The sequence below is a fragment of the Miniopterus schreibersii genome (assembly GCF_964146895.1).
Source record: "Miniopterus schreibersii genome assembly, chromosome: 15".
In the NCBI taxonomy this organism is placed as follows: domain Eukaryota; kingdom Metazoa; phylum Chordata; class Mammalia; order Chiroptera; family Miniopteridae; genus Miniopterus; species Miniopterus schreibersii.
The window spans coordinates 45,268,105-45,409,774 of NC_138115.1; the positions used below are offsets into that span (position 1 = coordinate 45,268,105).

The window sequence follows — 141,670 nt, forward strand, 5'->3', positions numbered from 1 at the left end:
CAAGGAAATTTTTTCCCATTGATTTTTAGGGAGGGAGGGAGGGAGGGAGCAACTTCTGAGACCAGGTCATAAAACATGGTATCGCCTCACCTGGGGCTCCCTCTTGCTTGGAGGACACGCACCCTGGCCACCCAACCACCACAATGTGAGGAAGCCCAAGCCACTGGAGAGACCACTGTTTTAAAATATAGATTTTCTTATGGTAAGGCCCATAGACAGGAGACAACTGCCACTGAAAAGAGAGTTATACTCATAGTTCCCAAAAGACGGGAGCACACCATGTCATGGAGGCCACATGGGGAAGCACTAGTGCAGGTCAGGAGGCAGATGGAGAAAGGAAAACTGTGTCAAGAGACTTTAGTGTGGTTTCCCTGAAAGGAATGGATAAGACAGGCTGAGCAAGTCTAGGATTGGCTGGTTTAAATAACTTCTGTGGCCTCTGGGGTGCAGGGACTGTCCCTGGTTGTCTGGCACCTGGCCCTGAGGTGACTAGGGAAAGGGAATAGTGGCCTGGAGTGTGACAGCCTCGTGGAGGAGTGGTGCGGGATTGGTCGGTCTGCCAGGAAAGATGTGCTCACAGGCAGCTAGTTGTTTGCTGTCTCTAGGAATGAGTTTGCCTTGCCTGGGAGGGGCAGCCACTCAAGCAAGAGTCGGCAAGGCCCCAAGATGTCAAAACATCAGAGGACAGTAAATAAAAGTCACAGCTGCTACAACCATGTGTGGGTTTTCCAGCCAGCAGCCCAAATGCCTCAGCGCACAGCCAGCACCGACGTGATGTAAGGAAGTGAGTCTTCAGAGGAGTCCAGCCCCTTACCCCAGGTCTTCGAGAGGTTCAGGGGACACCGTGAGAAGCAGAGATGAGCCATTTCTGCCATGTCCCATCCAAATTGCAGATCATATGCATATATTTTTGTGGCTTTTTAAAAAGTCACTAAGTCTTAGAGTAGTATTTTAGACAGCCATAGGAACTAGAACAATGGTAATGAACTGAGCCAAAATCTTTCCTCTCTCCCCAGGATGAAACTGGGACTTATGAAACTTAGTAAGTTGCTAGCAGGAGGACAAGTGGTTAGGCCCAGAGAGAAGCAGTGATGGAAGATACAGCTGAGACACAATCATGACAAATAACTTATCCTGGAGTAATTTTAATGGTTCCAAATGTCCAAACATTTTACTTTTTCAGTCCCATCTCTAAGCTCAGACCAGACAGGTGCCCCCTTCTGGTTTGCACTAATTCCAGAGCCTTCTGGGCAACAGACCATTATCTGTATGTTCCTGCTGGAAAAGCAAGACCCAGAGAGAGGAAGCGCTTGCCTGTGGTCTGGAGATGGGGCCTCCCTGAGCCCTGGGTCCCCACATACCTACTTCTCCAGCCAGCCCAGCCCAGCAAATTTGGAGCCACGTTAGCACCCAAGCAGGACTGGGTAGACAGTGGGGGTCATTGGGGTCAAGACCCCATCTGAGAATCGGCTTTAGCGGTGCATTTGGGACATTTATGTAGGACAGAGCACAGCAGGTGCCAATGAGTAAGGTGGTGGGTGGGGGCCGGGATGGGCCGGCTGATTTATTGAGATTTTTTTCTCTCCTAGTACCCTCCCCTCCTCCAGTTCCAAAGGAGATAGCCCAGCTCTCCCTCCACCCAGGCCTCCGGGGAAGTTGGTAAGAAAAACAGAACTTGCCAGGAGACTCCTTTGCTCACACTGTGATCATGTACATGAGGGACGGTCCAAGAAGACCAGAAGGGTAGGAGGCAGGGCTCAAGGGAAATAAAGGGGTAGGGCAGTGCATGGCAGGGCTGGGACATGGATGCCAGAGTGTGGGGGAGGGAGGGAGAACTGTGCAATGCCAAGGTGGGAGAAACCAGCCTGGGCAGAGACAACCCTGTCACGTGTGCACCGTGCCCCAGCATGCGTTTGAGCCTGTGCACAAGTTAGCTCGTACCTGTGTGTGCCAAGATGTGTGTCTGTGACCAGACCTGCCTGTGGAACATCTCATGTCACAGACTGTGGGCATGTCTGGGTCTGTCCGCCTCAGCTCTGCAAGCACAGGTCATGGATTAAAACGAGTACCTGTGGCTGGGCCAGAGCCCAGGGCCTGGGGAACTTGGGTCAGAGGCCAGATGCCAGCAGCTAGGCAAGGGCAGCTCCACCAGCCTGGCCAAATCATACCTTGTGCCCTGGGACATAGGGGAGGCATCGAAGGGCAGTCCATCTGGGGGTTATAAGTGTGGAGTCCTACCTTAAGGGGCTTTTTGACTCCAGAGTCACCAAATCAACTTGGGACTCTATGATTCTCTGCTCCTTCAGGAGCCAAAGCCACTCCTGCCAATGGGCTGAGGACACACAGGGCTGCCCTGCCCTACTCTGCTCCATTGCCTATTCCTTTGTAACAGGGTTTCAGGGTGAGGCCATGTCCTCCCTCTACCCAGGGCTCCCAGGGAAGACCTGAGCGCAGGGGCGTGTCCCCTATCTCCACCCAAGCTCTCTGGGCAGGACAGGTCTAGGATTTTGGAGGTAGGGGGAGGTGACTGGAGTGTCCTCCTTTAGAAAGGCTTCTTGGATTTCTGGGTACCCTGAGGATGTAACATCTCCGCCCCAAGCCCCAGAGTCTGAGACCAGGCTGTGTCTTGCCCTCAAACTCCAATACTTCCTGACCACCAACTTCATGCCAGGTGGCCTTTTCTCTCTGCACTCAGGACCCCTGGCAGACTGCCCTCTCCATCACCAGCAGCCAGCATCAACTCTGCCGTTCCATCCCTGCTCCAAGACTGGCTGCCAAGTGGGGTACATCCATTCCCCTACTCTCTACCCCTCCAGACAAGCACACAGGGCTTTCCTGAGGGCTTTTCTGTTAACACCCTGGGGAAAGTGGCACAGGAGCGCACATCAAAACCACTAGGGGAAGCGAAGGCGTGACTGAGCCCACCCCGGCTATGGTAGCCTGGGGAGTGGGCAGGGACAGAAGCCAGCTTTCCTATGTAATTGGGCACGTGAAAAGGACCTCATGGGGGCCACCAGGGGGCGGGCTACACCCACTGGACCAGTGGTCCATTAGGGGGCCTTTTCCTTGGGAGTGAAGTGACTGTAGGTAGGAAGGATGCCTTACTCATGTCCCATGTGGGGCCAGTTGGAAAGCATCCCTGGGGATGAGATCAGAGGGAAAAGATGCCTAGGAAGCCCCAGGTGTCAGTGGACAGAGGCATCTGGTTGGAGGAACCCATGTGTGATGGGGAGGGGGAGTTTTGGAAAGGAAGAATAGGATGTCAAGGGAGCGTGGGTGTTGAGGGCAAAAGGATGAGCTGTTGGGAAGCCCTTAAGGAGAATGTCCCGGGGCAACTGAGAAGGGAACACAAGAGGGTGTCTTGGGACATAAGGAAGACGCCTGCCTTCCCTCGCAGCACCTTGGTCTTCCAGGTCATGGGGAGGGGCAGCTGGAGTTCACAGCCTCCTTCCAGGGACCTCTAGCTCCTCTCTTCAGGGGTGCCGCTCCCAGACCACTCCAGCCCAGGCATGTGACCCGGTTTGGTTACATGGGCCAGTATAGTCCCCATTGTTGCTTATGCTGGTAGGAGTTTTCACTTCCACCTACGTAGAAGAGGCAGACCAAGAACAGAGCCCGGAGGGGAGCAATTCAGAGATGAGGAGTGGAGCAGGGGCCGGCTGAGAAGGGCAGACCCAGAGAGCATTGCCATTCGCCATTCTCCTTTCTGGATCAATGCACCATCTTCTGCGGGGTTCCCTGCCCCTCGAACTGCCCCGACCCAACCTGGTAGTCGGTAACAACCTTCTAAACACACGTCTGAATGTGTCATTCCCACAGCCCCACCCCCAGCATAGCCCTGGGTGTGAGCCTACACATCGCCAGGCCCTCAAACTGCAGCCGTGGCAGGCTTTCCCCCAGCATGCTCTCCCTTGCCTTGAAGCCTGGAAACCTGCTGTTTCCTAACCTGGGACACTCCTTCTGTACAGCCCCCTCCCTGGTTCCCTCTCCTCAAATCGCCACCCCACTTTGATCTCAAACTCAATGTTCCTTTGTCAAGAGCAGTCTCTCCCTTGCCCTCAGAGCAGTCTTGTCACTCTCCCCCACCTTCTGGCCCAACTGTTCCCTCCCACACTGGAGCTCTAACCCAGGGCTCTACCAGAGACTCCAGGCCAGGCTGCGCTCACCAATACCCTACATCTGTCCTTGGTCCCTTGGAGCCAGGCTTGCCAGCCCTAGTCCCATGTCCCCCCTGCCTGTGGCATCCTAGTCTCTATCCCCTCACTCTGTGCAGCTCTTCCTTTTGGGGATCATGGTCCTTCCTACATTTTCCACTTGTCTTTTTTTTTTTTTTTTTTAATCGTATCCACTAATTTTCTATTTAAATAAAAATTAATGTAAGGAAAATATTAAATGGTGCAGGTGGTACAATGACTCTGCCTGGTAGGAGTTTGGGAAATGTGACTCAGACAACATTCTGGTGCTCTGGCTAGATCTCCTTAGATCCCGTTTCTGGGCATCCCTCTCTGATGTTCGATGTGCTCTGGCCTCCAATGGTTGGCACCTGTCCTCAGGTCACTGGGGCTGTTGTGCTTTCATTCCCAGGGAGTCCACAGTGCCTGGGAGCTTAAGGCACTCAGGACAGCCCTAGCTATAACTGACAAGTGAGAGTATGACGGCCCAGCTCGCGAAACCTCCTTTCGGACAACGCTGGGGTTCTGTGTCTGGAACAGAACCCAGCACATCTTGGACACTCGGTAAATGTTTAATGAATAAATGCAGCCAAATTTATCAATCTTATCCTTTGTAATTTCTGGAATCTTTGTCACTCTTAGACCTTTCCCACTCAAAATCAAAAAAGCACATACTCATACTTGTTCTGGTGTATTTACTTACTTACTTACAAATTTTGTATATTTAATTATTTGATCTACTTGTCCCAATAGCGATTCTTGAATCTTTCCTTTATCTGTAGAACCAAGATACTTTATTATCTGTGATTCATTTAGTGAGGTATTATGCAATTATTTTAATGGTAGCTATCTGTAATGATTATGTCACCATGTGGAAAATACTTTGTAATTTTAAACATTTTTTTATAGCTATATAAAAATTATGTCAACACGTAGGCAAGGACAGGGAGAGATAGAGGAAAATAGATTCATAGGGCTGTGAGTGATTTTTTTCTTTGATTTCTATTACTATTTATGAAATAAACAAAAAAAACTTTAAGATGAAACTTTAAGATACCAAGCTCTATTCTTGCTTGAGCCTGAGACAAACACTTGGGTGAAGGTAGTTTTTTGTTGTTGTTGTTGGATTTGATTTTATTTTATTGGAGGATGGTGAAGGATGCAGGTAAGGGAAAATTGTTACTGAAGGGCCCCAGGGAGTCATTATTCGAGGAAAGGCCAGACAGTAGAGAATCTGTGATGAAAACCACTTCCTTTGGCCCTGTGCCCTGAGCCCCGAGCTCCTTCCCAGCCTCAGCCAAGGGAGCAAAACCTTTGAAAGTCCCCCACCCAAAAGGCCTCAGGCCTCAGGCATGTGGCTCCCTGAGCCCAAGTGCTCTCAGCGCCTTGCCCTGGCCAATGGGACGCTGCCAGCCAGGCAGCAGAGATGCTGGTCTCGGTGCTTACACCCTAAGAATTGTATGAGGAACCTGCTTTCCCACGCAGCGACCTGGAAAATTCCTCTCTGACCCCTTAGAATTCAGTAGTTTTTGAAAATTTAATTCAGAGAACATTTTACTTCGCCAGGCTCGGGCCCAGCCATAAGCCCCTCATAATAGGTGTGAAGCAGCATTGGGAGGAGGGACAAGGGAAGGCCCGGGCGCCAGGGCCCTCAGCCGGTCTGTACTCGGAGGGTCAGGCGGGGCACGTCCCGGAGCCCCGGCTACTTAACTAGGGTTTGCCTTCCTAACCAGAGGGCGCCCCGCTTCCCCCTTGATGGCTCGGCTGCCCCGGCCGACTCACTGGGGCCCCAGGGGAGCAGTCACAGGGCAGGCTACTCCCGGGTGGGCACGCGCCACGGCCGCCGCACCAGGACCCGCCCCCCGTGGGCTGGCTCCCCCTGGGGCCGAGGCCGGAGAGGGCTGCCGGCTGCCCCTCGCCAGAAGCGCTTCCTCAAGCGTCCAATAGGTTCTTGGAGAGGCCCGCTGGTTCCCCCGTGAGCACCCGACCTGGCTGACCGGACCCACGCGCCAGGGTGCCTGCAGGAGAGGAGGTCCCACTGGCCTCGCCGCTTTCAACGACGCGCAAGCCTGGGCGAGCCCGCAGGGCCCGAAGTGCGCGCGCAGCCCGCCCCCTCAGCCCTGCGCACCACGTCAGCCGCCGCGTGCCCGCCCCAACCCTCCTGATTGGCTGAGAGCGCGCGCGAGCGCCCAGCCCCGCCCCCCTGCGGCACCGTCCCGCCCCCTGGTTTACAAAGCCGCCTGTGTGGCTTCCAAGTTGGAACACGAAGGCGCGGGCGCGGGGGGCCCCGACTCCCCGAGGCTGAAGGGGCGCTTTCCCGTCATGCCCGCGCTCTGGCCGTCGCCCCAGGCTTGACAGTGGCTGGCGGCTGCTCTGCACCGTCCGTGCCCAGTTCGGCCCTCCACAGGCCCCTTCCTCCCCTCAGCCCCCTCGGGGGGTTCCTCCGGCCCCCTTGCTGCGGAGCACCCGGAAATTCCCATTGCCCAGGCCCCCCTCGAAGGGGACCCCGCAACGTGCCAGGAGGTGGGTCCTCGAGGACCCGGCACTCGGGCTCTCGGCACAAAGCTGATGCGGGTTCCGCCGGCACCCCACGCCTGGAGCCTCCAGCCCGGTCCACAGACGCCCCCCTCCTGACCCCCGACTCACTCCTGGTTTTCTCAGCCCCGGACCCCTCGCATCTCCCGGGAACCCCGGGTTCTTCCTCACACCAGCGCCCGGGACCCCTCCGGGGTGTAAGGGGCCACTTCTTAGCCTCTACCCCCGCACCCCCGGGCCCTCCCGCCCACGCCCCTGCCCTTCAGTCCCCGCGCTGGGACGCCCCTCACGCAGCGTCTCCCCCAAACACCTTCACGGGACCCCCACCCTCCTCCCACACTCTACCCCACATTCCAGCCTCTTCCGGGGCCCAAACTCACTCCCGCAGCCATGCGATCCCTTCTCCGTCCCCCACCACGGAGGGGTGCACCGCGCACCCCTCCGTACCCCACCACACACCCACGGGCCCTGCTCACCCCCCCACGCCTCTCACCCCCCTCGTCGGCCAGACTCCTCCCCACACCCCTCACCCCCCAGGCCCCTCGCCCCACTCATTTTCCCAGCCCCCTGACATGTCCCCCCCCATACACCCCGGGACCCTCGCATCTACCGCCAGAACCCCTCTGGAATCCCCGACACCCCAAACCCTGCACCTCACTCACCTGCCCGGGACCCCCACGCGCCCCCTCCCGCCCCACGCTCACCGCCTCCACCTCACCCCGCACCCCTCTCCCCGGGGGCTGGCGGGCAGAGCCCGCGGCGGCGGCGGAGGCCGGTCCCAGGGCCGGGACACACCCACCCGCCCGCCCTCCTCTCCCTCGCGCCCTCCCTCCTTCCCGCCCTCCTCCCGCCCGCCGCCCTCGCTCCGCCGTCGCTCCTTCCCCCTCGCCCGCTCCCGCTCCCCGCGGCGCCGGCCTCCCCCTCCGCCTCCCGGCGCGCGGCTCTCCCGGGTGCGGCTCCGGGGTTCATGGTGACGAGGCGGCGGCCGCTCCAGCCCAGCGGCGGCGGCGGCGGCGGGAGCCGGGGCGCGGGCGCGGGCCGCCTCTCCCGGAGCGCGGGGCCGGGCGGCGGGCGCGCCCAGGCGGCCGCGGCGGCGAGCGCCCCCCCGGCCCGCGGCCCCGCTCGCCCACCGCGCCGCGCCCCCGCGCGCCCGGCAGGCGGGGGCCGGGGCCGGTGGGCGGCCACCGCGCCGCGCACCCATGGACGGCCCGGCCATCATCACCCAGGTGACCAACCCCAAGGAAGAAGAGGGCCGGGCGCGGGGCGCCGGCGAGAAAGGTGAGGAGGGGCGCGGGCGGCTGCGGACCGGGGGTGCGCGCACAGCCGGAGTTTGCTGCCCCGCGCTCGCCGCGCGGCGCGGGCTCGGCCCGGGGGAGGGGGGTTGAGGGTGCGGGGGTGTGGGGTGCAGGGGAGGCTGCGAGTGCGCTCGTGCGGGCGGAGACAGGCCGGCGTGCCCGCGCCGGCGGAGAGCGGTGAGGCGGGTGTGCGCCTCGGCGGGCGGGTGGGCGACCCCGGCCCGCCGCGAGTTTGTGTGGCGGCCGCGCCGACGGAGAAGTTGTGAGCCGGTGTGTGTTCCTGGAAGGCTCTGTGTGTGCACCAGAGGGCTTGTAAGGGTGCGTGCCCGAGACGGAGGCGGTGAGTGTGTGGGCGTGCCTGACGAACTTGTGTGTGCACACTCCAACCGAGAGGCTGCAGGGATGGGTGTGAGCGCGTGTTTTCCTAACGGGCTGTGAGTTTGTGTATGTACCTTATGCAGAGGTTGTATGTCCCTAAGAGGTTGTGGTGTGTGTGGGGGGGGGGGGTGAGAGAGAGAGACAGAGACACCTTTGCCGGCCTGAGCTTGAGCCTGCAGAGGTGGTGCACGCGTGCTCGCTCCTGCTGGAGTTTCTGTGTGTGTGACTGTGTTCCTACACCACGCAGCTGGCGGGTTGAATGTGCCGTGTGCATGCCCTGGGAGGGTGTGTGTGTGTGTGTGTGTGTGTGTGTGTGTGCTCACACATGAAGGCTGTGTGTGCAGATGTGTGTGCCTGCCTGTACCATGTGTGTCCACCAGACAGTGAGGCTGTGCGCCTGGGTCTGTTTAGTGGGTTGTGCAAGTGCGGGTTGGGGGTGGGCGCGGGACAGTGCTGACCGGTTCCCCCTTCTCTGCTCTTTGCAGTCTCAGTGACACCAGCCTGTGAGGAGCACCTGCCAGGCCTGGTTCTCCCCGGGCTCATTTAGGGCCCAGCTCTCACAGGCACTCAGGGAGCCCGCAGGTTGCCAGATGCGGCGTTTCCCAGACAGCCAGCTCTGTGCTGCAGCATCCGGTTTGATTCTGGCACATTTTGGTCCCAGCACCCGCTTCTGTTCCCTTCTTCCTTTTGTTCTTTTCGTTTTTGCCCCTCTCTGAGACTTGGTGTCCCCTTCAACCATGTGCCCTGCTTACTTTTCATCCCATGAGCTGTCCTGAGACTTGGACAGATGGTTCTGAAGGGCCAAGGAATTTGGCTGGTTTTGTTCTGGTGATGAAAGCTCCACTCACTTTCTTAACTGCTGTGCCCCACCGAACACCTGGGTGGAGGTCAGGAGCGGCCCACCAGGACTGGCCTGGCCACAGCCGACTTTGGGAAAGAGTCGGGTTTCTTTCCATATGTTGTCACCCTGGCTGTGCCAGTGGGGTGAGGCGTGTAGCCCTTCTGACGGAGCCGTGTGGGGTGGGGGAACACGCCACTGCCTCTCCCCAGGCAGGGACCACTGGGCAAGCCCACCAGGAAAACGGGAGAAACAACCAGAGGTACCCTAGATTGGGGCTTTGTCTACCCATTTGCACTTTTGTAGACTGTAAACATTCTGTCTGCAGACTTGTTTTCTTCTGTGTAAAATGGGAATTCGAACTCCCCCAGGCATTTTTCTGTGCCTTACAAACTGGCTAAAAAACTCTACAAGAAGCTTCAGGTAAACCTCCATGTCAACCTGGGGCCCAAGCAGGCAGCACCTAGGTGGTCTGGTCTTCCTGTGTGAGGACTGTCAGTTCTCGGGGCCCTGGCATGCAGGCTCTGGGCTGGGTGTGTCCCCTGGGAGGGTTTAATAGAAGGCATCAAGGAGGTTTGATGCCTGTGCTCCTCGCCCGCTCGCTGTGGATTGAGTGCTTTGTGTGATGCTTTGCCAGAGTGAGAATCCACAGCTCCGTGAGGGGAGGGGTGGCATAAAGCAAGGAAATATTTGTCAGGGCCTCAGCCCTCCTGCTGCCCCACACCTGACTCCAGGGGCCGGAGCCTCCCCAATTTTCTCTTTTCCTGTAGCTGCCAGGCTTTTTAAAGTAGTCAGTCTATCCAAAATCTAAACCATGTCCAAATACTCAGGATGGTGCATGTTCTATTCTACTTGTTTACATTGCTTTTCACCACAGTCTTTTATCATCTTTAACAGCTCATTTTGTTTGTTTTCCAGTGTCAGAGTGGTTGATTGTTAACTGATTAGAGGAATTCTTTACTCCCTTGCTCTGGGTTGGGACAGTTAGCTAGTAGCTTCTTTTTTGCTGAAGCATTAAAATCCTACTCGATTTAGTTTTTCACTTTAAAAAATGGAAATAATTTAGGTTAACTCCAGTGTGGCAATAAACTTTAGAGCCAGACTTTGGAACAGCTTCTTCAGATTCATAAACCACTAAACAGGTTTAGCAATGCTTCTAACTTAAGCATGTTGATATATTTAGATAGGCGCAATATATTTTACATAATTTTAATTTCAGGAAAACAGTCATTTTGTTTTTAAATATGGAGCTTAGAATGTTGTAAGTTTTTGTGGCAGGAAAGAACCTATTGATATTAAAAGTTTACTTTTATTATTTATTCTGTGAAATAGGAATAATGACTGCCTCTTGGGTTTGATATGAGGGTTAAATGAGATGATGTGCGTTAAGGACTCTGCCTGGTTCACCAGTGTGTCACTACTTCATAAGCCTTGCTTTAGGTGTAAATTTGCAGAGGAAGTGCTAAGCATGGGCTGCAGTTTTGCACGAATTGAATTACTTCTTGACACATTGCTATGTGGTGGTGCAGCACTCAGAGATGACTGTCACGATTGTCACTGTCAGCCTGGCCTGACCTGGAAGATTTATTACTTAGTTGTGTTTGATTTGATTGATAGTGTAAAGATGCAGAGACAAATTTCCCCCATGAGTTTAATTCAGTCTGTTTTGCTATCTGGAAATTGACTCTTACAAATCAATAAGAAAAAGTCAAACAATGCAATAAAAAGTGCTCCAGGGATATAAACAAGAAAGTCATAGAAGAGGAAATCCGAATGTCCAATAAATGTATGAAGGGATGCTCCACTTCATAGGAAACATTTTCACACATCAGCTCAACACGGTTACCATCTAAATGACTGACAACATCCAAAGTAAAAGTTTTAGGAAATGGATACTCTTAAAGATTTTTGTGAGAGAATAAATAGAGTGCAGGCTTTCTGGAGAGTAATTTAGTACTGCATCATTTGGCTACAAGTAACAGAAAACCAGACTTACACTGCAGCTTATGCCATATAGCAGTGTAGGAGTTCATTCTCACATAACATGCAGCCTGGAGGTAGGCTACTGCTGGCTTTGATTCAGCAACTCATTGGTCAGGGCTGACATCATCGTGATCTCTTGGCTTTCCTTTATGTTGCAACAGGGCTGCCACCCCTCCAAACACCACAGCCACCTTCAGGGCAGGAAAATGGGACAGTGCCAGTCATGTCTATCCCTTTTACCTGGAAAGCAAAAACATTCCTAGGGAGCACTTAGTATACTTTCGCTGATGTTTAATTGGCCAGAACTGGGTCACATGGCCACTGGCTGTAAGCATAGTGAGTTTCCAGCTTTTTTAGCCTTTGTTTTGGGAGGAGGGGAGGAGATGATTGAAAATGAGTGGGAGCAGGTGGTGGCTCAGCCAATCAACAATGTTGGCCATACCTTCAAAGCCCCAGTTCTACTTCTGGGTTTCTCTCCTAGAGAAATATCTTCATATGTGCTCAGAGAAATATGTACAAGGATTGTCACTGATGGCTACATTGCTTGCAATAGCAGACGTTGGAACCTTCTTAAGTGCCAACAGGCGAACAGTTAGACTATGGTACATCAATACCACAGACTACTTACTGCAAGGCAACTGGAAAGAATGAGTTAAATCACGTCTAATTATACTGACATGTACATTTCCAAGGCATTTTAAAAGGGGAAAAAAGGAACTTGAAAAACAGAACACATAGTATGATTCTATCTTTGTAAAAACACACACATGCAAAACTTTACATGTGTCTAGAAATACACAAAAAATTCTAGAAAGAAATACTTCAAACTGACAACGGTGATTTTTCTCTGGGGAGAAGGCTGCAATGGGAAGTGAGGGAACTTTCCCTTTTTGTTTAAATATTAATGAAAATGTACTCGTGTTATACAGATGAATTTTTTTGAACTAAAACAGAAAAGAAATTCCTCAGAGCTGTTTGGAGGGAAATAAATAACTTAAGGGAATTGAATAAGAATGAAACAAAAAAACCACACCTCAATTAATATGCAATATTAGCAAGAACATCTCGACTCTAGCTAAACGGTTATTTTGTAAGCTAATACATGTCCCTTGGTGAGATTTCTGCAGGCAGGTTTGTTTTGGCAGATATTTTGGCCCAAGGTGCTAGGTAGGTTTCTCCGAAATGTTTGCAGCACTTAAGCTTAACCTTTGGGCTGCTAACAAAATTATAGCAAGGAGAAAACTCTTGGAAGCAAGGGTTCTTTCAGATGCCAGAAGAGATTTGAAGTAGATTTAGTTTGATTAACTTTTTAAAATTAAACTTTTACCTAGAGGTAACTGTAGATTTACATGCAGTTGTAAGAAATCACGCAGAGATCCCCTGTCCCCTCTATACGCCGCCCCCCCCTTGTTAACATCTTGCAAAACTATAGTACAAAATCAGGGTGTTTACATTGGTGTAGTCACCATACAGAAAAATTCCATCACCAGGAAGGTCCCTCATGGTGCCCGTTTATAGCCACACCTACATCTCCCATCCCTACCTCCTCCTTAGCCCTTCGGCAACCGTTAGTTTGTTCTTCATTTCTAAAACTTTGTCATTTCAGGAGTGTATGTGTACAAGTGGAATCAAACAGTATGTGATCTTTTGGAATTGACTTTTTCCACTCAGCATAATTCTCCAGATGTTCACCCAGGTTGTTGTTTGCATTAATAGTTTGTTGTTTTTTATTGCTGAGTAGTGCTCCATGATGTGGATACACCACGGTTTGTTCACGCATTCACCCTTTGAAAGACGTCTGGGTTGTTTCTGGGTTTTTGGCTATTACGAATAAAGCTGCTATAAACATTAGTGTACAGGTTTCATGTAGACATAAGTTTTTATTTCTCTGGGATAAATACCCAGACATGCAATTGCTGGGTCATATGGTAGTTGCATATTTACTCTTTTAAGAAATTGCCAAACTGATTTCCAGAATAAAAGTACCTACCACTTTACATTCTCACCGACAGTGTGTGAGTCATCCAGTTTCTCTGCATCCTCACCAGCATTTGATGCTGTCATTATTTTTTATATTAGCCATTCTGCTAAGTGTGTAATGGTGTGTCATTATGGTTTTGATTTGCATTTCCCTGAAGGCTGATGATATTGAACATCTTTTTATGTGCTGTATGTCTTCAGTGAGATGTCCCTTTGTATCTTTTGCTTGTGTTTTGGAATTTTTTTTTTTTTACTGTTGAGTTTTGAGAATTCTTTACATATTCTAGATATTAGTCCTTTGTCAGGTAAAGTGGTTTGCAAATATTTTCTCCTTGTTTGTAGCTTGTCTTTTCATGCTCCTAAAAGGGCCCTTTGCAGAGAAAACGTTTTTAATTTTGACATGCAGTATATCAGTTTTTCCTTTTATCGTTTGTGTTTTTGATGTCAGGTCTCAAAACTCTTTATCTAGCACTAGGTCTCAAAGATATTTTCTTATTCTTTGTAAAAAAAGTTTTGTAGTTTTACATTTTATATTTCAGACCCTGATCTATTCTGGGTTAATATTTTTATAAGACGAGAGACTTAGGTTCAGTTTTTTGCCTGTGTCTCTTCATGGCCTAGTAGCTCATTTCTTTTCAGTGCTGAATAATATTTTGTTGTCTGGATGCACCACAATTTGTCCATTCACTTTCTGAAGGACATCTTGATTGCTTCCAAGTTTTAGCAATTATGAATATAAAGCTGCTATAAACATTCATATGCAGGTTTTTCTGTAAATGTAAATTTTCAACTCATTTGGGTAAAAACCAAGGAGCACCAATGCTATATTGTATGGTAAGAATATTTTTAGTTTTGTGAGAAACTACCAAACTGTCTTCCAGAGTGACATCATCTTTCGTTTCCAGAAGTTTAGTTATGATATATTTTAGCGTGGATTTCTTTGTGTTTATCCTGTTTGTGGGTCACTCAGTTTCTTGAATTTGTAGGGTTATGTCTCTCGCCAAGTTTAGGAAGTTTTCAGCCATTATTTCCTTAAGTACTTTTTAAGTGCCGCTGTTTCTCTTCTCCTTCTGGGACTCTGAGGACTCAAGTATTAGGTCCTGTGTTATAGTCCCACAAGTTTATCAGTACTAACTTTAAAAAAATCTTTTCTCTCTGTTGATTCAGATTAGGTAATTTCTATTATTCTGTCTTCAAGTTCATTCATTTGTTCCTAGTCTCTTCCATTCTATTATTGAGCCCATCCACTGAGCTTTTATTTCAATTTTTTTTTTTTTAAGTTCTAAATTTTCCATTTAGTTTTTCTTTATATCTTGTATTTCTTTGCTGAGGCCTTCTATTTTCTTTATTTGTTTTAAATGTGTTCCTAATTGCTTTTATCAGAGCTGCTTTAAAAATCTTTGTCAGATAAGTGTAACATCTCCATTGTCTTGGTGTTGGCACCTATTGGTTGTCTTTTATTTGGTTTGAGATTTTCAGATTCTTTGAATAGCTGCTGAATTACAGTTGAAATGTGAACAGTTGAAACTCTGCATCTTATTTAAATGTCCTGTTTTAATTGGTTTTCTCTGACGGTGCTCCAGTAGAGAAGGGGCAGCACTGCCTTGTTACTGCCAGATAGAGATAGAAGTCTAGGATCTCCACTTGGCTTCTTTTGAGACACTCCTGGGCAAGGGAGGGAGTTCCAGCTCCCACATGGTCTCTCCTGAACTGCAGTGGGAGTGGTGTCATTACCACTACGCAGTGGTGAAATCCCTGACTCTTCTGACGCCTTCTCTGGCACTACCCCAGTCTGGAGGAGAGGAGCACTTCATTTCTGCCCCATAGGGATAGAATTCTAAGCTGGCCATGTGGTCTGCCCTGACCACATGGGAGAGGAGAGGACTCATAACCAGCTGTCTTCTCTTGGTCTTCTCTGACACTACCCCAGTAGGGGTGGTGGGTGCTTCCTTACACCCTACTGAGGGTGGAATTCTAGATACCCATTGAATTTTGCTCACATGGGTGGGAGTGGGGCCATAGTGTGTGTGTGTGTGTGGTATTAGGCTGCAGTAGAGCAGTTATTGTCTGAAAGTTTTCTGTCTTGCTGGACTTTCTTTTACAAAGAGTAGGCTTTTGAGGGTACTCTTTATGTTTGCAACTATTGGTTTTTCCTCTCTATCCAGCCTCTTCAGCACTTAATCTGGGCTACATGAGACAAAAAGAAAACCCAGGGTTACCACCACGATGCTTCAGATCTCAAAGTCCCTAGTTAGTTTACTGCCTTCTTTCTACCTTTCAGAACCTCCTTATGTGTGCTTTATAAACTTTCAGGATTTACTCTCTTAGCAACTTTTAAATACACTATACACTATTGTTAACTATAGTCATCACGTTGTGTTTTACATCCTTTAATCTTTTAACATACATTTTACTATTTTTTTAAAAAATGAGAATACATATTCAGTGCTTTACTTAAAATAAAATTAAGCAAATATTTGCCTTTATGGCTTTGAAATAACATCATATAATGGAGCAAAAACTTAGGAACTGCTTGTAGCAGTGGGTTGGGATGTGGACAGTTTTATATTTGGGATCAAGGCTGAAAACACTGGTGGCACAGTTCTCTGAAACTGGGGCCTAATAAACAGTGGTCTTTATGGCTGCTAAGGATTATGTAATCACCTAAGTAATAGCTCATTTTGATTCTGAGTAGCTGCTTCAAGATAAAAACTGAAAGGTTTCTTTGTAATTATAATTTGTGTTAAGGCTGTTTGCCGAAATGTTTTAAAATCCTGGTACTTAAAGCACTTTAAAAACTGAAGAGAGCTGGCTTAACGTTTGATGACTAATACTGTTCTTACCTTTCAAAATTAGTATTTAACCTAAGCTTTCAATGTTTCCGGGCATCTTGAAGAACAAACTGCTCCATCTTGTCAACATGGCTTGAATAAGTGTCACCTTTTAGTACCAGAGAGAAGTCAGTATTCCAATAAAAATTCATACTGTACTTTAAATTGTATATAATGTCTCCCTCTGCATTCTGATCAAGTTTTAGCTTCATGCTTAGCATATCATAAATTTGATCTTAGTACTTGGCTCACTTATGTTCAAGTCAGAAACCATTGACTTTAGTTCCATAGACTTAAGTCAGAGCTATATATTCTTTCCCCAATTTGAGGAAATGGCTCAACACATTCGTTTTTGTTTTGGTTAGAACAAATGCATTTCATAGCAGTCATCAAACAAGTGTATAATTTGAGTAGCTATTACCTCTGTCAAGTGTATAAACACTTACTGGTGAGCATTAATTTTTTACTTTACAGTATATCCTGATTTACTACCATAGGCCTGACATCTCCCCTTGAACTTTAAGTTTTTTATTCACATAAATGTAAACGCAATAAAAATCATTATTTTGGGTGTTTCCCAAGGTTACAAAGTTTTGTGTGTTCTGACAAACTCATACAGCCCAATCAAGACATGACATGTGCCCCTTTGCAGTTACCCTCCCTCCACACTCAGCCCCCAACAATGACTGATCTGATCTGTCATTTTTTGCCTTTTACAGAATGTCATATGAATGGAATCATGCAGTAGTAGCCTTTTGAGTTTGGGTTCTTTCACATAATATAATGCTTTCAGTTCTTATGGGTAGATACCCAGGAGTGGAATTGCTGCATCATATGGTAACTCTGTTTAATTTTTTGAGGAACAGCCATACTGTGTTCCACAGCAGCTGTATCATTTTATGTGCCCACCAGGTACACAGGATCCAGGTTCTCCACATCCTCACTAACGCTTGTTATTTTCTGTCTTTTTTATATTAACTGTCCTGATGAGTGTGAGATGTTAAAGATGTGTTTTGAAGGGCTGAAATTGAAGTTTATTTGTTTGCATATGGATGTCCAGTTGTGTCCATGTCAGTTATGAAAAGACCTTTTTTCTCTATTGCATTGTCTTTGAACCTTATTAAAAATCAATTGACTACATATGTGTGGGTCTATTCTGGACGAATTCTCTCCTTAAATTTTGATCAGCTTCCTTAATGTGAAGCAGTGTTAAGCTTTATATAGTACCAGCACTCCCTCAGAAGTAAATTTTGGGTCATGATTTAAGCAGAAGAGAAGATCAAGACATTTTACAATCTGGCAGGGAAGAATTACTCTGCATTTTGCAGTGGGGAAGGGGGGCGGGGGAGCTCTGAAAAATAAAACCTATGACTTTCTCCACTCTTTTTTAGGAACTTACCCAAACAGATTTTGTACGGTATATCTTTTTTCAGGTTTAAAATTGGGGATGAGAATTTCTTCTAATCTTGCCTACTCTTCTGCAGAAAACTAGTACAAAAATACAAGATTAGATAAATAAACATTTGAATTTAAAGCCTCCCGTAGTTATACAACAGTGTAAAAATAGTGACTATCTTGATGGAGGCTAAGAGGACAAAGGAATAGAATATCACTAGAACAGAAATAAATGTGCTGAAGTCTCAGCTCAGCAGAGAGGGCCTGGGCTCTGGAGGGTGTGGGGATACCTTTCAGGCTGTCCACAAATGTCTGCAGAAAAAAAAGAAAGTGCTTATACTACTTGAAACTGTAGGCAACAGCCAGGCTCATTCACTGAGTAGCTTGAGTTCTTTTGCCGCCAGTTAAATAAACCAGGTGTAACTTTTCTGAGAATGAAATCCTCATCCAGGAAGTGTGACCCAGTTTGTATAGAGATCACAATTCTGTTTGCCACTAATATTAAGACGTGACTTAGAAAATAATGTAGAGATGATGAGGGTCTCAGAGACAGGAAGGATGGGCAAAAAGCTAATATTCTTTTCTCTCTTTCTGCCCGCTGCCTGGGCTCTCATTCCAGTTCCTCCTTGGTGAGGCTGCTGGATGTACATTTCTAAAGCTCAGCTCTGATCATGTTGCTGCCTGATCAAGCCGTTTCTCCATGGTTGCCCATTGGCCCCAAGGTAAAAACATGACATTTCACAGCCTGCAGCCCTTCATGGACTGACCCTAGACTACCTTTACCCCTCTTCTCCAGGATCTCCTTTCATGCTGTAATGAACTGTTGGCTGAGCCCGAACATGCTACGCTTTTTCACTGCACTGTGCAGGACTGGTTCCTCTCACCGGGGTGGCTTTTCCCGTATGTGCCTGGTGGATTCTTAGTCATCCTCTAAGATCCAGCTCAAGGGCCACCTTCTCTCCACACCTTCCTGCACTGCCTGAGCAGGTGTCAAGTATAATGTCAAGGGTATATGCTTGGGTTTGAATTCCAGCTCCATCACTTAGGAGTTGTGTGAACTCCGACAAGTTAATTAATCTCTCTGGGCCTTGATTTTATAGGATTAAATACCTCAGAAGGTTATCGAGGAGTAAATAATATATATGTATTACATAAGTATTTAATAAACATGTGTTCTTATTAATATTGTCTTTAATTCATTTTTTCAGTAAACATTTATTGAGCACCCTCTATGTGCTCTTTACCTATACCAGGTGCTTGGGATGCTCAGGTGAATGGAACCTGGCCATGTATTTGAGGTGCTCAAGGACAGTCCTTTAAGAAGGTGTGCAAAGTGCCATGGAAGCTACCATTTATTTTGTGACTACTGTATGCCAAGCACTTCACATGTGTATCTCAGTTCATTCTCCAACAACCTTAAGTTGTAGGTATTATAATTCCCATTTTACATCTGTGGACACTGACCCTCAGAGAGGTTAGTAACTGCCTGTGTGATACAGGGATGCCTATCAAATAGTACAGGCAAGAGTTAAGCCTAGTCTGTCTGACTCTGTTAAACGGAAACTTAGGAACTATTTGGAGAATATTATAAGCCCTTTGAGATTTGCATCTTGAAAGGCACAACCATATTTTTCCAAAAGATGCTTCTTTCTACTTCTGCCAAAGGCAGCATATTTAACGGGATAAATTCTAGGGCTCACCCAAGTTGACAGGCCACATTTTCTTACAACTCGTGTTCTGTTGTTTATAGAACAATTTCTGTTTCCTTGAGTCTTGCTATTAACTCTTCAACCTCTTCCAGTATACACTGAATAGTAAAAATGAGAGAACTTAAAGTTTATAGTAAAAGGTCAAGAATCTAGTCAGTAGCTCTTATCTCTGAAATTCTGGAAGAAGTGATAGGCTTCACTCATCACACGCTGTGTCTAGGTGAGTAACTAAATAAAAGTAGAGTTTTAAGATGTTTTTAGTTTTCTGCAACCAGCTGCCTTGTGGAAGGTGGACGTTCTTGGTGTAAAGGTGGGGCTTACCTGAAGTGAGATCCAGGGGACTCCGCTCTGCCTGGAATAAGGAGCTGGAGCACCCCATTTCCTGATTGACCTTGTTGGCGGTCACTTAACGCCCAATGGTTTGCAATACCTGAGGTGCTTTGGAGGCAAAAAGCGAAAGGCACTTCCAGTGCCTGTTGCCAAGGCGCTGGCCCCGTGGGCCTAAAGGAGCGACATTATTGATGTCATTTTCTTCCCTATTCCTGGGGGTTCGAGATGTCAGGGCTCCCAGAGAGAAAGGGCAGTTGTAACCTGCTGGTCCTTCCAGATGACAGCAAGATCATGGCCCTATGTGACACCATCACCAACCAGCTGGTGCAGCCTGAGGACGGCCAGGATGCTGTTCATGCAATATTAGTGTATAAGGCATAGAACTTGGCATCGCAAGGGGTTATTATACCTCCAGCTTCTGAATAACACAATCTTATCCAGCATGCAAAGGATTACTGAGAAAAGCAATTACATCTGAAATTGAAGGAAACCCCAGAGCCGGTTAAGACCTCTGAGGACGTGAGACTCTTTCAACAGCAAAAGAAAGAAGATAAAAAAGCTGAAGTAGTTGATTTTCGTCGATTAGGAGAATTCTGTCACTGGTTCTTTGAACTTCTGCCCCCGCCTGCTGATGAGTGAACTTAGAAGCATCAATGCAGCAGTACCTACTCTCCCTTAAACTTGGTGCTCGTGTTCTAGGAACAACTAGAAATAAAAGAAAACCAGTTCTTATAGGCGTATTTGGTTCTCTTTAGGTGTATGTTCACTTAAGGAGCTGAATTGAGATATAGTTAAAAGAGATCCTATAAAAAAAATCCTAGATAAACAAATTGAGGCATGTTTAAACAATGAAATCATGTATAGCAATGAAAAGGTATAAATTATCCAAATCTCTTAATATGGCTAAAATTTTAAAATGTAATATTGAACAAAAAAAAAGTTCCATAATAACACATACAATGGGATACATACCTACAAAGTTTGAAAACTTGCAAAAACAGTTTTTGTATAGTGTATGGATATGTACATATATTATAAAACTATAAAAACATCCTTTGGAATGATGAATATATTCATAATAGTAATTATTTCTGGAGAGGAAGGAAAGGGAGTGAGGTCAGGGAAGGGTACACAGGTAGCTTCAGTTGTATATTTAATTTTTGTTCTTTTGTGAACTATTTTCTTGAGACAGATACAGAAAAATGTTAAGATAGGCTAGATCCTAGTAGTTGGGTAACCTAATACATAGTTGTTTGTTATATTTATTCTCTGTACTTTTCTGTATGTTGTAATATTTCATAATTTAAAATGTTAATCCTGGACTTCTGGGTATTAAGATACATTTTCGTTGAGTATTAAGATACATTTTTTAAAACATTGCCTTTTTTACATAGAGATGAATTCAAAAGAAACAAAAATGCAGTTATTGAATTTAGTTGGTCTTTTCCCTCTAGGAAAGTGTTTAGGAAGATATCCAAAACACTTGGTCATTGAGCTTTCCAAAAGGGTTCAGGCAATCCTCAGGCTAAGCAGGCTTTGCCAGGTATGTGAGTTGGAGCCAGGTCACACCCCAGTCCTATTATGTTTCTCTCAGGTGACCTTCCAAAGGGTGTCATGAGTGCTTGGTGTAGAGCCAGGTTGGCTTTGTGTAGAGTTCTGACCACAAAAGTCCATGTTGGTTTAAAATGTTCTATTTACAAATGTGTAGTCAGATAGCCTGGGTGTCATCAAAGGAATGATTTGCTCGACTTGCCAATTCTACCCTGTTATCGTGGGAATTCATTTTGGGAATAAAGGAACTGAAATGTTTGGTCAAGTCCTTTATATTAAGCAAAGTGGAATCTCACTGGAAGGAGAACAAAGAAATGTGTGAAATGCAAAATCAAGAGGAGTCATCTTAAAAGGAATCAACTGAAAAAGTGTTTGAAGACTTGTGGCATCCCTAGCACAGAGGCCCTCATGAACACTTTGAACTGGTGGGATTTCCATTTGGACTCGAGCTCTGGTTTCCCAGTGGCCCACGCTGCCTCTAGCACTGTGTTGTTGTTTTTTTAGTGCAGGAATTTTTGACATGGAGTCCACATATTCCCAAGTAGTCCATGAATAGACTTCAGATATAATGCATTTTAATTTTTATTGACTTCTGACTAAAATTTAGCATTTTTCTCAGCTACGGAGGTAACTGGCAACAAACCACTGTAGTATTAACAGTGCCTGTAACTTTATTATTACGTCCAAAACAGATTGGTCTGTGATTTTCTTCTTGTTACACGTCCTTGTGAAGTTTTGGTATCAAGGTTATGCTGGACTCAAAAAATAAATCGGAAAATTATATTCTGTGGAAGAATTTGTGTAAGGTTGGTGTTATTTCTTTCTTAAATGTTTAGCAGAATACATTGGTGAAGCCCTTAGAAGCCTGGAGGTTTTTTTGTAGGAAGGTTTGAAATATAGATTTAATTTACTTAATAGAGGCAGGGCTATTCAGATGTTCTGTTTCTTCTCGAATAAGTTTTGGCAAGTTTCTTTTTCCTAGGAATTCGTCTCTTTCATCTGCATTTTCATAATAATGGGTGAAAGTTGTTCAAAATATCCTATCCTTTTTAATGACTGTAGAATCTCTAATGCTGTCCTCTTTTTCATTCTTGATATTAGGTGAAATTTTGAAACATTACCAAAACTTAGGGTTCTTGAGGGTTTAGTAAAATGACAACCATTGATAAGAGTTTAAATTAGTACAATCTTTCTGGAAGACTGTTTTGCAGTATATATCAAACATAAAAAGTAAGTATATTTTATCCATTAACCCCTTTCAAGGAATTTCCCGTAAATTTCACAAATGCAAATACATTCAAGACAGCAACACAGCATTCTCTATAGCAGAAAAAAACTCCACCTGTAAACAAATGAATAGGGGACAGGGAAGTCATTAATGTTATTTGCATTCACTAGAATACCTTTTGTAGTTACAAAACAGAAGATACTGACATGGAAAAGTGCTGGGGAGATATTGTTGGTTACCAAAAGCAAGTCATAGAATAGCATGTTGTACAGTGTAACCTCTACTGTGTTAAATACATACTTCTCTGTGTGAATGTGTACGTAGAAAATAATTTGGACGCATGGTCACCAAATTTCTAACAGCCGTTATCCATGAAGGGTAGGATGTTGGGTAATAGTTATTTTCTCTTTGCTCTTCTGTGTTTAAAATGTTTGCATGAGCGTGCATCACTTTAACAAAAATAGCAAAACTTTCTAAAGAGCTTGGCAGTAGCAAGTAGATGAGAGGGTGTTAGGGGAAGGGAGTGTCAAAGCATTTTTCTCGCATGATGGAGGAGAGCTTGAAGTCTACCAGAAAGAAGAAATTATCAACCGAGTAAATCCTTTAGAAGGACAGGAAGGCCTGGACTCAGACCCAGAAATTAGCCTTAAAGGGACAGGACGACATTTCTTTCCAGAAAGGAGGAAAAGATGATAGGAGATATGCAGAAGTTTAGAGCCGAAGAGAAGGGAAATAAGAATGTTCGTAACTCGTGGCTGCCACTTTCTTAGTGAAACTGGAGGTAAGACCATTTGCCACGAGTGGGGAAAATGAGTGGATCCAGGGTCTCGAGGAATGTGGTAATGGTTTCCAATAGACTTGACAGTAGGATTGGGATTAAACGGGGTGTGGACAGCTGAGCTGGCCTGGGGCCCTACTGAAACTTTGGTAAGGGAGCCCAGTGGTATGCTGGGCAGTTTTTCTCTAGTCAGTACCAGGCTTAGCAAAGCTTCATAGGATACTGATGAGGGCAGTTTAAATAATGACCTTAGAATTTAGGAGGCTTGGCAGGAAAGTGAAATTGAAAGAGTACCAACGACTAGATATTTAATTGGAATCTGGACATCCAAGAAGTCAGAAGACAGGTGTCCATGGTCAAAATGGGGTCTCAGAGTTTGAGATGTTATAGGACTTCTGGGGGACATGAAGGTCTCCTAGGTGGCTGAGGGCATACAGAAATGGCCAAAGAAGGTGCAGTGGTCAGAGGGCTGTGATGCTGGGAGGTTCAGTTGTCTTCCTCATCGATGGCAGCATTTCCCAGAATTCTTTTGGAGAAGATTTTGAGACAGGTCTTATGAGATTGGCTTCAAGGACAGAAAGAAAGTAACTCCTCAGAGAATGTTTGGTGAAGAGAATGGTGGAGACCTGGCCTGGAGCCACTGTGGGATAGCAGGGTCCTAAGGCCAGGACCCTGGGCTCCCCTCAAGGCAGAGGAGCAAAGCCAGGTTTGCACTATAGGAGGCTGGCAGGGGAAGGGTCCAGAAAAGAAGGAATGCTCTGCAGAAGCCTCTTAGCAAAGGGACGGGAGGCATGGGGTGCGGATGAGTTGGTAAAACATGAGAAAGAGGGTTCTTAAGAGAAACAAATTAGTGAGAGGAAGGGTTAAGCCGCAAAGGGATGGAGATTAGTTTGCTGCTTTCCCAAAGGAAATGCTGAACTGTTTGTTTCTTTTTCTTATCACAAAGCAGTATCAGCTCACTACAGAGAGAACAGAAACTACAGATAAGCGAAAAACTAAAACAAGTAAACTGAAAGAACCCAGCAACTACCCACGATCCCAGGGTCCTGGAGCTTTTGCACTCACATGTTCTCCCCTCATGTTCCCACTGCCACAGATCCAGGTCAGGGCCACATCATCTCTAGAATAAGCTTATCCTCTGGGTCACAGATGTCTCCCCATCTGAGCCACCAGGCCTGCCCCCCCTCCCACTTTTCCAATCCTGCGTAGGCCACCCAGTCATCTTCCCAAAACACCACTTTCCATTGTTGCTTCCCTCTTTAGTTTCCATCGTACACTACATCGCCTCCCTGGTTTTCAAGGGCTTCTGTAGTCTGGAACCAACTTACCTTCCTACCTATGTTTCCAGTGTTTTCCTTTCCTTAGACCTGTTTTATTTCCCTCCAACTCACTCCCCCCACATCCTCACGTCTGGTCTCTCTCCCCTCACTACGATGCCTGCCCTATCAGGATGACCACCCCAATCCAGATTCTCCTCGTTGTCAAGGCCCAGTGCCCTACTCCAGCCCATACTGACTGCTCTTCACCCTTCCAGGTACTCATCTGATACTCCTTTTAGGACCTTATCAGTTCTGTTTAAGTAGCGACTCAGGTATGGTGAGTGTACTTAGGTAGGAAGCATAGAATTCAGAGCTGGGAGGGACCTGGTCCCCTAATCTTACTAATGGGAGCCTAAGATTCACAGAGGCCAAGGGACATCCTCAAAGTCAAAGTACAGTTTGATGTCTGGCATGAAACCCCAGAGACCCAGAGCAGTGGTCATCAGTGTTTAGAGTACATCAGAATTACCGGGGCCGATTTCTAAAAATCTAGACTCCTATGCCCAATAGGGGAAAACTATTTCAGTAGGTCCAGGGTAGGACCTGAGTATCTGCATTAAAAAAAAAAACAAAAAAAGCCCTCCCTGGATGATCCTGACTTAGCCCACAGATCACCCTTTGAGGCACAGAGCTCATATCTTTGGTTTTGCTTCCTTTTTGAGTTCCCTGATATTGTCCCTATGGACACTAAGCTTTTCTGAAGCTTCCCATCTCAGCGCAGGTTTGGGTTAACCCCACATCCACATTCCCATCCAGGGTGGAAGAGCAACAGCTCAGTGCTGTCGCCTGTGTACCTTCTCAGGCTCACTCTGGCCTGGGTTCAGCTGCTGTCTTTCCCAGGAGCCAAGTTATTTTTCAAAGTACTTTTGGGCATACCTTGGCAAAATATTGAGTGTAGTGGAATTCTTGTTGGAAACCCCCCATTTGCCAAGGTGTTTCTGAGCACCTTCTGTCTGTTGTGTAGATGCCCAGCCTCTGTGGCCTGCCAACTGCCTGTGCCACAGGACACCCAAGTAACCAAAGCCAAACATGCGCCTAGAGCTCTCCAACCCAGCACACAGAGCTCTGGGCCAGGGTGACAAGGAGGAAAGGCAGTTTGTGTTGTGATTAGGGCAAGACTCTGGACATAATGCCTGCCTGGGTTTGTATCTCAGTTTCCACCATTTCTAGCTGTGTGACTTTTGACATCTCTCTGCTTCTGTTTGCTCATCTATAAAGTGAGAGTAAAAATTTAAAAATAGTATAATTATACTATAAAAATAAAAATAATTCCTGTCATGGGATAGTTATGAGGATAACAAATAAATTCATGTAAAGTACTTGAAATAGTGTTTGGCACCTAGTAGGTGCTAAATAAGGGATTGCATGCAATTAATCTAATTATTTTATGAAAACTGTGATGAATTAATGAGACTTTAAAGTGGTGACTCACTGCTCTCCACAGTTCTGTCTGCAAGTTATCAATTCCCTCGCTATATGAGCATAGATCAGAGGAATGGCGAGAAATGTAATAGCTCTTCAGAATGCTTCCTGAACCTCTGAAGACAGTTAAAATATGCTAGGTATTTTCCAGCAATAAGGTCAAGCCTTGCATAGTTTAAGAAATATCAAGAAGTTCAGCATTTTGGTGCTTTGATAAGATGGCAGTTACATAACAGGCTGCAACCACGCAGACGAGCAGAGCTGAAGGTGGGAGAGCGGGTGCTTTTAAAAGATGTGTTACTGCTGGAGTGAAGGGTGTGATGGATGACCAACGTGGCAGCAGCTGCCGTCTCCAACAAGACTGATTCTGGAAGATCTGTGCATGCCCTGTGCCAGTTCTGGGGGCACGTGTTGGCTTGACAGCAGGAAAAACAGCTCCCGACATTTACTACCAGGCTAACACCCATGGGAGGTATGAAAGTTCGTCTTGCATTAGCCATATTGCCAGTGTTTACTCACTCCTGGGTAGTGTTTTTAAGCTAAAAGTAAGATTGCATCCATCTCTAAAGTGGCACAAAGCTGAATTAAGCTCTGAAATCATAAGGTTTATTAAACTTTTCTTTAAAAAACTCAACTTACAGAGTTGCCAGAGCATCACCTTCCTGCCATCACCTCGCCAACTTAACCTTGCTTGGTGCTTCAGACTTAGTGGTGCTGCACTTCAGATTCCGAGCACAGGAGAGCCCTAGAAGGGTGTTAGAAAGCAGGTTCCAGTGACTTATTTCTGTTTTGTGATGGGAAATGCTAGTCCATGAGCACTTAGCAACTGATCTCAGGTGCTAGCCACTAAAATACTTCTTAGACTGCCCTATTTGAAGTGTGCCACATTTCTTTAAAAGAGGACTGATTGATTTAAATAGACTGCTTGGTGTTTGTCACAACATAAGGCTCAAACTTCTAGAGAACAGAAAGCCATTTTGTTTCTGAAACCATCTTCAGGGCAGGCATCATACTCATCTCCTAGGAGGATCCAGAATTGTTGATTTGTGGCCTGAACTTTTTTGGAGATAATGCTTAAATCAGGGTTCTTTCAATCCGTGGATGGGGAGAATGCTAGAGGGGGCTGCTGCCAGCCAGACCAGGCTGAGAGCTTTGGCTCTGCCTCAGCACTTGATAGCTTGCAATTTGCCTTAGCAAGAAATTGCTGTGGAATGAGTCCCTGGAAATAGATGAGGCCAGGAAAACCTTGTTGGATTGAAATCTATTATTTTACCTCCAGATCTTTTAAAATAAATAATTTTAAAATATTTACAATGATGCCCGGCCGGGCGTGGCTCAGCGGTTGAGCGTTGACCTAGGATCCAGGCGATCAGGGTTCAATTCCCGGTCAGGGCACATGCCCAGGTTGCGGGCTCGATCAATGACTCTCTCATCATTGATGTTTCTATCTCTCTCTCTCTCCCTCTCCTTTCCTCTCTCTGAAATCAATAAAGATATATTTTAAAAAATAATAAAATAAAATATTTACAATGAAAGCAAAGTGTGCGATGAACATATTTTTTTATTGCTGCCTGTCCGAGCAGCATGGGGATTAGAGTGCTAGCTTGATGGCTAACTAGCTACAATTTTATTTATGAACATAATACCTCCTTGATACAGCAGATGGACCACACAGTGCTATACAGGAAGGATGATGACTGCAGTCTTGCTGAGTACATATGTGTAAGGCATTATTCTGAATATCAAACTTTGAAATGTTTTATAATAATGTTTTTTAAAAGTGAATATTTGAGAACAAGAAGAAGACCCCAGAAAATAAAAGTATAACTAACTTAAATTATTTTTAAATATAATAGAAAGGATGTAAAACAAAATCATTGAGTTTCCAAAGGTAAAATGAAAAGAGGCAGAGAGAAGATAGGTGAGATAATAAATAAAAATTTTTAATGGCATGTCTAGGAGTTTCAGTATCTGACTAATAGAAGTTCCATGATAAAAGAACACAGCAAATAGAGAGGAGGAAATTATCAAAGAAATAAGAAAAGAAACATTTCAGGACTGAAGGTCAAAACTCTCTGTATTGAAAGGTGCTTTAAATCTAGAGCCCAGTCCTGTGAATGGGAAAAAAAAAAAAACTTAACCCATACTTCAAGGCGTCTTATCATCAACATTTAAAACTCCAGAAACAGTGAATTATAAAAACTTAGATGGGGAAAACTTGTCGCAAACAAATGAATGAAAATCAGAATGCTATCAGAGTTCTTAACTTCAATACTGGAAGCTAGAAGATAATGGAACAAAGTCAACAAACTTCTAGGAGAAAATTATTTTCTTTCGAAATCTTTATACTCAGATGAACTTTCAGTCAAGTTTGAGCATAGAACAAAGACATTTTAAAATCTGCAGGGACTCAAAATTTTGCTTCCTGCAGATCCCTTTCTAGGAAACAACCATAATAAATACTTTAGCAAAATGAGGAAATTAATAAAGGAGGGGAGAACAGAATTCAGAAAGCAGGGAACTAACAGAGGAAAACAGCCTGGAGAAGCCCAGTGTGTATAAAATAGGCCCAGTTACTTTGGAATTCACAGGTTATCTGATATACTTGGCCATTTGGAAAGTAATATTAATATATCTTGGTAGTTCGGATAGAATGCTTGGAAAAATTCAAATGTAAGTGCATAAGCAAATGAAATAAGTATGGAAGTGTTAACTCCAAGGGAAAAAATTGTACGAGGGGAACAAAAACCAGAGTGAACTCCTTGGCTTTTTGGTGAACAGTTCTTTATCATAATAATGTAAGAGAAGGGGAAACGTGGTAAGTGGTAAGCTAAAATCTAAACTATTATACCAGGAAGTTAATAGATGAAGGGTAAATCAATAAACCAAGAAATGGCAATATTAACATAGTATTTGGTTAAAAGAAGCTAAAAGCATTGAAAGTGTTTGTCTCAGGGTAGTGAGTTTTGTTTTCAGGATTTTTGAGCAGTTTGATTTAAGACGTGATTTTGTTTTCTTTGATAAAAAGGAAAACTAATTTTAAAATAATATAAAAGGTCAAAAGTTTTCCTATCCTAGGGAAGCTCAAACCTGCATCATCTAACAAGCTTTGGCCACTACTAGCATCATGTCGTGGTGGATGGTGGCACACTGTCAAAGCCTTGGTCAAATCTAGACTCTCTGTCTCCAGGTTCTTTGCCACTGGATATATCCTCCCTGTCCTTTGGCAGGTGACTGGGCTGTCTCCTGCCAGAGTCATACCAAGTTTCAGATGAGGTCAGAAGCTGAGCAGAGATGCTCACCTCATAGCAGGAAGGAAGGAAGAGAAAACCCCTTCCTGGGTGGATTTAGAAAGCAGTTTGCCACTTTGCTGCAGAGACAAACAGCTTCAGGGAAATTCTATCTGAAATGCACCAACCAGCTGAATATGGCATCGAATGGCAATTTTGCATCTTTACCATCTGAAGCTTGCTGATAATACTCAATAATGTGTCTCTAGGCCCGCCCCAGGAAGTAGAATTAACCAGCGGGCAGACCAGGCTGTCCCATTCCCACCCCTGCTCCAGGTTGGAGGTGGGGTGTTGTAATGTCCTAAAGCTTCCAGGCTGGACCAACCCAGTGATCAGTGTAGGGAACATGGAATGGACCAGGTTACCCTCCATCTTCACCCCTCACCCAGGGGGTGACCGTCTCTCCAGTCATCGCCGCAGCTGACTGCTGGCTGAAGCTGAGCCTTATCGTAAGTCTGGGGCCTGCCTCAGTCCACACTAACCATGTCTGGGCTCACTGAGTCTGGCTAGAATTGGACCACCCAGATCATGGCAGTATTCAAGCAGCCATTCACTTCTCTATACCCTGCTCCTGTTGACCAGCACTCTCTGAAAGAGCCGATTGTGCAGGGAAGAGCCTTTCTAATCCTACACACAGGTGTGCAGGGCAGCAGGCCAGACGCAAGCCAGGACGCAGCTGTTTATGTAGACTGGCCTGCGTTAAAGCCCACACTGGCCTCCTCTGTTCAGGCTTGGAGTGCCACTTTATAGTGGAAACTGTTGTACCAAACTCCTAGCTGGGGAGGACCCGTTGTACTTCCAATTAGTTGTAATTTAACCTGTTTATGGGAGTGTTTTCCTTTGAAAAGAAAAGGATCTTTTATTTTTTAGGTAGTGAGCCATTTTTTAAAATCTTTTTTGTTTATTACACAAGCATGTTTATCATATACTTATAACAGATTAAAATAATACAAAAGTATGTTAGAAAAGGGATAGTATATAAGTATGTATGTAGTACAACTTTGTACAGCATATATATGTATATATATGTACATGTATATAACATACATAGGCACACACACGTATTTCACAAACAATTATGATTACACCTGTATAGTTATTGTTCAACAAAAATGAGATTTTACCTATGAAATGAACTTGTTTTTTCTATTTACAGATATTATAGACATCTTTTCATCTATAGATCTGCCTCATTCTCAGGAATATTCTTCATACAGATATACTTTGGTTTATCTCAGTTCCCTACTTATGAACATTTAGGTTCTCCCAGACTTGATATTCTTAGTGCTACAATAACACCCTTAACTCTGAAGTCAGACAGCCTTAGTTCAGATTCCAGATACCCTGTTTACTTACTTTGTGTCCTTTAGCAAGTTATTGAAACTCTCTGTGCCTCAGTTTCCTGATCTGTAAAATGGGGACAAAATTGTCCTCATAATGTCCCTCCAAAAAAAAGCTAAGTGAGATAATATATCTATACATATTGTGCACTTAGCATGTTATAATAATAACTATCATTTATTGAGTACTTGTTATCAGCCAGGCACTGTGCAGGTAAACAAATATTACACTGTTTTTATATTAGCCTTATAACATATATTTTAATATCTGTAAAGGCAAGCACTGTACCATTATTATTAAGATGACAGTAGCTATTCCTGTTCATTTACTCCTCCAGGTAAATTTTTAAATCCACTTTCCACCTACTTCCCATCAATATGACAAGGTTTTTTTAAATCCAGTTGGAATTTTGAAGTGTATCTCTGCTCTTGAAGGTTGCCAGAGTAGAATGACCCTTGGACTTTAGTCAAGGAGACCTGGATGTCCATGTAGTGGTCCCTCCAAAACCACATGACCGTGGGAAGTTCATTTAAATGCTCTGAGCAACTATAGCTTCCCTACCTGTAGAATGGGAAGGATGGTCCTTGCAGGACTGGGGGGATAGTGTAAGAACGCACTGCAAACAGTGCCTGACGCTAAGTAAATGTGCTTGCTTCAGAGGCAAGTAGTTTTACTTTGTCTTCTGGTCCTTTGTCATCAGCACCATTTTCAGTGGCAGCTCTAAGATGATCTTCAGTGAAGAGAGTTTGTGTAAGAGCAAGAGCAGCAGTGTGTGAGCAGGATGAAGTTTAAGGCCCCTGCTTCCTGTGCAAGGCGAGCTGAACATTTACGACCAGTGAAGATTAGCCAAAAGGGAGGAAAGGGAATCGGGACAAACATAGTCCATTCCATTGTGCCGGCATGTGCCACCAACCATGGAGTGGACTTCCTGTGGCAGGATACAGCTGACCTTTGGAGAATCACTGTCTGGGTGAGGCTGCCCTTTAGCAGGACAGAACACAGCTGTTGTTTAGATGTCAGAGGCTACTTTAATAACTGTGTTTGGCAGTCAGCTTGGGATGTTAGCAGTTTGGAAAACAGTCTGCTTTTAGGTTTAAGGCAGGCCAGAATGAAGGGAATTTTTGTTTTGTGTAACCAACAGGTTGTTTGGTAATCCTTCTTAGAACAAAAATTAACACTTAGCAGCAGCTTTAAAAAAGTATTAAGAGAACTCATAAAAGCCAGAGCAGATGTGCAGAAGGTCACACGTCCATACCTCTCTTGGGGACTATTTCTAGACTAACAAGTCCAACAAATGTGTTAATTCAGGTTGAGATTTCTAATGCAAATGTTGACTCAGTCTCAATCTTTGCAGTTAATTCTCCAGCTTGAATGCGTTCTTTCAGGGTACCTTTGCCTATATGTTTTCTTTCCTCTTGCCTAATAGTTTGCCCACCCTTCATTTTGAACTCTTAGCAGGTGAGTTTTGAATGGTCAGTTCTGAATTCTTTCCCTAGGTCTGAAAAATGCTTAACGGAATGAATTTAACTATTCTTTCATTTTCCTAGTGGCATAATTGTGGAAAGGGGGAAAGAAGAGACCAACCCTTGAATCCAGAAAATCTTGGCAGAATGTAAATGACTCTCAGTCTTAGGTCAGATTACATAAAAATAACCTCTTACCCACTATTCAATATGAAAAGAAAACTGAAGACAGATTTTGTTGATTCCCGCCCCCCCCCCCCAGTTCACACAATATTTTAATTACTGTTAATTGAAAAACATGTTTTAAAGTTTCTATGAATTGGTGTGCAAACTGCTGCATGGCTAATTTTAGTATAAAATTAAAAATTTTGACTAAAACATATGACAAATAAAATATATATTTACTTCACCTTCATTCTTGAAGGATATTTTCATGGGGTATAGAATTCTGGGTTGAAGACTTTTTTCCAGATGCTGTTATACCATCTTCTGGCTTCAGTGGTCACCAGAATTACTGTTACCTGTAGGTAATGTATAATTTTTCTCTGGCTACTTTCAAGATTTTATTCTTTTTATATTTGGTTTTCTTTGTATTTATCCTGCTTGTAGTTCATTGAGATTCTTCAGTCTGTAAATACAGGTTTTAAACAAGACTTGAAGAATTGTCAGCCATTATTTCTTCAAATATTTTTTCTAGCCCATTCTCTCTCTTCTCCTTCTGGGACTACAATTACACTCATGGGAGACTTTTTTTGTGCTGTCCTAAAGGCCTGAGATTCTGTCCAGTTTTTTCCAATTTTTTTTTCTTTCAGTTCTTCAAATTGGGTAATTTCTATTGGTCTATCTCGAAGTTCACTGGCTTTTTCTATATTATCTCCTTTCTGTTCAGCTCATCCAGTGATTTTTTTTGAAAGTTTTATATATTATATTTTTTTAGTTCTAGAACTTAAAGCTGGTTCTCTTTTATGTTTCTATTTCTCTGCCCAGGTTTTCTATATATTTCACATATTCTTTTATGCCTTTGAGCATAATTATAATAGCTGCTTAAAATTCTTATTTGCCAGTTGCAACATCTGGGTTATCTTGGGATCATTATTGTCTTTTTTCTTGAGGATAGGTTGTATTTTTCTATTTCTTTGCTGAATTTTTATTGTATTTTGAACATTGCACTATTATGTTACGGAGACTCTGGATTCTATTCTTCGGAAGAGGTTTATTTGGGAACAGGGTGAGTTGTTGTTTATTTTGGGTTTTGCCTTAGCCGGCAATTAGCTTAGTTGAACTAAAACCACAAACTCTGTCTCTTGTGCAGCACCTCAATTCTTGGCTCTTATTTTTTCCTTCCCTAGGTTGCTTAGAGTCCGCCGTGTGCATACATGGTTCAGGAGTCAGCCAGAGATCTAGGCAGAGCTTTTACACAGAATCTGAGGGTCTTTCTTTCTGACTCTATACTTTCTGGGATTCCCTTTTCACTTTCCAGTGGCTGTGGTTGTCCCGAAATTGGCCCCCCAGGTGTGCTTGCTTTCTGTTGGAGTTTTAGCCACCCAGGGTGGCAATGACTGCAGCCTGCCACTGGGCTAAAAGCCGTAAAACTGAGAAACACATCTAGATTTTTTCCCCTTCTTCCAAGCGTCAACCCTCCTCCAGGATCTACCTAATTTTTTGTCTTTCTACAGTGCCTTTAGGTAGTTGTTCTTTATATTTGTCTAATTGACAGTTGTTTTCTCCAGGAGAATCAATCCAGTAGACGCTTACTTGAGCATACCAGAAGTGAAACCAAAAGCACATTTTTTAAAAAACATTTAAAATGCAAGCTGCTCCTTCCCATAATTGGTTTAGATTGGCAAGTTTGAAATATATCTATAAATAGAGAGAGACATGGAACTTGAAAACTTCTAAAGAAAACTGTTAGCTTTTGGGTCTTAGTAAACAATCCTACTATTAACACCCAAATAGGCAGCATAGTTCATTGTACACTTCAACCTATTAGCGAGGCACCAAAACTTATTTGTCATATCTTTTAGTTAAAGCTTTTTATTTCATTCTAGCCAAGTAAAAGTTAACATGCAGCAATTTACATACCAATTTATGGAACTAAAGGGAGAAACAAAAATTTCTTCAATCAGAGTTGGAGATTCTTCCTCTGTCAGCAATTGGTAGGACAATTATACCAAAAAAATAAAAAAATCAGTAAAGGCAAAGGTTAAATATAAACCTATACTAAATTCAACATACACATTCTTTTCAAGTGCAGATGGTATGTTTACCAAGTTGATTAAATGCTAGACCATAAAACAAGGCTCAATAAAGTTTAAAATTTTGAAATATTTGGAGAATACAGTATATCCTTTGACCATAATAGAATTAAATTATAAATTAATAACAGAAATATACCTTGGGAAACCTCAAATATTTAGAAATTCAACAACACACTTGTAAAGAACCTACGGTTCAAAGACGAAATCATAAGGGTATTAGAAAATATTTTTATCTAAATAGTAATGAAAAAACATATCATAATATGTAGGGTGAAGCTAAAGCAGTATTTAAAGGAAATTCTATAGCTTTAAGGATTTGTATTAGAAAAAAGAAAGGTCTTAAATGTACTATCCAATAGAACTTCCCATGATGATAAAAATATACTGTATTTGTAGTGTCCCATCTGGTAGCCACTAGCCATCTGTGGCTATTGGGTACTTGAAATGTAGCTGGTGCGACTAAGGAATTGAATTTTTCATTTATTTAAATTAATTTAAATTTAGATACCTGCATATCCTTTTTACTCTTATTTTGGATATATTTTTTTTTATTAAGCGGAAACCTTATTCACTGTAAGAGAAGACCATGATAAAGATAAGAGCATAAATCAGTGAACTGAAAAAACAGATATAAATTAGAGAAAATATATAAAACCAAACGTTTGGTCTTTTAAAAGATCAATTAAAAATTATTAAGTATATGCATAACCCATGGACACAGACAATGACGGGGTGAAGGCCTGGGGAGGGGGTGGGAGCGAGGGGGAGGGGGTCAATTGGGGGGAAAAAGTGGGACACCTGTAATACTTTCAACAATAAAGATAAATTTAAAAAAAATTATTAAGTATAGAAAGAGCATGCAGATTATCAATATCCAGAATAAAAGGGGTTATCAATTCTACCGACATTAAAAATTAATAGGACAATAGTATGAACAACTTTATGCCAAAAGAAACTCAGCAACTTCGATGAAGTCTACAAATTCTTTGAAAAATACAGTTCATCAAAACTGACACACGATGAAACAGAGAATGTCAGTAGCCCTAGTCTATCAAAAAACCTAATTCATCATCAAAACCCTTTCCACAAGTAATTTGGAACTCTCAGATAATGTTGGTAGGGATGTAAAGTGGTATAATTACTATAGGAAAAAGTAATTTTTTATCCAACTAAATATACACCTCTTTAACCCAGCAGTTTTACCCACAGCTATACACACAGGAGAAATGGAAATATTTGTTGACAAATAAACATACGTATAGCTTAGGTATCGCCATCCATGGGAAAATGATAAACAATGGTATAGTTATACAGTGGAATACTAGTCAGCAATATTACAGGGAGAATTACTAATACATGCAACAACACATATGAAACTAACATGCCGAGTGAAAAAAGCCTCCCACAACAAGAGTATATAGTATATGATTCCATTTATATGAAATTCTAGAACAGGCAAACTAGTCTACAGTGAGAGGGAAAAACAAAACAGTGGCTCCCTGTGGAAGAGGAAGAGTTTTTTTACTCAGGTGTATATATTTGCCTAACTTCAGTGAATGTACACTTAAGAGATGGGCACTTCATTAAGTGTAAATTTTACCTCAAAAGAAAAAATTAATATTGAATTGTAGTTAATGATAGGAATGCTGAATTATTTAGGAGAAGTAGAATGATATCTGTCGTTTACTTTGAAATACATCAAAAGGATTAGATGGATTGATAAATGGATAGAAGAATGGATATATGTATTGATAAGCAATAAAGCAAGTATAGTTAATGTTAATGGTGGAATCTAGACATATTTTGTTGTATATTTGAAACATTTTATAAAATGTTGGGGAGAAAAAATGAGGAAAAAGTGCGCTTTTAATTCCGTATACACAGAATTAGTGAAATGTAGTTAGTTGAATCTTCATTGGGATCTACTTTTACAGTCAAGAAAAATGTGTTATGAATACATTTGTTCTCAGTTTCTTGAGAGCTACTATAAGCAAAGGACTGTGGAATAATTAATGTGAATCAAGCATTTTCCTTGTCCTCTGGAAACTTGCAGTCTGAGGATCATAAATATACAAATAAGAGTGCAAAATGAGATACATTCTCTAATAGAGGTATGGACAAGCTGGTGTGTTTGTTCAGGAGAGTGAGAGCATACGAGGTTAGAGAAACCATGGAGGCTGCATGGAGGAGGGGATATTTTAGATACCAGCAGGACAGAGGGCTTCAACAAGAGAGATGGTACTCCAGGTTCACAAAGGAGCCTGTGCAGATGTTTGGAGAGATGTGAAATAAAGCTACAAAGGTGATTTTTATTCAGTGGATAGGTAGAAGATATATTTTGGGGCAAGGGAGGGAGATGGATATTTCAACATTAATGTTACCTATTGGTCCTGAAGCCCAGCGGGGAGCCCCTCCCCATTCACTGTGAGGTTTTATTCCCATCACGCCCCCTTAGAGGAGTATCCAGGTCCAGACTTCAAGTTGAAGGAGTTAGACTAGCAGATTTCCTTTTTTTTTTAAATATATCTTTATTGATTTTAGAGAGAGGAAAGGAGAGGGAGAGACAGAAACATCAATGATGAGAGAGTCATTGATCGAACCCACAACCTGGGCATGTGCCCTGACCGGGAATCGAACCCCGATCGCCTAGATCCTAGGTCGACGCTCAACCGCTGAGCCACGCCCGGCCGGGCTAGACTAGCAGATTTCCAAGGTCCCTCCATTACTAGCATTCTTTAATCAGATGGCTGCTCAAAAAACTTGTTGCCCAAGTTAAATATTTCCCCTTAAAATGTTATTTTGCTCTTTTAGCCAACTCTTTCTTTATAAAGTCTGGATTGTGCTATTAGATATACTACAGATACCATGTTCAGAGTGTCAGAGCTCATAAACCATTGCTGTGTGGTAATCTTGTTTTTCCCAGAGTTGTGACATTTCAAGCTATTGAACTTTCACATTATGAAAAAATGACTATGTTGTTAAGCTAGATGAGGGTCATAGGGGAGGCCTTACAGCACTTGTCTCACACGGGATCTCGTAGTTCTTCGTATGTCACAGATGAGTCTCAATAATCCAAACCTGAAATGAGACCCTTCACAGAATGCTTATATCATTCTGCTAATTCCCAAATGCAAGGAAATGAAATTGTAAAATTGCGCGAGACAACACAATTTCTTTTGTTGAAAAGAAAATCTATTACCACATGAGTTTTTCATAATGGTTTTATCATTATCTATGATGCACTAAGTATTTTTATCTTTGGCCCAGGGGGAAAAAAGTCTCAAACAATATATTGAACCATTGGGTGAGTGATGAAAAATTAAGTCTTCATCTCTAAAGCATCCAGGTCTAGCTGGACATCTGTGTCAGAGTGAAGACAAGATGCTGGAAATGCTGTTATTTTCGGACCACTGAGGTCAAGCATTTGATGTGAGGAAAGGAGCGATACGCTGAAAGTCTTGCGATGTGGGAGCACTAACCTTGGGGAGTAGAAACAGAAAGGAGATTGCCAGGGTACCCCATTAGTAAGCTCACTATTGCTGTGCTGGTTTGGCGACTGACTTAGACCCAGTTCTAAAGACACAAGCTTGATCCCTAATGGAGGGCTGGTTATACACACAGTGCTGTTGCAGAAAAAATAAAAATAAAAAAAGCATGTTTCTTAGCATTTCATTCACTTTTCATCTTATTAGGGAGAAAAGCCATATCCTGACCTCATCAAAACCATTTGAATGAATAGCAAGCCACACTTCTCCAAGTGTCTCATGTACTTGTCCTCTATAAATTGGGCAGAGAGGGTTAGTCTTTAGTCTTGTTGATGGAATGAGTTCAGAGTAATTTCAGAACCACCAGGGTCTTTTACAAAGAGGGTCTTCTCTCAGGGAACCACAGTGAGAGGGGTCTCTGATCAGAGCCACTTCAAAGGAGGAAGGATGTGCCTCCAGACCCAGGCCCCACCGAAGGGAGGAAGGTGCTTTCCTGTGCTGGGAGGTGAAGGGGCCACATCAGAGACTCTTCCATCTTAAAAGTATTTCACTGAAATGTGTGCTTTCTGGCTGTTAGCAAAGAGCATGTTTTGAAGCCAGATACCTGTCCAAGTTATAAAAATTGTGTCTCAACTTCTGTCCCTAGCACACTTTCACCTTTCCTCAACTTACAAATAATAAGGATTTTTCTTACAGCCATAAAAGAAACTATAGAAATCTCAGAAATATAGAAAAGTGTACAAACAAGAAAGTCATCCATAATATCGCAAATTAAAGATGTTAACAGCTGTTAGCTTTCTAAGATTTTCCTTCTTGGCTTTTTAATTTTGTTACAAATGTATATGCATAAATGCTATAAAGGGATCTTGGGAAATATGCCACATGTGTAGTTTAATATGCCAGCTGTTTGTCACATAACAAGAATTTTTCCATAAGAAAAGATGAAATGCTGCCATTTGCGACAACAGGGATGGATCTTGAGAATATCGTGCTAAGCAAAATAAGTGAGACAGAAAACGTTTAAGAACCATATGATTTCACTCATATGTGGGATATAAAACTGAAAGCAACAAATGAACAAACGAGAAAAACAGAAACTCATAGACACAGATATAAACAGTATGGTGGTTACCAGAGGGAAGAGAGATGGAGGGTTAGTAAAAGTTAAAGGGGGTCAAATATATGATGATGGAAGATTTGACTTTGAGTGACAGGCACACAATGCAATGTAAAGATGATGTATCATAGAATTGTACACTTGAAACCTATATAATTTTATTAACCAATGTCACCCCAATAACTTTAATTTTTAAAAAATTTGCCATGTTATAAAAACTCTAAGAGAATATTTTGATGACTAAAGAATATTTATTCCATTTGGCAGACATAACATCACTTTTTTAAATAGTACCCTACTATTAGACATATAGGTTGTTTCTGATGTTCAGTTGTAGAAGTGGCAATATCCATTGTTTTAAGAAACACATTTTTGAGTCTGGGGAAGGGGGAGAAATGTGTGGGTTTGCCGTGGTGCCTGACATCCCTAACAGCCTGTTTAGCCCTCTTCTCAGGGCCTCTGTCTGTCTTTCTGTGTATGTTCCAGGGGGACCTGGGTCCAGATCAAAGGAACAGGGAAGGGAGTACTCAGATCCACCGATTTTGCCAGGGGTCACCTTGTATCTGCTCCTCTTCCCGGAGGACAAGCAGGCTCTGGGAATGGGAGTTGATCTCAGTGGACAACCCCTCTGCTCCCAGTATTCCTGTTAGGGCAGAAGACCTAGCCCTTCCTCACTCTCTTTTCACCTCCTTCTGGGTTCCCATTTGTCTTTGGTCTAAGGTCTGTGGTCTCCTAAAACAGGAACTTTCTGTGGCTTGGCCTAATAGTAATAGTAGTGACCAGTATTTATTGGGCATTTGCTAGGTTGTGTCAAGTGCTTCATATACAGCATTGTGTTTAGTTTGAAGGCCCCTTGTCCTAAGAGCAAGAGGTAGGGTTGTCCTGGGAAAATAAGGAAGGCAAGCTCTGGTGTTGTACACACCTTGGTTCAATTCCCAGCTCCACCATTTACCAGCAGCTCTGTGACCTAGGCAGGTTATCAGTTAGGAATGCATTCAGCTGCAAATATCAGAAAACCCAACCAAGAGTGTTTTAAACAAGTAGGTGGTTATTTTTCAGACATAATGAGAATTCTGGAGGGAGCCAGTCCAGGGCTCCTACAGTGTCGTGAGGGACCCAGTCTCTTTTTTTCCTACCTGTACTGTCCTTGGCACATGGTTTCATCCTCATGGTTCCCAGCTGGCTGCTGCATTGTGAGGTCCTTTCTGCAGAAGTAGCAAAGGGGGAAGGGGTGGGGAGAGCTCAATTGGAAAGCTAAAGCTTCTTTTGAAACTCTCAGCTTATGTCTCATTGGCCAGACTTTGTCACATGGCCACCTAGCTGTAAGGGACTCTGTGGGAGAAGGCTTAGCTGGGCACATTGCCCAGCTAAAGAAATCAGGGTCCTGTTAGAAAGAGAGACAAGGGAATGTTTAAGGGGTAAGCCGCCATCAGCGTCTATATCAGCAAGTCACTTAATCTCTTTAAAGCTCAGTTATTCCTCCAGTAATAATTCCTCCCTATTCTAGTCAGGCTCTTTCAGTTTGTAAGAGTTGTGGCCAGTCTGCCTCAGGGGATGGGAGCTCCTCATGAAGATCCCCGGGGACATGGGCAAACTCAGGCATGGGTCCCAGCGACACCCAGTTCGTTCCCCACGGGTTTCCGTACTTCCCAGCCTGCCCATTGGCACCTCGTTCAGGATGTGCTTGGAGCTCTGGGGACTCCCTGTCATGCCATCACTTTAAAATTGGGCATCCGTGGCTGCCTACCCCAGGGAGTCCTCCAGGTGTGGAGCGCTGGCCTCTTTGCTCGCCCCTTTCTCTTCTACTCCGCTCTCTACTGCTTCACCCCAGCTGTTGTCTCTGCTGCCACTGCTGCATCTCACGTCCAGCCCTGCCCCCCAAAAAGGGACCGTGTCTCAGGTTGGTCAGTTACCACTCACTGAGGAACACCACAGTCGGGTAGACTTATACCAGGCTACCTGTCCCAGTGGTCACCAGTCACCCTTGAGCCATAGGACACATTGTGGCTTCTTTCCTCAACATAGACCGATGGCTGTGGCAAGTGCTAGTGGACCCCAGGTCCTCTCCAGTACCTTCCCTCAGAGAGTCTCAGGTGTACAGTACTGCACTGCACAAGTCTTGGGGGCACCATCCACAGTGAACCTGTGAGTTGTTTCCTAGGAAACACCGGTCCCTGAAGTTGAGCAACAGGGACGTACAGATCCCAGGCGGGCTTTGGGTGTTGTTTGAGACTGTCTGAGATGGTGGTAGGCTTCTTGTCCGGCTGTTAGAGAACCAAGCACCAGCCTGGGCCACTGGTATACCAACACCGGGCACAGGGGAGAGTAGGCTTCTATGAAAAAATGAGGAAACGTGGGAAAGAGCAGCCTATCTGACTGCAAACATTCCTGAGGAGGACCTTGTCATTTGAAAAGGAAGCTGCTGGTAGCTACAGTTTTCTTCATTCCAAGCTGCTGAGAGGCAGTTGTTAGGACAAATGAGGGAATGTTTATGCACATACTTTCAACCAGCAGTGACTCACTTGAGAGGCCTCCTTGTTGCTGTTATCACAGCTGCTGCTGCTGCTGCTGCTGCTGCAAAACAGCTTTGAGCCCGGAGGTATAAGGCTGCCTTTGGAGGTAGGGGCAGGGAGTGGGGGAGTTGGCAACACAGGACCCGAGGGCTTGTGTTCAGTGATGGGGGACGGGACATGAGGAAGGCTGATGAATGAGGCTTCTCTGTTTCCTAAATAGTGGTTTTAGGTTATTTGTGTAATTCTTGATACAGAGATAGAGCCCATCTGGGCCCTGAGTGTCAGACGCCAGAGTCAGGCACGGATGCCCGTGTTACACAAGAGTTATCACGAGGCTGTCTAGGCGACCAGACAGCAAAGGAGATGTCAGACCTTCTCTAGACTCCTCTCAGTTTGGGCTGTGTTGGCTTCATAGTAAACCAGGCACAGGCTCAGCCTCTTGGGACAGAAACCCAGCAGCACCTTTTCGTTGGCCACCCCGCGTCTATACCCTTCCCCAGAGAAGCTGCAGTGGGCGGGGTGCTGCCACTGCTGGGGTCAGGTTCCTGCCAGATCTGCATGCAGTTGCTTCTGGTTGGCGCGAGGTCCCGAGCCAGCCCTCCGCTGCCTCTGGGCAGCTGGTTTATTCAAGCGGCACAAGCCTGGGCCATAACGGTATAAACAGAAAATAGCAAGATGGCTCCGCCTCCCTCACAAGATCCCTGCCACACACTCCTGTGGCTTCAGGACTTCTTCAGCCTGTCCAGGGCTGGAGGCTGAAGAGAAAACTTCTCAACACAAAGAGTTTTATACGATAAAGTTGGCCCTGTGCTCTGGCTGCCCCCAGCTGTCAGCAGAATAGCCCTTCATGAACTCAGTTAGGTGACATTTGCATCTTGAGCAGAGAAGAAAGCCAGATTGCTGGGCAGAGCTTACTGGTTGTGGTTCTTATTTTGGCTATTTAGCACAATCATTCCCTGTGGGGAGGATCCTCACTTGTCCCCTTTTTAGACACCCAGGAGGAGCATCTACCGAGCTTCAAGGAAGGGACCCACAACAGTGGATGGAAGGCCCAGGGTTCTACTCCCACCCACGCTGAGAAACAACCTCTGGTGTGAAGAGCTGTGCAGAGGGAGAAGCAGTTCACCACCACCACAGTAGTGGCCCCCTGGAGCGGAGATGGGAGCATAGGGAGCCTGTCAGGGGCGAGAGGTCCCCTGCCCACTCCCTAGCCAGACCACGACTCCACCAGGCTCCCAGGAATCAGCACCTGTGGACTCCAGACTCAGACTAGGTGACGGGAGTGGCGCAACTCTCTTGTCTTGGCACTCGCCCTGCAGCTCTCTGCTCAGCCTCCTTTCCACGATCAGGACCTATCTCCCCTGGCCACATCATACAGACCTGGTCCACGTCTCTTCTGCTTCCTTCTCCACAGTCCCTGGTCTGGGAAAGTGGCTTGTCTGCCCATCCTCACACTTTAACTGCGATATTACGGTAGCCTCCTAACTGGCTTCCTGCCTCTAGGTCTCATCATCATTATTCCATGCATCTTTCCAGCATAACTTTCCAAAACGCAATACAGTCTAATCAGTCCTCCGTTTGGAAGTTTTCTCTGCCTACAAGAGACAGAAGAAGGTGGGAGAACCTTCTTTTGTGATCGGTTCCCACCTGCTTTTCTGAGCCTTGCTGCACTTTGTTCCACCTACAGCTCCAAACATAAGGACTCAGGAAGCATTTAGAGACAGAATGAATGAATATAAAAATTATGAAGCCAAACAAGAGCTCTCTGGTGTTTTTCATGTTGTAGTTAAATGGAGCTATCATGCTAATATCTGCATGAGATTAATCATTGATAGTCTTTTCATGGTTCTCTTGAAACAAGCCTGTTATGCAAAGAATTAAGAAGCCTGTCTTACATCATAAAGGGGGCAAGGTTTATAGAATATATAAGGAAATTGAGAGTCAAATAACATTCTGATCTTCCATTTTGAATTTGTAGATCAGATCATGCCTCCAGAAACTTTGCTCCTTTTTTAGCCAGCCAGTCAACTTTGAAAAGGCTTGGAAGAACATGTGATGTTTTAAATATCCTGGAGGATTTTTCCAGGCCTGGGCGACTTGTGGGTCAATGTACTGTTGCTATTTCTGTATGTCAGTAGAGTGGGAGAGCTTTCTGCTCGTTCACCGAAGGCCATGGCCTGGTTGTCTGAACTGGGAGCTTGGACAGAAGGACTTCCGTCTTCCCTCATTGTGTCACAGCTGGGCTTCACCGCAGAGCCACACACACGGCCTCCTCACCCATCTGTGTTTGCGTGCGTGTGCCTGCTGCAAGGTGTTTTACTCTGAACTGGTCCCTTTGAACTGTGAGACCCCTGACCCCCTGTCAAAGGTGTGGCACGCAGGAATGAACCAAGTCTGCATTTGGGGAGTGGCTCTGGGGAGTGTAGACTGTGCTGTGGTGGTGTAGCTTTGGAATACACAATCTGTGAGAATAAACAGTTCCCAGCTGATTGGAAGGCCTATTAATTTTCAATGTTCAACTCATGTTTATTGGAGAAGGAATCCCTGGGTGTAATGCAGAGTGGAGCAGTGTGAACCGGTACCCAGGGATTGAGTGCCCAGCCCAGCTCTGCACCTTTCCCCCTAACCCCCGCCAGGCATAGTCTCTTTCACGTTAGGGGGTTGAGTTAGTTTCTTCCTGTGCGGGCTGTTTCCTGTCTGTCCCTCCAGATTCACTCTCCACCCTTCTCCACCCTGCCCTGTGCTCTCACTGACCAGCAGGGACTCTATGAAGGGGCTCCCTCGCTTCCTGGCCCCATATTGTGTCCTTGGCCCCATAGGGATTGGAGGAGGGAAGGAGAGCACAGACAAAGTATTGAGTCTCCTGGCTCCTCCCTGTGGCATCACCAGGTCCAGGCTCCTGGCAGGCAGCCCTCTCCACGGGGCACTGTCTCAGGGTTCCAGTAGCCTCTACTCCCTCACCCCTTTGGTCCTAGGGGTGTAAATGTGACACTCTTACTGGTCCCAGAACACTGTGCTATGGTTCCCCTACCCCTGTCCACTCCTCTATAAATGGTCCCTTTATTAAACGCTCCTCAAATTACCCAATTTGAGAGTGCCATCTGTTTCCTGCCAGAACCCTGGCGGATATGGTTCCTAAGATCTTTTCCAGCTCCGAAAAAAGATGCCTGCAAGTAGGGGAGGAGCTGGTCCTCTGGGGCTCCCACTTTTCACTAGTGCCTCCCTGTAAGGTTCACCAGGACCATGGGAGGGAGGGACTGGTAGAAATATGATCGTTAGAGCCAGCGTCACTGCAACAGGAATCACCGGTGGCTTGGTTGGCATAGACCGTTTGTATCGTGATTTCCAAAGAGTGCACAGGTGTGTTGTCCTACTGTGGGGGAGGGGGGAGAGAGAGCAAGGGGTGATCACACCAACTGAGGCTGGGCTGCCACTCTCACCTCTTTCTGCCTCTGAGCTTTAACTTTTCTCCTCCTAACCCAAAGTTGATAGCACCTACCCTGGCCCACACATGATTGTTACGAGGTGCAAAGGAAGGAATCTGTGTGAAACCGCTTTGTTGAACATTAAAAAGTGCAAGACTGAAGAGAGTTGCAGTCATAAACAGCTTTTACTGTGGTAGGGGTCACAGGCAGGGCACAGAGCCCAGTGGGGACATTACTCCTGCTCCTATCCCAGCTAAAAACCTGTTTTCTTTCTCTCTCTCCTGCTGTGCGCACTTGCTGAGACATACATGGCTCCCAGAGTGTCAATTTCAGGATCAAAGCTTGACCTCAGAGATACCAGAAGACAGAATCCTGCCATCAAACAGCCTTCTGACATCTCTGGAATTCGGATCCTGACCTGGAGGGTCTTAGGTGGTCACATATGGCCCTTCTAAAAGCAGCAGCTCTGAAATAGGTTTCTAAGAGAATGGGGGAATTCAGAGGATCACTTTTTAATTTAAACATTTTTTATTAAAGTTATAACGGACTTCTTGACACAAGAAAAATACATTCCTGAAAGCTACATATCTCATGTTCAACTTTCTCTTTAAAAAAATAAAGGGCCTTGAAGAAGTTTAATTTACTCAGTCGGCACTGTTGACATTATGTTGTGCCAGATGCATACAGTCCATGTGCAGCTCCTCTGCAAGGTGAGAGGGAGAGTTGAGGAAGGAGAAGGGGGGAACGGGTGACCAGCTGGGAGGGTACACAGCATTAAATGCACAAACAGATATTTCCATAAGTTAAAAATAGAAAAACCCATTGCACATTTTGTGATCACTCTTGAAAACATATGCCTCAAGCTCATTAAAAGTTTGCCTGTGGGGAACGGGAGCAGCCTATAGGGCTGAAAAGGAAACACAAGCATTCACACGGGGCTATTCATCAGACGGTGTTCATCATGTGCCAGGAACTACTGCACATGGCACATGCAACCTTCTGCTCCCGAGATGCACAACAAGCAAAGTCCTCCGTTTTTCTTTTCCCTTAAGTTTGCTCTGGTCGTCCCCCATAGTCCTCAGTGTAGCCCCTAAACCACAAGTGGTTAATGGACCAAAAGTAACCTTTGTAGGGTGAGAACACAAACACAGCACAAAAGCCGCCTAGAAACCACATGAAAGAAGGGATGCTGTAAGCCACCCCTCGGGCTCACTTCTGGAAACGCATCACCTGGCAGTGCCCGCCAGGTGGGCGAGTGTCCATCAAACAGGCGAGAGTATTCCAAACGTGGTTCTCTTTTGTTCAGAAACAAAATGCCTAATGGAAAGTGGAGAGATGGCAAATGCATGTAAACCTATCAGAAGAGCTGCATAAAATATTTTGAACCGTGTACCTTCTTTCCTTTTTGTGTGTGTGTGTGTATTCTGTTTCATCTCGTCATGGGTAAATTTTTTTTTTTTGCATAAGTGCTAGCACATATCTACATAATCACATTTTACACCAAATGCATTGTTACACTCACCCCAGTCATTCTTTCCTTAATGACGCATTTAACAGTATTTTTCTGTGATACATAGACTATCAGCATCATTTTTAATGGCGGAGTAATATTTTGTTGACTAAATATACCAACACTTATTAGAATGACATTTAGGTTGCTTTCCACTTATCCCCCACTTATAAGTAATGCAGAAAAGAAAGTGTCCGTGTTGCATATGACTTTCCATTTTAAATTAATCCCTTAGGATAGACTCAGGAAATGGAATTACTGGGTGAAGGAGTATACAAAAGCTTCTATGACCTGGTACAAATTACTAAATTGCTTTCCAAAAGGATAGTAGCAATTTACACTTCCAGCAATAGTATGCTCTCATGCCAACACTGTGTTCTGTATTCCTTAATGACCAACTTAATAGCTAACGTACATTGAGTTTATTTTTGCATTTTGATTAATAATGAGGTTGAAATTTTTCCAAGTTGGTTAGAGAGTAGTATACCTGTTTATATTACTATTGGGGGGTGGTTTAGACTTTTCTTTTCCATTTGTAGGCAGCCTTTACCCAATATTGATATTTATTCTTCATCATAATTCTGCAACTATTTTGTTTGTCCTTTAAATTTTTTAAAGTGTTGCACAAAGTGTTTTTCTTTAAAGAAACTGATACGGATTCGTTGGTGGTTTTGTTTAGTTTGTTGGCGCAATGAAAGTCAAGATACCTTGTTGGTTAAATTTGAGAAAGAAAATTTACAGCGTGGCATGATGGAAAAAAATACATCCGATTAAGGGCTTTTGAAAGTAGACAAAGCCAGGTTCCAGTCTCCGCCCATGATGCCCTGGCTGAGGGGATCAGTCAAGCTCTCTGAGCCTCACTGTTTTCATTTACGCCATGGAAATCATGACCCACCTTCCAGGTATGGGACCGGCATCATGAATAAACAGTGGGATAGCGGGTGCCCAGTAAACATGGGTCCTTTTTCTGCTCCGTGCCCTCCAGATCCTAGGGACCGAGCAGGCTGCCCAGGGTGGCCGGGTGGTTGGTTAGAAGGAACCAGCCACAGTGCTCACCCAAGACTGCCTGCGGCATGCCCAGCGCTACCCTGGGGCTGGCTGTTTCTGTCCAGGCCAGAGGCCCTGGGACACAGCAGTGGCTGTGCTTCTTGCCAGTCACTCAGAACAGTGGAGCTGTTGTTCTGGCGTATCTGGTAACCAGCTTCCTGTTTTTCCTGGTGTGTTGGTGTTCTTTCAGTCAGCAGCAGGAGGGAAAGAAATAGTCCTGGGTGGGTAACCTCAGTTCCCTCACTCCTCCTGCAGCGTGAAAGGCTGGCCCTTTCCACCAGGGACTCTGTGGTCACGATCATGAGCTGCATGACCTTGAGCAGGGCCGGGACGCCGAGTCCCACAAGTGGTGAGGGAATGAAGGAAGGGACGGCGAGTCACCATTACCTGGAATTCAGGATCGTGGTGGCCATGAACTACCACTAATGGATTTTAAACGTATGCTGATTAAACATTAAACTCTTATTTCCCACAAAGTGAATGTATCACACGTTTCCATTCTTTTCACATCCTGGGAAGAATGGTTCAGATGAGCAGTGGAGCCAGGCTACGGGGTTCTAATTGCAGCTCCACTTATTACCTCTGACTTTGGGCGAGTGACTTAACCTGTCTAGGCTTCAGTTTCCTCATCCGTAAAATGGGAGAATAATAGTAAGTACCTGTTAGTATTGTTGTGAGGATTAAATGAGGTTGGGTGAGTCAAGTACTAACAGAATTCCAGGCCACACAGTAACCATACGACAGTATAGAGTCTTAAGATTTTACTTGGAAAACTCCATTTGAATCTGTGGTACTCAGAAGTTGGACTGCGTTTTAGTCAGAGATCTAGAAATTCAGTTTAAAGGTAATTTGAGGAAAGAGCTCAGCTCATTATAAGTAGATGGTATTTATGAAGAATATAGTAAATATATTCCTAAAAAGTTAGTCATAGCCTGGCTGGTGTGGCTCAGTTGGCTGAGCGTTGCCCCATGTACCTGGAGGTCGCTGGTTCAATTCCCGGCACATGCCTGGGTTTCGGGCTCCATCCCCTGTAGGGGGCTTGCAGGAAGCAGCCAGTAAATGTTTCTCTCTCTCTCTCCCTCTTCCTTCCTCTCTCTGAAATCAACAAAAACATATTTTTAAAAATATTAGTTGTAGAATGTAATATTTTCTTTTCATTGGCTTTGATTTTTAAAATTCAGCGCTATACTCGCATGAAATAGTTTGCTTGCTGCTGAAATAAATGCCCCTTTGTTCCAGGGAAACACACAGAAGCTGAATTACTCCACAGGGTGAGAGGTGTGAGCTCACCACAAGTGAATGTGGGCCCCGATGTCTGGGGGAGGTGAGCCAGTGGATTACAGCTCCTCCCAAGCTCCAGTGGTTCCAAGGTTGGGGCCCCTGCCCTGTGTGCAAAGTCCCGGCCCCTGCCCTGCCTTATGTACATAGGGCTTTGTTAGAGGATGGTGTCCGAGGGCGCTGGACAGATGCGGAGCTTACAGTGAGCCCGTAGGTCATTTAAATCACCTAATGCCCTTGCTTCTTTCAAAACAGTCTATCGCAGGAGCCTGACTCGGCTTATTGCTGGGCTCAGGAAATCAAAGCAGAGGGTGAGCCCTGGATGTGGTTACGGCGGCTGCCGCATTTGCTCGTCTGCAGTGTGCTTTGCCAAGGTGACTGAATACTAAGAGTGTAGTGCTCCTTGGGTTTTACAAATTGAGGGAGATCACAAACTTTTCATAACACTTTGCAGTGTAAACTGAGTCTAGGCTGCAGGGCGATGAGGCCCCTTTTGTTACTCGGGAGAACTGAGAGTGAATTCAGAGAAGGGCCAGCGAGATCGGGGAGGGCAGACCCTCGAGGGACATAGAGCTGTGTAGCTAGAACAGAGAAGGCTGAGGGACGGCTGAACAATGACGCCTTCATCTGGGGTGCAGATCAGCCATGTGTAGTTCCACCGAACATCCGAAGAGAAGAACCTTCGACAAATAACGTTGGAGAAAATGGCTTTTTTAAATTACATTTCCAAAGCAGGTTCAGATTCTCTTATTGGGAAGGGTAAGAGGAGGGTTAGCAGCAAGTCTCAGGAAACTTACCAAGCACCATGGTGGCAGGTGCAGCCCTTTCTGTAGCCAGAGGGAGGAGCAGGATTCTTATATGCTTACAAGTCAAAAATTGTCATGAGTCCCTCTTCAAACAGTTACGGTTTAGCATATTCATCTGTGACTTTAAAAGCACCTTGGTTTATGGTGTCAGGGGTGAGGGGGAGAACTTAACACACTCCCCCTCGGTAGGGTCCAAAAGTCATGTGACAATCCCAGCAGGGAAGGCCAGCTCCTTCCTGCAGTCAGCCCTGGCCACTCCTCCCTTCCTGGCAAATGTTTTCAGGCCTAAAATGTAAGCTCTGAAATAGGGCATGGTGGTACCCAGCTTCTTGTTGGTTTTGAAATGTTTCCTTTATAGGCTGTTTTGTGTTAGGGGTCTCTGGGTAGGGTAGACCTTCAGTAAAGCACAAGTTGACCACATGAGGCATAGGGCCCCCCATATGTTCAGGATGAGAAGGGAAAAGATGTTAGCTGAGGCTGGTGTGCGTGTGTGTGTGTGTGTGTGTGTGTGTGTGTGTGGTATTGGGGCCTTGGGAGGAGCCCAGTCTTTCATGGAGGGCAGAAATATATTAGGAATCCAATTATCATTTCAAAGCAATCCTGACACTATAAACAAGAGGACACTAACTACAGGATTTGTGAGAGAGCCTGGTAAATGAGTAACTTCCCCATTCCACAAATATTTATTAAACATTAACGACACAGGAGGCACTATGTGATAAACCCTCACAAGTCTAGTTCATTTCCGCTACCCTGTCCCCATCATTAGTAAACAGCCCCAGCACCCAGCCCCAGTATATTTTCAATAATGGCTTTCACTTTTTAAATGCTTGCTATGAGTTAGACACTGTCCTAAGTGCTTCACAAGCATTAGTCAATTTAATCTTCACAATAACTGTCCTTCCACAGATATAAGGATAACTGAGGTTCAGAGACCGTAAACAGTTTGATTAGAAACTTGATAGACATGTAAATGAAAAACAGTATTTTAAAACCAAGGACTACCTGATTCATCCACTACCTTGTATGCCTCCTAAGTGAGCAAACATGGCAAGAGAGCAGTTTATACCCTTTAGACACAGACTTCCCTGGAATACTTTGGATTAACATCTGTAGGTGGCAGGACACAGGGCATAAATCCCGGCTATTCCCTTTTCCAGGAAAGCAGGGGTGGGGAATGGTTTCCTAGAAGGTTGTCTTGCTTTGAGGTGGAAGTGAGAATTGGGGAGACCCTGCAAACTGGAAGTGCTTATTAATCCGTTCATTTTTATTTCAAGTCAGAATTTTGTAACCGAGTTCAAATTGCAGATATTGTCAATGAAGAAACTGAAGTCAGGATACGGGGAGAGCCTTGCCCAGGATTATACAGAGAGCAAGGCTCCCGGAATCTAACCATGTTGGTCTCTCTGTGTGAACATAGATATGCCTGAGACTGTTTCCAGGCTTTCTGTTCTGTTACACTGGCCTATTTCTCTATTCTTTTACCAAAATTACACATTTGTAATCACCGTTGCTGTATAAGTTTCAGTATCCAGTGGAGCAAGTCAGTTATTGGCCCTTTTCATTTCCACGTAAGTCAGCTTATTTGTTTCCAGTTTCCACAAAATGAACAAAAACAAAAGCTGCTGTGGTTTTCATTGAGACTGCATGGAATCCGTAGACTAGTTTGGGGAAAATTGGCATCTTTAAAATATTGAATCTTCAAAACCATGAATATGGTATGTCCCTCCATTTTTTATAGACGTGTAAATTTTCTCTAGATAAAAGCTTAGCATTTTCTGCATACAGGTCTTTCAGTTTATTCTTAGATATTTTATATTTGGATGTTCGTGTAAATTATAACTTAATTTTTCCCCTTTTTCTAAATGTCTGTTGTTGGTGTTTAGAAATACAAGAGATATTTTCAAACTGACCTTCTTATATTTCCCAACTAATTGTTGATTCTAGAAATTTATCTGAAGATTCTTTTGGATTTTCTATGCAATAATCAAAATATCAGTGAATAAGCTTCCGCCTCCCCACCCCTTGCTTATACGTGTGTTTTTTTCCCTAGTATGATGTTTAATAGAAGTGCCCATTCAGGCATCCTCATCTTGTCCTTGATCTCAGCAGGAAACTAGCAACATTTCATCAAGTATGATGAGTCCATTAGGTGTTTATAAATACCATTTATCTAATTCAGGAAGTCCCTCTCTGGTCCTAGTTTGCAAGGTGTTTTTATCATAAAAAGATGTTGAATGTCATTATTTTTCCGACTCTATTCCTGTTTTTCCTCTTTATTCTGTAAATGTGATGAATTACATTTCTTCATTCAAGCCATTTGCTTGAGGTGCATTATATTATTTGAATATATTGCTGGATTCATTTTCTGAATCTTCTGTTCAGGATTTTTACGTCCATGCTCATGACAAGGATTGCCTATAGTTTTACTGTTCGTTAGTGTCTTTGCCATGGTTTTGTTAGTCTCATAAAATAACCATGTGTTTTGTTCTCTGGAAGAATTTATGTAAGACTGGGGTTATTTCTTTCTTAAGAGTTTGTTTAAAATTGGTGTCTTTTGTTTTTTAAACATTTGGATATTTTCTTTCAGCACTTTGACAGTATTCCAGTGTCTTTTGGCTTCCGGTATTTTTGTTGAGAAATTACTGTCAATTTTATTGTTACTCCTTTGATAATAATAATCTGTCTTTTATTCCCTCTGGCTGCTTTTAAGATTTTCACTTTGTCTTTGGTGCACAGCAGTTTATTATGTGCCTAAGTACCATTTTCTTTTTATTTATCCTGTGTGGAGATCATCCATTTAAGATCTTGGATCTGTACTTGATGTCTCTCTTTGGTTTTGAAAAATTCTTGGCTGTTATTTCTTCTGCCCAATTCTCTCCTTTCTCTCCTGTGATTCTAATTGCATATCTATTAGTCCCCTTTTTTTGTATCCCTTACATCTCTCACCCTCTCATCTTTATTTTCTATTCTTTTGTCCCTGATTTTCAAGCTAGATATTTTCTTTGGGCCTATCATTTGGTTGACTAATTTTCTCTTCAAGCTGTATTTAAGCTGTTGTTAAACCCACCTATTGAATTCTTAATTTCAGTTATTTTAAAGTTTTGGGATTGCAGTGTGTTCTTTTTGTTTTGTTTTGTTTTGTTTCTAGCATTGAGAAACTTTTCAGTCTTTAACTCTTGAACATATTAAGCATAGGTTTTTTTTCAATTCTGTGTCTGATAACACCTTTATTTTTAGCCCCTGTGGGTCTGTTTCTGTTGCCTGTTGTTTTACTTGGAATCCATTCATATCGTCTTATATCTTCATATACCTGGTTATTTCTGATTGAGTGTAAGTCATCATAGATGAAAACTTACAGAAATAACTTGAGGCTTTGGATGATGTTACCTTCCTTTAGGGAGAGCATACATTTATTTCCGGAAGGCCCCAGAGCACCCACAATCTGTCATCACTGTAATCCAGTTCCAGGGCTTGAGAGGGCATCTACCAGCCTGCTTTTGGTCCCTCTTTACTCTTTACTTTAGGAAGGGGACTTCCACTTTAGTCTCCCTAGCTCCGCACCTGTCCAGAGTGCTGCTCAGCCTTTCCAGCTCTTAGCCAACTCTTCCAGGAGTTACAGGCATTCTTAGAGGAAGAGTGTCCCCAGATGCCAGGCTTGCCTCTGGATTCCTCCCTCCTTCTGAATCTTGGTTTCATTGTTCTGCATCACCTGCTAATTCTCCATAACTTTGAGCAGAATTTTTAAATACTTTTCCACCTTTTCTCATTGTTCTCAGCCGAAGGGATAGTCCGAATGACCTGGTCTCTCATTATTTCACTGGTTTTTAAATGTGGTGCTTTTATTCACATGGCACTTATAATGGATTAAACTGTGTCCTGCAAAAAGATCTGCTGAAGTCCTAACCCCCAGGACTTCAGAATGTGACCTTATTTGGAAATAGGGTCATTGCAGATATAACAAAGCAATGGGCATCTGCGCAGGGTCACTGGGAACCTCTCCATACCTAGGACACCAGAAAGATGGGATGAAGTTGGACAAGAATTATGGCATCGCAGTGGGGTAGAAAGCAGGAGGCTACTTCAGCACACCCAAACTCTGCCTGGGACTTGTGGTACCCAGAATGCTGATGCCTCCTCTCGGGGCTCATTTGTTTAGCAGACACTTAGTGAGCACTGAGGCCCGGTGCCCAGGTGAGGGCGAGGGCACAGTACAGAGAAGGACAGATGTCAGAGGGACAGAGTGAGGACTCAGTCCCTTTCCTCAGGAGCTCACAGTCCAATGGCAGAGAAGATGCATGCTCACACTTAAACTGTCGTAGCTTGTAAGATAGAGACTAGCAGAGCGTGAATAATTTTACTCATGTAAAGTGAATTTTCCACTCCGGTTTATATACAAATGAAATGTAAGAAAGCATTTGTATATCCTGTTTAATATTTATGGCACATCCTTTGCCCTAAAGCGTTAGACATTCTCACTATAATTATTTAGAAAATGATCTGCTGATAAATTGTCCTAAATTATATCCCAATATAGATGAATAAATTTAGACCTTATTAGGTTGATGTCATCTAGTTAGAAATGTAGCCTTACAGCAAATGCCAGACCACAGTGTACTGGATATAGTTTTCCTAGTAAATGTTTCTATTTAGTACATAGTGTTACTCAGTCATCAGATTTTTAAAGGAGTATAAAGGAAGTGTCGGGCAGTTCTTGTGCTGAGAGAAAAACTGTAAGTGATGGAACCTTATCTTTTCATTTTTCAGCCTTGATTTCAGTATCCAGGCAGTGGCTATGTGGTGTTGAATAAGACATGAATGAGCAAAGTGTAAAATTCAGTGCTATTATGTTTAACAGCAGAAATTCAAGAAAAGAGCTGGCTGAGTCAAGCGCCCAAAGGCATAGTAGGTATCTGGGAAGAGAAATGTGGGTTGGTGTTTTTAGGGAAGACTTTCAGAAAGCTTCATGGAACCAGACCTTAAAAGGTAAGAAAGGGGCTCGAGGGAGGACTGTGGGAAGTACTCAATGAGGAGAGATGGGGAGCAGAAACAGGCGGGCACAGGGAGGAGGGGAAGCACACAGAAGGGTGCTCTAGAAGGGACATAAGCTTAATGCACTCAGTTGCATGCATACTTGCTTCATTGGACAAGGGAACAGAGCTCAGGGCCTGGAGAGCTGAGTTCCAGTCTCTGTTTGCATCTAACCAGTTCTGACATTGTGCATTTCTCTGTGTCTTTATTAAGGAGCTCAAGAATCCACCTGTCATCAGAACATTCCTCAAAGTCTAATTCGTTAGAGCCCCTCGCGCCCCTGCCCCATCATGCCAAGGCCCGTGCTAGCTCTGGAAGTCCCTGTGTGTGCTCAGGCTGGCTGGGTCCTTGAGGCTCCCTGTGCTGTGTGCTGGGTCTTTTCTTAGCTTCATGCCTCTGCTCCCAGAATGGCTCAGTACCTTCAGGGACATGTGTGGACTATTTTCCAAACCTTCTTGCATTTACCGTATTTCTTGGAGCCCTCCAACCTGTAAATGTGGTGCGCCTCTCCCTCAGAGTGTCGTCTGGGCTCACATTTCTGGAGGACTGTAATCTCTTTCTGTCCTTCCAGGCACATTTCGTTTTCATATCAGTTAGTTCTCTTAATAGTTCTCCCATCACATGTTGTCTTGATTTAATCTGATCACAAACTGTATAGACCAAAATTTCGCATTGCTTTACAGTGACACTCAGAAATTGTCTTCTTTATTGTGGTAGAGTTGTTTTTTGTCTTTCTGCATCAGATAGATAGGGTCTTAAATAAAGTGCAGCTCCTGGAGCTTAGGAACAATTTTAATCATTGCCCCAACAAACACCCCCCCCCCCACACACACACACACACAGTGTATACACCGTGTATGCTGGTATAGAACTATTATGAGGCCTCGCCTCTGTGGTAAGGGGACACACCCTATCAGAGAGTGGTAACTACAACTCCTGGTCAGGCTGGGACATCCTGTTTCTTCTCTTTGTGCCCTCTTCTCTTGGGCCTTGTCTCTGCCAAGTTCAGATGTGCTTGAGGACTCTTTCCTAGGTCTTGGGAAATGGAGATATCTCCTTGGGGGAGGAGAGATAGCCAGAACAGCTCCATAGAGGACCCATGGAGAGGAACATGAAGGCAACCTCATCTAGCCGCCCCTTGTAGGTAACTCTGAGTTCGATTCTTAAATGCTGTCCTCAGCAGAAGGCTTGCAGGAGCAGGAAGGCCAGGGAAACTATCCCAGAGTTTCCCTGAGTGGTCTGGGAAGCAGTGCCCTGAGGAACCTGAAGCAGGGCCTTGGTGACCAGTTGGATTCGCAAAGTGAAAGTGGATCTCAGGACAGGAATTGGGCTGGAAACTCCAGTTGCTCCATCTCATTTGGAGATTCTCCCTCCTCTGCTCAGAAAAATCTTTACATCGCTACTCTTTTCCCTTGCAAATGTGACTCTGTTGAGTTATGGGTTAAACTGGGCCTTACAGGCCATCATGGGCACCATAAACTCTTTATCACATGGTATTTATGGGAAATAGCATTCCGGGCCCCAAACAAGTGGTTGGCAAGTGAGGCTTGTGAACACAGGCTGCTCACCAGCCAGGGTTTTGCCAGCTCCTGGCCTGGAGCACTGAAGTGTGTGTCTGTGTAAGGGCTATGGGCCTGGTAGGACTATGCCAGCCTGGGGGTATTTGACAAACCAGGGCAATGCTTCCATCGTGGGCACTAAAGGGTGAGTCCACCAAGCATCCTTTGCTTCCCTTTGTTACCTTATCTTCTGTAACATTACAATAACCCAGTCCAAGCCAGGTAGGGCCTCCAAGGGACTGTAAGCAGGAAAGGGGTCTCGCCACACCTTGAGAAGAGATCACTTGGAGAGAGTGGTGAGGAGAGACCTGTCACCAGTCAGACTGCTGCTCAGGTTCCAGGGAGGGTGGAGTGGCGGCGTGGGCCAGGATGACAACTGAGCAGATGGTGAGAAGAGCCCTGGCCTGATAGTTGATTGATTGTGGGGCACGCAGGAGGGAAAACGGAACTTGGCGTCCACATTGCTCGTGTTCTTGAAGTGACATCGAAGTAGTCAGTTGGAGAAAGGAGCCCTGAGGTCCTCTTTTGTGAAACCCTGAAAATGCTGTGAAGACTTCCAGTGGACTGCCATCCCAACCAATAGTTCAAGTGCGTTCTTAAAATATCTGATGTTGGCAGAGCGGAACTCTGTAGGAACAATCACGTGGAACTTCCTATTCCAGGCTCAGTCTGCCAAGTGTACTGTTTATTTTGAAATCCGTGGCTTATGCATCTTTATCTACAGACATTTCTTTGTTAATATTTTTCCATTTATAAAGGTTTTCTACCCTAGAAAATGCCTGGTAAAGGGACAAATAACCAAAAACATTTTTTATAAAGCCACGCTCTTATGGTAATTCACATTGTACAGTTAGGAATACAGGCTGTTGACAGTGAAATTTGAATGTGCATATTTTCATCTGAATTATTAAACTGTTATCTAGTTATACAAACAAGTTTTCCTGGCTTTTCTCTGTGGGTTTTTTTTTTTTTTAATGAAACAACTTACAAACCAATGCAAAATCCAAACAGTATTAAATCACTCATTTTGGCTCTCAGAAAACTACAGTAATAGGAAGGGAACAATACAAACATAGAATTTAATGAAATTTTCAGAATTAATCTGAGAACGCCTGTCCACATGCCTTAGAGCTGATGCCTGTTTTAATCGGAATGTCAGAAGCATAAACTCTTGTATTTTACCCTTCCCTTGTTAAAACAAAACAGGGAAGGGTTCCTGTGCTTGAACACTGGGAACAAGGCCGAGAGGCCTTTTGCCAGGTAGCGTTTGCACGAGTCCTAGGTGAGATTTTCTTTGTCTGAGATTCTCGAGGTATGAATTCAGAGTTCATTACAGTTCGTGCTAACGCTGTTTCCATGATCTGGCCTGAAGAGAGGAGTACTGTGTGTCCCGTTTACACGATGAAAATAAATTTCTCTTGCTCTTTCAGCATTTGCTCTTTGTCCCTTGTGGTTTCAGTCCCACAATTGGAGGGCTTGTTTATCCATGTGGAAAAGGAATTCGAAAGGGTTACGAAGTCCAGGGTTGATATTTGAGAGACTGAAAAACAGCACCGAGTGACCTGGTGCCAACAGTGTTTACTTTTCCTTGCAGGCTCCCTTCTATTGTTATTGCCAGCTTCTCCCATAAGGGGGACCAGTGGGCACCCTGAGGAATTATCCTGGTGGGCAACGTGTAAAATGTCCTGTGGCTCCTGTTGATCTTCCTGCCTCTACACTGGCAAATAATGATAAAAGTAAATATTTGTGGCCAGGTTTATTTTGGTGAGACAAGTTCCAGTCTGGATGCTAAAATTAGGAATTCTGCGGGATGTACGTGGTTGGAGGCATCCTGCCAGAGAACTGTGTCTCAGGAGTGGGTAGTTCTCCTACTTGTTGCTTGGAGATGTGCATCTGAACCCTCTCTCATGCCTGTCCATCTGTGCAAACCCACTGCTGATGGCAGGAAGGTGCTGCCTGGCTGATTTTGGTAGGCTCCTACCCCCCTGCCCTCACCAGCGTGACCCCTGCCTAGATGGGGATCTAAGCCTGCCTTCTGTCCTTCATACTCTGCCAGGCAAGCCTTCCAAGAGGACAGCTCTCAGCCTGTCCCTGTCCCTCCTCAAAGCATTCACTAACACACACACACACACACACACACACAAACGCTGCCTTCAAGCTAAAACCTACCCCCCAACTCTGGTCTCACCTGGTGGGACATCCCCTGCCACCAGTCACATTGGTCTCCTCGTTGCCCCTCAAACACACTGGCTGCTTGCTTGCCTCTGTCAATTCCCATCTTCCCATATAAGTGTCTCTCCATATGCCCTCGGTCCGTCCTTCCAACTCAGCCACAGTCCCACTTCCCCCAGGACACTGCCCTGCCCAAGGGGAGCCTTGGCCAACAGCCATGGAGGTTTGCCTGCACCCTCCGCCTTGTTGAGCCTCTTTCCCTCAATGCCCAGGGCAGAGGACACATGCAGGAAACGTTTCTGTTCAGCCTTCTCTTTTAGTTTCAGGTTTGCCCCTCCTGGAAGCTGTCCTTGCGCCAAAAGGCTGCTCTCCCAGCACCGGTTCCTGGGCTTGCCTTTCTTCTCCGCCCAGACTCGTTCAGCTCTTTGCGGAATGTAGTAGCGAGGGCCGTGGTCCCCTACACCTCCAACCAGGGCTGTGTCCGGGGGTGCGGCCTGCGTTCACGCCCCTGCCTTCATCTGCCTTCTTGGGTAGAACAGGAATAGGCAGGGCCACCCAGCAGAGGTCTTCCCTCCCCACCCTCCACCCCCCCACACTTGGTTTAGTGCTCTGCCGTTTCAGTCTTGAAATTCTTACTTTTTGAACAAGGGGCCCTGCATTTTCATTTTGCACTGGGCCTTGCAAAGTAGGTATCTGGTCCTGGGAACAGAGCAGGTGCTGACAGACAGGTAAGGGTGGGGAGCATTCCAGAAGGAATGCTGGGGGTGGTGTGTGTGGAGGCCAGTGGAGGGTGGGTAACAGAATGGGAGAAGAGGTGGAGGGCATACATCGCAGGGGTGATAGTTCTCCAAAGCCAGGAATGTACCTCAGGTGAGGTGGCTCCACAGCACCTGACTCTGGCCCTAAATAGCCTTATTATGTTTCTGTCATAAGCCTCCCATTTGAATGGCACTATTCCAGCAACTTTCCTATCTCAATCAAAGGAAAAACCACATCCTTCCAGTGGCATACAGGTCCTACCTGACCTAGCCTTTCACCCCTGACCTCCTCTCCTACCACCGTCTCCGCAGTTACTCTGTTGCAGCCACACTGGCCCCCTTGCTGTTCTTGCACATGCCCAGAATGGCCTGGCCTGAGGGCCTTTGCACCTGCTGTGCTCTGAATCCGGAAGGCTCACCCTCACCTCCTGAAGGCCTTTGCTCAGATGTCACTTTTACAGTGTGGTCTTCCCCAAATACCCTATTTAAACACACACATCCCACTCTTTAACCTCTCTCCTGCTTTACTTTGATCCACAGTACTTACCACCATCTGACCTTCTCTATATTTTACATGTTTGTTTATTGTCTGTTCCCACTGGTTGTAAGCTCAGCGAGGGCAGGGATTGTTGTGAGTTTTGTTCGCTGCTCTTTTCCTCAGCACCAAGATCACTGTCTGACACAGAGAAGACACCCAGTAAGCATTATGCTGGATGAATTCACCGCCCTTTGGGGGCTGATAGTTCTGCTACTTGAGACCAGAATGATGACCAGTGGCAACTTGGGAGAGGTCTGTAAGGCCTTGGGAAAGTTACAGAGAAGACAGTAGGCCAGCTGACAGAAAGAAATTAAAAGATAGCACACAAGCAAGTGGGGGTAAACGCCGAAGTGCTGAAATGACCAGAGCAGCAGGAGACAGGAAGACTCCTCCATTGAAGCCACCCCAGGGAACTGAGAGGAACAGCTATGGTGGCTAGGCTCATAGGTTTCCAGTCTGCATTAGAAACACTATTACTTTTTTCATTCCTGCCCCCACCATGGACCCCATATCAATGCTAGCAAATAATGTATTAAAGAATTAGTTTTTGTTCTCATTTGCTAATAGAGACATAGATATTCAACATCGTAAATAAGAAACAGCCCCTGACTGTCACCAGCCGCATAGGTGTGCAGCCTCCCAACAGCAGCAGAGCGTGGTGTTTCCATGTGCGTCCAGCTGTGTTGTAGCCACATCCCCAGGCTCTCAGAGACCCCTATTCATAATTAGCATCCTGGGCACTCACTTAGAAACCACCCACGTGAGTGACCTCTGAGATCCCTTCAGCTCTGCAAATCAGGTAATCCTGTGAGGTAGCTCAGTGGTGCCCCTGGGCAGGTGAAGGCCTGGGTGGATCTGTGGCATTGACTTATAAATATCAGTTCCCATCATGACAGGTACACTCTCCTGACAGGTAGGTGTGTGACGGCCATCTGATCAAGGGAATCCTCTTGGCAGAATAATAGGGAGTCCAGACATCCAGGTCTTGCCTCATAGATAACAGACTCTGACAATAAATGATGGATATACTGTCATAATTGATCAGGGGCAAAACTGATGTAGGAATTGAAGATTTGCTGGCAGACAGATGGGAGCTTTTTTGTTTTGTTTCTGGCCTAGGGAAGCATCCGTTCTTTGAGGAGGATTATTGAGGACTCTGAGGCATTATTTGTCTCTACTGTATGACAAAGGAACCCTTACACATCAAAGGAAAAAATAGGCAAAAAATTTATAAGCATAATTCTCAAAGAAATAGAAATGGCCAAAAAGCATACTTGGATGGCAGTCAAGGAAATGCAAATGAAACAATAATGAGTTGCCGTTTTTACCTTTCAGATTGACAAAGGCTGTTTAAAGTCTCGGTGTTGGCACATCCCTACTGTAATACCCCCCGGGTGGGAGTACACATCCACACTGCCTCACTAAAAGGCAGGTTGTCTATAGGTGTCAAGAGGCTTGACTTTTTTCCCCAAAGACTTTGGTCCTCGCAATTACATTTCTAGGATTTTCTTCTAAGGGAATCATTAGACATGCTCATAAAAGTATGGACACTGTGCTTATTTCAGTATTATTTTTGATATTTATACTTTTTACTGATTATAATGCATAATACATGACACAGAATTATTATTTTAATACATGATACAAAATGTAAAGGATTCGAAAGAGAATAGAGTAAAAAATAATTCTCCCTCCCACCCAGTTCTGACCTCCATTTCTCTCCCATGAAGCAACCAGTTATTTATGTCTTTCCAGAGATACTCTTTGCACATGTAAGAATATACATGTGTGTGTGCATATTCTTCTGTTAATTTATTTAATGTTGTATTTGGAGGTTGATAGTAGCATGCTGTATGTACCATTCGTACCTCGCTTTTCTCATTTAACATGTCTCAGGATGAGCTCCATTATCAGTAGGCAATACAGGCAGAGGTCAAGAGCACAGACTACTTGGGTTTGAACAAACTCTACTACTTACTAAGCAGGTTTCTTAACTTCTCTGGACCTTAGTTTTTCCATCTATAAAATGAATATAATAATAGTCCTTACCTCATAAGATTACTGAAAGGATTCAATGAGTCAATGTATATAAAGGGCATAGAATAGCGCATGGCACATCTTAACTAAGGTAAGTGTTAGCTAGTATCAGTATGTGTGGAGCTGCAGCCTTGTTAACAGCTGTGTAGTATTCCACCTAGAGACTTATTTTATTTTGTCCCATATTGATAAGACAACCAGATTGTTCTCGGCATTACTGTTGCAAATTGCAGGGTTTTTTACGACACATGTTTTTAAAGGAAACAACATAAATGGCCCAAGTTAGTTTAAATATAGTGCAACTCACATCTGTACTGTGGAGTACAATAGAGTCGATCAAAATCAGGTCATAGAAAGATACATGAAAATGTTCCCATCTATTTTATTGAGCAGAAGCATTTTAAATATTTACTCAACTTTTTTTTATATATTGAGAAATGATAGAAAAGAATAAAAAAAAGTAATAACCTAGTCTTGTGATCCAGAGGTTGCCATGCTTGCTTAACATACTAGTGAATTTTACATAATCTCTCTTTCTGGAAACTTGCACTAATTATTTTATAGGAAGCAGGGACTGCCATCTTCACTAAAGATGGCAGGGGAGGTACAATTTGGGTCTGCAGAAGGGGTTGGCCAAATGTGGGTAGCATAGGTTCAGACTTCTTAGAGGAGGGAAGCTTGCTGTGGGCAAGAGGGCTTCCCAGGAAAGTGGTGTTGCTCGAGCTGAGCTCTTTCTCGAAGAATCGCAGGAACTGTTTCTTTTTAAAATATCAGTCATTTTCACTGTTCTTTGTTTCCTTTCATACGTTCATTTATTCAGTAAACACCTGCTATGACAGGCCTGTTTTGTACCAGCATGTTTCTAGGTCTCAGGGACTCAGGCGTGAACAAGAGAGGTTCCAAGCCTGTGTCCCTGGAGCCCACCATCCAGACCTTGTCCAGAAGCACATTAAAAAGTTACAGACGCAAGGCATGCGCAGTGTCTGGGACGCTTCACCTGCCAGTGACCACAGACACTTCTCTGTGTGTCTTCGTAATGGTCGTTTCTTCAGGCAGCACAGGATTCTGTCTGGTTGCTGTGCACTGATGTAACTGACCATTTCTACTCTCTTAGACATTCAGATAGTTTAGTCTTTGACATGCCACTCATCTGCTTTTCACGTGGATTGTTCCATTTGCAGAGTTATCAGTGATGTGTGAATGAATGGGCCTGTGCCATCAAAACCTCTCCATCGTTGGCTATATGTTTTTATTTTTATCATTTCTGTTCATTTAATAGGTACAAAACTGGCCTCATTGTTTAAACATTCACTTATTTGATGATTGTTAAATTTTAACCTTTACTTCCTCCTAAGTGCATTACCTCTTTAAATCCTTTGTTCTGTTAACTTTGGCTCTCAATGTGAGAAACAGGCTCTGTATAGTGATCTTTAAGAGCTTGGGTTCTAGACTCGCACAGACCTGGTTTATATCCAGCCCTGCTCCGTTTAAGTGTGTGACCTCGGGCACAAAGGTCTGGGGAAGTGCTAAGGTGAGGAAGGGCATTCCCAGAAGAGGGACTCATCTCATAGGGCTGCCGTGAATATCATTGGTTTATTTGGGAGTTCTCGAAAGTGCAGCATTTGGCCGTGCCAGTGTGGCTTAGTTGGCTGAGCATCACCCCATGCACCAAGGGGTCACCAGTTTGATTCCAGGTCAGGGCGCATGACCGTGTTGCGGGCTCGATTCCCAGTAGGGGGTGTGCAGGAGGCAGCCGATCGATGTTTCTCTCTCATCAATGTTTCTATCTTTCCCTCTCTCTTCTTTCTCTAAAATCAATATTAAAAAACATATATATATTTTTTCTAAAGTGTAGCATTTGGAGTGAAGGCAGGTGGCACAAAATCTCCTATTCAATTTCTCCCTAGAAATAAAACCCCAACCCCAAAGAGTGCTGGGGAGAGGCAGGGAGGGTTGTGAGGTGGCTGGGAGCCCTGCAGGCAGGTTTCTCTGGCTTTGAACCCAGTACCCTTGCTGTGTAGTTGAATGTTCTCTGAGTCTCTGCCTTCTCATCAGAGAGGTGGTTATATTGGCACTGTGCACTGTGAAGGCCAGAGATAGAGATGGCTTATGTAAAAGTCTCGCACAAACGAGGCTCTCAGCTAATGTGGGCTGTTAGGAGCCAACGGTGAGCAGGGGAACGACATCCTATCATCATGGGAAGGTGAGAATAGAATTTCCCCTGTGCAGCCTTAGCCACCAGCCCTGCTCCCACCCCACCCCCTTGATTTCTCTCTGCTGGAAGAGCCGTGCCAGTTCCTGGCTGCAGTGGGAAAATGCGCTTTCAGAGGTACGTTTCTTTCACAGAGCATTGGGTGGAATTCCCTGGGGAAATTTATCGCTTAGAAAAGGAATAGGGATTGACTGGCTATCTCAAAAAGTGACTCTTTGGGTGCCTAAGCCCTTTTTCTAGGAGAAAAAGATGTTTGGATCCTCAGCAGCCACATCTGCTTTTTTGAACTGTGTGCAGTCTGTGCCCTGGCTTCTCCCCGCCCTCGACACCCCCCTTCTATTCAAACAGAGGGAAGCTGTGGTTGTTGACCACTCTTTGGGGTGGGAAAGGAATGTAATGTATGCATAGACTGCCCAGAATTTCCTGTTCAACACCCATTGCGAACCACGGCCCTGGGATGCATTCCAGAGGTTGCAGCCCAAGTCCCGAAGAGAAGAAATGGTGCATTCATTTAAACGCCGACCTCGGGAGGGAACTCCCCCTCCTCCCAGAAAAAAGGTGTGTAGCTTAATCCATAGTAGCAGAGCTGTGCGTTGAGCTGCACGGCCTCTCCGGGGTTGTAAAGTGGTCTGACACCCCTACGTTAAAGACAGATCCCTACCCTGGGAAACTCCAGGGTGCAGTTTTGCAGCCTTAACAGCACTGGTGTCCACGTTGATGCTTGGAACAGGATGTTGATTTTTAATGTGTCCTTACTGATTTCAGAGAGAGGAAGGAAGAGGGGGAGAGAGAGAGAGAGAGAGATAGAAACATCAGTGATGAGAGAGTCATTGATCGGCTGCCTCCTACACGCCCCCTACTGGGGATGAAGCCCGCAACCCAGGCATGTGCCCTGACTGGGAATCGAACCTCGATCTCCAGGATCCTAGGTCGATGCTCAACTGCTGAGCCACACTGGCCGGGCAGGATGTATTTTTGTTCATAATGTTCTGCTGTAAATACTTGGATGATGTAAATCTGCTCTGGAACACCTTTTTTAATTCTGCTCTTATGTGATAAGTCAGTGTTCTCCTAGAAATTCCATTACGCTGGGTGTTGGGCAGTCTGGCCCCTGTGCCGGCACGTAGGTGGCTTGACACCATGGAAATGAAAGGCAAACCTTCTGTTTTCTGTAGCTGCCAAGATGATTGGGGATGGACTCATAGTGAGTAGCCAGCATTTCTGCCTGTGTGTTCGGCTACTCTGATCTTCCTCCTGAACTACTCCTTTGATTGTGTAGAGATGTGTGTGGCGCACCGGGAGTTCTAGGTCAGCTCAGAGATACAAAGGATGGGTGGGGTGCTCACAAAGGTGAACGTGGGAAGCTCCGAATTGATGTGGAACCTGGAAGTTTGGGTCCTGAAGCCTCCCACATCCAGAGTACAAACCAGGGTAGTGATTGTGGGCTCAGGCAGCTGTCAGGCTAATTAAGAAAACACTGGCTGTTTGGGGGTCAACATTTCAATTTCTGGGTATAGAAGGAACCAGTTAGTCAGGCGGTATAAGAGGATGACTAGAACTGCCCCTTGTCAGCCTGTGTTCCTGACTGGTCGTGAATTCCGTTGTGCCTTGCACGTTAGCATAAGCACGGTTTGATAGCTCCTTAGACCAGCCCTCCTGTCCCACTGAAGGACAAACATCACGGACAGCCTTGGTGGACTTACCCCTGGACATTTCATGTTTTTAATTACAACACTTTCTACCTATATTTCAGGTGAGTGCCTACAAAACTGAGTCCTTGGGTTTACTCTAAGCTTTACATGTGGAGCTCCTTTGTATATGTTTGTTTGGTTTCTATTATTATTATTCAAAGAAAACTTCACTGGATAGGTGGTACAGTTTTAAAGAGCTACTGTAAGTTCTGTGTTTAGAATTCACATAACCAGAAACAAGATGGGCCTGTCAACGTGTTTTCTCATAAAGCCAGGCTGTTTTGGGAGGACTGTTGTCCAGATAGAAGCTGACTCCTGAAGGTTCACAGTAAGACACTGTACCGTGTCTAAAGCAAACAAAATTTTTTGTTGCTATGCTTTAGGCTACCGGTAGATTTTCTCTCTTACGCAGACGTACGTGTTTTTGCCGCATGTACACAGGGAGCCCTGCAGGGTAGGCATTATGATGCCCGTGTTACTGGTGTGACTTAGTCAGATGAAGTCACACTGGCTAACAAAGAGCTGGGCTGGGGCTCGCACCCAAATGTAATTTCAAAGCTCCTGCTAATGATCTCCCTTTACTCAGCCTATGGGATGTCCGTGCCCATGGCCCAACCATCTGTGTGAAGAGAAGGGCAGCTGCTGGCACCAGCCATGGGCATGTCTTCGTTAGCAGGGCTAAGGGAGAGAAAAGGATGGTCCATCTGACAGGCCTGCTCTGCCAGAGCCTGGGAGAAATGGCAGCATCTAAGGGCCCAGTAGGTGAGCCTGCAAGAGAGGCCCGTGCTGGGTCCATTAGCCGCCTGCATGGTCCTCATGTGGTCCACCTCACACAGGAGGACACTTGTTTTCCATGCGCAGCTTAGGGCAAGGAGGCCCTGGGTCAAATGCAGACTGGACAGGTGCAGTGCTCAGCGGAGGAGGGAGCTCAGCTGCAGCCCTAGAGGGAGCTGAGTAAGAGGAAAGCAGGCAGCAGCCCCCAACAGAGCTCATTTGGACCCTTAACCTTCCCTTTTCTCATCTCTACATCCAGTTTTTAGAGCAATTAAGTAGAATCACTTCCCCAGATTTTTTTCCACTTTTGCTTTCTAAATTGCCATTTATGTAACCAGGATCTGTGATGGTAAGTTATGCCTCCTAGTTGTCAGATGCCAGGGAAAAAATATATACCCACAGAATCCAGCCTTTGATTTAGGATTTTCCTCCAGAACCCCCACTCCTTTAAAAAGCAAAAGCTTTTAGGAGACTAATGCTAATAACAAGAGTTAACATTTATGAAGTGCTTACCCAGTGCTAGACACTGTTCTGATGCTTTATAATAACCCCATTCTCACAGCTGCCTATAGATGAGTACCTTTATTATCCCCATTTTACAGATAAGGAAACCGAAGCACAAAAAAGTCACGTAACTTACCTAGGAGGCCCTGTACTACTGCTGGTCAAGCCAGCATTCTACACCTAAGCAAGCTCACTGCAGAGTCCACACTCTTAACGACCAAAGAACCTATTTACTTGTTGGGCTTTCCCTAGGTGGCTCCTGTCGATTATTAATTATAGGACACAAGATCAGCAAGAAAACAAGTAAAAAAGCTATCACAGGTGTCCAGGGACAAAGTGATGAGTGTCTCAGCTGGGATATGACAGGGACAGGAAATTGTTGAGGACATATATAAGAGCTGCTAAGGGTATCAAACCCAACTACTTGATGAAAGGGAGAAGGGTAGGTTTTTAGACGAGGAGATGGGTGCCTGGAAGTGGAGAGGAATGAGCTGAAGACATAGCTCAGATATACACACATTCACATGGGAATTCAGTGGCCAAGGAACAAATCCCTTCCACTGGGGTGGGCTTCCTCCAGCCCCTGAAGAACAGGCATATTCTGAGAAGTGGGGATATGAGAACAAGAAGAGTGGGAGCGGGGATGTCAGCTTGGTGAGGAGTCTATCGGAGAGGAAACCGGGAGTGCGGTGGGCGGGTGTGGGTGTGGATACGGGTGGGAAGGTTATGGGGAAAGGCAGCAGGAAACTTTGGAATGATTGTCTGTGACTCTTTCTTCCTAAGTCTGATTTTTAAAAAAGAAAATCTTTATGTAATGTTTTAGACTGATGTTCGAAGTTGCTGCTCCTTCCTTTACTCCTCCGAAGTATTAAAACCCACATAACAGGAAGGTGTATGCATTAAACTCTCTATAATCTCCTGCTGTTACCATCCTGCTAAAGACCTTGCTCCTGGATACCTGAGCCACCAGGAGACCTCTCTCTTATGTATGTTATCAGTAGGAACATTTAAAGGCGGTGAAGAAAGGTGGTGAGAGGCCCAGTCCTGATAAAGAACAAAGAAGCTGGACGCATGTGTGTGTGCAGGGCGGGTGGGGGTCTGCTGGGGCTGCCAGATGAGAAAGCCAGTGGGAGCGTTCTGCTGGGGAAGACACTTGTTTGGTGCCTGCCTTTCACGTGGGCCTCCTCTGGTTTTGAGGTGGGCGGGTTGGAGATAATCACGGTCCAGGAGGGGGTGTGGGCCGTGAAAGTAGCGACATTTGCTTCCTGCGAGGCTTTTAACAACACTGCTGTTGCCCGGTTTGTGCTTCACGGGCATGGAGTGGGAAAGCATAGGAGTAAGTCTAAAGGTTTCGATTTAGAAGTAGGATATGGTTTCTCCTGAGCATCACCAAGTTGCCAAATGAAGGCGTAACAAGATTACTTGCTTTCCCTTTGTTAGAGTACTGTATAATTGCCATAAAACATTTGGAAAATATACATAGAAGGAAGAAATGTGAGCACTCATAGCCTGACAATTACTGTAACATTCTGACATATTTTTGCCAGCCTTTTCTTATTTATGATCTCCTTTAATTTGTTTTGCACGGTTCTAATCAAGTCAGATATACAATTATTTATCTAGTTTTTCTGATCTAATGTTATAGTAAAATGTTATAATATAAACATTTGTCCGTTAAACTATGGCTTTAATTTCATGTAGCAACCAAAACCCTTTCACCCGACTGTAGCTAGAGGAGAGGCAAGAGCTGGGGGTGGAAGGCAGTAGGGTCCTTACATTCAGACAGCCCGTGTCTTGAGCCCTTTTAGGAACAAATGAGCACTGAGAGTGGGGAAATCCATCCATTTCCCCCCCGGCCTGATTTTGAGAGCGCCAGACTCAGCCAAGAGTGACTAGAAAATTAGAAATCCCCCAGCCTCCCAGAGGTCCCTGCAGATCTTAGAACTAACTGTAGTTGGCAGGAAGAGGCCTGGACCCTAGCACAGGCGGGGAAGTGAGACCCCTTAGGCTGCTCCACAGAGAAGGCAGAAGCTGAGTAGCTGCCATTTCCCCATCGGGGACGATAGGCTCCCAAGTGACTCAAGCTCATTTAGTGACTCTCAGTCTATTTATGGCTTCTACATGCTAAATAATCATATGGTGGAAATTATAAGTAGCTCACTGGCTCCAGATTTAGGATTTTTTTAGCATATAAGTTAGTTAGTTAGTTAGTTATAGGTGGATTTGTGTGATCCGAGGATGAAAATAGAACCTGGGAAGGTACTTTTTGCAGAGCTATTTACTGCCCAACCTGGGTATTATCTGCTCAGTGTCTCTGAGACATGAACAAATACTTGTTTACTTGCAGAGAATTGGCCAGAGAAGAAAGGGTTGAGGTTTTGTGTGTGTTTTTTAGTCCTCATGTGAGGATATGTTTTTCATTGATTCTAGAGAGAGGGGAAGAGGGAAAGAGAGAGAGAGAGAAACATCTATGTGGGAGAGAAACATTGATCGGTTGCCTCTCGCACATGCCCCGACCGGGGATTGGACCTGCAACCTGGGGCATGTGCCATGACTGGGAATCGATGCTCTAACCACTGAGCAACACCACCCAAGGCAGAAGAGAGCTTTTTTCTTCTTCCTCTGACTAAGTTATTTGAGTGTGGCACAAAAATTAAAACACCCAATATAACAACAAAAGAGTTTAACCAATCATTTATATAAAATGGGAGTTTACTGCAAGCAGTTTTCTCTCCATTTGGCCTTTTTCTTCCTCTCCTTAATCTGACCTAAGTTGTTTTAAGATGGTCTTCCGCATGGCACATGGAGAAAGCACACACTTTGGTAACAGGCCCTCTTGGGTTCAAATCCTGGCACATGCAGCTACTAGTTGTATTTTCTCGGCAGTGATATGGAAGCAATGACACCTTTCTCCTTGGGTAGCTGTGAGGTGAGGGCTGTAAAGTCCTGGAATTAAGAGGCCTGGTCCTCGGTAAACAGTGTCATTATCGCTTCCCACACTGCTGCTCGGACGGCCTCTGTGTCCGGAGACCTGGCCTGGCCTGACAGGTGGGGCCTGAAATGGTACCTGGGACATGTCCTCAGACATTCACAAGGCAGATAAACAGCCCACTTTCCTGGGGATTTATGGTTCTAAAGCTCATCTTTAGTGAAAAAGGATCTTACATTCACACTTACTGGGTGATGTGCTCAAACATAGGCTAGTCACCATCCATGCCTGTAGAGTTGCTGGAAAAACAGCTTTTCCATACTTTTTCTGAACGCATTGGCTTTTGCTGTCAGCTGGGAAGGACCCCAAGACTTTTAGCAAAGGTTTCGCAGTCTCTTCAGAGGGAAGGTGGTGTACAAGTCACTCGTGTTCAAAAATAGGAGCCTTGCCAGAATTGCTTTTGGGGACAAATAAACTCCAACAGTGATCGTGTGGACTTAAGTAATTTCCTCCATTGGTGATTTTCCCCTTAACCGTAAGCATGTTCCTTTACCTATAGCCTCTTCTCAGAGCACTGCTGACCCACCCAGGCATGATATGTAGGGGGGAAAGCCCTCGCTGCATTCCCATGCAAAATCCCCCTGCCCCTCCAAGTTGTGAGTTTCCTCCCCTGAGGTGTGCATTTCATTTATACTAATTTTTGCCTTCTATTTCTAACTTGTGTCAGCTTATCTTGCACCCTGGATGACAGAAAGGATCCATCCCTCTGTCAGGATCTTTAGCCCAGGCCAGGTCAGGGACCAAGTCCATGGCCCAGTACTGCCCTGGGTCTCACAAAGACGGGCTTTGCCCGGGCCAGCCCTGCGCAGGCCAGAGCACCTGTTCTCTGTGCCACGTTTCTTGCTGTTTAAGTGGAACGGAAGCCTTCAGCCCTGGGCTCTGTGAGTCCAGGCTGCAGTCAGTTTCCCTTCAGCTGAGGAAGGGGGCTCCTTTGTGCCCTTACGCATCCTATTTCTTAACCCCGTGAAATGAGTCATTTCCATGGGGAGCGGGGATTATCGAAGAACCTAGTTTCAAAGTGACTCTTGGTACCCTTGATAGAGAAATGCTTCTCCGAGAGCGCCAAGGATTTGTGCCTTAAAGGATCCTTGTTTTGAAGGGGTGCTTGACGCAGGGTCAGAGCCGCTCTCTGCCGGGCTCAGGAATGCAGAGGGTGCCTGACCCTAAGGGTGGGTCACGTAATGAGCAAGCAGCCCCCGCTGGGCTGAGGTCCGAGGAATTCCGTCCAGCCAGAGGGACTGGCCTCCATGGACCGGCTGGCCGCCTAGGATTCACTCGTCCAGTAACAATCCTTTAGAGGAACTTCCCGGGGCCCCTCGTCTGCCCGTCCTGAGTGGGCCTCCCGGAGTCGGGGTGGGGTGGGGTGGGGTGGGGTGGGGTGGGCTGGCGTCGGGGTGGGTGGGGTGGGGTGGGTGGGGTGGGGCGGGGTGGGGTGGGCTGGCGTCGGGGTGGGTGGGGTGGGGCGGGGTGGGGTGGGCTGGCGTCGGGGTGGGTGGGGTGGGGCGGGGTGGGGTGGGCTGGCGTCGGGGTGGGTGGGGCGGGGTGGGTGGGGTGGGGCGGGGTGGGGTGGGCTGGCGTCGGGGTGGGTGGGGTGGGGCGGGGTGGGGTGGGCTGGCGTCGGGGTGGGTGGGGTGGGGCGGGGTGGGGTGGGCTGGCGTCGGGGTGGGTGGGGTGGGGTGGGGCGGGGCGGGCTGGGTGGGGGCAGCGCACGCCCCGTCCTCAGGATGCACCCCGGCACGCGCTGCCCGGGCCTCAGGGTGCTGCGTCTCCCCAGCCTCCCAGGGTAGCGCCGGCCTGAAGAAGCAGCGCAGCCGCAGCATCCTCAGCTCCTTCTTCTGCTGCTTCCGGGACTACCATGCGGAGGCCCCGCCGGCCGGCCCGGGCGCGCTGCCGCCGCTGCTGGAGGAGAACGGCGGGCTGCAGAAGGTCAGTGCGGCGCGGCGGGTCCCCGCCAGGCCTTACTCACAGATCTGAAGCCGCCCCAGGCGTCCTCTGTTTTGTTAAAGGGCGTCTCAGCCCTCCCCACGTGGCCACCGGAGAGGGTACTTGATGAGAGTTGTGAGAGTCGCTTTTTTATAACACTCTTGGCCAGTTGAAGGTAGGAATAGAGAGTGGAAGGGCCATTGGCAAAGATCTGGAAAGACAAGGAGACGCAGACATGGGAAAGAGCCAGTAATAACTACAAATGGATTAACTACCTTGTTTAATAACAAACATTCATTATATATTCTTTTATAGGTTTCAAATAAAGCAGTGTAAGCCAGTTGTCACCGTAGGCAAACAAGAACAAACAGATTCTACCCACATGCTGCCTACGGACGTATTCGAAGCAAAGGAGCTCAGGATAGTTAAAAGTAGAGGGAGCGAGCAAAACGACATTCCACAAGTACAAGCAAAAAGAAAACGGGTTGCACTGTTCATTTAGCCAAAAGTAGACGTTCAGGCAAAAATCACTGAGAGAGGCAAAGGGGATTATTCATTATGAAGACAGTCAAGATTGAGGACACAAAAGTCATAAATCTTTATGTCCCCAATAACATGAGCAAAGGACATGAACAGGCGTTTCTCAAAATAAGTAATACAGTTGGTCAATAAAGAAAAAATTGTTGAGTATGGCCAGTAATAAAAGAAATACAAACGAAATGATATCCTTGTACATTATCAAATTATTAGAGATATTTTTAAAGCTAATACCTGGCTTTGGTGTAGAGTAGTAAGGGAGAGCAGAGGATATAAGTTGGTTATTGGTAGGAGTGTTCATTGGTTGTACCTTTCTGGAGGGACAATTGGGATCTGACCTTAAAACCTTAAAGATATGCCTATTTGTTCCCCTAAGCAGTTCCACCTTATTGACATAATTATAGATGTGTCAAGAACACAAGGTATTATCCAGAATACATTATAATATTGCAGAATTGTAAGCAACCTAATGATCGACAGTAGACAGTAAAAGATCCATAGAGTAACCCATACAATCAAATAGTATGCAGCTATTAAAAATGACATCTCAGAAATATTACTGATACAAGGAAATGTTCACAATATACCACGTCAGAGAAAAACGCTAAAATATAGTAGGTGAGTGTATCTGTAATTATGTATATAATCGTACACTCCCCCCACACACACACTCACAAAGGCATTTCTAAGACTAGAATGATATATGCCAACATATGAAGACGTTATCTCAGACCAGTGGGATTACATGTAGGATTTTCTCCTCTCCTCTGTATTTTGTTTCTTTCTCTCATTTCTTTTCCCAGTTTTTCCCAGAATATGTTTAAATTACTTTTGTGATTAGAAAATACATTATTTTAAAAATACACATGAATGGAAAGAAGGGGATTCTGGGAAGATGACAGCCAGAGCACATGGCTTTGACCTTTTAAATTCCCTCTTTGAATAAAACCCAGCTGAGCCTGCACTAAAGCCTGGAAAGTGCATTAAGGCTTCCAGTTTCCTGACATCTCCAGGGGAAAGAACAGGCACAGGATTCATTCTTTCTGGTACTCAGTGAGAAGCAGGGAGCCACCAACACAGGAAATTGCTTGTCTCTCTTGGAGTCCTAGAACAAAGGCATAAAACGTATAGTCCTGTGAAGCCCACCAGCCAGCAGGAACCTGTGAGTCCACTGTATGTGCGTAGTCCTTGGAGGGGCTGTATCAATGAGCTGAATTGCTCCCAGTTCTTGTGCCCTGGACAAGCTCCATAGTACAGGGTCTTTCTTCATCTCTCTGTGGTTTGTTAATTGGGCTGTGCTGGACCATAAAAGTGTCACTCTTTGCTGGGCCTTGCGCTGCTTCCTCATTTGCCACTGCTGAGAAAGTCCCAGTGGAAAAATTAGAATATGAGCCTCCTATTGGGGTAAAACTAATGGAAGAGATAGGAGAGAGCTTTAACAGAGAGCTTCAACTCAGGAAATGCCATTTCAGGAACTGAGTTTTAAGTGCAAAAGTAACTTTTAGAACTTAAAAAACATCCCATGATTTCTGAATAGAAAAATTCAGTAAACAAACTGAGAAAAGAGAGTGAGAATGGTCACTGCTGAGAACTGAATTAATGTTCTGGAAGAGCAAATGGAAGAAATATCTTATAATTCAGACCGGAAACATAGAGATGGTAATGGGAGGGGGGCAACTAGGAGACCTAATGTGCAACTAATAGAAGTTCTAGGAAGAGAAAAAATAATAGAAGAGATTTTCATTGAGCTGAAAAAAACTTTAATTTGCAGAATGAAAAGGTACCAAATCTACAGCAGGATTAGTGGGGACAAGAGAGGGAGCATAGGCCTACATATATGCTAATTATATTCTGAAATTTAGGTATAAAGAGAAAATGTTACAAACTACCAGAACAAGTTATTTCAGAGAGAGAAAGAGAGAGAAATTATACTAGACTTCCCATCAGCAACACTGAAAGCCAGAAGACTATGAAAAATATTTATAGGCTACTGAGAGAAAGGAATTACAAACCAAAAATTTTATATGTGATCAAGATATCATTTATCAATTAAGGAAAAAGATGTACACTTTCAGACATACAGTGACTCAGAGAAGGGGGCAGAAAAACCTGGGTGAGATTGATATTGTTACAATATAATTATAGAAAATGTAGGAATAAATATCACTATTAGGAATAGAACTATATATAACAAGTAGCACAGTCAGAAAATAGATCCTCAGAATTCACAGAGAGTGAAAGGGGAAATAAACAGAAGTGTGAACAAGTCATTAAGGAAAAAAGGGACAAATCATATAATAAATAGTAAACGTAACATAAAGAGTAGGCATAAAACCAAGGTTAATAAACCAAATTCTCCTAATGAAAGACCAAGACTATATCAGATGGGCTTGAAAAATTCAGCCGTATATGTTTCCAAGAATATACCTATATCAGATAGGAATGATTTTGGCAGCAAGTAAAAGAAAACTGACAAATAATAGCTTAAACAAATAAGGGACTATTTTTGTCGAATAAAAAGCCTGAGATTGGTCATTGTTGGTATTAGTTCAGGTGCCTGATGAGGCCATCAGGGACCCTGACTCTTTCTGTTCTTTTGTCTTTTCATCTTTCTGTTCCAGCGTCCTCGGCATGTTTGCCTTTTTCCTCGGGCTTGTGGTTGATTATCTCAAAATCACAAGCCTCAACCTTCATGTCCACACTGAAGGGAAACACAGACGGAGGAGGAGCCTAGCCATGTCTGTCCCTTTTATGGAGAGTAACGGCTTTCACAGAAAACCCCAGGAGACTCCTGCTTAGGTCTAATTGGCCAGAACTTTGTCACATGGCTACCCTCCAGCAGCAAGGGAGGCCCGAAAGGGGAAGAATTGAGACAAAATCCGAGCCCTTTTCACAAAAAAGAGGAGTGACTACTGAGCAGATGTACTTACTAGTCAGCCAGGGTTTAGTTATGCTGCATCAGTAACATCCCCCGAAGCCCCAGAGACTTAAAATAATAAAGTATTTATTTTTCACTCCTGCTGCATGTTTGTCATGGGTTGGCTGGGCCTTCTGCTCTGTGGCACAGTTCAATAGAAGTATAATGTGAGCCACATACGACTTAAGCTTTTCTAGTAGCCCCATTTTTTAAAATAGTTTTAAGGCAAATTCATTTTAATAATATATTTTATTTAACCCAGTATATCCAAAATATTGTTCCAACATGTAATCAATTGAAAAAATTATCAATGAGATAAAATTGACATTTTTTTATCTTATAATTCTTCAAAATCTGGTGTGTTTTACATTTATAACACATCTTGATTTGGACTAGCCACATTTTACAATAGTCTCATGTGACTAATAACTATCATTATTAGATTGTATAACTCTGTCTTATGCTCACTCATGGACCTAGACTGAGAAAGGCCCATCTCTGCTTCCATGATTGTCACAGCACGGAAGAGGGAATGTGGTGGTCACACTGGCTCTTCGAGTTTCCACTCAGACGTAAGATGCCTCGTTCCTGTGGGTTAAACACTGAGCTAAGACAGAATAATGTGGGGGCCAAGAATGTGGGGCTCAGCTTGTGTCCTGGCCATACCAGTTACTTCTCATGTGACCTTAAGCCAATTACTTTAACAATAAAACAAGATACAATAAATGTTTGTTATGCCGTAATTAGGAGGGGAAAAAAAATAACATGCCTCGTTTCAACTTACTTTTTATTGGCCAAGGCAATTCAAAGGGCATAGAAATGTAATCCTACCATGTGGCCATAAAGAAAACTGGAATTAATTGGTAAACTGTGCTAATATTACAGAATAGTTTTTGACCCAGTATCTAACATACAGTGATTTTTTTTTTAAGGTGGGAAATAAAGAGATGGGTAAAATGTACAGAGCAGATCAAATAAAAAGCAAAAGTGGCGGTGTGAATATCAGACAAAACAGAATTTAAGGCCAAAAGCATTAAATAGGAGAGGGCAGGACATTTTATAATGATAAAAGGTCTAATACATGAAGTAAATAATAGCCATAAACCTTTATATGCCAATCAATAGTATAGCCAAATACATAGAAGAAAGGCATTTAAACATGATAAAAAGCTATCTTCTAAAAATAAACAGTAAACAACATAGGAAAATCATTGGCAGTATCTGGCTGATGTAATAAGACAAGAAAATAAAACAACTGGTACAAATATGGGAAAGATACAAAATTAGTTTTATTTGCAGGTGACATGATTATTTATATAGAAAACCCAAAACACTACAAAAAAGTTCGAATCATTAAGAAATTTCGATATGGCAGCTCTTATTTATGGAGAAATGTGCTGTGTTTCCGGATAGGAAGACTTGTATAGAGAAGAAAAATGTCTAAGAATAGCTGAGAAATTTGAGGGGGGGATAATGAAAGATGACTTGCCTTAACAGTTATTAAACCTACTCTCCACTGGTATAGAAAAATATATCAGTGAAATTTGAGTGGCGACATTCCACTGTAAACCATATTGCAGCTCCAGATTCTGATATGATATCCTCAGTATGCTTTCCTTATACTCTCCCTCCCCCAATTTAAAAATCATTGCTGTTGGAAAATAGCCATTAGTGAAGGGAAAACAGTTTGTGCTGTAGACCTGTAGAGAATTTGAAAAAGAGAAGAATCACTGCTGTCATAGTAAAAGTTATTCTAAAATAGTTTCTGCCGAGAGGCAATGACATGGAAAAATGGTGTTGCATCCCTGGAAGGCTTCCCAGAGTATTTAGCTGTGTGTGTCAGCAGCAAGTAAAGGCCTTTAAAGACAGAAAGACAGTTCTCTGGCAGAGCTGAGCCCACCTGGACTTAGTGTTCATTCATGGACTTCCCCCAGTTAACATTTGTCAGAATGGCCTTTTCAAGAATGAAGTTAACTCTGAGTAATACATCATTTGCATAACACTCCACTCTTCCATCTGTGAGACCAGACCCCTTAGAAGGAGCCCATGCCCAAGTGGACCAGCTAATTCCCAGGGAGGCCCCTCTGCCCTTTGCTCTCCGCTTGCTCAGGACACCTGGAACACAAAGCCCAGGCCCATTCGATGTGGAAGCAGATTCTAGGCCTGTCTCTTCTGCCGACTCCTCAGCTCTCCCTGCTCTTGGAGCTCAGCATGCCAGAGGGAGACGCAAGGCTGTGGACAGGACGCCATAGATGGCCCCTGGGGTTCCATCCACCCGCGTGTACTTAGGCCTGGAGAAATGCTTCGGCAGGAGTGGCCTGGGGTGGCAGCCATTGCCACCATCCAGTTACACCCTGGGCCTGCAGGCTGGTTGCCCAAAATAAATGTGTGCAGCCCCTGGCCAGAGGCTGGGAGGAGTCAGCATCTAGAGGACCCCAGTGGCAGAGACTGAGGAGGGACCTCTAAGGGCGAGGACAGAGTGAACAAGGTTTCTGGACACTCACTGTTACGTGAATACCCCGTGTGCGCGCGCGCGCACGTACATGTAAACGGGGGTAATTTTCAAGCCCAAATATCTGTCTAGAATAGCACCTTTGGTCCCAGTGTGGGTTTGGTCAAGCCCTTCAGATGTCGCTGCTACCTGTCTCATCACTGAGGCACTCATCTCATTGAAGATGTACCTGTGCGGGGAGCTGTGTGCAGTGTCCCGCTAGTGCAGTGTTCTCAACTGAAGGCAGTTTTGCCCCCTGCGGAACATTTGGCAACATCTGAGGGCATTTGCGATGGTCACTCCTGGAGGTCCTACTGGTATCTAGTGGGTAGAGGCCAGGGGTGCTGTTAAACATCCCACAATATCCAAGACAGAATGTCAGCAGTGCTGGGGTTGAGAAACCCTCCTCCACAGTGACCCAACGTGTGAGGGCTTGTGAGCGTCTGGTTAAAATCTCCCAGGTCCAGATGCTGGGAACAGTATCATTTAAGAGCTTCTGAAATGGACTCCTCTATATAAATTCTTAAAAACTGAGATTTGATTCGATGGTGCCAACGTGTTGAAGAGCAGCACAGCTCTACCTTGAGTAATAATAGCAAGAGACCGTTTAGAATCCTTACGACGAGCCCCGAGTGTCCCGACAAAAGGAAGGAGCCATCAAGATTCTCAAGAGGAAATAATAGTTGCTGTTACACCGCAGAGGGGACAACTGGGGTCTGGAGACAATCAAGAAGCTGCTAAATGGTTCTTGGAGTCAGAGCAGAGCTCAGAAAGGTGCCAGCCATCTGCCACTGTCCATATTCAGGTTTGGCCCCTTTCCGTGAGAACCGTCACCAAACCCCCCTTAATAAAAGATGGTTACACTTTTCACGAATCGCTTAGTGTGGGAGACCATGAAATGGAGCACGTCCTTATCAGGAGCCATGCTGCTATCTGTCGCCTCCCATCCCACCATCTAAAACGGAAGACGCACAGAAAGTGGAAATGCTCAATGGAGAGAAATGTGTTCTTTTATTAGCATTTCTTAGTGATGCCAAAAGGAAGTGTTTCCATCAACCATGTTTGGAACAATGGGCATTGATGGGCATTCAAGGCTGAGGAAATGATTGATGCTCTTCCTTGGGACCTGAATTTTCTTAACACTCCCTGTGAATACAGGTTCTGTGCCCCTTAAAGGGAAAGCTGTCCCACGTCTGTGGCCTCAAAGGGCATTTCTTGTTCCTCGCCTCATCCCCTCTGTCCGGTCCTCCCTGGAAGAGGACCACGAGTGGCCAGGGAGCTCCTGGTAATCTGACGAACTGGTCTTCCTTCCCCTGCCTATTTGTATAGACTTAAGTCTTAGTCTTCTTAGGGAAAACTTACTTAAAAGGAGAAACGAGCCAGTTATTAGAGGGAGTCATGGATCAAAGTAGAGTATGGGGTTTCATTTTTAATTTTTAATTAAGGATTAAATTTCTGGAAGTAAGGGAGGCACTATTCAAATAAACAAGAGGATTAATGAGCCTCAGGAACCCAGCCTGGATGGTCAGGGGAGGGGGCGTCTGGGAGGAATGGTGGAGCGCAGGGCCCTGACTGTGGAAAATCTCAGGGTTCCTCGTGTCTATTAAAGACCACCAGGGTACAGAGAATGGGAATTATATGCCTGCTATATACTTACAAGTGCTTTGCAGTTTTTTTAGAGTATATGTTCTTCTCTTCAAACCTGACAATGACTTTTTTTTTTTTCTTTTTCCTCAGGGTGACCAGAGGCAGGTCATTCCCATACCAAGTGTATGTATATTTCTTCACTTTTATTTCAACATTTGTAGAGTCTTGCAGCTTTGGGCCTACTAACATAAAATATTTTTATCAATGTCCTTGCTTATGTTGCGTTTTATTGTGTGGTATAAACAGCTCTGCACTGTTAAAAAGAAAAATAAGGCTGCCTTTTATTTTTTTATTTTATTAATATGTTTTTATTGATTTCAGAGAGGAAGGGAGAGGGAGAGAGAGATAGAAACATCAATGATGAGAGAGAGTCATTGATCGGCTGCCTCCTGCACACCGCCTACTGGGGATGGAGCCCACAACCCAGGCCTGTGCCCTGACCGGGAATCGGACCGTGACTTCCAGGTTCGTGGGGCAACGCTCAACCACTGAACCACACTGGCCGGGCAAGGCTACCTTTTACACTGTGAACAGTAAGTCCTTTACAGAGAGAGCTCCCTTCTGCAGGAAAAGCAGGGCAGCCAGTGTCTCCTAACCAGATTCTCACCTTCCTGGATTAGCTAAGGCGGCTTGCTGCAGCCCACCACCCGGCACCTTAGCCCCAACTCCACAGACTGGGAAAACACACTTTTGCCCAGACATGGTTCTTTGCAGCAGGAACTGTCCCGGTGGAACTGGGCTCACCAAGCCCATGCCCCAGGTGAGAGGACCATTTCTCACTTGTTCACCAGTGTCGGTAGCTTGGCTGTGGCCCCGAGATCAGAAAATCAGCCCAACTGTATATACCTTGAACTTGCAGGGCCCACCCCACTCCCACAGGCTGATGGGCTGTAACTCTGCCCAGCTAGGCTTCCCTTGGGCCACCCACTTCTGTCTTCGGCCCTGGGATTTGGGAGAATAGCTATACCAGTGTGTGACCCCAGCACAGGCCTGGACCAGCCACCCCTCAGGCATCCACTGCCCCCACTGCTCTTCTACTTCCTCTTGCTTGACCAGCAGAGTTATGTGGCCTGAGGCCATTCCAGTGACTGACTCTCGAAAGAAACTTACTGTTGAGATGCCCATATCAAACAGGACCTTCCTAGTGGTCCTGTGACCTTAGAGGACTAGGTTTTGGAAGGTGTCCATAAATTGATATTTTAATCCAAAAGATTCTCTTCTTCAAATAGTCTGATTCAAATCTGTTCTCTATTTTTCCTTGGACTTTTCCCCCTATTTTCTGGGCTCATCCAAGAGATACAGCAATCCTACATTTGAAAGGAATGGATTTCACTAGTATGGGTTGACTCTACATTTGGTGATGCATGTCACTTAAAAATTGCCCAAAATGTTTCTGATCATTTCATTTTTCTCAGAACTTTTAACTCTCCATTTATTAGTAAGTTGCAAGGGTTTGTGGGGTGATTCTGACTCTGCCAGCGTAACTGGGGGGTTGGGCATTGTTAGGAAAACTAATCAAAAAGATTGGTAAGGCAGCATGACTGCTTATTCAGTGTTGAGTAGGATTCAGATCTGTTCTTCTATCTTTCCTTGGATTTTTTCACATATTATTAATCCCCAGTGGGATTGATAACCAGAGGTCTCTTTATAGCCATCATAAAATGCAGTTTCATATACTGTATTCTTTCTGCAAAGGTACTTATAGTAAACAGGTGACAGTTGGCATCTCTCCCCCTACCTCTGAGGCTCCAATAGCACTGTTTTTTCTCAAAGTTAATTCACTGCTCTGTATAAAGTTAGGTGCTGAATCAAACACTTGTCAGGGTAAAAACTCTGCTGAGAAAGATCCTTTAACCAAAAACCTAGACTCATTCTAGACGCCTAGAATAAATGGCCAAGGGGGAAAAGATTTCTTGTATAATTTAGCCCAGTGCTAGATTAATATACTACTGACTGCCTCTTACATATGAGAGCCTGAGGTCTAATGTACAGTAAACCCTTGATTTTACGGACCTCGATTGAGCAGACAGGATTTAACGGACAAAATTTCCGGTCCTATGTCAAATGTGAAAATTAACACCCTGCTAATTTTAAAATGCTTTTAACCAAGATTTGCTTATAATTAAATTAACAGGTTATTTTTTGTTATTAATTCACTGTTGTTTTTAACAAATTTAGTGACTAGGTCATATGTTGGAAAAAAACACTGTAGAAATTTCATGGACATAAATAAATCTTACATATCTACAGCAATCACACCGTATTGTGGGAGGTAATTGGTTCTGTTGCTCGTGGTGTGACTTTCTGCAGCAGTTTTTTTCTTAATCTTTATTGTTGAAAATATTACAGATGTCCCCTTTTCCCCCCCAATGACCGCCCCCCCGCCACTTCTACCTCCCCCCCACCGCCTCCACAGCACTTTTGTCTGTTATAACACCTGCCGGCCGCTGTTCAGAGGAGCGCTAAGCCCCAGCCGTGTGCATGTGTTTACTCTCTGTGACTGGCGAATGCACACATTTACTAGACCTATTCAGTATAAATTTAAAATTACAGTAATACATATAGAAAACTCTTCTGTGAAATTAAACTTCTCATACATACTTAATTTTAATTACACAAGCGTGTCTACATAAGTAAAAACAGGTAAACTACCTTGTCAATTTTTTAACATACGCATTCGGAAAACCTACTTTATTATATAACAGACTTTGGGCTTTAAGGGACACCCCCTCACCTGAATTAGCCCATTATATCGAGGTCTTACTGTACCAAGAACAGGTGCTACATCCGTAAGATCTGTGAGGGCACATGGGGTGGGTACACTAAAGAAAGGAGCTATAGAGTTAACTATTCATGGCTGCAAGTCCACCACCAAGGACAGGAAATTTGAGACCTACTCCCAGGAAGAGAACTCCCAAACCTTGGATGGCAAGTCACGGTCCCTTCCTCCTCCCCCCTCCCGCCACATGCTTTCTCGTCTCCCCCCCCCTCCATCCTCACCCCCCCAGCCCCCTGCAGTGCTCGTCTTGATACAGTGTTTCTCTTGCTCTTCGGTTTTATGAAGGAGAGAAAATTTGCTTCAGCACATTTTTTAGTTAATGATTGAGGCATCTTTGAACAATAAAAGAAAGAAAAAATGATTGAAGCATCACCCGAACAGATCCATTGACGCAGCAAAGCACTATTGCATGTGTGCAGTGTCCTTGCATGTTCCAAGGACACAGCTGTCCAGAAGAACCCTTACAGTGGCCTGGACAGTGTGCATGCATCCAAAGCCTGGCTCTCAGCGAAGCTGTGTGCGTTTAGGCACAGACTAGGGATTCACGGAATCTGCCGCCCCCCGCCTGGCCTTGTCCTCTGCAGCACAAACGCTAAATCAATAGCTTGCCTAACACCCTTCTTGCTTTTCCCTCAGAGAAGTACAGTGAGGCATTTCAGTCTCTGTTAACTCAGAGAGTGCTGGTAAAGTGTGAGTTAAATGTGCTAAGAAAGTAACTTTTATTCTTGGGTTTGGAAAATAACTGAGCCCCTTTTGGCAGATCTTTGGTGTTTTCAGATATGCGAGGGATAGAATTTCTGGATCCTTACTTTCCAGGCTAGCAATTACACAAAGTTAAAATGTTATTTTAGTGTATAAATGCATAGAGAAAGGACTGGATGGACAGACACCAAACTCAAAAGGGAAACATCTGGGAAAAGAAATGGGGGGCATGGAAAAGAGAATGGTTGTGTTTTCATGTCTGTGTTCTTTACAGAACTGTATAATAAGACGTTAAAACTAATTTTATTCTAGTCTCAAGCATGCTTTTTGTTATGGCCCAAACAATAGAAATAACCCAAATCCTGATGTTCACTTAGAGACTTTATCATATCCTGCCTTTTTAAAGCACTTTTTGATAGAAAAGTTCATGCAAGTTTATTTTAATTTTATTAATAACCTGATGGCTTGATGATTTATAATACAAGGTGTCCCCCAAAAATGTATACACACTTTGAATAGTTATTAATTCCAGTGGGTTAAATCTGAAAAGAAAGAAACGCCAATTGAGCTATCAAAAAACATGCGTATACATTTTGGGGAGACACCCCATATATGACACTGTCCTTCCCGGGACCCTGAATCCCATGGCCCAGGTCTAAGGCACATCTCTCCCCAGTGCTGTAAGGTTAGGGACATTGCCTGGGGAGCTGGGAGGCCATAAAGGCTTCTTCTAGATGATGTGGGAGGAGGTGAAGCACCCACACTCACTAGAGAGAGCCCCTCTAGGATGAGCAACACCCATAGCCTCATCCTGGTCAGCCCTGCACAGCCCTTCCCCACCAGATTTACCTAACCTGCTGACCACTGGCGTTACCGTCACTATTGAACCAGCTAAAGTCCAAAACTAACTCGAGATCCTTGACTAAGGTTCAGAGTTTAGACCCAAAAAATAGCCATTTAAAAGGGAATACGTCTTGATTCCATTTCTTTCTTGTTTTATTTGATAAACTAATTGTTCATTCTCAGTGGCTAGGGACAGATATTTTCTTGTGTTTTGTTTTGTATTAAATATTGAATAGAGCTTGATCTTCTTAGAGCTTGGAGAATTCGCTTGTTAACATTAGATACTGACTATGCCGCAAAGTAAACTAAAATACTTCAAGTCATTTCTTAAAATGAAACAAGGTCCAAAGACATAAATACTCTAAATCAAGAATGAGGTGGTCTGAAGATATCTAGTGTTTTATTAATTCTTTATGACCTTTTGATCACAAGGTAGAGTCAGCTACTACAAAGACATAGATATATAAATAGATTTTCCAGTTAACATGCAGCATGTTGATTAAAGTATAACTTCCCAAGACAGAGTCCAAGAGGTGAAAATGCCACATTTACCCACTGTTATGGCTCAGTAGGGCAGGCACAGGCCTGGCGCTGAACATGGACCAGTTTTATTTGTTTCCTATTATTGGAGGTCACTTTGGATTGCATTTTGCTTGTGGTTCTATAGTTTCCCTTCAAGTTTTTGAAAATTTCAATCCCTTAAAAATAAAATACTGTGGTTCCAATATAGCTCTGAAATATATTTATGTACCACAGTGAATTTCAGATAAAACATGACCCCAGGAAATGGGCCTGCATAGTTAGAGTAGCTGTTATAATTAAACATTCATTACTATGTAGCCCATTTTAATAATAACAATAACCACTATATGTGCGTGCACCAGGCAGAATGCAGACATTGACAGCCTTTCAGGATAGATATTATTATCCCAACTTACAGCCAAGAAAGAATCAGAGCTGATGTTCAAACCCAGGTTTGTCTGGTTCCCAAGCCTCAGCCCTCATCGTAGCCATTCAGACAATGGCGCAGTATTTAGTAAAATTTTGGTTGCAAACTATAAAATTCCATGATGTGCTTGGCCAGGCATTTAAATGTTTGGTTTCGTTTTTAACCTCACTGACATAGTATAATACAATAACAAGAGGACTGGTTTGTCTTTTATTTATTATTATCAATAATAATAATGATTATTTCTTTCCTTTAGCCACCAGCTAAATACCTCCTTCCCGAGGTGACAGTGCTTGACTATGGAAAGAAATGCGTGGTCATTGATTTAGACGAAACATTGGTGCACAGCTCCTTCAAGGTAAATCAACATAAAAGCCATCAGTGATCTCTGTGCTTCGGTCGCAGTTGGATGGAAGCTTACGGTTGTTAGTGTGCAACTTCATTGCTCATGAAGAAGTCCCAGTAACAGTTTTTTATTAACTCAGGTGAACAGTAACTCAGGTAGTTGAATATTAACATGATTGGTTTCGGGGGGAATGCTCGGCTGCCAGTATCACTGAGCCCTCACTCTTATTATGAGGTTTGCGTTTCCAGCATTTTAACCCCTGCAGAAGCACTTTTCAGGTGGCACAAGGCAGGCAGTGCACCGATGCCCCAGGACACTACTGTATATTTGTCAAGGTAACCAGAGGGCCATATGTGTCGTTGGGAGGGGCCGGGAGGCACTGCCAGAGCAACCTGCTCTCCTGGAAGTTTTCCCAGGCCAGTTTTTGAAAGAGGTCCACACTTGAAGAAGGCTTCCAGAATTACCGCATCTGAACAGATTCAGCCATTTATCTTGACCATTTTCATAACAAGAGGTTGCTAGGGATTTTAGAAGCTTCCCAGCTAAATGAGTACCCCCCTGCACGACTTTCCCCCTGCCGCGCTCGGGGCTTCTGTGACGTCGAGGTGAGTGAGCGTCAGGAAGTCTAAATTCCATCACCTTCCTCACTGTCCATCTCCCTGCGGGAACAAGAGCAAAAATTAATTACAAATCACCAGAGGACCTCTGTGCGAGAACAGCTGTAATTATACCATGAAGAAATGAGCTCATTAACCATTTTCCATTTTTTTGAAATGGAATAAATTATTTCAAAGAGGCCAATGATGAGAAGGTTTGGAAATGGGGGGTTGATGTGCTAGGGGGAAGAAGTGGTGTTTGAGGTCCTGGCCCTGTTTACCTCGGGGTATTTCTAGCAGTGGAGCCCCCTCTGCTATCGCTGGCCAGTTAGAACGCGTTCCTCTTTGTATCCGAATCCTAGGGCTCCCCTGCTTCACTGGGAGACATGGAGGAACCATCCATGATGGGGCACGTGTCTCATGTGAACCAGGGGGATGTTCCTCAATGGTTGTGTGGGGAGCCAAGAGCCATCAAATTCACCTGCAGACCTTAATGCCAAAAAATGTTCTCCTTGTGTTCCCACTAAACAGAGGCCTTCCTTGACAGGTCAGGGCCAGGGGCTTGTCTCTGAGTCCTTTGGAAGAGTGGAGGAGGGCCCATATTTACCTTTAGCAGTGAGAAATGGCCTGTCCGGCCACTGGGGCTTGTGGTATCACCTCATCTCCCGGTACCTCCAGAGCCCTTCCATGAGGCCTCATGGCCCAGCTCAGCTCCGAGAGGCACTGGAAGCCTTCCTCCTCCCCGGGGAGCAAGTTGCTCAGAACTTTTTCAAGTCTCTCTGGAGGGAAGCCCTTTAGAGCAGGGGTCAGTTGCCATCACATCATAGACAGCTTCCCCCCAAGCAGCTCTGGGAGTGTGGGCAACCCTGGCCAGACCGCCCAAGGTTACTGAGGGCTCCTGGCTGAAGAGTCATATTTGAATGTTCAATGTCATTAATATTGTCAGCCTTATTTTAAATATCCAGCAGTTTGTGAGTGTGGCTTAGACCAGAGCAGGCGAGGGAGGCCTGAAATCCCTGATGCTCAGGACTGGATGGAGCTATGAACATTCATCACAGTAGCTATGGAAGAGAGGAGAAACCGAGGTCCAGAGAGAAGAGCCTGCCCAAAGTCATGGTGTGTGGCCTCTGACCTCACAAGTCCTTGGCCCTGCTTTGTGTCCATGAGCTGAGCATCTCCTGCCCATCACAGGGCAGCTGGCACTTGTGGGTTTAGTAATAGTTATTGCCCTCCACGTAGCACTGTCCTCTGGGACTGTTGGGTTCTCATCACTTCCCCCTGATGGCCAACAGTGGTTCCCTGTTATCCTGGCTTTAGTCTAGAGCTGGAGTTTCTGAGGCTCCCCATTCCCTGGCCAGGCTGCCCCACCCTTTGTGGTTGAGGGAAAGGCAGGTGATAAAGAGGTTGGACCAAGATGCTGAAAATGTAACGATATTCAGGGGAAAGAAATAATACGCTTTCCTGCTTGTGCTTATTTTAAGGAACCCAGGCACGCTTCAACATCTTCTGAACTGTTTTTTCCAATAATAAAAACATTGGTACAGGCAAGCTTTTTTCTTGCTAAAATTTTCAATTTTATTTCATCCTTCCAGATGTATTAATCATAGTTTCTTTTCTCTCTAGCCTATTAGTAATGCTGATTTTATTGTTCCGGTTGAAATCGATGGAACTATACATCAGGTAAGAAATCAAAGCTAAAACTGTGTTTCCCTTAGCATTTTCTTAGTAATTACATTTCTTCTGAACTTTATTTCTAAATTCCCATTTCAGTAATGCTCTTACTACAGAATCAAAAGGTTGCACACTTTGTAAAATAAATACAATGGTTTTCTGCTTTTTTTTCACTCGTGAACTTGTCTTATACTGAGTTTATAAGGGAAATTATAAATATTAGATGTGGTTGCAAGTTCAAATAGTTCTTTGATTTGATGCAGACTTTTAGAAGTTTCCATATCCCCCACTGCTCTAGCTTGATGGTCTGATTAACTTCCTCACGTAATTGCTCTCGGCTCCTCTCCTAGCAGGCAACAGGAAAAGGCCACATGTCAACCACATAGGGTGGATTCTCAGGAAAAAGTGTCCATTTCCAGTGCCAGCCACTGCAGCCTGATCTAGTCTCTCCTGCAGCATGTCGTCCAGTGAATCTTTAGCAAAAACCCAACCCAGAGAGGGAGGGAGAAGGGTGTGAGTTTTTGGACCAGCAGGCAGCGTTGAATAAAGATAAACCTAGTCAGCTGGCATGCATCTCTGTTCTGATTTTTTTTTTTTCCCCTCTTATCTGCATGAAGCTCCTCTGGAAAGAACATACTGGAAACACTGTAGGAAAAGTAGCCTTGGGGGCTGTGGAACGAGGGAGCCTTTGTCAGGTTTCCCACAAGGATGATCTGACCATCTTCCTGTCAACCCCACGGACTTAAAAGTGGGCCTCTGGACTGATTGAACCAATAGGTTTATATCCCAGGAAGGGAAATCTCTCTTGGTGCTTGAGCCATAACAGGATGTCTTTCCTTAACGATTTCAGTAGTCACTGGTCCTTGAGTGGAGGGTGTCAGAACTGCCAAGGCCTTAGAGATCAGCTTGTCTGGCCACCTCACTGTCCAGATGGGGAAACTGAGACTTAGCCAGAGAAAGTGCTGTTTCAAGGTCATGCAACATGAAGAATTAAAATGAGACTTCCAGGCTCCTGCCCTGCCAGGAGATCCTGCCAGGAAACCAACCCTGGAAAAGACAGCTCTGTCCCTAGCATCTCCACACTCCATGCTTTTAAAAGCCACCAGGGAGCCAAAATGGCAGGCACTTGGGCATTTAACATTTGCAAAAGCATCAACTGAATTAACTTAGCATCTGAGAAGCAGTTAAGGCTTCTGCATTTATTATCTTGGCTCATGTTACAAAGTAATGAGGCAAAGGAGAGGCTGCCCACTGGCATGGCAAGAATTAGGAGGGAAATTAATACCTCTTGACTGTGAGCATGACCCTGGGGGCCTGACCCGCTATGGCCAGACCATTCTTGAAGGAGCCAACCCAGCTCCCTCAGCCTCCCTCCAGACTGTTCTGTGATACCCCAGGGCACCAGGGCTGGGATCAAAAACTCTCTCCTGAGGGAATGAAGCCACAGGTGCCAAGAGAGGACCAAAGCCCTGGCGAAGGCCGTGGCCTCGTTCAAGTAATCCAGGATAGGCTGTGCAGGTCCCGATGGGCCTATTCTCGGTTACTTGCACGGGGACGCGGGCCTGGACGCCGGCATCCGGGCCCAGGACCCTCCTCTCTGCCAGAGGCACCAGCACCAGAGTTCCCAGATCAGTCTCCCACTCTTTGCATGTAGCAGAGCTTGCTTTCCAAGCGTATTCCCAGGGAGACTGAGGACCGCGGGCCACACCATTTTCTGCACCAAGAGTCTCATGGACAAAGTGAGCTCCTAGAGCTGCTGCAGCCATAGGCCCTGCCCCTAGCCCCAGCCATCCTCCCAGCTCTGCAGAGCCCTGTTGGCACCCACCCCAGGCCTTTCTGCTCCTTTGGCCCTCGCCGCACCTTCGGCCACAGACCCATGCTCCTTTACTCTTTTGGTCGGCCGCGCATTTCTCACCAAGTCCTGGCTCTAGAGAATTCGTCTGTGTGGTACAGAGCCCCCTGTCTCCCCTCTGTTACTCCTCCTGTAGGGATCTGACCTGCTCCATCTGCCATTCTCGGCCCCGCATACTCACTCCCACCTGTCTCTCACACTTGGTCTTTAGCCACTTCTCCTGTCCCCCATCTCCCCTCTTCGATGGTTTTCTCTGAAGGGCTGGTCACCCAGAGCTCTGGCCATTCTCTAACACCCCAAGTATTTTCAGTCCAGGTCTCATGTTTATACTGTTTCCTACAGGGAGCTCACTTACCCTCACTGGCCTGGTGAACTCCAATTCATCCTTCAGGTTCCAGGACAAATATTACCTTCTGTGACTCCCTCCCCTTGAGAGGGGAGTTGATTGTCCTTAATTTACCCCTCTGCGATAACTCTTACTATGCATGTTTACTTCGAGAAATGTGTGTGTCTGCTCTAGAGTGTGAGCTCTTTAAGGGCAAGGCCTGCATTGTACCCCTCTTTGTAGCTGCTGCAGCTGAGCACAGAGCTGAGGCTCAGTGAACTCGAACTGAACTGAATTTTAACAAGCTGGATGTATTTTAGGGAAGCGGCTAATTTCTACTGGAATTTATTCAAGTTTTAATTAGTTCTTCCCTCCTCCTACCTCCTCTATCTTGGTTCACCAGCTTTGCCTTCTCGCCCATCTCCCCGTTTCCTCAGATTTGTTCAGGCTCCCCAGTCAGGAGCACAGAGCCCCGCCCCTCTAGAAAACGCTTTGCTTGCCTCTGCTCAGTGTCCCCTTCTGATTGCTCTGTGTCTGGGGCCTGGGATTCAGCTGGCTTCACATCCCCGAAGTTCTCATTTCTGTACCAAGCCCAAGCACAGTGCCCTCTGTGATGTCCACGGTGCCTTCCCACGCCCACGAGCAAGGTGCTTCCTCAGCAGGCCTTCCCAGCAAGGAAAGTGTCCCCATCGGAGAACCAGCAGAGCAGTCCCAACCTGCCGGGCAGGCCTGTACCTCCCAAAGGGCGCCTAGGAGGTCCACCATGGCCTGTGTCCACATGGAGCCTGACCCAGAGCATGTGCAGAGACACACACGTGAAATGAATGAGTCGTTTCTCACAAACAGGGCTCGATCCTTCCACTCCCTGGTTCTGAAAATTCCAGGGCCCTCAGGGCCCTGCTCAGCTTTCCTTTCTCCCTTGGGAGGAGCATCTGCACCGAACTCAGACCCGGAGCCCAATCAGAGGGTGTGCCTGGCCTGAAGTGCCACATCGGAGTACCGAGCCCCTCATAAAACCTGGGTCTTCATACCACACGTGGACCCCAGGGGCAGGAGGTGGGAACCATTTCGGGAATCCTCCTGCGCTGGTGTTTGGGCCCCCGCCCATCCCCAGTACCTGCTCTAACTGACCAGCCTGCTGCTTCCTGCCGTTGCAGGTGTATGTGCTGAAGCGGCCGCACGTGGACGAGTTCCTCCAGAGGATGGGGCAGCTCTTCGAGTGTGTGCTCTTCACTGCCAGCCTGGCCAAGGTGAGTCCTGCCCCCAGGCCCGAGCTCCCAACCCCTCCACTCCCACCGCCCCCCCCCGTCTGTCAAACAGCCCTTTGTTAAGGTGGGGAATGTGGTTTCTTGGTGACACATTCCCACCCCAGATGGGATGGATGCAGGCCATGTGCACAGTGCCAGCCTGAAAGGCTTCTGGGTTACCATGGTGACAGGGAGCACTTGGAGCAAATGCTCCATGAAGTTGCTGCATGCAGCCGCCTGAAGCTGGTTGTCCACAGAGCAGGAAATCACAAATGTGTCCAGAGCAACCAAGAAAGGTGTCTGCATCTCACCTGTTCACTGGCAGCCACATGCTAGAGGCCCAGGCCTCTGTGCCCTCGGGTTAGTTACACGGGTCTGGGGGAGAGGTGAGTGCCAGCGACTCACCCCCATGCCTGGCCCAGTTAATACTGACTGCACTGAGTCCTGTGACCTCAGGCCAGTTACTTCATTTCCGCACCTCAGTTTCTTCTGTTGATTGGGGATCACTTCATTTACCTCGTGGGATGGATCAAAATAACGCACATAAAGGGCCTAGCACGGTGCCTGACTCGTGTTCGGCAAATACTCGTGGATACCTGTGCTCCGGACGCTGTGCTGGGCAGTCACACGGCGAGTGCTCCTGGTGTCCTTGTTCATTGTATAATTGTAATGATGATAAAACAACCACACGTTTTGGCCCTGTAGCTTGGTATGAATCTCTGACCCAGCGTCTACTTGGCTCTAACCAAATAGAGTGACTTCTTTGCCCCCTCCCGCTGTTTAAGGGAATTATCGGGGTCACGGGACCCCCAGTGTGGTTTAGTCTATCCTATAACAGGTGCACTGAAGTGCCTGTGCTTGTGGGACAGGCAGGCAGGCCCCCGTTCCGCCGAGGAGATCCTCGCCATGACCATCTCTCACACCTTGGCTCTGGTGGGGCCAACACCATCCATTTCTTAGTGGCACCACCAGTGTCTCTGTGGGCACCTCAGAGACCCCAAGTGGCCCCAGTGATGAGCTTTGTGGAGCCCGAGTTAGCCACGCTCCTGTCTCAGACCTGCTCCGAGGACTCTCCTGCAGCTGCTTCCCCCATGTCCTATATCCAGATGGCTCCCTCCTCTGTGTCTCTGTATGTCAGGGCCTCTTACTCCAGGTTCCCAGACGTGCTGCTTTGCCCGCCTGGGTGCTCCTGGTTTGGGCCATCTCTCTGTCATGGCCAAGGTGAGGGAGAAACTTACCTGTACAACATTCTGCCAGGCTCCTTGCCAGGCCTTAAAGCATGAGCTGGCAGAGATAGAATCCAAAATCTGGGCCTCACTCGTGCATGCTAAATCAAGACCGTGGCCTCAGGGAAGACATAATCTTCCTCAGTGCACTCTTTCCGATGAATGGTACCACTGATTGCATTACAGTGTCCATGGCTCTCCTGCCAGTGCTCTGGGGTGCTGAGGGCCCGGAGTGATAACCAAAGAAATGGTAAGCAGGAAGGTCGCACTGGTGCCGGTTGACTGTGAGCTATTTTTTCTTTGGCAAAATTGAAAACACTCCTCCTTGGCATTGTCCCCAGCATCATCCTTGCTCAGTCTTTTCCTGGACTGCTCCCACCTGCCCCTCCATCTGTCTCTGCACCCTGCTCTCGCTGCTCCTCCAGCCTGGCTCGGCCTTCCAGCCTCATCCTTCCCTGATGCACGGGTTGTGCTGACAGGTGGCACTCCCCAGTGCTTGGCTCCGGGCTCATCTCCCAGCCAGCACTGTTGGTGCAGTGACCTCCTGGCCTACTGCCCAGGGGCCACCAGGAACCCTGAGCTGTCAGAGCCCTTCAATAGCTGTGTCCTCATCTTAGTTTCCTCCATTCACTCATTCACCCTACAAATATTTACTTAGTCCCTACAGTGTTCCAGGCACTATCCTAGGCCCTGGAGATACAGCAGAGAACTAGAGACGAAGTCCCAGTCCTCAGGAAGCTTGCATTCCCCTAATTCATCTCCAAGGCCTGGAGACCCTAGACTTGGACACTCCCTTAAAAGATGTTTGCCACCACCATTGTTAATGGTTATGAGGAAATTAATCTTTTCCACGTAGAGTGAGCTCCCTAGAACCCGCCCACGTGGTGCTTGGCTGCCTTGCCAGCAGAAAGCTACAGTGCCCTGAGCTTTCGCCCCCTGGTCAGCAGGAAGTACAGCCTGCTCCTGGACTCCGCCTCAGGATGTCTCTGGAGAGAGGAGCGCTTGGCATGGCATTGGAGCTGCTGCGTGTGGCCCTGTAGCCCTGCTGGCACCTGCTCCACACTCGGGCTGCCGTGCCTTCCTCTGCTGGCCTCCCAGCACCACCAGCCTTGGTTACTTTTTGCCTCTGGGACAGAGTCGCTGAGCCCCTGGTGACACCTGGCTTTTGCCTCTCACATCGGGGTTAGAACCACCACTCTTGCCTCTAGCTCCAGCCACTCAATCTGGCCCAGTCTTTTAGATATTTTCATTTATGAAGATTTTCCCTCAGGGATGATGCCTTTATTTCTTTACCATTTCAGCCTGTTTGGGGCAGAATTCCCCAGGCCCTGAGAGGGGGCCAAGCAGGATGATCCCCAACTGCAAGCAGGGCTCAGACTCCCATGAACTCCCAGGATCCAAGTAAATGTGTCTGGGCCCCATCCTGAGACAGTCAGCGGCTGGTCAGGCCCCATTGCCTATAGCACCTCTAGGGGGCAGTGTGGCCTAGTGCCACGCAAGCCCAATTCAAAGTCTGCTCCTTCGTTGTTCCGTGTTGAAATTAGTATTTGCCGAGCCCCTGCATGGGGTAGGCACTGCAAAGTGCTGGGGGTGTCCTGGTGAACACGACAGGCAAGGCCTGGGCCCTGGCAAGTGAAGAGAAAATAAAGTAATCCCACGTGGTGGTGAACTGTGCAGGGAATTACTGTGAGGCGGTAGAGTGATATCCTAAAAGGAAGGTGCAGGAGGACTCTAGGTGGATAAGGGACACCAAGGCCTAAGAGATGAGATACAGGAGAGGTTCATGCAGAGGGCTGGGGAGAGACTGTTAGATGCAGAGGGAACACTGGTTCTCACCATGTTCAAAGCCAGTGTGGCTCAAGTGATTCGAGATGGGGCAAAAATCACACAGCTGCAGCCATAACGGGGTGCGGCACCAAGAAGCGTGGGCCTCATTGCAAGTGAGTGGCTGGAAAGGAGACCAAGGGGAGAGCGAGATTCTAGAGGCGCACCCACCATCCCAGGCCGAGATCAGAGGACTGGACAAGTGTCGTGACCGTGTAATAGAGAGGCAGGGAAATTTATGAGAATTCCTGATGGATGTGAGAAGTGAGAGAAGTGGAAGAATCCATGGGAAGATAACTGGGATCCTAAAACAGCTGCTGATTTAAATCCCTTTCGAGAAAAGTGAGCTGCATCTCGCTGCAGTGGGTCAGGGCTTCCAGGCTCTCAGGCGCCCAGCCTTCATTGCAGCCCCTGCTTTCTAGTATGCAGACCCTGTGGCTGACCTGCTGGACCGCTGGGGTGTGTTCCGGGCCCGGCTCTTCCGAGAATCCTGTGTTTTCCATCGAGGGAACTACGTGAAGGACCTGAGTCGCCTTGGCCGGGAGCTGAGCAAGGTGATCATCGTGGACAATTCTCCGGCCTCCTACATCTTCCACCCGGAGAATGCAGTAAGTAGCTCCCGAGATGAAGAGTGCTGATCTCGTAGGCTTGCTGGAGGGTGGTGCGGTGGTAGGGGAAGGGCGCTTACTTAACAGTGCTCGCGATGGGTAAGAGCTCAGTGAGCCTGTATCATCTTAGCATTTTTGGTACGAGCACTGAGAAGGGTTCTGTCACGAACCTCCTGGAGCTGGCTGCTGCCCAGGACTTAGACCCCTGTAGACTCAGAAGGCTGGGTGACATCTTCAGCAGAAGTATTTCTTTCCTTTTTTAATATGTCTTTATTACTGATTTTAGAGAGAGAGGAAGGGAGAGAAACATCGATGTGAGAGGGTACCACTGACTGGCTGCCTCCTGCATGCTGCCTACTGGGGATCGAGCCCACAACCCGGGCATGTGCCCTGACCAGAATCTAACTGGCAGCCTCTGGGTGCGTGGGATGACAACCAGCTGAGCCACACCGGCCAGGGCCAGAAGTATTTCGTAAACAAGAATGAATAAGACACCTTAATAAGGTCTTCAGATAAGGCTGCCAGGCTTTACTGCCTCGTAATGATGTGTAAAATTATACAATGGGAACATTTCCTACATAAAACTCCCTGGAGTGTGGCAGCGATATGTCTGCTCACTGGGTGCAGCATGACTCTCAGAACAAGACACCTCCTGCCCCACGTGTCCAGGGAAGCGGGATCAGCCAGGCCCAGTGCTGACTGCTGACCCTCCACAGTAGCTGCCACACCAGGCCCTCACCCAGCTCGGGCGGCTTTCCCTGGAGAGGAGGCTCCCTCCCCAGCTCCGCTTCTCAGAATCAGCAGGAGCCCACACTGGGTCCTTTTCTTGAGCCCAGAACTTGGTGTCTCCCCTTATAATGTAAAAATGAGTTCATACTAGATTCAGTTAGTGTGGAATCGGGAGGTCACAGTTCGATTCCCGGTCAGGGCACATGCAGGAGGCAGCCCATCGATGTTTCTCACTCACCCATGTTTCTATCTCTCTGTTCCTCTCCCTTCCTCTCTCTGAAATCAATAAAAACAATATTTTTTAAAGGAGGGAGGGGAAAGACTGGCTGGGGTGGTTCAGTGGTTGAGCATTAACCCATGAACCAGGAGGTCACCGCTCCGTTCCCGGTCAGGGCACGTGCCCGGGTTGCGGGCTCGATCCCCGGTAGGGGGCGTGCAGGAGGCAGCAGATCAGTGACTCTCATCATGGATGTTTCTATCCCTCTCTCCTTCCCTTCCTGTCTCTGAAATCAATTTTAAAAAAACATATTTAAAAACGGGGTGGGGGGGCCAGTCAGGCTAGGAGCAGCCGGGCCCTGGATGCAGAGCTGCTGCCCTCCGCACTCCCTGTCGTCCAGGTGCCTGTGCAGTCCTGGTTCGATGACATGACGGACACGGAGCTGCTGGACCTCATCCCCTTCTTCGAGGGCCTGAGCCGGGAGGATGACGTGTACAGCGTGCTGCACAGGCTCTGCAACAGGTAGCCCCGGCCCTGCCCGCGCCTCCCGCCTGCGCTCTCGGCCCCCCGCCTGGGGACCTGCCTGGCCGCCGCGCCCCAGGAGCCAGAAGCAAGGACGCTCCGTGCTCCGGGCCACGGGGTGACTGTGGCCATACCTACCTGTTTTATTTTTTAAAAACAGAAACAACTATTTTAAAATGAACTCTTTTAACGAATTTCATAAGGGGACATGCATTTTCCTGGATTTGCTTTTCTTAAAACATACCAAAAAGAAAAAAATGGAAAAAAAAAGCTTGATACCTACCAGACTTCCTTCCAACTGTCTCCCTTCTGAGCAGACAACCCGTCCCCGTCTATCCCAGTCGGAGCAGCTGACCCAGCCCGGAACCTTTCCTACAGGATGAAGTGCCTTTTTGAATGTTATTTTAAGCTGAGAGTTAATTTTTCTATACAACATATTTCCAGACATCTTTTTAGTCTTTTATTATCTTAGATTCTCTACAAAGATAAAGATGACAATTTTCTAGAACCTGGGGGGGAGGGGAGGCGAGGTGCGGGAGTGAGTCAACAGGGATGGCTGCTCCCGCAACCTGAGGCGCGTGCAGGGTCGGGCTCCTGGTGGGCGTTTCTGTGACGGTGTCGGTGTCTCCATTCATTTCTGATCCAGTCGGGGACATGTCTGCAATCGTGTGGCTTGACACTTTGGGAAACAGCTGATTCTTTTATATTATTATGACTTCAGATGGCGACAGATTGGTCTTGGGGTCACATCTTTCCCTTGAAAAGTGACATCGTGTCACTCCTGCGTTCACACTACTACCATATTTCCATATGTTTTTTTGTTCTGTCGTTGTTGGGTGTAGAGCAGTTCCAAGAAACTCAAACCCTTGCATTTTTAAAAAAAAAAAAATCCGTTTATTGATTTTTAAATCTTTCCTTTCCGAAAGCTGGATACACGTGGAGCTGTTAGGGGATTTTCTTTGCTGCTACTGCGCTGCCACCAAATGGAATTGACCAGCGGCTGTTACACTGTTCTTTGCCACTGTGCCTATGCTCAGAATCTGCTCACTGCTAAGCTGCACACTTGGACAGGGTTGTCAACATAGGTGTCCCACCCCGTTGCAGACTGCACCTTCTGCACCCCTCCCCTGGCACGGGCCATGGGGGTTTAGAAGGGCCAGCATGCCACACAAGGGTGGTGTCCATTTTAAACTAGTCAACATCAGATCCCGCGATGAGCTGACTGTTCTCTCTTGAGAACCTGTGGCCTCAGCCGCCCGCCACGCCGATGTGGCTCAAGTCCACCTCTTAGTCTTCTCTTCTGAAGCACAGCCTATTTCTGAGCCGGGGGTGGGGAAGCCTGTCTAGATGTGAGGCTCATTGTCCTGAGTCAGGGAGAGGAAGGGCTCCCTCCTGGAGCCAGGGCTCCCTTTGCAGCCTTTCCCAGTGAGATGTTTTACGCAGTGCCATGTTCCTTGTTTGACAACAAGTCTATAAAGTATTGCTCTTACAAATAATTATAAAGAACCTTCCCTTGTTGGCACCGATGCCTTAGTCCTCTGTGGGTTGGGCCTCCACCAGAGCTCTGGTGGGAGCGACGGGCGCTAATAAGACTGGAAGTTGGGTGTCAGAGTAAAATTTCTCCTTCGCTTTCATTCACAAAATAGTGAAGCCAGCTGCCAATCACGTCCTCCCAACAGCTCTTTGGTCTGTGGACTGCCCTGCGTTCAGAAGTAAGTATTCAGGGGTAACCAGGTCTCCCAACATTCTGAGTATTCTGAACCCAGTAACCCATATGCCAGTTAAAACAGAAACAACCCCTCGCTCGGCATGACCACAGATCATGACAGTGACGTGGCAGATGTGCACGTGCCATAACCTTGATTTGAAAACTAGTCATTAAATGAACCCGCTGCCTTAAATGTCTTGAATGTTGCGGTCACGTGTCTGTCATGTGCTGAAATCCACACAGAGCTCGGTCCTGATGAGAGCCTTATGCCCTCACCTGCGCCCCTTCCTTGTTGTGCATCACGAGGTCTTGTTTGGAATGGGGGGCAGAGAGGACAGAAATTCTAGAATATTTCAGGGGAATAGAACCTGGAAATAGTGCCAGATGGAGTGAAGACACTTGGCAGGCCTGAGCCAGACACTACACCCGGCCGTTCCTGAAACCGTGCTGTGCGCTAACCCAGTGCCGAGCTGTTGAGGATCGAGCCCGGTTCCTGCCACAGACACAGAACGTCTCGGGAGGACCAGTCAGCCCTCTGCGGGTTCTGGATTCTGTGCACCTTATTGGACCACACTCCGAAATCCCACTTTTATTTTAATCCTTGATTCTGCTTTATGTACATAATCAAAATAAATATCTATATCTATATATATTTTTAATCATCTACATGTAAATGAAGCAATAGATTTCTAACATAAGGCCAAGAAATGAGATGAATGTTTGGGGTTTATGTTTTTTAAGGTAAATACGGGTATTGTTTTTAATTATTACCTTTTATTAAATTGTGGGCTTTAAAAACCGAATTGAAACCAATTAGCTATTTCTCTGTGCCATATACTTCCCATGTTACCAAAACATCCCTAACTCTTTAGCCAAAAGAGAAATCTGACGACCTGAGTTTCCATGGTCCCTTCTGTACCAGGTTAAAATACAGTTTTCTGGACAAGTATTTTTTACACTAACACCTGGGACAGGATATCTTGGGTTGTGAACTCTCGCCCCTAGGATGCTATGACATCTCTGGCTGGGCCTTGAGTGGAGGTGCCCAGGCACATCTGAGGTTGTGACTGCTCTGTCTTCCATCTCTCTGGAATCCCACATGTTGGTCTATGGTTTCACCCATTCGCTGTTTGTAAACAGTGCGTTTGTATAATAAAAAAGACCACCGCCTGTCACAGCTGATGGTTGGTGGGGAAGCTCCTTTGATGCGGTGCCATTTTGATGAGATGACTTTGGAGGTGACACTGACTTGTCACGGTTGCAGCATTTGAACTTTGCGTATAAAAGGGAAATCTGTAAGTCTGTAACCTGGCAACATCTTACAACCCTGTATTTTAAAGATGGCTTTCTAATAAAATCCAGAACCACACAGCCCTATGGTCAAACACTCATAACGTTTGTGCCTCTGCTTTTCAAGGTGCTGTGATGGACAGTGGCAGGCCAGGGCTAGAGGAGAGTGGATAGCTCGGAGCACTTGCAGTTACCTGTGCAAGACCCACTGGCTGCCTCTGTCCCTATTTTACTGTAACTTGATGGTGTCTGTTCCTGTTCCATTCTCCAGGGAGCTTCTCTGCAGACTAACACCCCCACCCCCTCCAAGTAGTGGAGATGCTGGTGTCTGGGTAGTCATGGGTTTCTGCTGGACATTTGAATGTGATGAGCAATCCAGCATCACTCGGGAAATACTACATGTGGAATGTGCACATTTCAGGGGCGAACATTGTTAGTCAAGAGATTTGCAATGATTTCCTGCCTGCCTGCCAAAAATAAACACGTAAAACTGCGCCCTCTTGTGGATGGACTGCTTCTGTACCGGCAGCGCCTCTTGTCACTCGATCCTCTGTTCTCTGCGCACTGCCCAGCCTCATGCCTGCACCTTGGGTCTCCTGGTACTCCGGCTTCTGGAGTATGGGAGCAGGGCTGCAGGATCTCAGGAGCCCCGGACCTTGACCCCAGGGGGAGCTAAGGACCCAGCCTGCCCAACGTTAGGCCCCCCGGTTTGTCAGAAGCAGTCTGGCTCACCATCCTCCCATAAGGATTCCAGCCCTTTCCAACTGCAGCCCCCGCCCAACCCCATGAGAGCCACAGGCGCTGTGTGTGCCTAAACCCGTAGCCTCGGGTACCCTGGCTGAGATGCTGCGATCATCATGTTCTGCAGTCTCTGTCCTGTCTGTCACAGGGATACAGGGTTCTACCAGGCATGTTATTCACCCCAAACACAGGACAGTGTGTTTCAGCCCAGGAAACCTAATATTTACCCAGAGACAAAACCCAAATCCCCCACAGCTAGTCTGTGCTGTGCCCCAGCCACCCTGCCAAAGAGGTCACCTCAGTTTTCTCCCCTGGTTCTGGACCGACTGTGTCCCTGTCCCTCTGTCCCTCCTTCACTGTGCTCCCTAGCCCTCTCTGCCTCCCCTTGCCCCCAGCCCTGACTGCTTCACACCTTTGCATGCAAGCGGTCAGGAAAATGGTTGAGAACTGGCTGCCCGTGAATCCACTTGGGACTCGGGCATACTGAGATTTCACCTCCTGATATTTTTGTTCGTTTGAGCACTTATCATCAGGATATATTCTAGGACCAAGGGATGGGCCAGAAGCCCGGGAGTGGGAGGAGTGGCTGGGGAAAGCGGGCCTGTGCTGACAGCCTGTTGAGCTTATGGATAAAGGGTGCTTTGGGGGCTGTGGCAGAGCCCTCGGAGTAATCTGGGAGGATGGCGTGGCAGGACCTGTGCCAGGGCTGCCCGTGGGTCAACGGCCAAACCAAGGCTGAGAGCAACGAACTAGCCTGGCCCCAAGCCTAATCTCAGGATAGCTCGCTGGACCCCCAGGTGCTCCGGCTGCTCATTAGAATCACATGAGGGCTCTTAAACATCCAGATCCCTCAAGTACATCAACAATTTAAACCCAAACCCCGGCGTGGGCCTCAAAGGTGCAGCCAGGGCTGAGAAAAAGGAGGCCCCCCCAAGCTGTTCCAGGCCGGACACCCAGGTATGTCAAAGCACCTTTCCCAAGGCAGGAGCGAGGGGGGCAGGGTTCTGGTGAGAGCCCCACATGGCTGACAGCTCCCTGCTTTTACTCTGAGGTGGGGAGCAGCGTGGAGCACCGCGCAGTGGAGCCCTGGGTCACTGCCCCAGGAAGGGAACTAGACTCCCCTGCCCACCCGTGTCTGGATGGGGCAGTGGCCCCACACGCTCCCCTCCCGGGTATGCACGGCAGCCGCGCCTCCTTTGCAGGGACCTAGGACCATTCTTGGGGCAGAGGTCTGGCCCCAGAGTGGAGGCCCCTGGGGCACAGCTCCGCCTCAGGCCCCGGGGCGTCCCTCTCAGGCCAGGCCAGGCGCGCCCTGGTGACCGTGTCACTGCTCCTTTGCGGCCTGCAGCCAAATGTGGGGGACCCACGCGAGCCCAAGGCTGCTCCCCTCAAGGGTGTGGGGCCAGGGCATTTACCAGGCAGTGGAATCCACCCCCCGCCCCACCCCCTGCCACCCTGCGGAGGGGCACACTCCTCAGCAGGGCCGGGTCTCCATGGGGGGGGTGCACCCGAGGGAAAGGACTCCCCGCAGCCCAGGGGACCAGAGAGGCGGGGCCTGGGGCAGCCCCGCCCACCCCGCCACCCGCAGCCTTTGCCAATATTAACCTTGGCTGGCCAGGCCTTGGGAGATAAGCCGGAGGGAACAAAGTAGCAGCTGACAGCCCTCAAAGCTGCTGGGGGGGGGGGGGGCCGGGGCCTGCGGGGCCGGAAGAGGTCAGTGGGACCAGGGGGTCATGGCCCAGCCCACGGTCAGGAAGGAAAGGAGGGGGCAGCCGGGTGGACTGAAAGGGCGGACTGGCCTCTCCCACTATGGGTATCAGGGCTTCCTGGGGAGGCTGTGCCTGGCGGGCGTGGCGCCCAAATTGGCCGCAGGGAGAACAGCAGAGATGTTAGAGCGCCCTGGCCCCCCCTCGCCCCCCACGCCCCACCCCGCCCTCCTGGAGCGACCTGGTCTCAGAGCCCCACTGCCACCCCCGCCCCTCCAGCCCTGGTCCTACTTCCTCCTAAAATTTGCTGGGGTGGCCTGGCCTTCTGGGGGGTCAGGGATCAAGAGCCCCTTCTGGGCCCTGGCAAGTGTTGCTCAGTGGTCAGAGCGTCAACCTAGCCCCAAAGGATCCGGGGTTCGATTCCTGGTCAAGGGGACATACCTGAAACCTGGGGGAGTGGGGGGGAGACAACCAATCCATGTGTCTCTCTCCCATCCCCGCCCCCCATCCCTTCCTTTCTCTCTAAAAATCAATGGAAAAAATGCCCTTGTGTAAGGAGTAACAACAAAGAAGGGCCCATCGGGCTCTCAGAGAAGGGAAGTCACGGTGTGTCCACGTGCACCTCCTGGCCCAGCCCAGGCCTCCATTCCCTGCTCTCGGGCCACCGGCACCCAGGAGGTGTGGCTGGCTGACCAGCCTGGGCCCTGAGGAAGGGGTTGGCTCTCAGAGAGCTGGGTCAGTATTTGTTGACTGTCTAACCAATTGACTAAGTTTGAATGCCCAGCCCGCCAAGCAGGTGGGGTGTGTCCTGCAGGCGGAGCGGGATTGCGTTACAGCGGAGGGGGAGCGGTGGGCAGAGCCTGGCCCTGTGCCAAGCCCAGCACTGCCCACAGGCCGGCAAAGGTGCCCGAAGTTTCCAGCAGGTAGGCCTGGCAGGGAGGGGGCAACGGGCACAGCTGGGCCGGGGGCTGGGGGGTGGGGGGAACCGGGTGGAGGGGTTGTTCTGAGTCAGGGATGTGCGGTGTGGGGGCACAGGCTCAGGGTTGCCAAGGGGCTGGTAGAACTGGGGAGGCAGTGAGGAGCCCGACCGTGAGAACACTGGTTGGGGCAGGGAGGCCATGGCCCAGCGACTTACAGACAGGGAAGAGAGTAGCAATTGTACGTGGGTGGGGGTCTCTTTCACCCACAGAGTCTGAACACTTGGGGACCCAGCCCAGCCCTCCTTTCCTCCAGCAGGCATCACCCGTCCCCCTTCCTGGAAGCTGGGCAGAGTAGCCTCAGGGTCCACCCTTGCACAGGTATCTCAGGAGGAAGTTGAGCACCTGGGGGAGAGGAAGCGGCTCCAAGGAGGGAGTGGGTGCCTGGGTAGGGAGAGGGGATGCTGGGGAGAGGAGGGGGTGCTGGGGGAAGGAAGGGAGTGTCTGGAGAAGGGAGCTCCTGGGTGGGAGAGGAATCTAGGGGAGAGTAGGGGGCCAGGGGAGAGCTGAGCAGGGAAGAGAGGGCGCATTGTGAGAGGAGAGCAGTGTGGAGGGGGCACCTGGGGAAAGGAAGGGCACTGGGGGTGGCATGGGGGGATAGGGGTATCAGAGGAGGAATTGGGCATCTGGGAGAGAAAAGGGGCCCTCGGTGGAGGGACAGCCCCCAGGGGAAAGAAGGGGACTTTCCTGTACAGGGAGAGGACACAGGGCAGGGGCCCCCACTCAGGGTAGGTGATGGAAGGCAGTGCCCTGGGGGAAAGGGGCCATCTGTGGGTGGGAGGGCTTGGCAAGTTAGAGGGGCTCTCTGGAGAGGGAAGGGACCTCTGAGAGAGAAAGGGACTGCCTAAGGGAAATAGGGGATGCTAGGGGGAAGAGGGGACCCCCACCCTCTGAGCATCCCCCCAGAACCCAGTTGGAAAATGCTGAGCACAGGTTACATGGGGATGAGTGCCTCAGGCTCTGGGATCCTGAGAGTTTGGCCCCCCAGCTGGAACTAGATATTGGGGCACCCTCCCAGCCCCTCAGGCATGAGACTGTCCCCACCCGGTGAAATCAACCCAGTCCCAACTTTCTGGCCACTAGTTTGACTTCTCCTGTCGCACATGGTGACCACTGTGCACGTCCAGCCAGCCTTCCTGTCTGTCACTCTGTTGTATGATCCACAGCTCAGGGTTGGTGCCTCTGCTCACTGCCTGCTTGTGCCCTGGTCACTTGAGACCACCTTTGCATGGTCACCGTGTCACTGTCATACCAACAGGCCATCAACTACAACAGCAGCTCTGGGTACAGTTAGAGCTCATGGTGACTTCCCTCCATCCACTTGCCCTCAGTCCAGTCGCAGGGCACAGGTTTCATTCATTCAACAGCTATTTGCTGAGTACCTGCTGGGTGTCAGGCAGCTGGGAGCCGACAGTCAATAAGACAAGCCCCTGGCCTCAGGAATCCATACCTAGGGGTCCCAGGCTTCAGCAAACCTGGTCCCTCCCCTCCCCCTCCCCACACACACCGCCAGGGCCACCGTGGCCCTCTTTGAGACGCTGGGTGTTTCCCAGGGCACTGTGAGCTCACCAGGGCCCCAGTCCTGCCCTTGGGGACCTGCTTTGTTTCACCTGTCAGGCCATGCCTCTGCTTCTGCAACTCTGTATCTCTGCTCCTCCGGTTTCCCCTGGTCACGCAGGGTCAGCAGAGCCAAGGGTGTTCGTCCTGTCCCGCTGATAAGACGGGGGAGCGGGGAGGGGAGGGGAGTTAACACTGAGCCAGGGCCACTAGGAAGGAGGAATTCAGAAAGGAGTGACTTCTGGGTCTGGTGAGCAAAGCAGCATAAAGAAGAAAAGGTGCAGCTAGCAGAATTTAGGTTAGATGTAGAAAGGACTTCCCCAGATGAAGGAATGAGCAGACCTCACACAGAGGTTTCTGGAAGAGCGGTGCAGAGAAGCCTTGGGTAGTCGAGTCACCTGCGGAGATGTAACAGACTGAGGGCCTCGTTCCCGCCCAGGTACCTCTCATTCCACGCTTCTCTCTCCTGTGCACGCTCGGAAGCACGGAGCACAGGCTCAGGGGACCGAAGTCGCTGTCCGCAGAGCCCGTGTCTGTTTGCCGTCTGTGTGTGTGTGTGACCCGTTCGGGTCCGTTTCCAGGATTAAGAGCGCTCGTGCCTGACTCGCCCGGCCCGCTCACGTCGGCTAAGCCTGCCGCCTGCCACGGTCTTCAGAGACGGTCCTGTGTGCAGAGTCTGTCCCGAGTTTGCAGAACGTTTGTCTTGTCTGCAGAGCCTGTGTCTGTCCTGATCCTATTTTCAGATTCTTTTTGCAGAACCTGGGTCTTTTTAGACAGTCCGTCCCTGTTTCCCTGCGTATGTGACTGGCTTGGCTGCAGAACACTGCCCTGCGTGTACAGCCTTTCCCTGTCCATCCCACGTCTTTCTGCCTAAAGATGCTTTTCCTGTTCGCAAAGCTCTGCCTATGTACCTGCCCCTGTCAGAAGAACCTGTTTCCTCTGCAGTAAGTGTCTGTCCCCAGACAATGCCCCTCTTTGCGGTCCGATCCTATTTCAAAGCCTGATTCTGTCTGCAGAACCTGAGCCCTGTTTGTCCCATCTATGACATTTTTCAAGGCCTCTGCCTAGATTTCCCTGGATAGAAACTATGTCTGCCTGCAGGACCTATTCCTATGAAGAGCTTATCACTGTCAGGATCGTTGTGTCCATCTGGGAGCACCTGTGACTTTCTGCAGAGCACATCCCAGTTCACAGAACCTGTGCCGCCTGCACACTTTATTCCCAATTCCCCATGTACCTGTTAGCAGGACCTGTCCCTGTTTACAGAGCTTTCTCTCTCTCCAGAACTCATCCTTTTATAGAAAGCCTGTGCCTGTTTGCGGAGCCCGGGCTCTCTGCAGGACCCAGCCCTGTTTCAAGATCTGGCCCATGTCTGGGGCATCTGTGCTTGACCACAAAGCTCATTTTCCTGCCAGCTGCTTTCAGCAAACCCTGCCGTCTCTGAAGAAACTTTCGCTGATAACAGAGCCTGTCTGTTTGCAGAGCCTGTGTGGGCTTACACACCCTCTCCCTCTCTGCAAAGCCTGTCTCTAGAGGCCTTTCTCTTTTTTCAAAGCCTGGGTCTCATTGTCAAGTTTATGAATGTTTGCCCAGCCCGCTCCCACCTCCCTGGAGTCCGGCTTCCAGTCTGCCTCCCGATGCTGTCCCTGCGTTCAGAGCCTGGCCATGCCTAGAGAGCCTTTGCCTCTTTTAAGAGCCTGCTTTGGCGAGTGTGGTTCAGTTGGTTCGGTGTTGTCCCATGCACCAGGAGGTTGCCAGTTCAATTCCTGGTCAAGGGCACATGCCCAGGTTGCGGATGTGCTGGAGGCAGCCAATTTATGTTGCGCTCTCACATTGATGTTTCTCTCTCTCTCTCCCCCTCTCCCTTCCTCTCTAAAAATCAATAAGCTATTCTTTAAAAAAAAAAAAAAAAAAAAGCCTGCTTTGGTCTGGGAGGTATTTCTCTGACTGAAGATGCTGTGCCTGTTTGCAGACCTTAACTATCCATCTCCCTGCCCATCTCTGCAGAGTCTGTTCCTTAAGCAAAGTCTACCCTCCTGTCTTAAGGGTTTGTCCTGGACCGCATTCGAAAAGCCCTTCCCAGCTGCAAAGCTCCTCCATACCTGCAGAACCTGTGACTGTCTGCAGGGTCTTTTTCAGCATCCACAGCTTTGCTTGTTTGCAGCCTGTCTGAATTTCCCTCTGCAGAGGCTGTCCTTATACACACAGACTGTCCCTGCCTACAGACCTCACTGTCATTAGGAGAACCTGTGCCCGTTATATCCTGTTCTGTCTGAGGAAGCGGTCGTCCCTGTTTGCAGAAACTGTGCTTGTGCGCCAAGCCTTTTTCTATGCACACAGCCTCTCCCTCGCTGCAGGTGCTGTCTCTCTGCATTGCCCGTTCCTAATGGTCCACAAAACCTATGCCTATTTGCAGCTCTGTCCATGTGTGCAGAGCTGTCTGTGTCTACAAGATTCAGCCTTGTTTCAAGAGCCTGTTGCTGTTTGCAGAGGCTGTCCCTGCCCGCAGAATCTGTGCTTACTAGCAGAGCCTTGGCCCGTCTGCATAACCTACCACTGTCCACTGTGACTGTCCTGACTGCAGATCCTCTGTCTGTCTGCACAGCCTGTTTCTAACTCTGTCTGTCTGCAGAGGTCATCCCTATGTTCAAAGCCTATCCCTGTCCACAGAGCTCAGTCCTGTTTCAAGAATATAACCACGGATGACAAACCAAGTCCCTGTTTACAAAGCCTCTCTGTGCCGACGTCTGCAGTACCTGCCCTGGTTTGCTGGCGTTTGGGTGTCCCTAGAGCCCTACTAATGGAAGGCACGCGCTATGTGAAGGAGCTTTGGAGAGCCGTAGGCAGGGAGAGTCCTTGCTTGGAGGCCAGGGTCTGAGAACTCTGGCTCTTGTTTCCTTCCTCACTCCTGTCTGACCCAGGATGGACATTGAGGACATCCCCGACATCGAGAGCCATAGGGCCCTCAACGTATGGATCATTGAGGTGAGGGGCACGGCTAGACAGCCGTGTCAGTGCCGCAGAAAGGGTGTGATCTCTGGAACTAGGCTTCTCCTGGGCATCAACTCAGAGTCGCCCCTGGCCCCAGAGGGCCATGGGGGTGGGGGTGGGGTGGGGTGGGGTGGGGTTTGGGGACATCTCCTGGGTCGTCACTAGGTACCTTCCTCTCCCAGAACCTGAAGATGGTGCCTGTGCCCGAGCAGTCTTACGGGAACTTCTTCGAGGAGCACTGCTACATCGTCCTGCACGTGAGCGCTGGGGAGCGTGTCCGAGGGGGCGTGGCCCCGCTGGGGAGCCTGACGGGGCAGAGACCCTAGAATCGCACCCCACAAGGGAGCTGCTGCCTCTGAGGCCACGTAGCCCTTCCCTCCCCAGGCCACATCCCCTGCCCAGTCTCCCCAAGGCCCTTGGCACATCTTGGACCTTGACCTCGGTGTCCACTCCCCCGCCCTGGAACCTCAGCTCCCTCCCCTCACACCCCCACCAACACCTGGGCCCTGCCTCCCCCAGAGCCTGAAGGCCGCGCAGGGGGCAGCCAAGGACCTGCACTACTGGATCGGCAAGAAGACGGACGCGGAGGCGCAGAGCAAGGCGGGGGCCTTCGTGCAGCTCCTGCAGGAGAGCCTGGGCAGTGCCACAGTGCAGCACCGCGAGGTGCAGGGCCACGAGTCCGACTGCTTCTACAGTTATTTCCGCCCAGGGGTCATGTGAGTGAGGGGGCTGCGGGGTGGGCGACCGTGTCCCTCACCCCTGGCGTGTAGGGTGTTTGGGGGCGGCTGACATCCTTACTGAGATGCAAATCACACCATATGACTCGCCACTGAAAGTCACAATTCAGTGATTTTTAGTATACTCACAGATTTGTGCAACCACCAGTTTTAGAACATATTCATCACCCCAAAAAGAGGCCCCAGGCCCTTCAGCCACCCCACTGCCCCCCAATTCTCCCTGCCCCCGTCTGTCCAGAGGTGCCTATTCTGGACATTCCATATGAGTGGAATTATGTAACATGCAGTATATGGATCGCCACGTTTTATTTAGGTATTCATCCCAAAATGGACATTTGGGTTGTTTCCACTGTTTAGCTGTTATGGATAATGCGGCCATTAACATTTGCATACAAGTTTCTTTCCTAGTTCTATTGAAATATAAGTGTCATTCACCACTGTATCCGTTTAAGGTGTACAGCGTAACGGTTTGACTGATGTGTGCTGTGAAATGATCACTGCTATGTTTACTTAACATCCATCATTGTATACAAGTTTTTGTGTGGACACATGTTTTCCTTCCTCCTGGGTATACACCCAGGAGTGGACACCCATGTTTATTTGAGTTTGCTTTTATGTTACTGTTCCCACTAGAAATGTGTATTTGCTATAAATTTCTTGAAATATCTATTAAATTAATATTTGTAAAATATTAGGTTGAACTATAGGAAATTCAATCATTTCTGTTTCATACAGTTGAACCTAATACATGCATATAGTATATATATGAACACACACACATGTATACGTGTACACGCAGGAAACATGCCACTTCTATATATGTTACTTCTATATCTATAGATAGGCACACTTACACACATACATGGATAGTCATGTCCACCTACACACATATATGTTGTTTCCTGAATTCCACACACTCACATCTGTACTCACATGGATAAAAAGATAACACATTATGCCCCCACAGGTATACATGTACATATGCACATGCATGTCCACATATTAACACACGGATAAACACATGCATACTCCTGTACCACATGTAGCCATGTGCTTGTACACATGCTCATATATGCTTGCACACATGTATTAAGCAGGCACATGCATGTCCCCACATGTGTGTATGCATGTGCTCACATCTGCACTGACTCCCGCACATAGCAGTGTATGGTCTTACATGGCACCCCATTTCCCCCCCAGCTACAGGAAGGGAGGCCTAGCCTCTGACCTCAAGCATGTAGAAACCAACATGTACAACATCCAGCGACTCCTGCGCATCAAAGGGAGGAAGCATGCGTCAGCCACTGAGGTGAGGATGCCAGGGATGCCACCTAACCTCTGGACCCGCTCAGACTTCGTGCACTGAAGTATAGGGCCGTGCGGAGGGTGCCATGGGAATGGGGGGGACCACCAGGGTGTTGTCATCCCCAGATGGCCTATCTTTTTTAAAAATTTATTTTTCAACTGCAGTTGACATGCAGTAGTATAGTAGTTTCAGGTGTACAACATAGTGATCCGACGTTTATATAACTTATGAAGTGATCACCCTAATAAGTCTAGTACCCAATTCCCGGCTGGCCCATCTTGACTGAGGAGAGAGAAGGCAGAGTCAGGCTTTTAGTGCCACCCCCACCAGGGCTCCTCTGACCCTCGGCGTCTTCATCCATCTATGGCCATATCAAGAAGCTGGGAGGGGGGCAGCGAGGCAGACAAGCTGGTGCACCTGGGTGGTCCTTATAGGCAGAACTAGGGCAAGAAGCATGATTTGGGGTGGGGGGTGCACAGCCCTTCACATTCTCATACATGTTGTCATTGTCACCCATAGGCGCACACACTGTCTCCCGCTGTTACCCCTGGGGCCACTCTAGTTCATTGCAGGCCCTCGTGCAATCGCGAACAGAGTGCACCTTACCTCCACTTCTGGAGATTAATGGGAAATACCAGCCTTGGTAGAACAAGACATTCCGCTGCCATCTGGCAGGAACTGGGTGTAATGAACATTCAGGTGTTTGATGCTTGTGATGTGAATGAGCCTGAGTTGTGCATGTTACTGTCTACATGGTATGTGACAGCCCTGTGACTCAAAGACAACCCCACACAGGCTCACACTCTGCCACCCACAGATGCCCACACGTCCCTGCTCACACACAGATACTATGAGGCCCCAGGTTTTGCCTGTCTTCCTGGAATAATTATTTAAGTCTTTTCTTTCACTCACTGTCTGGATGATAACTATGCTTATCCGTAGATAATACACTGTTCCCCGCACAGGCACACATACTTTCATACTCGGCCACCCATGAGCTTACACACTTATTCGTATTTGGTACACATGCATCTACACACATGGGTAAACATGTACACCCCAATTGTATACATGTGTGCATATAGACATGCATTAAGTGAAAAGTGACACAGTCATGTACACCTATGAAATGCAGCATTACCTACAGGCAACGTGCCTAGAGGTGCACACAGCCACAGCCTCAGGTGTCATACGGTCACACAGATACCTGTCTGCACACCATAACAGCAATGTCATGGTCACACGTACATACAGTTGCACACAGCTTCACGCACACTCTCGGAGGCAGGGACAGGCTGTGGTGCCCCTCCACTTGGGTGCTGGTGGTATGGCACCTGTCTCCCTCCCCTTCTGGCTCCGGCAGGTGGAGCTCTCCTGGGAAAGCTTTAACAAGGACGACATCTTCCTGCTGGACCTGGGCAAGGTGATGATCCAGTGGAACGGGCCCAAGAGCAGCATTTCCGAGAAGGCACGGGTCAGTGTCTGCCCTGGAAACTACGGGCTGCAGGACTTGGGGAGGGGCTGGTCCTCCAGGTGCCCATTCTCCAGCCACCCCAGGAGGGAGGCCTGGCTCTCCACTCCAACCTGAAAAGCGACTACTAGGTGTAAGTGGAGTCCAGACCCAGCACTGGTGGTACCTCTGGATGCCAGGATAGGGGGACACCCTCCCCCAGCCTCTGGGAGTTGACCAGTGACAGGAAGGACCTGGGACACCGTCTGAGGGGGGAGGGAGAGCATGCTGTGGAAGCCCTGACTGCCAGTCCTCTCCTGCAGGCCCTGGCCCTGACCTGCAGCCTCCAGGACAGGGAGCGCGCTGGTCGTGCGCAGATTGGCGTGGTGGACGACGAGGCCGAGGCCTCTGGCCTCATGGAGATCATGGAAGCTGTGCTGGGCCACCGAGTGGGCAGCCTGTACACCACCCTGCCCAACAAAAGTTTTAACCAGCTGCAGAAGGCCCGTGTCTACCTCTACCAGTGAGCAGACCTTGGGAGTGGGCAGGGTGGGTGGGGTAGGCCAGGCCTGCATGCCCACCAATACAGCAGTAACACAGGGTCTCTAGAAAGCCCTCCAGAAAAGGCTCATGGGCTTCTGGGGCAGGCCATCTGGGACCTTGGGCCCCACCTATACTCTTGCACGGCTGCCTTTCAGAGGAACCCATGGTGCAGACAGGGCAGCTAAGGCCCTGAGAAGGCCAGGTAGTTGCCTAAGGCTCCACAGCAAGGCTGCAGTGAAGCCAAGACTTCGACTCAGGACCCCAGCCCCCATGCCTCTGCCTTGGGGTGGGGGTGGGGGGTGGGGGGCTAAATGTGGCTAGAGTAGAGCCAGGCCAGGAAGAGGCTGAGCTGCCCACTTCTGGATGCCTGTCCTCCAGTGTCTACGAGAAGGGTAAGGATCTGGTGATCCAGGAGGTGGCGGCCCACCTGCTGACCCAAGACCTACTGCATGAGGAGGTGAGGCCCCAGTCACCCCATCCATCCCCTCCCACCCCACAACCTACCCAGCCTGGACCACCTACAGACCAGCCCCACTCTCGCCCCCAGGACTGCTACATCCTAGACCACGGGGGTTGCAGGATCTATGTGTGGCAGGGACTCAGGTCCAGCCAGGAGGAGAAAAAGGCTTCCTTCCGCCTGGCTCTGGTGAGGCTGTGGGGCCCTGTCTCAGAGGGACATATGCTGGCCCACATATTCCAGGGGGAGGTAGCCCTTCCCTGGGGTCTGAGGGAGGAAACTGTCCTACCCTGAAGTCTAAGCTAGGGGACATCCCTGTCCTGGGTCTGAAAGGGAAGCAGTCCTGCCCTGGGAGCCTGTCTGATGGAGGACATGGCCCTGCCTGGGTCTAAGCCTGCAGACAGGTCTCCCTGACCGAGGGAGGAGAGACAGCTGTGTCTGAGGAGGGCAGCACCGGGCCCTCTCTGGGGCGCTGGAGGCATGTAGTCTGCCCCAGGAACCCTGATGGGGGGACCAGTTAGCACCCAAGAAACCGTATGTCAAAGGACGCTCTGCCTTGAGGTCTGAGGAGCCTAGCGCCCTGGGCACCCCTGGGGCCTGCTGGCTGTCATGGCCAGCCGAGACTAAGGGGACCCTGCCTGTCCTCAGAGACCTCGAAGAAGTCGGTAGTGATAAAGCCAGCTCCAAAAAGCAGGCTGTGAGCTCGGTTAATCACAGCTGCTGGGTGCTGGGTGCAGGGTGCTGGGTGCTGGGTGCTGGGTGCTGGGTGCTGGGTGCAGGGTGCTGGGTGCTGGGCTGGCAGCCCAAGCAGCGGGGTCCTGCGGGTGGAGCGGAGCAGGGGCCTCGGGCGCAGGCCTGACGGAGCCCCCGCCCCAGCGCTTCATCCAGGCCAAGGGCTACCCGACCTACACCAACGTGGAGGTGCTGAGCCACGGCGCCGAGTCCGCGGCCTTCAAGCAGCTCTTCCGGACCTGGTCTGACGGGCAGCACTCGGGCAAGAACCTCGGACCGAACCGTGAGCGGGCGGCGGGGCCGAGGCGGCACCCAGAGCCTTGGCCGACTGGGTGGTGGGGCGTGGCCCCAGGAGGCTTCTGGAAGGGTGGGTGGGCCAGGTGGGGGCCAGCATGGGGCTGTGGAGCTGGGGTAGGGCAGTAGGCGCCTGTGACACCCTCTGCCCCACCCTCAGGTAAACTGAGTCAGGCAAAGCTGGACATGGGCCTGCTGCGCAGCCAACCTAAGCTAGCTGCCCAGCTCAGGATGGTGGACGACGGCTCCGGGAAGGTGGAGGTGAGGGCACTGGCCGGGCGCGGGGCAAGGGGAGGGGACATGGGCACACAGGGGTAGGCTGTGTCTCCAGGTGAACAGTATGGCTGCTAAAGCGACCCAGCTACTTTCAAGTACACATCTACACACCGAAAGGGACGCCCAGGGGTATGTGCAGACGTGCAAACCCCTCCGAGAGCCAGCTCGCACATGGCACGCTTAATGCTTCATACACACATGGCTGCTCACTCACATAACACGGTAACGCTCGGACGCTTCCTGTGCCCTTTGCCATGTGTATGACACAGCCATCTGCATGCTAATATAGACACACAAACACCTTGTAATTGCACGTAATCACGGCCCAGTACACAACAGCAAGAATCAGTTGTGCAAATTCTATATCACACATGACTGGTCACGTACAACCAGGAACCCACAGGGACGCGCCCACACGGGGACACAGTCAATCACAGCCCCACACACCCAACCCCCAATGCACCGTCACGCACCATCAGACTCCTGTTCTGGAGACGGAGGGGTTGGGGACCACTTCCAGGTTCTGTACACAGGACAGAGCTGCACCTTGAAAGGTTGGCTACACCCCTGAGCAGAGCCTCTAATTCCTTTGAGCCCCAGGGCAGGTTTTTTTTTTCTCTATAAAATGGGGGCAAAAACTGTGGTCCCATCGATCCCAAGGCTGGTATGGGGATGCTGTGGGATTCTGGGACTGCTGGGCTTATGTGAGGGGTTCTAGTTCTCAAGGTAGGTCAAGGTCAGAGAAAATATTGTTCCTCCAAAGGTTCCTCCTACAATTGCCCTAATATGGATGGACAGAAGCAGCGAGTGAGGACAGCCAGAGATAGGAGGAGACAGGGCAAGGTGGGGAGGAAAAGGGGGCAGGGGGAGAGGAAGACGGCAAGGGGGACATGGAGACACAGAGGAGACTGAGAAAGAGAGGAGGGAGGAGGCAGAGAGCTGTCGGTGGGAGGGGTGCGATGAAGAACCGGGAGAGATGGGCCATACAGGGAGAGACAGAGGGACAGCTAGGGAGATAGAGGGAGACAGGAAAGCAGAGAGGAGGGACAGGGAGAGGAGGAAGGAGGCTCTGTGGCCCAGGTCACAAGCCAAAGGCGAGTAGACAGGAAGGTAGGGGAGGCCCCAGCCAGGAGGCCTGGCTGCCAGGCAAGTGCTGCCCCTGGGTGGTGTATGTTTGGAGTGTATGGTGTATGTTCAGCCTTTTCTGCAAAAGGCAGGATTCTGGATGCTCTGGTCGGGAGGAGACCTTCCCCAGAGAGAGCTGTCAGGCTCTATGTGGGCACAGGATGCCCAGGCATTGTTTCCTGCCATGTCAAGGTGGGCGTTGTTAGCCCCACTTTACAGGTGGGAAAAACTGAAGCTCAGAAAGGTCTCACTGCCAACATGGGCCAACCTAGGATTGGACCAGGTTTGCCTGGTTCCAGAGCCCATGCTCGCTGCCCACAGGAACAAGAAATCACGCTGTTAAGTGTGAGGAAGTATATTTATTTCAGTCTTTGAACAGGCTTTGTATTTTCAAGTGATCCTTGAAAAAAGGGAAGTCTTCCAAGAGCCCTAAGACCTAGCTTCTTTCTGCCCAGCTTCCGCTGCCCCGGCCTGAGCAGTGAGCAGTTCTGCCAGGACCTGTCTGTCCCTAACCCATGCTGTGGCTGGTGGGGTCAGGGTGGGGGTGGTGTGGGGCAGGGGGCAGGTTTACCTTGGCAGCCTCCAGAGTCCTCACCACTTGTCTGTCCCAGGCACCATAGGCCAACTCAGAGTCCTCGCTAAGAGCAGGTCTGCACAAGTGCGGTGGGTCCCAGGGCCCCATGGGAGAAAGGGTCACCTGCAGACCCTTGCACAAGCCCAGCACAGAGCACAGGGTAGGTGCAGAGTTGGGGGTGAGTCCCTTGCCTGCGCAGATGAGGCTGAGGAGAACTTTCTGGCTAGGCACAGGGTGAGTTCAGATGGAAGAGCCACCTGTGCCCATTGGTCCCCTGTCTCCCAGGTGTGGTGCATCCAGGACTTAGACAGGCAGCCTGTGGACCCCAAGCGTCATGGACAGTTTTATACAGGCAACTGCTACCTTGTCCTCTACACATACCAGAGGATGGGTCACATCCAGTACATCCTGTACCTGTGGCAGGTGCGCAGGCCCGAGGGGTGGGTGGCAGGCACCTTCCAGCCTCAGAGCTGAAGATCTGAGAATGGTATCTAACAGTTGCTCCAGGCCCTCCCCACCCTTGTCTGCAGGGCCACCAGGCCACCACACAGGAGATAAAGGCCCTGAACAGTAAAGCCGAGGAGCTGGACCTCCGGTACCATGGAGCCCTGGTGGAAGAGCGTGTGACTATGGGCAGCGAGCCCCCCCACTTCTTTGCCATCTTCCAGGGCCAGTTGGTGGTCTTCCTGGTAGGACCCTCCTTTGCTGCTGTGGCCACAGCCTCATGGCTCCTCCATGTGCCAATGACCTTTATTATGCACATGCTAACAGCTCTTTGGGCCAAGGGCCCAGCTTATCCCCATCGCACTCTGGTTTCTTGGTGCTGTCCAAGGCCCAGGAGCTCCAAGGGTGGCCCCTGCCTAAGTTTCTTCCCCCAGTCCTCAGAGCCAGCCACAAAGCAGGGGTGCAGGTGAGGAAGTTTAATTGAAAGCCAGGACCTTGCCTGCGGTCACACACGGGCAAAGCCAGTCCCCACTTTCTGCCTTCAAGCCTGGGGGAACTATGCCCTGACCCCTTGGAGATGGGGTGAGGGAATCCATTTAGAAAGGCCTGGTTCTATCCTAGGCAATGGGATCCTCACACTCCACACCCAGAGGATCTAGAAAACAGTAGTGGCTTCAAGAAAGGGACCCCTGGGCCTTGAGGCAGTTTGTCCCCCACTGGGACAGGGGGGTTGGCCCCCAGGGCCCCTTGCCCCAGCTGATGCCTAGCTCTCTTTATAGGGGAGCGCTGGGCACAGTGGCAAGGGGCAGCCAGTATCTGCCACAAGGCTCTTCCACGTGCAAGGCACCGAAAGCTACAGCACCAGGACCACGGAGGTGCCAGCCCGGGCCTCAGCCCTCAACTCCAGTGACATCTTCTTGCTGGTCACAGCCAGCATCTGCTACCTCTGGTTTGGGAAGGTACCACCAACACTGACCACTTGTTTCACGCCCGCGGCAGTGGCGCCAGGCAGGGATGGGGCCACTCCACAGGGGATGCAGACTTCAAGCCCAACCTTAGATAGGCCTGGAGGGGGTTGGGGGTATGTGTCCCCTCTTGAACCTGGGGGAAGTTATAAGGTAACAGGTGGACCTGGGGGTCCACAGGTCAGAGCTAGGCTTAGGCCCAGGCTGCCTCCCTCCTTCTTGCCTTGAGCAGGGAGCCTGCATCTTTCCAAGTCTCTTTGACAAGGAAGAAACCTAGTTCAGTTTGCCAGAATTTTCTCTGATCGTCAGTATAAACCGTAAATGATCCCCAAGCCTGGGAGTCCCAGAGAGGGTCCCAGTCCCTGTGACCCTGATCAGCTGGGGAGACAGAGGCCAGGAGGGGCAGGAAGGGTGAGCCCTTGTTCATGCAGCCCTCCCATCGGCTTAGGCCCCCTGACTCAGGCCCCTGCGCGTGGGCAGCTGTGGGACTGGAGGTGAAGACCCCTTCCCTGCAGGGCCTGACGCAACCATTTGCCTGCCAGGGCTGCAGCGGTGACCAGCGTGAGATGGCGCGGAGGGTAGTCAGTGTCATCTCTGAGGACATTGAGGACAAAGAAACAGTGCTGGAGGGTCAGGAGCCTCCCTGCTTCTGGGAGGCCCTGGGAGGCCAGGCTCCCTACCCCAGCAACAAGAGGTGACAGGGTGGGAGGAGGGTGTTCTCCTTACACGAGGGACGAATCTGAGGCCCAAAGAGGGTGGGGTGACTAACTAAGGGTCACACGTAGAGCTTGAGGAGCCAGACTAGAACCGAGGACTCTTGGCTCCCCACCCCAGGGGCTCCCAGGAGCGCAGCCCCGCCCCCTTCACTCCCAGCCGCCCTAACTTGGATGGGAAGATGCAGGGCAGGGGTGTCCTCTGCTGGCTGAATGTGCTCCCTGCATGGCCATAGTCTCGGACCAATAGCAGAAGCCGGTCCCCAACCGCACAGTCCCCAGGAGGGTGGTACCGCGTGTGTGTGTGTGTGTGTGTGCGCGCGCGCGTATGTGGAGTGTGCAAGAATGCACAAGGGTGTAAATGCACAAGGGTGTGTGTCCGAGGTAGGGCAGAACGAGGCCTCAACAGGAGGAGGGAGCTGAGTCCTGGACCCCTCTGTGTTGCCTGGGGGCCTGGTTTATGCACCGCTCTCCCCCCAAGTCTCCTGAGCTCCTAAGTACTACTGTGGCCCTCTCTCAGCCTAACTTCCCCCCTCCCACCTTGGGCCTGAGGCCATCCCAGCCAGGGATGGGACCAGGGGCTCCTCTCTCCCAAGGATGGCAGGGCTCCAGCTCAGGCCCACCCACAAAGCCAGCCAGCCAGCCCTTTCTGGTGCCTACTCCCGGGAAAACTCACGTGGCAGCTGTGCCACAGCTGGCTGGAGCTAGACGAAATCCCGGTCTGCTTTTCCCACTGCCTTTCTCCTTTCTGGGTCACTGAGGCCCAGAGAAGAGCAGGGCGGGTGTTCCCGGACTAAACTGCAGGGTGGGTGGAGCTCAGAGGAGGGCCCAGCCCCTGGGGTAGGGGCCCCTGTGCTGAGGGCTAGCTTGGCCAGGCCGCACAGTCCCAGCCTTCTGCCCACTCTGGCCAGCCTCCCCGAGGACGTCGCCAGCATCCAGCCACGGCTGTTCGAGTGCTTCAGCCAGAATGGCCACCTGGTCCTCACGGAATTGGTATTCTTTAGCCAAGAGGACCTGGACAAGCATGATGTCATGCTACTAGACACCTGGCAGGAGGTGAGGTGGCCACCCCAGCCTACTGGGGTGTGTCTGTCTCTGTGTAACTGGTGTGCGCCTGTGTCTTTGTGTATTTCTCACCATCTGACTGCATGTAGGCTGCCAGTGAGTATGTGTGACTGTGTGACACTGCGTGACAGTGCGAGTGTGTCACCATGAATGTGATACTGTGGATGACTCTGTCACAGTCAGCCTTTGGGAGACTACGACTGTGTGTCTGGACCTTGTGCGTGATTGTGACTGGCTTTGTAGTTATATGTAACTCCCTGTGCCTTCAAATGGTGTGTGGCTCCAGGTGACTGCCTGGGGCTGACATGTGTCAATGTCAAGTGAACAACTGTAAATTGAATGGCTGTCCGTGTACGTATGTGTGATGCATTTGCCTTTGTGTATGTGGCTGTGTGGTCAAGTAACACCCTGTGTAAGTGACCAGATCAGCCACAACGGGCGAGGCTGAGTGTGTGACTGAGTGACGGTATTTGCGTGGCTAATTGTTCCTTTGTGGCTAGATGCAGTGGTTTTTCGGGCTACCTGTGTTTTTCAGGCTGGATGTGTGGGACTGTGTAATCAAGTGTGGCTGTGTTTATGCACAACTATGTCTATGTGCTATCTGGCTGTGGCAATGGATGATTGTGTCTGTGTAGCTGTGATTAATGGATGATTGTGTCCATGTGTCTGTGTCACTGTCTATGACACTGTGTGAATGTGATGAGGCTTGCAGACTCCCATGTCCCTCAGAACAAAACCAAAGCCCTTACTACAGCCCTGCATGGCCCGGCAACCCCAACTCTCTAGCCCGATTTGCTCCCACTTTTCCAGTGCCTGCTCTGCTTCAGCAGCAATGGCCTCCGTGCTGCTCAAATGCCAGGCATGCTCAGGGCCTTTGCACTGGTTGTTTTGTCTGGTTACAACACTTTCTCCCCAGACATACACATGACTTGCTCCCCCACCTCCCTCAGATCTTGACTCCATGTCACCTCCCCAGTAAGGCTCTCCCTGCCTTTAATTTAAAATTCCATTATCTCCCCATCACCACACTTATCTTCTTTCCCTGACTTTTTCTCCATCTGATATATTACATATTTTCTTTCTTTTCCTGTCTCCCAAATAAAATGAAAGCTCTACAAGGGCAAGGATTTTTGTCTTTTTTTTTCACTACTGAATCCCCTGGTCCACAACAGGCACTCAATAAATATTGTGGATTGAAGTCATACATATATGCCTGTGACCTTCTGGAGTGTTTATGGATGTGTGGATATGGTGGCCAACCTGCTGTGTGTCTGGTGCTTTGGGGGCTCTGAGACCATTTGATAAACAGGGGTGGGAAGGAAGCAGTCAGCTCTGGGCAGGCCCTCCCCCCACCCAAGGCCAGGCCCCCTCTGTGGCCCAGATCTTCCTGTGGCTCGGGAAAGCTTCGAGTGAGCGGAAGCAGGCGGCAGTGGCCTGGGGCCAGGAATACCTGAAGACCCACCCAGCTGGGAGGAACCAGGCTGCACCCATTGTGCTGATCAAGCAGGGCCATGAGCCTCCCACTTTCACTGGATGGTTCCTCGACTGGGACCCCTACAAGTGGACTGAGAGTGAGGTCTGAACCCCCAGCTCCACCCTAATCCAGGGGAGGGGGCTTGCCCTGGGCAGACTGAGAGGAGGCACTGCCCTGCTGGGGGTCCTCCAATGTGGGTTAGAGAGACCTGGTCTTGTCCTCAGACCCCTTCCTGGGTCCCATTGGTACCATTCCCTCTCACCCCCACTCTGATTCTTGTCCCCAGAACAACCAGTCCTATAGGGAGTTGGTGGAGGGCAGCCTGGAAGCAAGTTCTACCATCTCTGAGATAACAGCAGTGAGTACTGGGGCCTCCCAGGCTTTCCCCAGGGTCTGGGCTCAGTTGGCATGGTCCAGGTGGGCAGAATGGGCAGGGAAGGAGCCAGGCCCTGGTAGGTGGCGGGGGTTGCAGGTGGGAGAAAGAGGGCCAGTGGGCTCAGTATGGCCTCCCCGTGGGAGCCTCTCCCCCATCACCCCCAGTCTGAGTCCCCTCTATGGACAGGAAATCAACAACTTCCGGCTGTCTAGATGGCCAAACAATAGCAGGCCAGGCTCCGTGGCCCTGCAGGCCCACAAGAGCTCCCAGGACAGATCAGAAAATGATCTGCAGCTGGGCCCCAAGGCGGGTGGTGGCAGCACCAGCACCAGCACCAATACCAGCACCAGCACCAACACCAGCACCAACACCAGCACCAGCACCAACCACAGCAGCCCCAATTCCATGAGCAACAAGGGCCTGCCCCGCGAACAGTTGATGTACCGGCCCGCCAAGAGCCTGCCAAAGGGCGTGGACCCGGCCCAAAAGGAGGTAGGTGCCTGAGCCTCCCCTGCCACTCACTGCCCCAGCACTGATGCACCTAAAATTAAGCTGGAAGCACCTAGGACCCACACTGATGGTGGGAATGAGCAAGCTGTCTGGGGGGACGTGTGTTCCAGATGCGGTGATGGGCAGAGAGAGATGGGAGAGGAGAGCCTTGAGCCCTGGGATGACACCTCTGGGTGGGACAGAATTCTGGGCTCAGTTGACACCCTTCCCTGCATTCACCTTCCCCTCGCCCACAGTTCTATCTCTCAGACTCTGACTTCCAAGATATCTTTGGCAAGTCCAAGAAGGAATTCTACGGCATGGCCAAGTGGAAGCAGCAGCAGGAGAAAAAGCAGCTTGGCTTCTTCTGAACCCAGACCCTGCTCCTGCCAGTGCCTCTCACATGGCCGAGCCCCGTGGGTAACACCGCTACATGCACCTGAGCCCCAGGGGAGACTCCTGGGTCACCTCCCTCCCCAGCAATAAAAGCTTGTGGCCTCACAAGGTGTGGTGTGTGGGTTTTCAAGTCTGGATCACTCAGCAGGTCTACCTCTGGGGAAGGGGCCTCAGGGGCTGGAGGGGGTGGTCTCTCTGTACCCTCCCCGGTGAAAGGGTTGGTTTCTTGCCGGTCCCTCCTGCCCAGGGCGACAGACAGCGCCCACAATACAGTGTGTGTGTGGGGAAGGTGGAGAGTGAGGTGCTGGGTCCCGGTGCTCTGGGACACGCAGGTGAGCGCACTTACAGGCATTTTCTGGCGTGCAGGTGAAGAGACCATGGAATTTAGTCTTATGATTTTTATAAAAACCCTCCACCTAGGGCTGGCCAGAGGGTGGAGAGGGCTGCAGTGTTGTTTCCAACGGAGGTGAGGACAGATCCGGGGCCCAGAGCAGCTCCTAGGCCCTGGGGAGGCAGCAGCACAGTGTGTTAGAGCTGAAGGCAGCGTGGGGCCCCCGGCTCCCGGCAAGGCTGGAGCAGCCACGCCCGCCCTGCCCCGGACGCGGACGGAGGTCTGGCCGGCTCCCAGGCCTAGTCCTGGAGGGACACCTTCACAAAGAGGGTGGCGGATGGGTGCTGGTCTCCATTCTTGGACAAGAGGTGGACGTGGCGGTATCCTGGCGGGTGAGTGGGCAGGAAGGAGCACACAGGGAACGTTCCAGTCACTCGGGTGGGATGCGTCAAGGGACAGCCACCCCAGCCCAAGAGATGCCAGCCCTGCCTCCCCCCAGCTTGCCATCCCCTCCCCTTGACAAACACTCACCCTGCTTGAGGCTGTTCAGGGGGATGGTACTCTGGCCAATGAAGTCGTTCTTAGAGGAGGCATCGTAATCCTCGACCACGAAGCGCACCAGGGCAAGCTCGGGCACAGCCACCTCGAACTCAAACTCCGTGTCCCACCACGGGTTGAACCCTAGGGGTACAGGCGCCACGTCAACAACACAAAGGCCAGCCGCAGTAGCCGGGCCCAGCTCAGACTCAGCACGTACCGTTATTGGTGACTACCGCGGTCTGGCGGCTGGCCACGTCCCGGCCCACGCCATGGATCTCCACCGTGACCTTGGGGTCCACGATCGAATTCTTACTCTTGTTGACTTTTGGCAGCTGCTGCCCCGTGATGACCTAAGGAGAGGTTATGGACGTCAGGAGTGGTGACGAGGGGGAAGGGAGGCCCGTGGGCTCCTGTCCCTTCTGGGTCTGGCCATACCCTGATGCTGAGCCGCTTCCGAGTCCACCAGGGCCCCTGAGTCAGGTTACGAGGGTTGAAGGTAGAGTTGGGGTCTCGCAGGAAGGCAGGCTTCAGCACGTACCCACAGGTGCCGTTGTCCTGGAAACGGCCCTGATACACATCCATCTCTGGTCCAGGTGTCTGGAAGTTCAAGGCCACTACAGGTAGGACAGAGCAGTCACAAGCTGTGGGTTGGCCTCAGGGGCCGCAGAGCCCAGGCTACTCTGGGTACACTGAGGCCTTTGAGACACATGGCGAGGCAGAAGCAGGGTCCAGTATCACTCCAGTGCCTACTGCCCTCCTAACTGACCCACCACACCAACCTCGCATTCCATTTCTGGTGCCAGAATTCAAAGAACTACTGTGCTAACTACGGGATTTCAAACACTGTCTTGCTAGGAGGGGGATATTTCCAAACTGAAATGACCAGCTCCTAAGCCCACAAATTCCTGCATCTGGCCCTGCTTAGGTCCCCACAGTCTCCGGGTCCTTGGCCCTCTGGACTGAAAGCCTTGCCCAGGCCCCCTCCCAGCCCTGGCCAGCCCATACCAATCTGGAAGCCCCCATTCCACATCTCCACGGGGCTGTAGTTGGAGGAGTCCGTTCTCCGCCCCGCAGGGTAGATCCTGGTCAGGTGATTCATGTTGTAGCGGACAAGGCTGTTTCCTGATGCGAATGCGGGACGGTCAGAAGCGGAGGCCTCCAGGTTCGCCCAAGTCCCTCCCACCCGTTCCTCCCACAGCGGGAAGTGCTAACTCCGGCCAGGGCGCTGCGAGCCAGGCCTGGCCCTGGCCATGGCGGGTGGTGGGACAGCAGACAGCAGCCTCAGGGTGCAGGGGGGGCTCACCTGACTCTTGGAGCAGTCGGAGGGCGCGGTTCTCGGAGAGGGACGCTATCTCATAGAAAGCCTGCCCGGGGCGGCCGGGGCTGGAGAAGCCCCTGAAGTGGACGCTCTTACAGTAAATGACCATATCGGAGAGCTCCTTCGCTAGCCTGAGCTTGTCCTCCTGGGGGCCACGGGAAGGCCCGGGTTAGAGTCAGAGGTCGGGGCAGGTGGGCACTGAGAGAGCCAGAAACCCAGCCGTGGAGACAGAGAGAGGGAGACAGACACAGAGAGGGGCAGAGGGTCTGAATGGCAGCCACAGAGAATTGAGACAAGGCACACATCCCACTGGGCGATGGGGGTGATGGTGGGAGAGGGCCCCAGGGCTCCCTGCCCCCCACAGCTTCCCCTCGAACCCTGGGCTTGTGCTGCACTCGGCTCCTCACAGCCTCATCCTCCATCTCGGCAGCCTCATCCTCATCGGACACGACAACGGCCTCTGGGCCACCTTCCCCACAGGGGGGCAGAAGACCCCCTAGCTTCTTCCCCTTCAGCAAGATCTTTCCCTTCAGTTGCTAAGGATGGAGGGGCAGCTGGTCAGAACCAAGCTGGCCTCCCAACCAGTCCCCCTGCCCTCCTATCTGGGCGCCCCCACCCCCACTGTGCACCTCCGGGGAAGGCAGGCTGGTGGTGGCCGATTCCAGTGGCTGGTCCAGCAGCATGTGGCCCAGAGTAGTGCTCAGGTGTCGCGCCATCACACGCTGCTGCTCCAGGCTGCAGTGGTTCTCCAGGGACAGGATGACAGGGTAGGGGGACACCTGGAGGTCGAAGGGCAGGTTAGGAGGGGTTGGCCATTCCTAGCCTCCCCCTCGTCACCCCCCAGGGGCGTGGCCACCTTGAAGGCATAGTCCCGGATGGCCCTGAGCACGTCGCAGAAGAGGATCTTGGAGGTGAAAGTGTAGCCGTGGTAGATGACAGGCTCCTGGTTGGGCCCGTCCCAGCAGTCGAGCTCCAGGCAGCGGCAGCCTTTGCACAGTGCCCTGCAGGGACAGTGGTGCTAGGACCCTCAGGCCGTGCCCCTGGCCCTCCAGAAGCCCCGCCCCAGACCCCCCCAAGGCTCACCGGATGTAGGCTTCCGTGCTGCTGGGCCCGGTGAGCTGGTCTTCCATCAGGTAGGTGTTGTGCGAGGAGGACACCAGGTAGTGGCTGAGCGGCTGGCCCATGTCCTGGTAGACCCGCCGGTGCGCCAGGTTGAAGGCGCTGCCATCGGCTGATAGCAGGTACATGAGGAAGCCGTCCTTGGTCATCTGCCGCTGGGCCTTGGCTGGAAGGGAGGAGGCCCAGGCCAGTCAGAGCCCTCTGGCCAGCCACCTCCTGGGGCCCTGTCTTCTCTGCTTCTTTCCCCCACACTGTGAGGCCCCTTGAGGACAGGACCTCACCTCCTCCTCTCTGCCTCCAGACAGGAGCCCCCTCCATGGCAGGGCCCTGTCTCAAAGCTAGACCCAGGACGGTCAAGAAGGAAGCCAGGCAAGTGCTTGCTTTTCCAGCCCCCTCTCTCTCTTTCCTAGGGGAGGGGTCCTCAAAACCCCCTGAAGTAGCTGCTGAGGGAGGTAGTGATGCTGGAACCCTGTCTCTCATCTGCCTGCTGTCATGGGGCAGGCAAATACTGACCCAGGCCCTGAGGCTGGCTGTAGTGCTCCTGATCCTGCAGCTCCCTACTCTTGGACTGCAGTCTCCCCAGGGGTCTCCCAGCCTGGTGGGGCCCTGGGACTGCAGGTCGCAGGCCACGGCCAGGCCCTCACCAGTCTCGCTGGGTTCGTAGCGCTCAATGAGGGAGAGGGCCAGTGCAGGCCCCGCAGCCTCCTCCCTCTGCTGGTGCTTCAGGAACGTCACTAACTGATCCACTGACAGGGTCTCCCCTGAGCCTGCAGCCTCCTCGAAGGTGCGGTCAATCTCCTTCCTGTGGGTCAGCATCTTGTAGAAGGCTTCAATCTCCTCGTCTTCCAGGGAGTCTGTCTGGGAGCGGTCACATTCCTGCAAAGCCAGGACAGCCGGGCGGGTGGGCTCAGAGCAGGCCTTGGCCCAGGGTCAAGGACCACACTGCCAGGGCTCACTGCTGCCTCACCCTGAAGATCTTGCGAGCATAGCTGTCGTCCACCTGGACGTTGAGCTCCTTCAGGAAGTTCTGCAGTTCCTTGAAGCTCATCTTGCTGTCCCTGTTTTTGTCAGCTTTTCGCAAGCAGGAGTGGATCCAGCTGGGCAGGAAGTAAGGAAAGAACCTAGAAGCCCAAGGACTCCCAGCGCCCCAGCCAGAGCCATCGTTCAAGCCCAATGTCAACTCCAGGGACCCGGCAGACTGAGGCCACCTGTAGACACAGCTCCCTGCAGGCCTGACTTACTGGCATCCGAATTTCGGGGCAAGACCTGGTGGCCTTTTGAGAGGAAGTGTCACATCCTAGTACAGGGTCTTTTTCCTATTTGCTGGCTTGGAACCCTTTCACATTTTAAAAATATTTATTTTCTTTCTATAAAAGGGTTTATTTTAGACAATTTAGAAAATAACAAACAAATCCCCCATAGACCCAGAGATAACTCTGTTAACATTTCAAGGTATGTCCTCTGGTTTTCAATATATAATTGTTAGCCAACATGACTAAAGCCCTTGAGGCTTATTTTATAGGAAACAACAAATTTCAAGCCACTGATCACGTCATGACAGGGCACTTAAACTCCTACTTCTCTCTTACCGCTATCCTCTCTCCCCTCAGCCTTGACCTTGAGAACTAGAAGATTAAAGTGTCAGAGACTAGGTCTCCCCTTGAAGCAAGTGACTCCCCTCAGCCTCCCAGGGCCATGTGGGTTACAGATGGGGGAAGAAGGGATATCAAGGGGCTGCATAGCTGTCTGGTCCTTGGGCCAGAGTGGAACACAAAGGACTCCAGATACCTCCCATGCTATGGATTGAATTGCGTTCCCCCAAAATTCGTGTATTGAAGCCCTAACCCACAATATGATGGTATTTGGAGATGGGGTCTTGGGGGTTTAGATGAGGTCATAAAGTGGGGCCCTCATGATGGAATTAGCACCTTTATAAGAAGAGACACCAGAAAGCTTGCTGTCTCCCTCTCTTTCTCCCTCTCTCTGCCATGTGAGGACACAGTGAGAAGGCGGTCATCCAGGAACTAGGAGGAGGGGTCTCACCAGAACCCAACCACGCTGGCACCCTCATCTTGGACTTCCAACCTCCAGAACTGTGAGAAAATTAATTTCTGTTGTTTAAGCCACCCAATCTGTGCTATTTTGGTATGATGGTCCGAGCCGGTGTCTCCCATACCCAGGTTGACCTGGGGACAACCATAGCCAGTATTCCCAGGCTGGGCCTGGCCCACTGCCACCAGAAGGATACTGCTGCAGCTTCTGCTGCTGGTCCATGGAGCCTGAGTGATGGATGATCTTGCGCAGACCCTGCACCCAGTGCTGGGCGTCAGCTGGCGATGAGGCGATGAGGTCTAGTGTGTTTCGCTGGTTCTTAAAGACAATGGAGAAGCAGCGGTCTTCGGGCACATCGCGGGCAAACTTCTCCAGGCCCTCTGTGCGGTGTCCCATCCGGACCTCCTGAATGTCCTCGATGGAGACTGTAAAAAGGGGATGGGAGCAGAGAGAGGCATGAGGCCAATCCCTGCCTCCAACATGGCCAAGGCCACAGTGGAAGGGGTCACGGTTTAGAGACAGAGGTGGGGCTGGAACTCAGGCATTGATCCAGAGAGAAAAGAGGGGGCAGGAGGACTGACAACGGGGGCAAAGAGGAGGAAGGAAGACAGAGAGTGAAGTGGAAAAGGAATGTGAGACACAGCTGCAGTGGGCAGAGTGAAAACAAACAGGGAGTGACACAGAGAGGGGGACTGACTTTAGGAGGGGACAGGCACCTTGGACCCCAGACTGGCTGTTTCTGTGCTGTAGGGAGCAGGGCCCCTGGGAGAGGATTGGGGCAGGGCAGCACCCTTAGAGGAACCATTCTGGAGCTCAGGGCCTGTGACAGAGACGAGGCCACACACCTCCTGATCAGACTTGACTTTGGACCTGTTCTCCCCTCTGACAGCCATAAGAGCCTCCAGGCCTCTCTCCTGACCATTCGGGAGACTCGAGCCAACCCTTGATCAGCCCTGGCCCTGGGGCCTGGGAACAGAGGGCCAAAGACAGAGGAAAAGTGCTTGTGTCAGAGGGTAAAGGGGGCCTTGCCCTGTCTGTGTTTGTATGTGTCCAGAACTCAGGGAACCCCTGGGCAAGGAAGGTGCAGGAAGGCTCTGCCCTCCAGGATCCCAAGAGGCAGAATGGAGCATGCCCACTGGAAGGTCCAAGATATTATATCATTCTGCCCTTAGGAGCCAGGGGGTGGGCCCTGCTGTCAGAGCTCAGCCTTCCAAGCTTCAGGGGGCAGCAAGGCCCTGCCTACCCTCACTAACTCCCAATGTGTCTTCCCTGGTCTGGCTGGGAGTCAGTCCCACCAAGCTCTGTGCCTGCCCTACCCCCATCCTGAGCCATCCACATCCGTCTGTCTGAGTCCTAGACCAGCTCTGGCTAAAAGCCCGCCTGTCCCTCCTGTTGCCTAATCACACCCTGAGTGCCCCAGAGCCTCCTAGCCACCTGCAGCCCATGTGTGTGCCATGTGCCCAGGCCAGGCAGCAGGCTCTGAGAAGTAGGCTCTGAGCCCCTAGAGTTCAGGGGAGATCCCTGCTTAATCCTTCCACCCACAGCCTCCTGTGCCCCGCTAGGCCCCACACCAGCTGCAGCTGACCCAGGCTGGAGTGAAAACAGGAAGCCTGAGCCATGGAGCTCCCGGGCTGGCACCCACCCACACCAGAGAGAAAGTCCAGATGCCTTCACTGCTGATAATGCCTTGTCTGCCTCTGGGAACCAGAGGGAGGTGGGGTGGGGGGCTAGCGGTGGCAGGATCAGGGGAGACTTAGGGATCAGGAAGCAGAGGCAGAGAGAACTGGGTGGGGGAATTTGATCCACTCCTCCCTCACCTGGCCTCAGTTTCCCCGAGGATAGAGTACCATGGAGGACAACAGACTCACTCTCTCAGAGAAGGGAAGCGGCTGACAGGCAAGCTCAGCTCAAGGCCTGTCTCAGTGGCTCTGACATCGAAGAGAATCTTTTCTGGTCACAGTCCTCACCTGACCACACCCAACGCCTGACCCTGGACCTGTTACCCCTGCAGCCATCCCTGACAGGGAGCAGCCCCCTCACTCATTCTCACCTCTGCACCTTTGCTTACACTGGGGCTCCCACCTGGATTTCTCTTCCTGCCCTTCTGCTCATGGCCATCCCACATGAGGGTCTCACCTCGCTAGGGCAGGGTTGGAAAGGCCTGAGTCTCTACCCACTGCTGCCCCACGCCCAGCCTCACCAGGTGCTAGGCACACACTGGGAACCATTCATTTGGACTGGCTGCTGGCTCCCAGGACCCCCCAGGGCTCAGAGGGTAAGATAACCCCTGTCCCCATGGTGCCGCCACCTGCCAGTGTCTAACAGGAAACTCCTATAGGGGCAGAGGCCTGTGAAGAAGCCTGGCTGGTGCCACAGAGGCCAGGTCAGGTTGAGTGGCAGACGTGTCCGTTTCCTCTGACCCTGCCCTGGCCTGCTCAGAAACCCTCCATGGCCCACAGCCCCAAGGCCCCAGCCCAGCTCTCCCTCTCTGACCCTGCTCCTGTCCTGCCTCTCCTCTGGCCCCTTGGCCACAGGTCAGCAGGCCATATCACAGGTTTCTGCCCAGGGTCCTGAGGCCTGGCAGACCCTTCCTGGGGTACCCTCAGTGGGCTGACCCTCCCTTCCTCCTGTCTTTCTCCTACTCCTCCCTGGGGCCTGTCACCTGTGTCTGGTCTCATTCCCTACAGACCTCCCAGTGGGCTGACCCTGCCTGCCCTCAAACAGCCAACAGCAGGTGAATGGGTGAGGGATTTCCAGAGGTCTGGGCTGTGCAAAAACCCAGCTGCAACTATCTCTCTGCACTGTCCAGACAGCAGCTACCAGCCACATGTGATCATTTAAACATAAATTCATTAAAATTCAATAAAGTTAACAGTTCAGTTCCTCAGTCACACTAGCCGCATTTCAAGTGCTCAGTGACCACAGGTGGCAGCTAGTGACAACTGTGTCAGACAGCACAAATACAGAACATTCCCATCAACAGAAAGTTTTCTGGGACAGCCTTGGTCTGAAATTTCCCCAACAAGAAAAGGTGCAGAGCAGACCTCTCATTTTACAGTTGTTAGGACATTCCGTGTTAAGAGCAGCACTGATCAGAGCATTCCCCTGAGGCCTTACAGGGAACACGCTCCATTTGCAGGCCTGAGCTTTGGGTTCCTGGGCCCTTTCTTAAACTTCTAAAGCCCTCAGACCCACAGCCTTGAGGGAGCTACCCAGCTGAGACCTCTTTCTTTGGGTTCTAGCCCCGCTCTGCCCCCATCTCCCTCCTATGGCCCCAATCCCAGGGAAGGGCTGCCTCCTTCAGGCCCCACCTCCCATCCTGGCCACTCATACCAGGAAGGGCCTTATCTGCCCCGACTTTGGGCTGGCTTTGCTCACCACACCTGGAGTCCTAGTCCGCCCAACTTCCCTGCTTCCCACAACTGCCTAGGTAGATACCTGTGAGCTCATATAACACTGTCCAGCTCCCTCCCTTCTGAGCCTGCTTTCCCCATCTGTGGTCATGGTTTTGTGCCCCAAACCTCCAAAAGGCTTTAGCATCTCCATCTGTAGTCCTGGGTCCATGACTGCCTTCTCCAGAGCTCAGTTTTACCTGACTCCTCTCCCAGACTCTGGCCAGTTTCAATTTCCCCATATCTGGTCCTTATTGCATGACTGGCCTATGTCCCACCAGGTTGGGACTCAGTTTCCCTTATCTGTGGTCCTGGTCCAAGATGGACCTCCACCCCCAGCCAGCATCAGTTTCCCCATCCAAGCATGGGCTGCACACTCTGCCTCCTACCCCATGGCCCCAGGTCACTCACACAGCTGGGACTCGGGGGTCCGCATGACCTTGCGGGACTCCTGCCAGATGGTCTTGCAGTCTTCCTGCAACTTGTAGAAGCGCTCTCTCCGCCATGAGTTGGACTTCACCTTCAGGAGCTGGGTGCCCTTCAGCAGTGCCTGTAGGTCCTTGTCATCCTGTAGGCCTAGGGGGCAGAGGTCATAAGACGCCACCTCCTCCAGTGTCCCTGCTGCCCCAGACCCTGTGCTAGCCACGCCCACTTTGGGACCCTCTTAGAGCCCACTCTTCGCCAATCTCAGCCTCATCTCTTCCTTCACTTCTTCCTCTAGCCATTCGCCAGCCTGCCCTGCTTCTACCATGAAGTCATCTCTGATGCCAGCTGAGGCCACGTAAAACCTTAGGATGCCTACCTACTCAAGGCTGCACTTTATACACTGTGGCTTGCCACCCACAGCTGAGTGCATAAAAGGAGGGCAGCTAATCTAAGAACTCCTGGTCCCTAGGGGACCGGACCCCTAAGGTGGGCCCCTCCTGGACACACTCAGGGGTGAGAGTGACTTGAAGGAAGCTGGGACCAAAAGATCAGGCAGATGCATCTATAGCTGTGCCTGTATATATCACCCTATATCTATACCAGTATGTACATATCTGTATATATCACCCTATGTCTGTATCTATATATCTGTATCTGTATATATCACCCTAGCCACATGTAGTCCAGCAGCCACTTCTCTCCAGAGCCAGTTGGCCATCTCACCTCATGTCTGTCACCAAAACTAAAATTATGTGGCCTCAGCAATCTTTATCATCTGCTCCAGCAGAGTGATGGCATCAGGAACCATGTGGGTCCAGTCTGAGGGGCCTGAGCCTAGGCCCATAGGCTTTTCTTTTCTGAGCCCAGAGTCGCAGCCCCTCATTGCGTCTCCCACTTGGTCCTTGCCTCCCCACTCCCTAGCCAGTCCCACACACCCACAATACCCACAGAACTTTCTGGACCACTTCCGTAAGCCTCAGTCACCACATCCTCTTTTCCCCTTGCCAATCTCCTGCCTCCAGTGGAGACAAAGCCCAGTGCTAACACCCGCCTCCCTATCACTTTAGGCAACTCCTTTCCCAATCTCTGCCTCTGTTCCTCCGCTAACACTGGGTGAAAACAGCGTTGGAGGAGGCGTCTCTAAGCCTCCTCAGAGGTGACATTTTGATGTGACCTCCCTCCCCCACTTTGTCCCAAATCTCTCCACTCCAGGAGACCCCTCTGCCTTGGTGTAAGCAGTTCCCCTTCAGCCCCAGGGGAAGCGCAGTGGAGAAGGGGGACCCTGCAGGATGTCCTAAATTGTTGGTTGTGTCTGTGGAGCTCAAGACCAGAAGAAGGGGAAAGGAGCCCCCAGGCTGCCAGAGGAGGCACCTCAGCCTCTTCTGGGGATCCCACGGTCCTTTCTGAGGCTGAAGTACAACTGGGAGGGACATCTCACACTTGGTCTGCACCCCACCCCCCAAGCTGGACACACATTAGGGCAAGCCCCTGCCCACAGCACAGATGGGAATGGGGGAGCGGGTCGGAAAGTAGAAGGTGAGCCCCACCCACCAGTTCTGGAAAACACCATAAAGAGATGACATATCCATCCTGTCCCGGAGCCAGGCTGTGGCCCTGTCTGCAGTCAGGCAGAGATAAGTCCCCTGGCTGCTGACATGATTTCCGAAACAGACCTCCGTCCCAAGGTGGGCGTTGATAACCACTGCCCTCTGGGTCACTGGGAAACCTGGACAGGCACCTCCACCTCTGAGCCTCAGTTGAGGCCCTTTTGTTTCTGAGGCCCCTGGGCTGCCTGCCCCACCACCCAGAAAGTATGGGTACCCCCAGCCCAGCCCCATTCACTTAGCTCTAGTACCTTCTCCTGTGGAAGGGTGGTGGTGAGAGGCCTCTGAGCTCAGGGGCCCCTGGGTTGACCTTGCAGCCTCACTAACCTGCCCAGGCCAGCTGCACACGGCAAGGTGGCTCAGGGGAGGAGTGCAGAGGGTGCTGTAGGTACTAATAGGAGACTAAGGCAGATGCCATGAAGCTAGGGTGATGCACAATGGAGACAAACTGGGCTTGGGACCCAAAGCAATACACAGCAATATAAAGTCATACAGTGATATACATGGTTACATAGTCACACACACCCACATAACATACAGTGCCTTATCATCACAATGATGATAATAGCATCCACCATAATAATCGTTAATATCTGAATAAAATAGCGCATGTATTTAATCTCCCTGACAATCCTACGAGGAAGACACTATCACTATTTCCATTTTACAGATGAGGAAATTGAGATTCAAGGAAGTTACATGGTGGAGTCAGGACTCAGAAGCCTGCCCACAGGGTCAGTGACAGGAAACATTACCATATGCAACCACCACTCAGGAAGACACTGTCACAAGTAGTAATGTCAGAAAATCCACATAACATACACAGACCATAACACAAAATAATAGAATCAGCCGCCTAGGTCACCCACTGTCACATCTGTCACCCATACTGCACACAGCATCACACTGGGCCACACACTCTTGCAGATCATCTCATTGGGTTACAGTCATACCAGTGAGGCACCAGGCCGCATATCCAGTGGTGCCTCATAAATCTCTAAATGGGGGGTTAGGCGTGGCAAGGAGCAGGGAGCCTTGGAGGGGCTGAGGTATATCAGGAGAAGGGCTAACCATTCCCCCTAGTACCCCACATGCCACCCCTGCAAATACAGCCCCCCAGTAGGTCACACACTCACAGGAGTACTAAACGGGTCCAATCAAAGGATTAAAGGAGGACCCTGAACTCAGGAACATATAGTCTGCCTCCTGCCCCAACTGCCATCCCAGCCTCCACAGATCTCAGTGTTCCCCGAGACCCTTACCCAGCCTCTGCCCATTGAGCGCCGCCACCTTGAGGCTCTGCTCCTCCAGGTAGGGCTCTTTGGGGCGGCTCCGGCCCCAGCCCCGGCCCCCGCGGGACGGCATGCTGCTCTGCAGGGCCCCTGCCGCCCGCGAGCCGGACCCGGGACAATGCAGGAGTCTGGGCGTCTAACGAGGCGGGGAGCAGGGGCGGAGACCCGGAGTGGGGGCGGGGCTAGAGCCCGCTGTGGGGGCGGGGCCTCAGCCCTGGAGGCGGGGCGAGAGGGAAATCTGGGCTTCGTGGGGCGGGACCGATAGCCCCTGGAGGTGGGGCGAGAACGGAGTCCGAGCGGGGAGAGGAGGAGCCTGAACCCAGGAGGCGGGGCGCCCAGGGGCAGGAGCCAGGAGCGGGAGGCGGAGTGGGACAAACCCATAACCCAGGAAGCAGATCCGTGGCGAAACCCAGAGCCTAGAAAGCGGATCGAGGGCACCACCAGAGCCAAAGAGGTGGGGCGGGGGAGGGGCCGAGCCTGGAGGCGGGGCGGAGGCGGAGCTGTACCCAGGGAGCGGGCGGGGGGCGGAGCCAGGGCTCAGGGGGCGGAGTCACCGCCCAGGGGGCGGGGCCAGAGAGGGGCCCTCGCTGGAAGGGCGGTGTTCCGTAGAGGGGCGAAACCCCGGCCTTGGAGGCGGAGTCCCACCAGGGGGCGGAGCCTGAGCCTCGTTTCCAAACGCCAGCTGCGGGGCTGCGGGAGGACCCCGGGCGAGGCAGTGCTGAGGGGCAGGGCGCTGGAGGGCTGCAGCCTCCCGGGGTACGGGATGGAGGCTGTGCCAGACAACCGAGCCAGCCAAATATTTTACCAAAATGACTCAACGAATTCGTTGCGACTCAGCTGGCTGTTGCCTCACTTGTGAACCTCAGGCAGGCCTGTTTCCTTCTGATTCCCCACCTGAGTGGGGTCATCTCCAAGGTTCTGAATGCGAAAGGAATTCTTGAAAAAAAATGCTGATCTTAAAAAGAGTGCATTAACGCAGGCTTGCTTTGATAAATAAATGAGGAGGACTGCAACTCTATACGAACTGTGCTGCCAGTGTGCTCAGGAACAGTGGGACCTTTCATGTAAGTTACAACTTCTCTTTCATTCACCCAGCAATTATTTATTGAGCCCCTACCGTGCGCCAAGGTCAGGACGCCACCCACTCCAGGCCTGACTCACTCCTTTCTTACTCCCAGCCTCTGAATAGTTCTTCCACTCGCCTCACTTCAGCTCCAGTCATCAGCATTCGCAGTGAGTCACTGGCAAAGCCAGTTAGTAGCACAGACAAGTACAGCAATAATAAACTGAAGCAAAGTGACGCACCTAAAGTCACACCACAGAGAGCAAATCATGAGAATGTGTGTTAGTGTAGATGGGCTGAAATATGGGCACAGACAAGTTGTTACTCATTTGGAAAGGGGCAGGGAGCAGAGTGTAAGGGGAACCTCTGTTTTAGAGAAACCATGCACGGGTTTTTAACTGGAGGACCAATGATAGAATCGCATCTCAATATAATTTGCTTCGTTTGAATTATCGTGTATTTTATTTTGTGCATTTAGAAACATGATCCCGCCCTAGTCGTTTTGGTTCAGTGGTTAGAGTGTTGGCTTGCACACTGCCAAAGTGGCCTATGGCACAAAAAATTTACTGATCAGTGTGGATCACTGTGTGTCTGTGTAGTGTGGGCCTGGAACCCCAGAAACAGTACTTTGAAACATAATTGAGGAGGGTAGGGGGCTGGCCACCCCAACTTGCTGTGATGGTTCTGGAACCATTTTCTCTTAGGGGTACTGGCTTTTTAGCCAACCTAGAGCTCCCATGCCCATTAGTGCTTTATCCTTGCATCTGTGAAATGGGTATTGCGATGCTGTGGATGAGAAAACAAGTCCACAGAGGCAAAGGGATTTTTTAATCCTTACCCGAGGATATGTTTTTATTGACTTTAGGGAGAGAGGGAGGGAGAGATATCGATGTGAGAGAGAGACACCGATCAGCTGCCTCGGGTAGGAGCCCTGACTGCGGATCAAACCCACAACCTAGGTATGTGCCCTGACCAGGCATCGAATCCACAACCTTTTGGTGTACAGGGTGATGATCCAACCAACTGAGCCACCCAGCCAGGGCCCCTGCCTTACAAATGCCAGTTCTTACAGTGGGGCAGGAGGAATTAGGTGTAGGAAAAGTTAGTGGAGATAGATGTTTTCAGTGGGGACAGGGCCCGGGAAGGTTATGTCCTTTCAGGCAGATCTGGGAACTGTTTGAGAAGCCAGTGCAGCCCTCGCCAGAATGGAGAGAGCAGAGGAAGTGAGATAGGAGGAGGCTGGGGGCCTGGCACATCAGTCAGAGGGCTTCAAACTTGGGAAGGAGCCCTTGATTCTTAAGTCCAGTTCTGGTCACATTTTTGCTGGCTAGGGGCTGCCTTATGGTGCACCCTCATCTCCCAAAGAACTAGGCAGCAACTCAAAGGGCATGGTCACTCGGCCTCTGCCAGAATATGGCACTGGCTGGGTACCAGGCACTGTTCTAATTGCCTTATAGGTATTACCTCATTCAGTCCTCACAGCAACCCTATGAGGTAGGTAGTGTTCTTATTCCCCATTTTATAGATGAGGAAACTGAGACACAATGAAATTAAGGGATTTGCCTGAGATGAAAAAGCCAAGACATGACCTCGAGTAATTTGCCCAGAATCCACGCAAGTTACTACACGGTATACTACAAGGCCTCTGCATGTACCTGGGGGTGAGGACAGAAGGGATATTTCATATCCAGGTGGCCCCCATAGCTCGCCAGGCCAAGAGACGGGGTCTTTCTGCAGCAGACCCCCAAATGCCCTAACCAAAAAATGTGGTCCTACAGCACGTGTCCGGTGTTTTGGGAATTGACATATGAAAGGGGAGCAGACTCTCCAATGAAAGTGTAAACAACCTAAGACAGCACCGGACACAGGGGCTACCTCCTCCCACCACCCACCAGTTCTCCTTGACAGATTCTTGCTTCCCTATGTGGTTTGCAGGAGGGACAAAAGGCAGTCAGGGAAGTAATTTTTGGTGATGAGCTAGAAGTGGCAGGGCCTTCAGGAATATGGCTTGGGATGATAGTGTTCATGTCAGCCCCGCAAGAAGGGCTAGACAGAGTCAGGCATTTGGGAGGCAGGTCTCAAATAGGATGGGCCAGGCGGCCAAGCCCATGCCACAGGCCTGGGAGGTGCTGGCTGAGCCTCCATGAAGCTTCCTCTCCAAGGGGGAGATACGAGGGATGCCAGGGGAGAGAAACTGGACAAAGGCATAGATGCCTGAGGATGGAGCCTTTTCAACATGAGCTGAGGCTGCAGGCGTGCGAGAGGCGACCAAAGGGCTTTTAGGTGGTCTGAGCGTGAGGCAGCCATGAGAGAGGTGGCAGTGTGCAGGGTAGACAGCACTAGCTAAGGAATGATGAGAGAGAAAGCAGAAGTCTCCTGTGTGGTCCTCTGAGCTGCCAGTCTCCCTTCCTGCCAGGCTGGCAGGAGCATTAAGGACACCTCTGGCCTGAGAGAAGAGGAAGCATTGGAAAGAGTGGGGATCCTTTGACCCAGCTGGGTGAGGTGACCTCAAGGATCCCAGGCTAGTGGTATGAGCGTAACAGCCCTAGGCACCGGGCAAGGTCTCCCTGGGCCACCGGGACCAGGTCTAGCCAACTGGGAAACATGAGACAGACTGGGACTGGCTGATAAGAACATCTCCCAGTCCCCCTGAATTCCAGGAGTCTCTAGTGGACAGCTGGAGGGCTCTGCCTTTCTCTCTCCCAACTATTTCCAGGTATGGTTTAGGATAGGTAGTGGACACTAAAGTCTCTAACCCGAAGAGCACTAGGAGACAGAAGGAGATACGGTTAAGCACTGATTGGTGTGCCAGAGGCGGAGGTTTGCCGAGCTGACAGATGATGGGGTGGGGCGTGGGGACAGGAGGGTAAGCTGCCCAAGAGTAGGGGAGTCCCAGGCTGGAGCAAAAAGACGCCAGGTCCAGGATGGGGGTCCCGTCCAACCATAAGACCTCCAGGTCCTGCCGTTGGGAGCCCGCAGCTGCTCTCCCTCCTGGAGGGGCAGCGTTAGGGCAAGAAGCTGGCTCTGACTCCGTTCGCGGGTCGGAGGAGACAGAGTTCAGCCGGGCAAGGGTGGAGACGCGGGCATTTCCAGCGGAGACTTGGCCCTGTCCCGCCTGGGGGGTGCGCAGATGGAGGGATCCGGCTGCTCCCCGCAGCCTGAGCATCGCTGACTATGATTTCTGCGCGGGGCTGTTTCCGAAGCACCGCCTGACCTCGGCCAACCGCGCGCACCTCCTCGCCCCACCTCCCCCCATCCCCCCATCCCCCCCACCCCCCACCCGCCACACCCACGGGGCCTGCGGCGGTCCCCGCACGCCAGGGCTTCGTGGAGCGTCTCCCGGCCGCCTGGACGGGGCGGGGAGAACTCGGTTATTCGCGGATGCCGCTTCCTTCCCTCAGCCCTTCCGTGCGCGCTGGACCATAGAGCCCAGCCTTCCGCGACCAGGATAAGGGGGGGTCCCCGGGGCGGGGGGGGATCCGGGGAAAGTCTACAGAGAAGTCTTCAGACCCGGGCCCCTTCCCTGTCCCCCACCCCGGTTTAGATCTGGGGGACTTGAATGGAAACGCCCCGGGTCGTGCCTGGCAGTCCCACCCTAAGTCCCGGGCCGAGATTTTCCCAGGGCGACCGGGGGCCGAGGGGCGGGCCCGGGGCGGGGCGGAGGGGGTGCCGGAGCGGGGGTCTCCCGCCGGGTCGGCGCGGCTCTCCGCGGGGTTGGCCCGCGCCGGGCTCCGCAGCGCGCCAGCTGGGCACTCACCGTGCAGGGTCAGGAAGTCCCGGCCCGAGTCCATGCCCGACGTGCGGCGCCGCGGGGACGGGGCGGCGCGGCGGGAGCGGGGCGCTGCGGGACACACGGGCGCGGCGACGGCGTCGGCGGCCCGGGGTCCGAGGCGAGCGCGGCGGAGGCTCGGAGGGACTGCGGTGGGAGGACGGCGGAGGTGGGCCCCGGACGCCGCCCCGCCCCCCGCCCGCCCGCGGTGCCCCCGCCCCTCCGGTCCACCAACCCGCGCCTCTCCCCGCCCCAGCCTGAGGATCCCCGAGGGGGGGCGGAGGTAGGGGCTGGGAAGCCGCCTAATCCTGGCCCCTGGGGGGGACGCGCCGCGGCCAGAAATAGCCACATCCCTCCCGCTTCCTCCACCGCCGCCACCCACAGCGGCGGGCCCTGTCATTACCACGGGCGGCCCGGCCCCACGCCCTGCTTGTGGGCGCCTCGCTGGGGTTGGGGTGATGCTCCAAAGAATCTGGCGTCACCCCGGGGAAGGCACAGCGTAACGTCCGACGCCCAGCCAGATTGCTTCCAGAGGCAGCCTCCGCGTCCAAGCGTCTAGCCGCTGCTCCCCCGAGGTCTGCTTTCCCTTCTGTAAAATGGGTGCATGGGTTCCGAGCTTCTCAAAGAGGAATTCCGGGACCTTGTCCGGAGGAGGGTCCCCTCCCCTCTAGCTGGGAAGTTTCTAAGCCCAGGAATGTCTTTGGTGGGGGTTGGGGGAGAGGCGGGAAGCTCACAGGAAGGGAGTGCAGGGAGCCGAACTTTGAGACACGCCCCCCCCCCCCCCAACTCCAGGCAGTCTGTGCAGCGGAGTGGCTGACAGGTGTAGAGTCCGGTCCGGTGATATTCTCAGATTCCATTCTTTGGGTGGTCTCCCAAGAGGCTGCCTGAGCAGAGGGTCCCTATATGGACCCCTGACTCCCACCCTTAACTCTCGAACCCAGACACCCTCTTTACAGGGTACTCAGAGATCCCCAGGGAAAGTCTGGGGATCCTGCTGCCCACCACCCTTTGGGAGAGCCCCTTGGGAGAGCTGTGCACTTGGGAGAGACCCCAGGGGCCTCCCCGGATGAGGGGTGTGGGGCCCACGAATGGGCCTCCTGGGCAGACAAAGCCAATGTGGGAGTCCGGCAGAAGCCAGCTGGACCCCTTCTGGAAGAGCCCTGCTTCGCAGCACAACCAGCCTAGGTGGCCTTGTCTCTTGGTTCAGAGCATTGAGAATGGGTCAGAGCCCCCTCCCTCTGCATGCCTCCCTCAAACCCTTTATCTGGCATTCACTCCAGTTGTCCTGTCCTCCAGGAGGAGCACCCACCCCCAGCCCTGGCAGACCTGTCAGAGCCCTTCTTGGTTTCGCTTGTGCTCAGGCCTCACGTTGGAGCCCCAGCCTGGGGGTGGGGAAGATGAGGAGTTCCTTTCTCCGCCCTCACCTCTCCTCTCTCTCCTTAGTCAAGATCCACCCTTCTAGGCCTGCCCCAGGGGGCCTCCTTGAGGCCTAGTACTTAGACCTCTCATGTCCCTGGGGACCTGCAAGCCCCTCTATTCAGCAAGTCAGGCCTCCTCAAGCCCAGGCAAAGACCCAATGAAATTCCGACACCAGCAGTTGACTTGGCTTCATCTGAAGCATCATTCCTGTTTATTCACATTACCTCCCAGTTCTGAGCCCCAAGCCCAAAACAGGGCATTATCTGGGACTGTCCCTCTCCCTTTGCCCCAGATGCCCCTGAGAAGGGCTGCAGCCGGGCTCCTTCTTCCTTTGCACACCCCAAACCCACCTCACATAGGCCCTCTTTGGGCCTCTGGCCCAGACAGAGGAGCCAAAGCCTCCTCCCTGGCCAGGGTTGTTGGGCAGGATAGGCGTGGCTGACTCAGAGTTGGCACACACAACCAGGTTCTGCTGGAAGAGGGCCGGGCCACGCCCTGCTGCAGCTCTGCCTCCTGGGTCAGCCTACACTCCAGTACTCTCCTCACCTCTCCTGTCTGCCTCTTACAGGCAGGGAGGCATTCTGCCTGTATCTGCTGGGTGTAAGCCTGTGTGGTGATTATGCCTGTACCTGTGTGTGTGGAGAGGCTAGAGGGCCCAGCAAGAGGCTTTGTACCCAACCACAAAGTTGCTGGATTCTGTTCCCTCTGCCTAAACTCCCAGGGACCTCTGTGTCCGCCCCCCCCCCCCCAAACCCGGCTTTCAGTTACAAGATGCCCTGAGATCCCTGTGACTCAGCAAGCTCAGCTGGGTGCACAGAGAGGTCATGCCCGCCTGAAGACTAGTTGCCTCATGGTGGAATTTTCAGGCATCTCACCACCCCCAGCTGATCATCCTGTCTTCAAGGTGTGCGTGAGGGTGGATTCTGGGATGACTGGGGACAGATGAAACCTAGTGTTAGGGCCAATGACTCCCTCAAGTCACTTCCCTTGGCCCCTCCACCACTTTTGAATGCCAACTTTCAGGATGGTCAGGTTCTAGGTGTTCTTCAGGGCTGGCCCTGCCCAACCCCTCCCCCAGAAGCAAACCTAGGCAAGCCTGGTGAGGTGGATGAGATTTATTCTGCCCCTCCTTGTCTTGGGAGCCCCTGTCCCAGGGCATGGGGGATGAGGGGCTGTTTAAACCTTAGCTTTGCTGTTTCCTGCTGTGAGACCTTGAGCAAGTCCCTTCACATCTTGGAGTTCCACAGTCAGGAGCTGCAATCCTCCCTGGAATCAGCTAAATAACAGATGTTGACTACCTGGTATGAATAAATGCCTGCTGGACAGACCCGCACGAGACTCCCCTCTCCCCACAGCTGTCCTCCGCCTGGCCCCCTCTACTGATCCTGGTGGTCAGAGCCCTGCCTGTGGCTCTTGGTTCAAGGGTGTGCCCAATGCATGTGGACGCTGGAAAACCCCATCTGAGCTCCCTCCAGAAGGTTTAAGACCCAAGTCCAGATGCATCAGGAGGAAAGGTGAAGGCTGCCTCTCTCTAGAGAGTAGCTGTGGTGAAGTGAGGGCACTCAGATCGTGTTAGCAAGACACTAGAGAGCACGCAATGATCTAGGATGCCACACTGGACCGCAAGGTTTCTGGGCCTGTGGGCTATCCCAGGACAGTATGGGGCATTTGGGGTTAGTTTTCTGGTTATATTTTTGGGATTTCATTGCATATTCATTTGTGACTGTAACTGATTTTTTTTTTTTTTTAGTCTTCACCCAAGGACATGCTTATTGATTTAAGAGAGAGGGAAGGGAGAGAGAGAAACATGGATATGATGCTCCAATATCCATGTTTGGAAGGAGGGAGCTCCAATAACAGATGGGGGAGGCCGAAGAGGAGCAGGTGCTTTATTTTGGACACATTAGGTTCGAGGGGCCTTCAGATGCTTAAGGCGAGATGTCAAGTACGAGATGAATGTACAAGTCTGGAGTTTTGGAGGGAGTTGTGCATTGGGATAAAATTGGGGATATGGTCCAAAGCATGTTTTAAATATCCATAAGCCTCACATAATGCTCGTTGAGTCTTTTCTGGAGGGCAATTTGGTAATATTTCTAATATTAAAATGTGCATACCCTTTGGCCAGGCAATCCTAATTCTAGGATATTATATTGATATCTAATTCTATGATATTACCTCTCTATTATATACAGAATCACTGTATAAGGTAAAGTTCATTAGCAGGGACCTGGTTAAATAACTTACATTCCATACATTGGGTTCCCTTGCATCCGTTTAAAAAAAACACAAAAAACAGTCTTCTGTGAGTTGCTGTAGAACGTAAATGAAAAAAAGCAAATTGCTGGACAATATATATTTTTCCAATAAAATTTTTTTAAACTATAGATATTGGTGTTTGTACAGGCAGAAAAAAAATAGCTGGAAAGATACAGACCTTACCCAAGGAAAGAGATTGAGGATACTTATATTTTATTCTTTATGCACTATTTGTTTTTTGGTGGTGTTTTTTTTACCATGATGATGTATAACTTTTGAATTTTAAAAGTAAAAAAATTTACAAGGCCAAACAACGTGTGCAGGAACCCAAAGATAAATAAACAGAAATTCTGGTCAGCAGCACAGGTTATAAAATAAAGAAAGCAACTCAAGAAATTCCCTTTGTGCTGCTGAATCCCTCCCAGGGGAGGGGCTGGAAAGTGGATCAAAGGTGGCCCAAGCCCTTTGTTACTGGACACAGTTTGAACCAGTCATTTATTTGGTTAGTCAGAGAACAAACCAACTGAATGCTGGGCACAGCGGAATCAGGAATGAGCCCAGCTTATCAGGTGGAGAGATACCAGTCGAAGGAGAGGAGAGTGGAGATGGGGGAAGCACAGAGGGAAGGGCAAAGCAGGAGAAGAGAGTGTGTCATTAAGAGGGAACGCACATCAGCGGATGGTGCTGAAAGGTCGAGGAAGATGAGGACAGGAGCGGCCATTGCCACTGGAGGAACTGAAGGGTTGCTGGAGACTTTCGCCCAGACAGAGCAGAGGGGACTGAAGCCAGAAGGTAGGAGGAGTCAGATAAAGGGGAGACCTCCCAGGCTGGGTCAGACTCCCTGTGGCCTACTCTGAGGCTGTCAAGGCAGGATGGAAAGGCCCAAAGTGATGGCAAGAATCCGTTGTCCTGTCCTTCTCTATGACAGGGAAGGGGGCCAGGGAGCCTCCATAAGAACTACTCCTAACTAACAAGACCACCCGGTTTGGGCAGGCCCACTCCTAATATTAGAGCAATGGAGCCCCCAGACATCTCCTTCATGCACCACTGGGGACCTTGCATGTGTGTAGACAATTGGACAAACCAGCCAAATCAACCAAGCTCTCTCCACCTCCCACCAAAGCTACCCCTTAGTGCAAACACCAGTCAGCAACGGGAGGAAGGCCTTAAAGAAGTGGCCTGCATAGGCCCTGTCAATGGCTCAGGATGT

General features: G+C 49.0%; 3 protein-coding genes across 9 annotated transcripts; 2 read left to right on the top strand and 1 right to left on the bottom strand.

Annotated features, from left to right (window-relative positions):
• The first annotated feature begins 7,857 nt into the window (after positions 1 to 7,857).
• Positions 7,858 to 96,574, top strand: CTDSPL (CTD small phosphatase like). Of its 6 annotated transcripts, none has more exons than XM_081159733.1 (9): positions 7,865 to 7,985; positions 71,317 to 71,468; positions 79,148 to 79,180; positions 84,587 to 84,688; positions 86,896 to 86,952; positions 90,278 to 90,370; positions 93,840 to 94,025; positions 95,372 to 95,493; positions 96,420 to 96,574. In XM_081159733.1, exons 1-9 carry the CDS (start codon positions 7,907 to 7,909, stop codon positions 96,484 to 96,486), a joined length of 891 nt encoding a protein of 296 aa, XP_081015859.1. In that variant the 5' UTR covers positions 7,865 to 7,906; the 3' UTR covers positions 96,487 to 96,574. The 6 variants fall into 6 exon arrangements, with proteins under 6 accessions (XP_081015855.1, XP_081015859.1, XP_081015854.1 ...); XM_081159728.1 differs by lacking the exon at positions 96,420 to 96,574 and adding an exon at positions 86,754 to 86,810 and having other exon boundaries at positions 95,372 to 96,369; XM_081159729.1 differs by lacking the exon at positions 96,420 to 96,574 and having other exon boundaries at positions 7,858 to 7,985; positions 95,372 to 96,369.
• A 5,263-nt stretch (positions 96,575 to 101,837) lies between these two features.
• On the top strand, positions 101,838 to 119,985 carry VILL (villin like). Its single transcript, XM_081160788.1, has 20 exons — positions 101,838 to 101,861; positions 106,394 to 106,457; positions 106,646 to 106,720; positions 106,983 to 107,179; positions 108,401 to 108,509; positions 109,870 to 109,980; positions 110,280 to 110,479; positions 110,878 to 110,956; positions 111,047 to 111,145; positions 111,833 to 111,971; positions 112,143 to 112,243; positions 114,243 to 114,380; positions 114,488 to 114,646; positions 115,181 to 115,360; positions 115,909 to 116,060; positions 116,991 to 117,135; positions 118,526 to 118,720; positions 118,905 to 118,976; positions 119,181 to 119,486; positions 119,741 to 119,985. The coding sequence occupies exons 2-20, from the start codon at positions 106,395 to 106,397 to the stop codon at positions 119,852 to 119,854; spliced, it is 2,634 nt and encodes an 877-aa protein (XP_081016914.1). The 5' UTR covers positions 101,838 to 101,861; position 106,394; the 3' UTR covers positions 119,855 to 119,985.
• A 256-nt stretch (positions 119,986 to 120,241) lies between these two features.
• On the bottom strand, positions 120,242 to 136,964 carry PLCD1 (phospholipase C delta 1). 2 transcript variants are annotated; one of them, XM_081160783.1, is made up of 15 exons: positions 136,774 to 136,964; positions 129,043 to 129,207; positions 125,436 to 125,664; positions 124,155 to 124,284; positions 123,832 to 124,063; positions 123,152 to 123,353; positions 122,925 to 123,069; positions 122,698 to 122,847; positions 122,446 to 122,604; positions 122,054 to 122,213; positions 121,756 to 121,872; positions 121,186 to 121,364; positions 120,968 to 121,100; positions 120,742 to 120,891; positions 120,242 to 120,595 (listed from the first exon to the last, which is right to left on the bottom strand). In XM_081160783.1, exons 1-15 carry the CDS (start codon positions 136,805 to 136,807, stop codon positions 120,510 to 120,512), a joined length of 2,271 nt encoding a protein of 756 aa, XP_081016909.1. In that variant the 5' UTR covers positions 136,808 to 136,964; the 3' UTR covers positions 120,242 to 120,509. The 2 variants fall into 2 exon arrangements, with proteins under 2 accessions (XP_081016909.1, XP_081016908.1); XM_081160782.1 differs by lacking the exon at positions 136,774 to 136,964 and adding an exon at positions 131,924 to 132,038.
• Between the last annotated feature and the right edge of the window lie 4,706 nt (positions 136,965 to 141,670).

Excerpts from the sequence above, each read along its gene's own strand:
- CTDSPL (XM_081159733.1), top strand. The coding sequence starts at position 7,907 with ATGGACGGCCCGGCCATCATCACCCAGGTGACCAACCCCAAGGAAGAA. Across the intron at positions 79,181-84,586 it reads AGGTCATTCCCATACCAAGT|CCACCAGCTAAATACCTCCT; the intron begins GTATGTATATTT and ends TCTTTCCTTTAG. Across the intron at positions 90,371-93,839 it reads TCACTGCCAGCCTGGCCAAG|TATGCAGACCCTGTGGCTGA; the intron begins GTGAGTCCTGCC and ends CCTGCTTTCTAG.
- VILL (XM_081160788.1), top strand. The coding sequence starts at position 106,395 with ATGGACATTGAGGACATCCCCGACATCGAGAGCCATAGGGCCCTCAAC. Across the intron at positions 114,381-114,487 it reads ACATCCTGTACCTGTGGCAG|GGCCACCAGGCCACCACACA; the intron begins GTGCGCAGGCCC and ends CCTTGTCTGCAG. Across the intron at positions 117,136-118,525 it reads TACTAGACACCTGGCAGGAG|ATCTTCCTGTGGCTCGGGAA; the intron begins GTGAGGTGGCCA and ends TCTGTGGCCCAG.
- PLCD1 (XM_081160782.1), bottom strand. The coding sequence starts at position 132,026 with ATGCCGTCCCGCGGGGGCCGGGGCTGGGGCCGGAGCCGCCCCAAAGAG. Across the intron at positions 124,064-124,154 it reads ATGCTCGCAAGATCTTCAGG|GAATGTGACCGCTCCCAGAC; the intron begins GTGAGGCAGCAG and ends CTGGCTTTGCAG. Across the intron at positions 122,214-122,445 it reads GAGTGCAGCACAAGCCCAGG|GAGGACAAGCTCAGGCTAGC; the intron begins GTTCGAGGGGAA and ends CGTGGCCCCCAG.